This window comes from Brugia malayi, assembly GCF_000002995.4.
Source record: "Brugia malayi strain FR3 genome assembly, contig: Bm_v4_Chr1_scaffold_001, whole genome shotgun sequence".
Lineage (NCBI taxonomy): Eukaryota > Metazoa > Nematoda > Chromadorea > Rhabditida > Onchocercidae > Brugia > Brugia malayi.
In genome coordinates this window covers 2,840,600-2,963,923 of record NW_025062475.1, presented here as the reverse complement: position 1 = coordinate 2,963,923, position 123,324 = coordinate 2,840,600, and the positions used below count along the sequence as shown (strand labels likewise).

Genomic DNA, 123,324 nt, shown 5'->3' with positions numbered 1-123,324 from the left:
TCCCCAATAATTTTATCCTATAAATGTTTCCGTTTAAAATTTTATAAATTTAATGATAATTACTGATTGTGTTATCATTGTTTTGTTTGGTTATTTTCTTTCTTTGCAATCAATAATACAGACCATTTGAAATGATAAATTCATTGATAACACTCACCTGCAGAGCTTTAAGTTATGTTTACTGTTCAGTTTGATAAAATTTTAACGGTTATTTACTGATAACGAAGTATGTTAATGAACGATGGATTATTTGTTTATTTGAATGAATTATTATTACTTATCGATGATTAACTTTTAAATGACTTTACTCTTTGCATTCACTGTCAGCTTGTGACATTTATCTTTTTCCTTGACCTCTGGCTAAATTAATCTTTGACCTTTGGCTAAATTAATGACCTTTCTTGTGGTTAGACTGAAATACTGAAACTCATTTATTTATTACGATGAATTTACTTAGATGTCTGAAATATTAAAATGTTCTATTCAAACTTTTTCTTACAATTCTGTCAAATTAGTAATACTTATTAAAGTGAAGCTATCAATTATCAATTATATTAAAGGGTAAAATTTAATAGTTATGGAATTTGATAAGCTATAAGAGTTTATCAATTTTTTGAGTGAGCTTAAAACATTGATAAATGTTAATGTTATCAATGAAATAATTTATTATTTTATGAATTTCTTCTATGCAAAATTAGTTGGATCAAAAAAAAAAAAAGAAAAAAATAGGTTTTTCTTTTTCATTTTTGGTTAAATAATTATAAAATTCATCGCATGAATCCTCACAAAATAAATTTTCAAATGAAAATTGGCTTTTCAAATCAGTCATATTTGAAGTATTTAAAGGAATTCATTAATTCAAAATTCTTCTATCACATTTCTACATGTCCACTCATTAAGTCCATCTTTGACCATAACTATCTATCATGAAAATATTTATGAATTAATTAGAATGAAATTGCTAAAACCGAAAAGACAATGAAATAATTCTAAGCATCGCGAACTGTAGCCATCAACTGATGATAATTAGCTCATTATCAATTGTTCATAGCACTGATAATGATTTGTCGATTTTATCATAATATATCTGATAACTTTATAAATTTTGCATTGTTCAATTTTCATCTCTATTTACATTAATTTTATTTAAATTTACTTAATAAGCAAATTTGTTCCTCGGTGATGAATGCATATTAATGAATTTGATAAAGTTCTAATTTGCTATCAATTATCAGTTATGTTAAAAGACAAAGAAATTTGAGAGTTTATGAGAAGATTTCTGCTCGTTTTCTTTTCATTTCTTTTCTAGAATATAAAAAATTTTTACAGTGTTATTTATTTGAAATGATAATAGTTTTTTTTTTTTTTTTAACTTTCAAAAGATTTGAAAGTTAAAGTTAAAGTTTCGAAGAAGCTAATTCAACAAAAAATTTGAAATATATGAGAAATCCTAAATAAGCAATGAATTAGCTAAATATATGCGTATAGTGATGAATGGGACAATCCAATTCATCGCATATAAATTTGAAATTGAAATATTAAATTGAAATAATAAATGAATTAATTAAAGGAATGTTTACATAGACCTCTAGATGTGTATGACATACGACATTATTAATTAATATTTCGGACAATTATTAATTTGTTCGGTTTAAATGAAAATGAATTGATAATGTCATCGTGCATTGATAAATTAATTTAATTTAAGGGAATGAAATAAAGCAATGATTATTTATAATCATTAATTTTCTCGCTAAATTCTTGCATCATTGATTGAATGTGATAAGATGATAAGATATAATTGAATTGTTTAAGCGAATTACATGGAATATATTCACTATGCTATTTATATTATTTCATTCAATAAATAACTGATAAAATTTATTTTCATCAGTTTCTAATATTTAATGACATTTATTTATCAAAAATAAAACAAACATTCTATTAAATAGAAGCTTAAATTATTGATTTCAACTATTTTTACACCTTATCTTATCATCATCTTATCACATCATCAACTTTCTTTTTCTTTTCTTTTTTTCTGATGAATAATTCCAAATGATTGGTATTTTGCTAAAATTATTTATTTCAATAAATAAATTACTAATTTTTGCTTAAACCTATAATTTTCTTAAGGATTCAAGGTGTATTTTTAAGTTAAATTTATTTTTCTAATATTTATATTAAGTTAAATTTACTTTCCCAATACTTATATTAAGTTAAATTTACTTTTCCAATACTTATATTAATCTTTCTAATATATTTATAAATTTAATTTTATTTATTAAGCAAATAAGACATTTAATAGGTCTTTACTGGATACATTTAATCTTATTACTTCAGCAAATTTTACTTATATGCTAAGTAATTGTTATCATTTTTTTTTTTGTGATAATTATAATCTTTGCATATGGTACGAAAGATATAAAATTAAAAAAAAAAGAGCAAAAAGAAAAGGAAAAGGAAAACTGAATATTATGCTAATTGTTTTTGGGTAGAAAAGAAAGCAAAATTGCCTTTTGTTCTTCGTTTTCCCATCAACTGATGTGAGAGAGAGAGAAAATACTGAATGAAAGAATTTCCGGAAATGAAAGATTACGGATGAGGCGGTGAACTGGTGAATAAGTATTATCTGAATTAATTGCTTCAACATTTGAACAATAAAAAAATTTCTTGATAAGATTGCTATTTTTCTGTTTACAGAAATATTTACCAGTAGAGAGAGCTTAATTAATGCTTATATCTCTTATCATTTTTTTTTTTTACCTTTATAGCTAATTTAAATTTTCTTATTCTAATCTTATTTTCTTTAAAAAAAAAACAAAACAAAAATATCTTTGCAATGGTATCTGTAAATATGCAAACAAAAATTAGCAAAAAAATAATAATTGCTTAGGTATAATTGTACGATTGTTTGTTTATACTACAAATATACTTATAAATTCATAATAAATCTGATCTAATTTGATTGATAATATTATTCAATCATTTATCACTTATCATTATAGTGGATTGGAGCTAGAAGTAATGGTTTCAACGAGAATGCATTCAAAGTTAACAAAAATTAAATCACTCTCCGATGAGCCATTAATGTCAACCGCATCTGTTACCACTGCTATCGATGATACTACAATCAATTTTCAACGCTTTCCATCATCGATAATTGTGGAAGGTCATTCGGAGATAACCCTGAAAAGTCATCAATATGCAGCACAAACAACAACAACAACAACAACAACATCAACAACATCAACATCAACATCAACAACAACAACAAGGACAATAATAAATCCGGTAGATAAATTGATTTATAAAAATTGATGGAATCATTAATACTCTTAATAATTAATTTTATTTGTTTCATTTCTTTTTCTCAATCCAAATTGTTCATACTTTTCTGGATAATCGCAAAATATAATTTTCTTCCATTTTCATATCATTTAATTCATTGATATCAAATTTTAAAAGTAATTTTTTAGTAAGAAAACTAATAATAATATATCATAATGATTAATTATCATTATTCCTGTTTTTTTTTTTTTTTTTTTAAATATCTATCTAAAAATTTTCATTTTAATTTGACAGTATCATTCTTCATTATCTAATTTGAATTGCTTATCATTCAAATTGAATTTATTTTTACTATTTATGACAATGAAATTAAATGCTACCAAATTTTGAAAGTTTTATAAATTTATTATAGCTAAAGAGTAGTAAATTTATTATTTGTCCTATAACAATAACAATAAGAATAAAATATTGAATAATAGTAATAATTAATAACTAATAATAATACGTATAATAATAAATTGATAATCGAACAAAATAAGTTGTTGATAAGCTCAAATTTATTGATTTACTTTTTATCACATTTACTCTTTCCTCTTCAATCCTACTAATATCAAAAATTATTTTCATTACTATCGAAACTGATTTATAAGTAATATGTAATTAAAATTAAAATTGAAAAGGAAGGGATTATCTTAGATTTTTTTTTGCCCATAATTAGATTAAGCTATGAAATGACTGTGGAATGATAAATTTAATAACTTCATTTAACTTATTACTATTAACTAACATTTAACTTACTGCTATTAACTAACATTTAACTTATTACTATAAATACTTCAATATTAAAATGTTAAATTCAATTACCGATAATAGCGATCCAATATTAAGCAAATGACTATTTCAATCGCTTTTTTTTTTAAAAAATTCCTTTTTATACGTATTCGATGAAATGAAAAAGTTAATTCCAAATTCGAATGATCAACAAAAATTGTTGTTTATTTTTACTTTTCCTCATTTATCGTTTATTCTCTGTAAAATTTATTTGATCGCACACCTGCACAACACATTGCTAATACTTTGAATAGAAACTAGTTTGATGCACTGTCATCCGAATTCAATTAGTAGTTTGTAAATTTATTCGGTATATTTACTGAAATATCGCATGCAGAAATGTTCCCTTTTTTTTCCCTCTCTCTCTCTCTCTCTCTCTCTCTCTCTCTTTATTTCATTACAATTTCGTTGAACTAATTTTTATCCTTTTAAATTTTATTTTTTTTTTCTGCAATCTTAAGAATTAAATTCTGATATGTTAAATAAACGATTTCCATTTGAATTTCAATCAAATCACACACCATCTGTGCAAAATCATTTCAAATAATTTTTCTCATTTTTATTCTAATTTATCAGCTAATATTTGAATATTTGTTTATGCTTTTCCACTATTAGAAACTTTGATAAATTGGCAATTGTTACAAAAATTGTCATCAATTGTCACCAGGAAGTTTCATGGATCATCAATATGATACCGAAATGGAAAAACTGGATTTTTGATTTTTATTTGCTTCTAAAAATTTCAATCAAATTCAATCTATTATAAATTCCAGATTGAGCCACTACGATATGTCCTTTTAAATTTATATAAATTAACGATGTTTGTGCATTGATACAATGAACAATAAAAATTTGATAGGAAATCTTTTTCCTACTTTATTTCCTTATCAATTTGTAAATGATCTTTAATGGGTTTTGCAGTTTCTATTTTTAGCGCAAATATTATACCCTTCACTTTCCACGTCATTCGTGATTGTCATCCCTCATTCTCACTCACTTTCCACGTCATTCGTGATTGTCATCCCTCATTCTCACTCACTTTCCACGTCATTCGTGATTGTCATCCCTCATTCTCACTCACTTTCCACGTCATTCGTGATTGTCATCCCTCATTCTCACTCACTTTCCACGTCATTCGTGATTGTCATCCCTCATTCTCACTCACTTTCCACGTCATTCGTGATTGTCATCCCTCATTCTCACTCACTTTCCACGTCATTCGTGATTGTCATCCCTCATTCTCACTCACTTTCCACGTCATTCGTGATTGTCATCCCTCATTCTCACTCACTTTCCACGTCATTCGTGATTGTCATCCCTCATTCTCACTCACTTTCCACGTCATTCGTGATTGTCATCCCTCATTCTCACTCACTTTCCACGTCATTCGTGATTGTCATCCCTCATTCTCACTCACTTTCCACGTCATTCGTGATTGTCATCCCTCATTCTCACTCACTTTCCACGTCATTCGTGATTGTCATCCCTCATTCTCACTCACTTTTCACGTCATCCGTGATTGTCATCCCTCATTCTCACTCACTTTTCACGTCATCCGTGATTGTCATCCCTCATTCTCACTCACTTTTCACGTCATCCGTGATTTTTATCCAAATTTTACATCCTTTAACTCTTATCTTATCAGTTAGTTCATTTTCAATGATTTTTTTAAATAATTCATCCAATTACTAAAAAATTTCACAAAGTTTTATTGAATTTTTAAATTTGGCAATCAAATGTGATGTTATATTAATGTTGACAAATCTTTATCATCATTGTCAGTTAGCAATTTGATTTGATAATAAATCATTTGGATGTAAACTTGATTTTAATCATCGCAATATTTTTTTTTTTTTTTTTTTTTGAGGAGGGGAGATTTCACGTTTGTATCGATTTCAATAAAAAATTACTATCAAAAAATTAAATTGAATCATAAAAATGTTAGATTAAAATTTCCATGAAGTTGTCACTTTTTTCCTCTATCATAATTTTTTTATCCTTTTGCTTATTTGAATTTCCATAAGTTCAATTGATACTGATTAATTTATTTAATTTTAAATTAAAATTGCTATAAAATAAAATATAGTTCTTTAATTAATACCATTTTTACCATTTTTAATCATTGATATCAGTTTTTTTTTTCTCTTAAATTATCAATTTTTGTAAATTTTGTTTTTTCTTGTAATTAGGATTAAAAAAGAAATTTTCAGTGGTTAAGTGAAAACAATTACCATTTTGGAGATGTTTTTTCAAAAAATAAATTACACCATGAAAATCTTTCAATACATGGAAATGATATGAGGTAATTAATTTGATAACTAATTTATTTTTTTTTTTTTTTTTTTAAGAGAAAAAAAGAAAAAGATTAAACATATAAATTTGTTGTTGAAATAATTGTTTTTTTTTTTTATTTTAATTATTATAACAATAACTTATCATTCCTAATTTTTCCATCATTTTTATTTTTACACTATTTCAATATTTGTTATTTTTTTCCTCTTTCTTTGTTTTTTTCTTCTATATAATTTAAATGAAAAATTAATTTTTAAGAAGAAATTGCTACAATATATTAAAATTTTACTAATCTTTTTTTTAGGCATTCAAAATCAGAAATTTTTGTTCCAAATGAGCACAATGAAATAAAATCTAAAATAATCGTAGCACCAAAAGCGATTATTCATTATGAACATCTGCCTAAACCATTATCACAGACACGGAGTGCATTTCAAATTTCACTACAATCATCTGTGTCACCATCATTATCATCATCAACATCATCAACAACATCATCGATAACAACAACAACAACAACAACAGCAACAGCAACAGCAACATCGTCATCAATATCATCATCAACATTAGCAGTATCATCATTATCATCATCATCATCAGCAGCATCATCACATGAAGAGAATGAAAATCATCAAAAGTCTAAAAAGTTAATTGCAGAAATGTACAGTGCGATAGAAAGACGAATTCCATTAAAAAAAAATATGGTAAGATCGCTGTTGAATGTAACAAAAAAAACGAAATAAATAAATAAATAAATAATAGAATAATGGAAATTATTTAATTCAAATTAATTTTGCATAGTTATATAGCGAACTAATTATGTGTATAAGCAATGATTATTTTAACTCAAAATGGATATAATTTAAAAAAAGTTTTTTTTTTTTTTTTCACACAAATTTCAATGAAATATCATATTGTTTTCATATAACTATTGATAGTAGTACTAGTACTGATAATGGTACTTTTAATACTAATAATACTGATAGTAGTAGTAATGATAATGGTACTTTTAATACTAATAATATTGGTAGTAGTAGTAATGATAATGGTACTTTTAATACTAATAATATTGGTAGTAGTAGTAATGATAATGGTACTTCTAATACTGATAGTAATAATAACAATAATATACTATTATTAATAATAATAATAAATGAAAACTAGGAAATAACAATTAACGGTAAAAACGATAAGCAAATAGTTTGCTTTTACAATATTATTCAAATGCTACTACTACTTCTTCATACTATAAAATAATTTTTTTTTTGAATATTTTAAATATTACCAAATTTATTATAAAAAATTTTACAATTTCATTTTTATGAACAGTGACACATAGTTGACAATTGAAATAATTTCATCTTACATGACAAATTATTATTTTAATCTTTTCTTTTTTGTTTAAGAGGGAGGGGAGAGGAGTAGCAATTTTTTAATAACATTTAAAATATTTCATAGATTGAGATGAAAATTTACAGTTAATAATGACGAATTTAACGAGGGAAAAAGACGCTTCTTTGAAATTCACTTTTTTTTTTTTTTTTTTTTTTTTTTTTTTTGCAAAAACGATGAAAATTTAAAACCAAAATTTCATCTCTGTTGCAAATGATTTATGATTTGATTATTCCTTACCTTTTTTAAGCTCATTTTTCTACTCACAAATTGCTCATAAATTGGAAATAGTTTTTAAATTTTTAAATGGAGCAAATTTTTTTTTTTTTGCCTCAAACTAAGGATGAAAAGGCACTTTGTATAAATTTGATAAATGGAAGAATTTTTTCCAAAACTATTTCTAATACGAAATAAAATAATTAAAAGATAATTCTAAGTATTACTTTGTTAATTATTATTTAAGTTTATTGTAATAGCTTATAGTGAAGAAAAGCATAGAAATATGCTTATTTACTAGAAAAGTAGTGGAAAAAAAAAGAAAAATTAGCTATAATTGAAGATGAATTTCATGGATTTATGAGAAAAATTAATTTAATATTTCAAAATGGAATTTTCATTTTTCTTCAAAAGTTTGAATTAATTTTTTTTAAATTATAATTTTATCAATTTTAGGAAAATATGAGAAATTTTTACGATACCGAGCATAATGTACAATTTAAATATTATCCTGATCAAAGCAAAAATACCAGTAAGCAAAAAAAAAAAATTTTTTTTCTTTTGTTTAGAAAATTTAAAAGAAAAAAATATTTTTACAAATTTAACTGCTATTGTTTCCTTCAAACATAAATAATTCCTGTTCTATTTTTTACCTCCAAACAACTTGATGGATTTTTTTTTTTTTTGTTGATTAAAATTTAAAGATGTTTGATGGATGTTTTTTTTTTTTTTTCCAGATATGATCAATACTTTCTCTTGTCCACAAAAATTTTTTAAACGAAATATCAAACGACAAGCATCATTCTTAGCTGCTGTTTCAGCGAATAATTCTCATCGTTGTAAAGGTATTTGATATCATTTTAAAATTTTATAAATTTTTTCTTTTTAAATTTTTTTTTTTTTTGTAAAAACTTAAATTTTATAAGTCTTTTCTTTATCTCTTATATTCATTTATTTTTTAATTATTATTTATATTAATTATCAATTTGTTAATGTTTAATTGTTAATTATTAAAGATTATGCCTACAAAACCATTTGTTATTTTGTAACAAAAGAAATAATTTATTAAAAACAGAATAAATCAACAATGACTGACTGATAAGCAATAAATTTATTACTTTATTGTTATAGCAATATATAGCTTATTGTTATAGAAATTATTACATTATAGAAATTTAGCTTGAACAATTATATTATTTACATTTATGAATTTTATCACTATTATTCATAATTGAGTAAAAATTCTGATAAGTATTAGTATGTAATTTTTTAAAATTTTCGAAAAAAAACTCTCTTCTCTATGTGAAAAATTTGTGTAAAATTTTTATTACACAATAATTTTTGATGAAAAATTCAAAAAATCAGTCTAACTTATCATATTTTCATACTAACAAATGTCTCTTTTAGAAATACGATCCATTTCCACCTCTGATTTACAATCAGATGTAAACTCTTCAATGGAATCTCTTAAATGGCAGAATGCTGATAATATCACTCATTTAACTCCATATCACACCAGTACAATGATAAGATCAAATGAACCACCTCTAGTACCATCATCCAAACATACTTCTTCATTCAGCAATGAATTCAAAAATTATTCTAATATTTCAAAGCATTCATCATACTATGTAAGTAACTCAATGAGCGATGTGTCACTTTTGAAGTGACAGTTTTTTTTCTTTTTTTTTTTTTTTATTTTTGATTTTATTTTTTGTTTACTGAACAGTTAAATTATGATTTATGTCACTTATTTCTATTTATTTTGTTTAAATGTAAAGTTAAAAAAATTTTTTTCTGTTTTTTTTTAAATTTTAATAAACACTTTTTTTTTTTTTTACAGAATTTAAACATTACTTACCAAGTTATATGTTTATTAAAAAATAAAAATATATTGTTGATTATTTTACAAATTCTTTTCTTTGTTCTTTTCAGTTTTCGCCAGAAAATAATTTCCGGAATGGTATTCGATGTAATAATTCATTGGAACGGAAAGAGCAAAATGTTAAAAAATTATTTTTAAATATTCCAAAAATTTCATCATCTGATACTGCTTCAAATATGCGACGACAATATCAGAGTGATAATGAAAGCAAAAATTCAACTTCAACAAAGCTAACAAATTTAATGAATAAATCAATGATTGATAACATATCAGTGTTAAGCGGCAATTCCTTTAAAATTAATCCTACTGCAAGCGCAACTGATCGCAGTGATGGCGTAAAATGTGCACCAACAAATTTTTCAATCAAAAAACAATTTTCTTCTACTAATCAAAGCTCAACACTTTTGCATGGTTTGTTAAGTTTTAGTTTTTTCTTGTTGTTCAAGAATTTTTCATTTCTTAAAAAATTTACACAAATTTCTTGAAGAGAGGGAGGAAGAGAGAGCAAAAGAAAATTTATGAATGATAAATTAAGATTATTCAAAATGAAATATTTTTTGTAAAATGATATTCTCTTTTATATTGTTAATTATTATTTCTTCTTTTTTCTTTTTTTTTTTTAAAGATCTAATCTTACAACAAAAATTTTTTAATTATTAGAAGATATTATCAGTTTGCAAATTTCTTCTTTTCTCAACTTTGATGATAATAGTACTTTCTGAAAAAGATTAAATATTTCTTGAAAAAATTTTTCATTTCTTCCTAGCAATTTTGAAAAGTTTTCACATTATTAATGTTTAGAAGAAGCTTTCTAAAAAAAAAAAAAAAAAAAAAAAAAAGGTCAGTAGAGAAAGTGGTAAATTAAATTTGTAGCTAGTTGATATTCAGAAAAAATTAAAATTTAAATCATAAAATATTAACAAAAAAAAAAAAATTTCAATTTCATCCTTCAGAAAAGTTTTTCTTCTATTTTTTTTTCCCCTCAATTTTAACTAACTAACATAAAAATTCGCAATAACCAATAACCAAAAAAAGAACGAAGAATTTGGCAGAAGTATGAATCATTGCAATAAATATGCAATTTCAAAAAAAAAAAAAAATCATTTTTAATTCGCTAAAAAAAAAAGAAAGAAAAAAGGCAAAAAAAAAAAAGTGAAAAGGTAATAATAATTTTCAAGGATAACAATTATTTTTCGTTCTGATAGATTAATGGGTTGAAAATTATGCGAAAATGTCCTATCATTTGTTATATACTTTTGCGCACATTTTATTTCGAAGCACAAATTTTTAAGTATACTTAACATGATGATATAATTTCTTTTTATTTTTCTCTTTCATACTACTTCTTTTCTCTCTCTCTCTCTCTCTCTCCTTATCTTTCAAAAATTTAATAATAACAATTTTTTTTTAAAAAAAAAAAGAGATGATAAAAAATTATTGTTATGGAATGACTCATTCCACTATTAGAAATAAAGCGGAGTTGGTCAAACTAATTATGCGCGCTCTCTGTCTTATCATAATTATCAATAATAAAAAGTGAAAAAAAAAAAATATTATATGATTTATTAAAGAATGTTGAAAATTTTCTTTGAAATTAAATTCAAGAAAAAAAAAATTTCTTTTATGGAATTTTTTTTAAAATTTTATCAAACTGGAAAGTAATTTCATTTATGAAATGAAAAGTAATTTGTTTAGTTACATAAAGTTAGCTTAGTTATTAATTACGATTAATTATTTTTTAGACATAATTGTAATCAATTATTTCTTATTAGATTAATTAGATTTGTTTCTTAAACTTTTGTCCAATTAATTATATTGATAACATTAATGTAATTTGCACTGTAAAGTAATGATAAAGAATAAATAGATTGATTAGAATTAATAAACCATTTTATCTAATTATTGAGCGAATTTTTTATTTCTATAATTAATTTGATTAACTGATCGATTGATTGATAATAGTTTTATAAATTAATCCAAAAAAAAAAATTCTGGAAAAATTGATTAGATTAATTAACTGTCATATGCATTCATTCTTGCTATTCTATTAAATGAAAACATAATTTAAATTTTCTAATTTGCCTAATTTTATCAATGAACAAATGACTTAGCTTCAAGCAAAAATTTAAAATCGAAATAATAAACGGAACGAATTAAAATTATCACAGAACAGTATAAATTGTTGAAATGTCATTTTTATATTTTCCTCAATTTTTCTTTAGGTTTTTGCTTATATATTACATTCAATAGCATTTGTTATTCTTTTAGCATTTCTTATTTCAATTTCTTGATTTCAAATTACACTAAGTGATATTTTAATGATAACAGTAATAATTTGTGATTATTATGAACGTTCTTTGCCTAAATTAATTTCCTACTTTCTTAATTTCTTTTTTCTTCTAAATTTTTTTCTCTATTCTATTGAATGCTATTCAGATTTTAATTTTAATTTTAAATAAGCATAAAAAATTGATTCATAGTTTACTTACGAAATATATTTTAGTTTTTATGCCATATTAAATATACTTTATTAACTTACAGTATATTTTTGAGTATTACAGTATAACTTACTTTCACTTTAACACATATTCTTGTACTCATTACTGACATTGTTTTAAAACGTTTCAAATTTTCACCTAAACTTAAATTATGCATATATTAACCTCATAATTTACTAAATTAATTAATTTAATAAATCTATAAACCTTATTAATTTACAGTATGCTTAAGTATTACTGTATAATTTGCAGTACAGGTGCAGATGATACATAAAGTTTATTGAAATTAGAAAATAGATTTGGTAATTTAGATGTTATCAGTTTCTATTACTAAATGTAAACAACTTTTTCGGATTTCTTCTATTTTCAAAATTTCAAATTTTTATTTTATTATTGAATGAATATTAAATTTTAATGAGAAATGGAAGATTTCTTTGTTAATATATCAAATTATTACTCATAAAATTGTGCTTTCACATTAAAATCATTTTAATTTCAATCTTTCTATGATCGATAATTCAAATTTTTTGATCAAAAATTTGATATAGAAATAATTTGCTTTCTTTTTTTCATTTTTTTTTTTTTAATGGTAGATAATTTGATAGTATTAGATAGCGACATTCTGATAACTTTATCTCTTTCATACATATCACTGCATGATACTTATATATATATATGTATATTTGCTTTCATCAAAAAAAAAAAAAGAAAAAAAAAGCGCAAAAATATTTGGCGCAATATATCATTTGAATAAAATACATTTACAAATCACATGCGATTGCTACAAATCTTTCCCAAAAAAAAATCTTATCATATCATTATCATTAAATTATTCCATTCAATTCAACAATTTCTTTTTAGACAAATATTAAAATAATTCATTCATTTATTATCTTTTAAAATTTTTTATCACATTTTAAATTTTAAATCTACCATAATATATCTATAAAAATACTTCCACTTTCGGCACTTACAATTATAAAATGAAATTATGTTATTGATGCATTTATCAAATATTAAAATATAACAAATACTAGATATCATTGTTATCATTATCATTAATTATCATTCCTACAATTGCTATTAGTTTGTTTATTTTAGGTTAATTTAATTTTTCATTATTAATTTTTATACAAAATTTTGTTTTATTTTCAGTGAATGCAAATTTGTTGCCTACGACAAGAACAGAAAATACAGATTATCTTATTAAAAATCATCTTCCGCAATCAAAATCTATGGAAATATTCACAAAATATGGTGAGTATATTTATCAGAGTTATTACTTATTATCATTCTTTTAAAAAGATGTTTATTTCAAATATTTCTTTACTTATCTGTTTACTAATCATTGTCCCTCTGAGAGAGAGAGAGAGAGAGAGAGAGAGAGGGAGATTGTAGCTGATGATCAAAATTTTAGACAATAGGAGAGGATTGTTTCTTGACAAGAAGCATTTATTGTGTTTATTGGTATGAAAGGATAGATTTAAGATAGCTTAAAAGTCTCAGAATTTCCATTCCCAAAAGGAATTTCAAAATTTTCGAACTTTATAATTTATCAAAATAGAAATGTCATTGGCATCGATTTTTGGGCAATTTTAGCTGCCTGAACATTTGTACTACTTTGTGCCATTGAATGCAATCGAGAAAGATTTCTAATCACTGCAATATTACTTTCTCTTTCTCCCTTTCTCTGTCCCTCTCTCTCTCTCTCTCTCTCTCTCCCTCGTTTATTTTTTAATAGCATTTTAATATCTTCTAGTATTTACTATGTTTTACAATTTATAAATTAAATAGACATTAATTAATTAATTAATGCAGAAGGGGAAGCTTATGAGAGAGTAAAGGAACTATTATTGAAAAACTATTAAATTTCCATTCTTCGTATTTAATCTTAGCAGTATTAAATATCATTTTTAAATATTTAATATATTTCAATTTCAATTTCTTTTTTTTTTTTTTTTTTTTTATAAAAAATGCTTTGCTATTTATGCAACTATAATATACCTTAGCAGAAGTATAAATTTGATAAATTAACAAGGTGTGTTATTATCAGTTAAATATTATTTCTTCATCAAATATTCCATTTTTTGCTGTTATCATCAATCATCGATAATACTTTTTATACTCTAAAAAAAGGAAAAAAAAAATTTCACCTAATTTATTCAAAATTTGAAATCTTACTTTCTGGATAGATTCTTCCTTAGATTTCTTTCCTAAATAGAAAAATTTTAATTAATAATAATTAATATCACCACATATCTTATTATAATGATTAGCTAAAGCTGTTTTTTTTTTTTTTTTTTTTTTCTGTCTTTCTTTTTATTTATCAGATTTATTTGTTGTTTAATGATTTAATGACGATGCGATGAGTTTTTCGAGAAATTTTTTGTTGTATTCAAAAAACAATAATCATTTCAAAAAAAAAAAAAAAGAAAATCATTTGAATGATTGTAAAGGTCATTTGAGGTCATTGAAATGAAATACAGAAAGAATGATAAGCATATTTCAAATTTGATAAAAATATGAGATATATATTTGGAAGTGTTTTCAATATAATTAACATTTTGTTTATTAATTCTAATCATAACATAATGTTTTTATAAATCAATTTATGCTTATCAGTAAATAACAGCTGCGCCTATTAGCTAATTGTAAACAATTTTAAAATTATTCTCACTTATGCATGATTAATTTATTGTTTTTTTTTTTTTTTCAATTAACAATGATATTTTCATTTGAGTAAACATAATTATTATTTATGTGAAAATGTGAAACTAATTGAATTGTAAACAATTATAATTATTATTACAAAAAAAAAAAAAAAAAAAAAACAAAAATCTTTTGCATAAATAAGCTTTAACATAGGAAACTTTTTTTTTTTTTTTTTAACTTTTGCCTTTTCATCAAATTCACATTTTTTTTTTTCTTTTTTGGCTTTTGATTGAATAAGAATTTAAGTTTAAACAAAATGACTAATTTAGTTTTCTATCATTTCATTTTGTTAAAAGAAACGTAAAATTATTGCCATTCTTTACGCTTTTTCTTTTTTCCTAAAACAGTGCTTTGATCATTAATTTATTTAATTTTTTTTTTTTTTTTTTTGTTTTCTTTTTTGAAGAGAGATTAGTATCTGTAATTTTTAAAAAAAAAAAATTTTAATTTTCCAATTTTGAATATAACAGAAAAAAATGTTATGAGTATAGGAAAATTAAAAGAAAGAACAAAAGAAAATGTATGCTTATTTCTTCTTTTTTTTTTTTTTTTTTTGCAAATAATTTTAAAATAATTTGTATAGCATTTATTCATTTTATTTTATTCGCTAATATATATGTATTTGTTATCAATTAAAATTTAACAAATTAGTCGTAAAAAAGAAAATTTAACAAAAATAAAAAATTAGTGCAAAATAATTTTAAAAAAAAAAGAAAAGAAAAATGATGTAAAATAAGTTGAAAAATAAAATGAAATGAATCATAAACTATAATCGTTTCGTTATATTTAAGAATTTTCAAATTATTTGAAATATTTTATTGTTCTTTTTTTCTTTTTATATGATTGTTTTTTTTTTTTTTTTTCATTTATATTTTTTATCATATCATTAAAGTTAGTATTTAACATAATAATAATAATAGCAGTTATTTAATTTAATTAGTTATACTAAAATAAAAATAATTGTATTGTGGGAAGAGGGAAGAAATGAATAGATTAGATAAATTTAATTTAATTTAACTTTCAAAAAGTCATACGATTGATTTTTTTTTTCTTTTAAACTAGAAAAGTCAAAGTAAGCAGAGCTATTAAGCTTAAGCGTAACAAATTTAAAGTTTTTTCGAATAGGAAAGCGAAAGAAAAAAAAAAAAAAAAAAACTTTAAGCATTGGTAGAATTGAAAAAGTGCAATCAATTTTGGTGCTATAAATGAAGTTAGTTTAATTTAATTTAACTTACAAATTGAAATTTTAGGATGGAACGAAATGATTTGTTAGCTAAGCTAATTCAGCTAGTCTACATTTTCTCTTTCATTCATTCTTTATGCGTGTAGAAAATTTCACCAAATATACTTACAAAATTATTATAAATTCTTTATTTCTCTCATTCGATTTTTCTTTTCTTCCTTTTTTGATGATATTATTAATTAATTTCAGTTAATTAATTCAAAATTGGAAATTCTTAGTAAAATTATTATTTCTTTGAATTTTTTTCCTTTTACTTTTTTGTCAAAACTCATTTATGTTTGAAATGCAAATTATTAGAATATTTGTGTTTATTTATTTATTTATTTATTTGTTTGTTTTTTGTGTGTGTATGTGTGAAGAATAAACAAAACATAGCATTGCTAAATGAAAATTAAAATACCAAATTTTTGAAGAGAAAAATTTCGGCGAAAGAAAAGGATGAAAGAGATTAGAAGATGTAAATGCCAATTTCTAAATATCATTTATTATATGATTCCTTATCTCTTCTGGATTTATTTAATCTTCATTTGTCTGTCGTCCAGTTTAAACTTTTTTTCAACTGGGTCTTTTTTTTTTTTTTTGAAAATTTTCGCTCTCTAAATATTTCTTATTGTAAATTGATGAAATTTGTTACTTTTATAAATAGTATTTTTTTGAGAGAAAGATGGAGAGTGATAACGAATGATATAAAATGATGATGATAATAATGATAGTAATAACAGTAACAGTAATTAATAATGATAATATAATAGTAATAACAGTGACAGTAATTAATAATGATGATAATAATAGTAATAACAGTAACAGTAATTAGTAATGATAATAATAATAGTAACAGTAATTAATGATGATGATAATAATAGTAATAATAATAATAAATGACAATAACAATGAGTAATCATAAAGCAACAGGTGGTAGTAAATTGAAATGATAATGAGAGAAAGAATTGTGATTGTGATGATAACAAGTGATGAAAGGAAAGCGTTATTTATATACACAGCGCTTCGCTTCTATCTCAATGTTGCGCTTTGTTCTGGATGACCTTTGTTGTTGTGAGGAGAGAAATGATTTGATGACAGGTGAAGTGAAGGTAAAGGGAGCTGCAGGTGGTCATTTCATGTAGTAATAGCATCTAGTCGTTAGATCTTTTTACTTTCATCTTTTAATAAAAGTTTTTTTTTTTTTTTTATTTTATTTACTATCGACAAATTGATAAATATTTTCACTAACAAATATTTATAAATTTCAATTTGTGAATATTTGTTATAATAAATTAATATTTCTATCAAATTAACATAATACTATAAAACTTTTTCATCATTCTAACCAATTCTTTGTTATTTTGAATTCTGATAAATTGAAATTGTATAGTTTATGAGAAAATTGACATTACTATTCGAGATTTTCTAATTAAAATAAAGTTACTAATAATTTATTTGTTATGAAATATTATATGAAAAAAAGAAAAAAAAATTTAACAATAATGTTAGTAATAATAATTTCATTGATAGCAAGAGATGAAAATTGAGTTTGTTTGAAAAATTTTTTGAATTAAATCAGAGGGTTGGAACCTTTTTAGAAGACAAATTTTTAAAATTTTTAAATCAAATCGAGAAATATCTGATGGAAAAGTATAATTAAACGAGATGATAAATAATTATCACTTCAAAGGATTATCAAATTATCATTCCAATCAATTCAAAATGATAATATCTTTCCTTCTTCTAACTATAAATAAATCCTCCTTTGCTAAATATCATTTATTGAATTCTTTACAATTGATGCTTATCTTCATTTCGTATCACTGATACTAAAATATTTTAGAATTTTGGCGGTTGCAAATTATTTAAATATTTTATGCTTTTATAAAGATTTTATTTTACTTTTTTCTTTCTTTAGAATTCAAATTTAAGCTTTTATTAAATTTGTTTTTAAATTTCATCTGATCCTTTTTTTTTTTTTTTGTTGTTGTTATTTCACATAATTACATAATTTTTGATTAATAAAAATAATAAGCATGAGAAAGTTTAACTATTCAATCTTCCATAAATTATGAATTTCATTTTTAACGTTGCTGAAATTTCCACTATTTTAACCCCGTTACTCTTCACAATTAGATATACTCTCGAGCAAATATATTTCATTAAATCTCGACGGTGCTATTTTCTTCTTCTGATCGACCCATTTATCTTATTTAATATAATATGTTCAAATGGATAATCTTTAGGAAATTGCAAATGCTTTCATTCCACCATTTCTTATTCTAAAATTAACATTTACTTTTAATTATTCTCTCTTTTTTTTTAAAATTCATTTTATTTTACTTACCCATGAAATAATACTTACCTAATAAAAATATCTATGAAATGTATAAGTAAGAATTTTTAGTGTTATAGTAATTATGTTAGCATAATGGAATTTGAAAGTCAACAAAGTGAGAAAAAAAAAAAACTTAGAAATAATTAGCTATGATAATTTTCAATATTAATATTTTGATATTTCATTACAATTTTTATTTCAATTGAAACACAGCACAAATTCATTTAATTTATTAATTTTTCCTTACATTTTTAATTTTTCAGTGATATAATCATTTGGTATAACGAATTTAAAATTTTTTAAAAACTGATATGATTTGCTTTTATTAATGAACTTTTCATCAATTTGTCAATTTGTTTTTTCTTTTTTACATTTAATGAAAGTAACATTTGGATTAATTTTCATTTCAAAATAATTATTTCACTTTGATATCTTTGATTAATTGTTTTTAACTTTTTATAATTGCAATTATTATGCCATAAGTGCAAAATATTTATTGAAATTTGAATTGAACTATTAGCAATTATCATTATTCATAAATTAATTCCTTAAATTATCGAATATTTACACTCAGTTTTTGGTCATTTTTAAATTGTATTAATTTTAAATAATACTATTTTAAAAATTGAATGATTTCTTCATCAAATTTCTGTTTAAAATTTGATACAAATTTATTGGAATTTTTTTTTAATTTCTAAAATGATTTATTACATAAACTATTGTCTAATTTATTGCATTTTGTTTTCGATGAAACCTTTGTAAATGTTAAATAATTTTCAATTCTTTGTCCTTTCGGAAAATGAAACGGACTATTTGATTCAAATAATTGATTATCGATGAGACAAGAAAATGAATTAAATGAAAAAAACTCTTTGCAATTCTTTTCTTTTGTAACTTATTTGTCGTTACACTTCAAATCAGGTAAATAAAGAAATGAAATGAAATAAAATGAAATGAAATGAAATGAAATAAAATGAAAATGGATGAAAGGCGCATTTGTCAGTTAATTGATTTAAGGATACATTGCGCCTCTCTTATACATTTTACTCATTCTTCTTTCATTTCGCAGTATTTCTTCTCTTAACTCTTCAATTCTTCACTGTTATCTTGAAATTTTAAACCCTAATATTAAAATTGCTAAAAGCACTCAGTACTGAGCTTCTTTTCTATTTATCATATCAGATATCAATCTTGACATTGATATCATTTTCAAGTAACAAATGGCAATTGTGATAAGTTATAGAATTGCTTAAAAATCTTCTCAAATTTATTATGCAAAACTTTTTTTATTATTTAACTGATATGATAATGATAACTTGTTATCAGTTACTTTTTTAATACAATGAAAATTATTGCAAAAGGAAAGAATGAAATAATTTATTAACTTGTAAATTATGCTTACTTGTCGTTATTTTTAGTTACTGCTCGAAGTGTAAATATTTCAAAATTTCAATTCTTTGACTTTTTTCATTTTCTCATTTATCAATTCTCATCCAATCGATTTCCTTTTTTTTTTTTTATTAGTTAAAGTTTTCTTTTTAGTTTTAGCAATTTTTTTACAGAAATTTGTTAGTGGGAAAGAAAAGAAAAAAAAAATTCAAATTGTTTATAATATTTGAAAAAAATAAAAAAAAATTAAATAATTTTTCTATTTAATGCAAAGTATATCTAATTTTATGATAATTTTTTATACTTATTATAATCTAATTTTTATCTTTTGTAACAGAATTAAAGCATATTTTTGTTTTTTATATTAATAAAATTTTTGAATTATTTTTTTGTGTTTAAATGTTTATTTGTTTATTTTATACGATTTTTATGTTTGTATTTTAAGCTATTTATTTATGTTAGAATCATTTATTCAAAATTATTTATTATATTTATAAAAGTTTTAAAACAATTTATTTGTGATGATTTTCTTTTTTTTTTTGTTACTTATGATAGTTTTTAAAAATTTTGCAGAATTAATCTTCGTATTGTTTACTTATGCATATCTTATCAATTCATTTAATTTTTAAATTATGAATTTGAAATCTTAGTTCTTTTGGAATATTTTTTTTCTCTTTCTGGCAATTACGAAAAAAAAAAAAAAAAAACTTTTAAACATATTATTTTATGCGATCGTAGTATTAATTTTAAACATTGAAATTTGTCCATCTAATTTGATTTATCTAGAATTAAATACAATTATTTGTATTTCGAGAGTTGATCAGAGTGATTATTTTGTTGTAGCAATTTATCAGAAGAGGAAAATAAAAGCAAAAAAAAAAAATTGAATGAATAACAATTTGGGAATGTTTCGATTTTATTTTCATAAAATTGTGAAATGTTTTCAATTTTAATTTCAATAGATCGCTTAATTTCTTTAAGCAAAAATACTTTGAGAGTTAATAATTGAAATATTTGTTTTTGAGTGAAAGCAGCATTATTATTTGTGATTCTATTAGTGATTAAATTCTTCTTTGGCTGATTAAAAATTGACCAAAAAATTTTAACTTTTATTTAGTTGAATTTATTACTTTCAGAAATATTTTTTTGACGTTTTTGTTAGATTTCTTAAGGATTTCGTATTGTTAATGACACTTAATTGCAGGAATTAAAATCTGCTACTAGTCTTCTTTTTTCTTTTTGGCCAAAAGCTTTTAGCTTTTGGCCTCATTTTATATTTTATTTTTTAATTTACTCCAAGAAAAAATGCAAATTAAATATTTTAATTTCAATTTCAATTTGTTATAATTAACATTTATTCCACAAATGCCATGTTATCTGTTATCATTTATCATTGTTTGTTATCACTTCACTACTTTGATAATCATAATCATCGCACTAAATGACTTTGGTCAATAAATCAGTGATTGTGATTGATGTAATAAATTTTGATAACATTTGTAATAAATAAAAAAATAATTAAGCACATTTATATTTTTAACAAAATTGAAAACAAATGAAATGAATGAAAAAAATAAACGATGAAATGGAATTTTTCTTTTTTTCATTAAAATTTAATAATTATTTATTTGGTATATTTTGGATGAAATACTTTTATCAATCATTTTCATATTTCTAGCAACAGCTGCTACATCATTTATAGCACACAATGGGAAAATTTCCAACAAAATTAATCAAAAAAAAAAAGTGCAATTTTCTTTCTTTTTTTTTTTTTCCTTTCCTGAAAATATCAATTTTAATTGGAATATTCTTTTAAAAGAATTATTCCGACTTTTAAAACTATTCGCATTTTTACATTACTAGTAGTATTGTCGATACTACTACTACTGATACTACTGATACTGATAATTTTACTATTACTTTTATTATCATTATTATTATTACTATTACTATAACTACTACTGCTATTATTGCTACTACTACTAGTACTTTGTTGCTACTGCTAATACTGCAAAGTGATGGCTAATTTTTACACTGATTTATGATTGTGAGAATTTCATTTCTCTCTAAATTTTATAAAAAGTTTTGCGGAACAAAGAATCTCTTATGTGCTGCAAAGTGTTGATAGAGTTTGAGGCATTTCAATCTTACTTCTTCCATCGGTTTTGTTGATAATTGTCTAAAAGGCTGACGTATGTATTGCTTTCCTATTTGCTCGAAGATTTTTCCTTCTTCTTCTCCTTCTATCTTTCTTTTTAACAATTTCACTTTTTTTCTTATTTCTTTTTTTAAAAATTAAAATTATGAAAGAAGCAAATCATAAATTCTTTTTTTTGCTTAAAAAAAAAAAAAAAACGAAAAAACAAAAAAAAAAAAGGAAAGAAAAACTTGAGATAATAACAAATTTTGCTAATTAGAAATAAACGAATTTATCAATTCATTTTTCCTTTGACTCTTTGTAGCTTTAACCTTTAACTCTTTGTGTTTGTGATAGTATTGTACATTAAATATTTAATCATAATCTTTGTTAAATTTAAAAAAAAAAATATGATAAGGGCAAATGTGGTATAGCATTAATGATTACATATCAGTATTTATGATTATCAGTGATAGGGTACAGTAGCACATATCAGTATTTATGATTATCAGTGATAGGGTACAGTAGCACATATCAGTATTTATGATTATCAGTGATAGGGTACAGTAGCACATATCAGTATTTATGATTATCAGTGATAGGGTACAGTAGCACATATCAGTATTTATGATTATCAGTGATAGGGTACAGTAGCACATATCAGTATTTATGATTATCAGTGATATAATACAGTAGTATGACTGATAAATGTACATTACTGTATATATAATCATAAAATCATTAAGATACTGAATTATTGGAAAATATTATGAACAATACAATCATAATTCAATCTTTCTTTTCTATAATTGGAAAAGTTTCGCGTAGTTTTTAGTTTTTTTTTTTCGAGTGCTACAAAAAGATGCACAAATTTGTTGGAAGTATTTTTAAATTAAATTTACTTTGGACATCTGCAGCAGTCATTGCATTTATTGTTTTTTTTTTCTGGGTCATAAGAGTTTTTTTTTTCATTTTTTTTCAAATCTAATTCTGGAAAATTTTTATTTTTCATGAAATCTATTGCTGACTCATATATTTTTGATATAGAATAGCTGTAGAATTTTTATGGCGGTATTGTCAAATACTTGCTAGAGGGGCGGTTATTGTCAAATACTTGCTAGAAGGAATATTTGTCTTCATTTTTTGTGCTCAAAATATCTCTTTCAGGGAAGAGAAGAGAGAGCGGATAAATTTCATTGAAAAGTGCATAATTTTTTTTTTTCATCTTTAAAAAAAAAAATGTGTCTGTATATACGGTGATTTTTTTTCAAAAATTTTTTAAAATGTAAAAATTTTCTAAAAATTAAATTTTTTTTTTATGATAATAAAAACTATATATAAAATTGGAATAGGTTAAATGTTAGTTTGAATTTGTTAAAAATTTTAGTTAACAGAAATTGAATAAATTTTCACCTCCATTTTTCATTTTTTGGAATGAATAAATATGTTTGGAGGATTATTTGTTCATTTAAATGAGCAAATGAATAATTTTGTTTTTCATATTTATATTTGGATTTGTTCATTTGTTTTTAAAGTATGTTTTTAAATTGATATAAATGTAAAATGTCCCTTTAAATATTGATCGTTTAAAATAAAATGAGAAACGGAAATTATTTGATGTTGGAAAAAATAGTGACAGAAATTAAAGAATTAAAATTGATTATTATTTGTTCTATTTTGAATCGATTTTTCGAATCAGACTGTATTATTTAATTTTAATTATTTCTTTTTAGGATTGTCACATCTGTTCAACGATACCTGTAATAATTTCAATGAATCTCGATGTCATCGAAATCGACGACGACCCAAATCATACGTAATGGCTACCAGTTCCGGTTCAGCATTATCAGCTAGTGATGATTCAGTTGTAATCCAAAATGCATCATCATCACCTGATATCAAGTAAGTTTCAATTTTTTAAATTTCAATTTAAATTTTGCAATAAAAATGAAATGAAAAGAAAGTAAGGTTTATTTATTTCAACAAACTAACTCCATCTCTCCCAGTTTTCTGTTTTTTTTTCTCCTTTCTTATTTTTTTATTAATCTAAAATTATGATAGAAAAGAATTATTTTTATACAGTGGAAATAATATTTTCATATTTCACAAAAAAAAAAAATTATGAAAGTAATTAGTCAGTATTTAGTTGATTATAATTAATTAATGAATAAATCACTGTGATATTGAAATTTTTTTTTTGAAATAATTTTAACATTTACTTACCTATCTAATCATTTCCTTTTTTTTTTCTTTTTTTTTAAATAATTATTAATCATAAATGGTATTGTTAGAATGAATAAAATGATAAAATGAATTAAGTATCAATTAACATTTCAATGTTATTTTAGTGTATTTTCGATTTCATATTTTCATTTTTTAAAAAAAAAAAAAAATGAATTAGCTTAAAAGTTCAAAATGAATTTTCTCATTTTAATGGATAACAAGTAATCCTTTTAGTTAACTTTAAAATTGTATTAACTAAAATTGCATATAGTCGTAGAGATTATTGCTTCGCTTCTTATTCTAAGGCTATTTTCAAATAAAATTATTGATGAAAAGAATAATAACATCTTTTTGTTGTAAAAATTTGAAAATTTCCTCACAATACTCTTTTTACGTTTCTTTTGTAGTGATTGTATCGATCGTTCACGTGACTCAAGTAATAGGCGCAAATGTGCAATGTTTATATGCGTAAAATGTATGCGTGTATGTATGCATGTATGTATGTTATGTGTGTGTTTACTACTTTTTTATCAATGCCATTTGTGCATATACTTTTTGCTCTTAACTTTAACTTTGAACTTTTACGTTATAACCACAATCAAACGATAAATGTACTAATTTAAATTTAAATAATTATAATTTCTATTGTTAAAATTAAAAGAAATGAAGAAAAGAATCTTTAAAATATATTTGTACAATTATATATACAAAAAATAATAATTTGGTGTTAGTTCTAACACACAAATATAGTTTTCTAATATTTTAATATATTTTTAATAAAAAATAGGAGTATGAAATATTTACGATATATTAGTCACTTTCATCTTCAAAAATTTCCGGAAAAAGAATCGGTTTAGCTTATCGGAAAAAAGCATTATATGATGATGCATCGATTTCATTTAGTTGTTTACTTGTTGACCAAAATCGAATAAATGTGTTTATATTCCCAAATGTCATCATCGTCATCATCATCCATATGATTTGTAAAAATAATGTTTGATGTTAAAAATAATGAACTTCCTTTCCTATACGAAATTTCTCTCTCTCTCTCTCTCTTTCTCTGTCCCTCCGTCTCTCTTTCTCTCTCCCTTTCTGCTTCCTATCTCTGTATTTGATTTAAGAATTAGGCAATTATTTTAGGAAAGAAAATAAATTGAAACATTAAATTTCCAAAGAGATAATTTAGACATTTATTTATGGTTTAGAAAATATTTTTACTTTATCAAAATTGTTTGACTTTTCTTATAATAAATGATAGTATGGTAATAATTATTTGTTTCTTTTTTTTTTTTTTTTTTAAATTATTATACTTTAACAATTTTTTATTTTATTTTTGAATTAAATTTTCTGTTCAAAAAAAAAAAAAAAAAAATTTTTTTTTGTTATTAAAATTGTTTTAAAAGTTTTATTCCTAATAATTGTTTATTTTATAAAAGATATAATTTTAAATTATTCTCATCTATTAGTTGTCATAATTGAATGGTAATTTGTGGTTGTTGTCAACATCGTCTAAAATTTGCTTTTTGTCTTATTATCCATCAATTGAGATTTAATTTCTTACATTTATTGAAGAAAGAGAGAGAGAGAGAGAGAGAGGAGAGAGAGAAGGAGAGAGAGAGTGAAATAATTGGAAGAAGGAAATTTATTATGCTTCTTCTTCCATTTAGCAAATACAACAGAAGGAGGAAGAAAATAATGAAAGCTAAGCATAATTATTCTAAAAGGGATGAATGAATCTCTTCCAATGTAAGCTTACCATCTAATTTTACGCTTCAATTCATTTTTAAATTTTTACTAACTAAAATTTCATTTTGCTTCCTCTTTCGTTCTAATGAATAAATAGCAACGAGGAAGTACGATCATATTTTTATTTCTATTTTCAATTTTTTGAATTTTTCTTATCTCAGTTTATTTCTCTCTTCTTTTCTTTTCTTTTCAAAAATTAAATCTTTTCGTCAAAAAAAAAAAAAAAAAAATATGATAGTCTGTCTGATCAAAGTGTAAAATTTTAAACATTATTAAATGTGAACTCTCTTCCATAATATATCTAAACATATTGAAATATAGAAAAGAAATTTAATCAGAAAAAATGATTTCAATAAATGTGTCATTTTTATCTCACAAGAAAAAAAAGAAATAAATAAATTGAAATTATTGATCGTAAAAATTAAAATACAAATTAAATATTTGATAAATTTATTGGGAGCATTAAAATATTTGTGTTTTCATTGAGTTTTGAAATTGAAAAATGTTAAAAAAAAAAAAAAAGCAAAACAAAACAAAATTCACATTAAATGATAAACAGATTTTCGTGAACCAAAAAAAAATGGAATCAAAAAAAAAGTAAATTTTTTTTTTCTTTTTAAAACAATTTGTTGAAATGTTTCACTTCTTACTGTTTATTTCTCTCTTGATCAGAAAACATCTATTATCACTGATCTTTCTATCTTATCACTACTTGCTACTTTTCCTTTCTTGAAATATAATCTTCAATCAGTGATTATATCCATTATCATTGTCCAAAGCTAAGTTCAGTCAAGTAGAGCAACCAATTTTCATATTTGCATTGATAATAATGCGATAAGTTTTTTTTTTTTTTTTTTTCAACTATTATTAGTATCCCAAAAATAATTAATTTAATATCCAAAATTAATTTAAAATTTAGTTCGAAATTTTTCTACAAAGAATGAGATGAAACATTAGAAATACATTTAATAGAATTAAATTTAGAAATTATAAAAAAATGTAATTGTTGTTTTTGAAAATCTGTCCGAAAATTTTTTTAAATTCATTAATTTTTTTTTTTTAATTTTTTAAATTCATAAATTTAATAAAAAAAAAAAAAAACTGTGGCATCTCATTCAAATTATAGCAGAAAATTTTTGAACTTCTTGCCAATATGATGTAGCGCAACTTTTTTTTTTTTGTTGTTGTTATACGTCATCAGTAAGTCTCTTTATACGTACGTAAAAATGTACGTGAAACTTGCATACATTTGTTTAACATAATTTCTTATTATGATTGTGTAACAGAAATTGATGCATTTTCAAGTATTATCCACAAATAAATATAATCTCTTCAAAACTTGTGGTTAATCACAGAGACATAAAACGTTGATAGGAAAAACTTATCGCAGAAAAGATTGTCGCGAAGAGAATTTGATGTGACATTTTTGGCTAATTGAACAATTTCCATATTTTCTTTTTTTTTTTTTTTTTCTTGATCTAAAGAATAGTTTTTTTCAAATTATGCATTATAATTTGTGCTAAAGAAAAAAAAAAATTTTTTTTTCTTTAAAAGTTTATCGGATGGATTAGGTAATTTTGATGGTAACAATGGGAGAGAATAGGAGAGGAAGTATTTTAGTGGATGTTTAGAGATTATTCGTTCCGTTTAGTTATATTTGTCACAAAATCTAGTTTTGTAGAGTTTCAAGAATTGTCACTAATGATGGTAGCATCAATGGAAGTTGTCATCCGGCTCAGGTAATGCTTTTCAAATTACCTGTTGATGTCACATGTCTCCTCTCATACTCACACACACACACACACATATACGAATAAAATTTGTAGCTTTTTTTAAACTCAAAACTTTGGACTGTTTATGTTTATTTCTATTTACAAATGAATTTGGTAAGAGATGAAAAAAGGTAAATAAACAAGTGAGAATTTATAATCACTGAGATATTTTTGAGAAATTATTTATCGCAATTTTTGTTAAAGATATGAATATATTACAATCTCTTTAGATTTAATTTATCATAAATTGAAAAAATTTGCATATAATTTCTTTTTTTTTTTTTTTAAATGAATTATGATTAACACTAGAAGGAATAATTTTTGTTTGGTAAATTAAAAATTTTAATTTCAAATCGTATGTTTTTATACAAATTTTATTTCAAATCTTTTTGTAATGGCTTAGTAACATAGAAACATTGTTTTTCTTTTCTTTTTTATTTTATTTTGTAAAAAAGAGACATTGTATAATTCATTTCTTCTTTATCATTTTATTTCATTATAATCAATTCATTCTTTTTTCATTTTCATTTTAAACGATTTCAAAAATTTTTCATTAATTTTAATATTTTACAATTCATATAATCATATCTTTGTTAATTGATTTTATGCACAAAAGATTTTCTTCAATTTATTTTGTTTATTTTGTTTAAATTTTTTTTTTTTTAAAAAAGGTGAATTTTTTAAATTTTTCAAGAAAAACAAAAGAAAATACAACACTGAGCTAATAAAAAAAGGAAAAGCAAAAAAAAAAAAAAATGAAAAAAAGATTTTTTGAAATTTAAAAATTAATTACTTTATTAATTACTCATCGTTTCTTTCCTTTTTTTTTTGCGCCATTTCTCTTTTACATTTCAAATCAAAAATTTGTATTTATCTTTCATTAGCAAAAAAAAAAAAAAAAAAATTCTTTTCCTTTGCCCACTTCTTCCATCTCTTCAGAATGTCACCTAATGGTAGAAGCAAGGTCACACTAATGTCAACAATACTATAAATGCTTGCTTATTTGAGAGAAAAAAAAAATGAAACTTTTTTGATAAAATTTAAAATTAAAATTAAATGTTCGAGTATTATTCATTCTTTTAGTATATTTTATTATTTAATTTTTCCGCCATTTATCGATCTATAATTTGCTATGGTTGCAATTCAGATGTTTTATAAAACTAAAAATTTACAACATTAGTGAATAATTTCTTTTTTTCAATTGAAAATTTCATAAACTTTTTTTTTTTTCTTTTGATTCATTTCATCTGGCACTTAGTTATTTGTGTATGGTACCAGATGGGACGACAAATATTTAAGCGTCCTAATAATGGGCAATAGAAAAAAGGGTGGGCTATGACATATGGATAAGGGTAAGGGTAAGGGTAAGGCTATGGGTAAGGTTAAATGAAGAGCTCATTATTCATTCTTCTTACCTGTTTCTTCTCTCTATTTTCCCCTTTACTCTTCTATACCAATTTTACCATTAAAATCTTTTTTTTTTGCGCTGCATAACAATGAATGAATTCTGATTCGATCATTTCATTATAATCAAAAAAGAAAAAAAAAAAAATTGGTAAAAATGCTACGCTACATTTTCATCCTTTTATCCAATTTAAATTTTTTTTACAGTTCATTTCATTTTGCTAATTTTCTTCATTCTTTGAAAATTATTTTTACATTTTTTTTTTTTTTTCGAATCAATCATCAGATATAGTTGAAATGTAGTTGATACAAATACAAATATAGTTGACACTTTTTTTTTTTATTTCAATTTAAATTTGAAAAAAAAAATTTAATAATTATTTCTTTTATTTCTCAGCTAATTTAACTAGTAGTAGTAATAATAGTAATAGTAATAGTAATAGTAATAGTAATAATAATAATAATTAGCGATAATATATTCTTCATAATAAAATTCATTAAAATATTAAAGAAATAAGCATTACTTCATAGAAGTCATAAAAGGTTTTATTAATGAAATGTCAATTAATTTATTTAAATTCAGAAAATCAATACATTTAGCATTTTTCATTCTTTTTCCTTTTTTTTTTTTTATAAAGAAAGATTGCCATTAAAAAAAAAAAAAAAAAAAAAACAAAGAATTCTATTTAGAAATTTTAAATAAAATTATTTCTACAATTGCTAAAATAATATTTGCTCCAAAATATTTTAGTTTTTTCTTTTTTTTTCCTTTCTTTTTTACTTTCATATAAAACATTTTACATAATGAAAGAAATAATTTGAAAAGTGATAACATTCATTTAATTTATTGATATTAAATAACATCGAAAATGTTTCAAAAAGTTTTATTCTTTTTCCTCTGATAACGTTTAAATCAATTAAAATAGCTCAATTTATTGTTATTTCATTGAAATGTTTTTTGTTTTGCTTTTGCTTTTTATTCTTTTCTTTTTCTTTTTTTTTTTCATCTTTTCATTTAATTTTTATTGCTATCATTTTGCTAAGTTTTTTCTTTTTTTTTTTTTGCATTTCTTATTCCAAAAATTGAAAAACCGTTAAAATCATTTCATCAATTCAATTAAAAGCCGGAAAATTTGCCCTTGGATTTAGATGGAATTGTGGATAATTTAAATTCCAAAATTGCTTTTGTATGCTTTTCTTTCTTCTCTTCTTTTTCCTTCTTTTTAATTCACTTTTTTCTTAAGCTTTAAACAAGTTTTCTGGTGTCATCTTATCTCTCTATTATTTGAATAATTATATTTTCCAAAAATTTTACCATAAAATGTTATTTAAAATTTTAAATTATAAACTAAGCTAATTTTTAATTAAAATTTTCAACATTCATTTCATATAATATTTATTCGTAACATAAAATAAAAACATGCATTTTTCCATCAATTTTATTTTACTTAATACAAAAAAAAAAGTACTTTAATTATTTGAAATGTTCACTTCTATAAAATTAAAATATGCTATAGTATTTGTATAAAACTCATAATTCTTTTATTTCATTTTATTTTTTTTTTTTTCATTAATAATAATAATTAATTACTACTACAATATTAATCAATAAATTATGAATTAAACAGAAATAATTTCCTGTCATCAAATAATAATTCTTTTAAAATATTGCAGAAACAAAAAAGCAAAAATTTAAAAAATTTGTCATGTGATAAATTTAATATTTGCGCAAAATTTTGTTAAAAATCTTCTTTTTCATATCATTTTTTATTTTATTAAATAATATTAATTTTATTTTACTTAGAATAAAAATATTGTAAATTATTTTAAAATTTTTGAAAAATTTTTCATAAAAAAAAAAGGCTTTTGCAATTTTAAATTCAATTTTCTTTGTTTTTTTTTTTTTTTTCTTTTTTTCGAATAAAACAAGAAAAATCAGTAAGAAAACTGCAACAGTTGGTTTCCTTTCTTTTTTCTTTTTGTTGATTTTAAAAGAATTTTTGAAAATAGTTTTTTTTTAATAATACTTTTGCAGGCGTGTGTTATCATCAGAGGTATTACATGATAGTAGTTGTGGTGGTGATTGCTTATCATTATCATCACCAGTACTTGCCAAAACAACATCATCAATATTTTATGCTCCAAATCATAGCGCTTCAACAAGCGTTCATATACCAGCAACCACGCATCGCATTCAACGCTTTATCAGTTTTTTTTCTTCCAGTGATACACAGGTTTTAATTAAATTTGAAAATTAAATATATTAAAATTTATTTTTGCACTAATTAAATGATATATTAATTATTAATTATAATGATTAAAATATTATAATTTATTTTTGCACTAATTAATAATATACATATGTAGAAAATAAAAAAAAAAAATAATTTTTTACACCAATATATGATTTATTTATTTATTTTTTCTTTAAAAAAGTTTCTTTTTTATTGGTTAAGAATTAATAATAATTTTAATTTATAATTAATAATTGAATGAATTAGGTTTATAGCATTTTTCTTTTTTCTTTTTTATTTTGCTGTTTATTAATTTTCAATTTTTTCTTTTTCTTTTGTTGTACAGTGTTTAAATTTAATAGTATTTATTTTGCTTTATGCATTATAAATGTATAAATAATTGTGTAAATTATGTAAATTATATATAAATTAGTTAATTATATCAAATTATATATAAATTACCAAATTATATTAAATTGTATATAAATTAGTGAATTATATTAAATTATATATAAATTAGCAATTATGTAAATTCACATCTGTTTTTTTGTTTCTTTTTGCGCTATTACTTAAAATATATTATGGTATATTTGATAAGTATACTTTTAAATATAATAAGTTATACGTGAAATAAAGATATAAATAATTGTTCCCTTAAAATATATATTTTTGTTCCCTTAAAACAAAAAAAAAAAAAAAAAGAGTCTGTTGATTAACTTTTGTGTTTTTTTTTAAAAAAAAAAAAAAAAATTTTAACAGCTGCGAGCACCAACATCAATTTATGATCAGTCATTATTTTTGCTAAGAGTTTGTTTTTTTTTTTTTTTCTTTTTATTTATTTTTCTTTTTATTATTATAAATGATAAAGTAATATGTGAAGAAATCATTCTTCTTATTATTATTATTGTTATTTATTGCTATTATTTTTATTATTATTGAAATTATTATTTTTAATTATTATTATTATTATTAATCAAATAAAAATAAAATAAAAGTAAATAAACTTATGAAGATATTGTATAACGATTACTTTACACATTTCTAATTTAATTTTGAATTGTTTACAAAAAAACAAAAAAAAAAAAAAACAAACAAACAAACGAGAAAACATTTCAAGAGAGTTATTTATTAAAAAAGAAAAAGAAAAAAGTTTTACAGTCGAAACATTGTGAAACGACAATCTCACCTACTACTACTGTACGATTTCCATCACGTCGTCGTCTAAAACGCTCAACGACAGCGACAACAGCGCCGATTAGTACATCCTTATTAGCTACACCGATACGTCTAGGTGATGTTCAAAAACAGGGCCAACTTATGCATCAAGTTAGTAAATAGAATTTTTGAAAAAAAAGAAAAACCTTAACATTTTAAATTTTAATTTTTTATTCGATACTCTTAACATTTCATGAATCTAACTTTATATTTACTATATTAGCTACATCGATACGTCTAGATCACGTAAAAGTTTACATGTTTACATTATGTTGACAAAATCATTGTTATGAATTCACTATGTAATAAATCGATTTTTTTTTTTTATAAAAATGTCTGTTTTTTGAATGATGATTAAAAGAGAAAGAAAAATTAAGAATTTCCAAATATTTTTTTTTTTTTCAAGTCAAAATGATATGTCATTTTATAGGAAGTGGCCATGGGTGAATCACTAAAAAATGACCGACACAAGTGGACAGTGTATTGGGCAGTACTTCATGGTACTAAATTATATCTTTGCTGTCAACTAAGCTCACATATCAATGACGAAACGCATGAAAAAGTTTGATTTTTCTTTTTTCTTTTTTTTTTTTTTTTTTTGGCAAAATGTTTAATTCTTATTTATGCAATTTCTTTCAATTATTCAATTTCATTTCATTTCATTTTTATTATTATTGTTATTTTATCAAAAATTATTGTCAACCATAAATTTGGAATTAATTTTTTATCAAAAAAAAAAAAGAAAAAAAACGCTGTTATTAATATGAATAATTTTATTAATAGTTTAAATTTTAAAAGATTATTGGTAAACTAGAAAAAGTTGAATTTATTTATGATTTAAATGAAAATTTATCATTGTTGCATTTATTTGTATTTTTAATAAAAATTAATTTTTATATTGGATAAAATTTCAACTGCAGCAATCATTTAAATAAATTATCTCAACTTTATAATTTATAATATGCGCAAAATATTGATAAATTGGAAATGATAAGTGAACAATGATAAAAATAATAAATTTTATTTAGTAAACAAAATGGCTTTTATTTAGTAAACAAAATGACATACATGTTTATTTATTAAACAAGGAAATGAATACAAATAGCGCCATTGTACTTTAGCTAAATAGTTGAAAAGAAAAAAAAAATTTTCTTTTTTTTTTTTGTTAAATTCAATTCTATCAGTGTGAAATTGATCTGATTGATTTCTAGCAAATGTTTATTAGCTATGCTTCTTCGATGTATGCTAATAGTAGTGCATTGTGATGATTCTATGATTAGATGCTTATTCTAAATTTCTATTTATTTTCTTTTTTGAATAATTTACTAATTTACTTTCTTCACCATTGAAATAATGGATCAGTCCTTTTGAATTTTATCTTCAAAATTTAAAAATAAAATAATAGTTTTTATTGTTGTACAATAAATTCTTTATAAATGAAGCATTTTATTGAAGTATATCAAAGTTTATTTTAAATAATATATAATTATTCTTTGAAATTATTCTATTGAAAATTTTTGCTAATTTTATATTTTGCATTACTGCAAAATATAATCAAATATCTTTCTTTAAACTTAATAATTAGGTTTTTTTTTTTTCTTTGAAATATATGTACTTATAGTAGTAATACATGCAAAAATATATTTGAATATTCACATAATGCACAAATAATAAAATTAATTCAAATTTATTTCTATTATCTTTTTCTTTCTTAACTTTGAATTAATTTAAATTAAGCTAACTTTAAATTTGGATATTATTTAGCTGCGATAAAAGCTTTCCTTTAGCAAAATAATATAAACTAAAAGTTATTCTTCTATTTGTTGCTATTAATAATACTACGAAATGTTTCACTTTTTAAATTTAATTCATTTCTATCAGTGCAAAAAAGAAAAAAGAGTATTGAACTTAGTAAAATAATAGGAGAAAGTTAGACTTAAATTTAATTTCAATTGAAAAAGATTTCACTCTCAAATCAACTAACTAAATTTTTTAGTAAATCTCAACACATTTTCTTCTTCTTTTATTTCTATGAAATTACTGAAATTTAAAAAATTTACTAAATGTTTTTTTTTTTTTATAATTAGCATAAACTTTTAATTACTGCCAATAATTAGATCTAAGAGATTTAAGAAAAAGATTAATGATAATTGAGATTGTTTGAGAATTAAATAATATTAATTACAGTTATTGAATATTCCATCGGATGCTCGTGAAATTGATCTGAAATCAGCTATCATTGATATAGCATATGAATATTGCCGCCTAAAAGATAACAAAAAAGCGCACATATTTCGTGTGATAACTCAACAACAAACTGAACATCATTTCCAGGCTTATTGGTAAATATTTTTACGAAGACAAAAAGGAAAATTTGATTAATGATAATCAAAAGTGATATCATATCATTTATCAATTATCTATATCTAATGCATAAGATTACAATTGGTTTAATTAAATTGTAATTATAGAAAAATAAATTATATATTTTTATCAACAAAATTATTCCTTAATTTATAATGTGTTTTAAATGTTAGTCCGACTACTTCTAATACTATCATTGTTTACTTATCAAATAACTACTTTATTTATTTATTCATCATCAATAAATCAATAAACAATTAATAATTTTGATATATTTAGCTCTTAAAAAAGCAATTAGTATTTTTTTTTTTAAAAAAAAAGAATTTTTTTCTAATCATATATTTTGATGCCTTTTTTTTTGAAATATATATATCATTTTAAAAAGCATAGATATGAGAAAAATTTAACTCATTTGATAAATTTTATTAACATTTTATTGAAGTGGGAAGAGATATAAAAATTGAAAAAGAAATATTTACATTCAAAGAAATTGCCGAATTTCAAATTCAAAAAAAAAAAAAAAAAAAAAATCCAAAAAGAATTTAGAGGGAAATTTTAGTTATATTTAAAATATTTATTGCAGTGAAGATGATATGTTAAAATGGATTGAAATTATTCGTTTTGCTTCTGCTAATTTAATTAGCTCACAAAGTGACCATGGCACTATTTCTGCGGCTTCTACAAAAGGTATTGCTGAAGAAGTACCATCGAATAATTCCTCAATTGATTCAAAATTAGAATTAAATAATTCGGTTTGTTATTTCTTCTCTTTTCTCATTTAATTTTTTTTTCTTTTTTAATTAACAATTTCAAAAAAAAAAAATGTGAAGAAATTTCTTTATATCTTTTCAGTAAAACTTTTTTCTTTTTTCGAATTCTTTTTTTTTTTTTTTTCAAAGTTTATTTTTGAAATTTTTTAAAAATATTATTTGTTGGTTATTTCGTAAAAAAAAAAAAAAAAAGAAAAAATTCATATTTTATTTTATTAATATCATTTGAATTATTACTTTTTAGAGTATAATTTATACTGTGACATATGATTTGTTTACTTTCTAAAATTTCATCATCATTGTTATTTATAGAAAAATGAAGAAAATAAAGTAATCATTTTTCATACAAATCAATGATTATAATTTTTTTGAAATACTTTTAGAAATATTTTTCCACTTTTTTTTCTGCAATATCTTATTTTTATTTTTTTGCTCTCTCTGTTTTTTTTTTTTTTTTTTTTTCAAATTTTACTTAAATTCTAGTATATTTAACACTAATTAAATTAATAGTAATTAAGTAATTTTAGCAAAAGAAAAAAGATTTGTTTTTGAAAAATTCTGCAAATGAAAAATGATCTATCATTTCACTTAGGTATCAAATTTTCCTTCTCTCTCTTTCCTTTTTTTTTTTTTTTTTTTTAAATTTATGCATTAGACAGTGCCATTAATTCGCTGATTCATTGCGTGGAAAAAAATTTATTTATTCACAAAATCTTACTGTCAACGTCATTGTCATTGAATACGTCAACTCACGTCAAGCATAACTTACTTTCATCTTACTGTCAACGTCATTGTCATTGAATACGTCAACTCACGTCAAGCATAACTTACTTTCATCTTACTGTCAACGTCATTGTCATTGAATACGTCAACTCACGTCAAGCATAACTTACTTTCATCTTACTGTCAACTTCATTGTCATTGAATACGTCAACTCACGTCAAGCATAACTTACTTTCATCTTACTGTCAACTTCATTGTCATTGAATACGTCAACTCACGTCAAGCATAACTTACTTTCATCAACATATTTCAAAATTCTACTAACTACTGTTTTAATATTAAATATGCAAAATTTACCACAAAATTGCACACATTTTTTAAAATACATTTTGCTTATTAATTAATTTAATTTCATAAGCTTATCAATTAATTTAATTTCAACACATTTCAATTATTAAAATGTACATTAAATATCAAAAAAAAAAAAAACAGTTAACATTAATAAATTAAACAACTAAAAATTGATATACATTTATACTAAACAAAAGTTACTAAAACTAAATAATTAGAGTAAAAAAAAAAAGTAAAACTAAATAATTAAAAATTTGTTTGTTCGTTGAAAAAAATTTAACGAATTTAGAAATATTTTTTATATATTTGCTAATAATATTTCATTATTATATATATTTTTTATTATGAAAATGTTTTCTTTAATTAGCTTTTTCATTCATTTTATCAATAATATTACAATTAGCGAAAATTAATTTCTATGATTGAAATGCTCTTTGATAATTGCTAATAATTTACTATAATTAGCTCATTCGATGAGAATACTAAAATTTGATAAATTGAAATTAATTGCTTATTTGATTAGCTGTCAGTTGATTAGCTAATAATAGATAAATCATTATTAAATTTTGTTGACAAAATGTATGACTCATCATCAATTAATTGAAATACTGATTATATTTTGTTGAAATGCTTGAAATTAGCTAAATGATTTTATTTAATTACATTAGCAATCCAAATGTTTAATTAATTAATTAATATTTATTACGTAATACTACGTGTGCAACCACTTTACTATTATTAATCTCAATTGATGATAGTAGGATTTTTTGAAATATTAATTAGCATATCTGAAATTGTTATCTTTTTATAATTAGCATCTTTGATAAATTATTTTGTATTATTCAAAGTTTTTATTTATTTATTTATTTTTTTTTTTTTTAAATCTCATTACTCGGATAGAAATATATAAATATAAAAGTAAGTGTAAGTCACCTTTCTCTGTGGCTAATTGCAATATCACAAAAAATTAATTCCATTCCAATTGTTCTATTTTTTTTTTAATATTTAAATTATTTTTCTTTCAATGCTTAAATTGTCTAATTTTTTAACACCTAAATTGTTCAGTTTTAATACTTAAAAAATTTGAATACTTTACCATTTATTAATTACCTTAATTCCTTCTATGAATTTATTAAATGTATTTCTTTTAATTATAAATGAATTAATTGAAATTTTTCATGATAATTCACTATTAGCAATCATTTTTAATAGAATAATTTTAAATTTAGTTTATTATTTCATTTCAAATGCGACAAATTTTAATTGTCCTTCAATTAATTATTTTCCTCTGTTCAAGGCAACAACAATAATACATATCCGAAATGCTATATTCCGCTTAATTGCTTCTGTTCCTCACATTTTTATCATATGACAAAGAGAGAGAGAGAGAGAGAGAGAGAGAGGGAGGGAGAGGGAGAGAGAGAGAGGGAAGGGTTAGAGTAGATGTTTTGGCAGGTAAGTAAGAGTATAGGCCTGGCCTAATACTCTCAATAAATCTACTTTAAGGCCTAACTTGTCATTGCTCCAATTGCATTATCCTTACCCATTACATTCTAGCAATAGTTTAGTGAGCCTTATGGCATTCGTTTCAGGCCTAGGCTATGAAAATCTATTCAGTCTCATTTCTGTCCTTTTATCCTTCTTTTGCTTCCTTCTATAATACTTTTCTATCCGATTCAATTCAATACTTAGTCAATCGTTTTCTTTTTTTCTTTTTTTTCTGATGAATATTTAGAGAAAATTTTTAAAAAATTTAACAAAAGTTAAATTTGACAATTATTTCAAATTATTGGTGGAATTAATCGAAATTGATTATTTTAATAAGTAATTAGAGCAAATAATGATTATTGCATTTGTTAAATGTACAGTTAAATTTTATTTTTCCATATCAAATACAAAAATTTTTACGAAAATTAAGAGTTAATCATTGAGTAATTTGATAATGATTGATAATTAATGATAATAAGAGAATAATAGTTAGCCAAGTGCTATAAGTATAATTAATTATATTAATGAATGCCATTTTGCTAATATCATTTTTAGCTAAAAATGCTAAATTATCACATTTTATCTTCTTCATCCTCTTTCTTTATCAAATTATTATTATTATTATTATTATTTACTCTTCTTCTGCATTTCATTAAATTTATCATTTCTCTCTATGATTCCAACTAATGAATTGCTTTACTTTATTTTTGTGCTAAATAAAGTAAAAGAAATAGTTGTAAACAACATAAGCATCCAATCACAATTAATTGCTTTAAAAAAAAAATTATTATGATTATTAGAGTTGTGATCATTAATTATTTCTTATTATGTTATTGTTATTCATCTTTAATAATAGATTAACACTGAAAATTTACTTATCACCAAAATTCTTTCATTCAATTTTTATTTTTGTTAATTTCATAAATTAAAACAAATCTAATTGATATATTTTTGATTTCAAAAAAATTTCATATTTATTTGCATTAATTTGTGTTATTTAAATTTTAATCTAATCAAATAAGCATATCTTATCAATTAGCTTTAATTTATCTAATTTTATCACTTATCTATTAATGACAAATTGTCTTTTTTCTCATTTCTAATCAATAATTTTTTTTCAAAATTTTACAATTTTTTTTTCTTCTTTTTTTCTCTTTTTTTTTTTTTGTGGAAAGGAATTTTACAGTTTAACTAACATTGTAATTACCAATGATAAATGTAATATATAAGTGGCGATGAAAATTAGAAATTTTTAGTGAATTTTTTGTTGTTAAATGATGGCTGTTGTTGACGATAATATTGGCGTTTTTTTTTTTCATTTTTAATTAAATTAAAATGAAAATGATTGAGCGTTGATGAATGTATTTCATATTAGCTTTATTTATAGTTTATTCGAATTTCATTTTACTGCTTTTTATTTCCCATTTTTTCTTTTTAAAATTGATGAAATATGAATTTTTCCTTTTTTTCTTTTTTTTTTTTTTTTTTTTAGTTTGAAAGAAATTGATTTTGCATGCCTAGAAAGGGTTTTTATTTTTATTTTTTCAAGAAGAAATGAATTCTTTTAAAGACTTCTGCATTGCTGTATTAAAAAAGACAATTTGTATAGGTTGAAGAGTTACTTACAATAACTTTAAAATGTTAAAGAGTAAATTTCTTCTTTTGGTTACTATAATTTAAATATTTAGAAGGATGTATAATTGACCATAATTAATCAAAATTTCAATGTCATTTAGTATAATATTAACTTAAATTAATCTTTTAAGTCTTATTTGACATTTTGCACTTTTGGCTTTTTTTCATTTGGAAATAAAAATGATCGCAAATTTTTTAATGTTATAAAATAGATCAAATAAAAATTGTTAACAAAGTTTATTCATCAATTTAAATATTAATTAAAATCAATAAAGTACTATTTAAGGTAGTCCTAAATCTTATATTATACTGAGAGAGAGAGAGAGAGGAGAGGGAGAGAGAGAGGGACTCTATCTATTATCATCGTGTAAAAGTCGCAAATTATCTCTGATATTTTTGCATATATCACTGATAATGTCAAATATTCAGTACTTTGAGGTGACACACACACACACACATATATAATATATATGAAAATTCTTTCTTCTGCCTAAAAATTTGTCGTTTTTCTTTTTTCTTTAATCACAATGAATTGCAGGCGAAATTTTCTTGTTTACTTTTTAAAAAAGAGAGAAAGAAAGAAAGAAATTTACAATGCCACATATTTTATATTTATTATTTGCTATTACTGCTTGCCAAAATGAAATTTAAAACCTGAAAAGCATTGCTTCATTTCTAGTTTTGTTTTTTTTTTTTTCCAGTGGTTAAAATATGTGATATTGAAATTGAAAAATATGACAACAATTATATTAAATGAAAATTATTATAAATAATATTTCTTTTCTTTTCTTTTTTTATTTATTTTCTTCATTTTCTCTTAAATTTGAACCTTTTTTTTTTTTGTTCTTGTTGGTTCTTATTATTATCTTTTTATCTATATTTTCACCAAAAATTTCTGTCTAATTTAACAAAAAAGCATTTTCTAGAATATAATAGTAAAAAAATTCTTCATTTATACCTTATAGTTTATACTTATTAATTTTTAGAAATGACAATATTAACTGTTTAAAAGTTCAATATTTGATTATATATCAATTAAATTATCAGATATAATTCAACCATTATCAAAATTTAAAAAAAAAAAAAAAAAAGTTTAATATTTTAAAAATGTTACATTCAAAATTTGTATTTCATATTCACTTTTCCATTTTATTCTATTATTAATCATTATTTTATACCTATTTTATCATAGTTGTATTTTTTTTTTTAATATTTTCAGATTAAATTTTATCTGACATATATTCAATATATAATCATTAATATATTTTATATAATTCTTTTTTTTTTTCCTTTCCATTTCATTTATTTCTTAGTTTTTTTTCCTTCACTCATAAATTATTTCTTTCCAAAATAAAATATATTTTCTGCTTTCTTCATTAGCATATCCGTACGGATAGCATTGGTGTTGTTTATTATGAAAGTGAATATTTGATTGAATGGAAGAATATTGGATGAAAATAGAAATGACAGAACTAACTAACTACTTTACTTCTACTACTACTACTACTGCTACTCACTATTACTTTTCATGAATGAATGGTTGAAAAGAGAAAGAGGAAAAAGATAGCTTTGGCTTTAGCTTCATTAATTTTATTTACTATTTAAATAGCTTCTGTCTGCTTTCTGTTGGTTTCTTCTTACTTTGGTCTGTAATGATTCTTCCATTGCAACTCCAAATAGTTCATTTGCTTAGGTTAAAAAAGCTAAGCTAAGCTAAGCTAAGCTTACTTCATACGTTATCTATAATTGTGACATCCTTTCAATTTCTTATTCAAATGTTATTTTATATTTATTTCTCTTCAATACTATCAATAAGCTTTTGTTTTCAATTAATAAAATTAGTTAAATGAATTTTATACCAATGAAAATATTGTTTATTTTAATTTTATATTTTATCAATTCTTCAACTTTATAAGGATACTATGTGAATTTAAATATATTGTAGTTTGTTTGATTACTGTTAATTTATCAGTTCCTTGTAAGCAGTATTTGATATGAATTCATTCAATTACTGTTAACTTATCAGTCTCTTTTAATCACTGTTAACTTATATGTGTAACTCAAAAATATGAATTATAATTGATTAAAAAGAAAGCGACATGTGAACATATTCCTAAATAGATATGTTTATAATTTGATTTATCCATTAATTCAATCAAATAAACTACAAATACTTTCTCTTCTTTACATACTTTTTATCTAGTCATTTCTTACTAATAATTATATCGATAATAAATAGAAATGATTGTCACCAGATTTGGCGGTAATTGTCATCGGTTGTGGCGGTGATTTTTCTCATTGTGTATGCCGTTGAAATAAATTCTCAACAATTTTTAATTGATCTGATATAATTGAAGTGTAGATGATGATGAGAAAAGGATGAAAAGAATGAATTTTTTTAATCCTAAAAATAATATAAATTTGAAAACTTTACAATTCATGTATGTATGTGTGTGTGTGTGTGTGTGTGTGTGTGTATGTGTATGTGACCAATATAATCCAAGTAAATTAGCTTTAAATATGAAAAGGATAAGAAAGGCCATCCATCCATTTATTCATCTATGATTGCTCTTTAGGTATTCGATGAAATTTTAGTTTGGGGTGGAAATAAATTTGTTCCATGCAATGTGTTTACCTGTGTATGTATGTGTGTATGTGCGTGTATGTGCGTGTATGTGTGTGTATGTTTGTCTACTTTGTATATATTTGAATTGAATGAAATTTGCAGGTGATATTATGATGTTTCGCTTAATGTATCTACCATAAATGATTGGTAGATGACCAATTATGCTACTACTACTACTGCTGAAGTCACTTTAGTATTATTATTAATTATTGATGAGTGAGTGTTGTGTATGTTTGAAGTACTATTGCCATACCTCATCTATCATTTATTCCATTCCTAGCTATAATTACAGGTTAATGAAAGGGACAGGTAGATTATAATAATAGACACACTCATATATTCATCTCTCTCTCTCCCTCTCTCTCTCTCTCTCCCTCTCTCTCTCTCTCATTATTGAAAATGAAGGACATTTTTTAATTGAGAAATATAAAATTATTAATCTGTTGTCTTGTTTCCGTTGACACTTTTCATTTCATATCTTTCATACATTTTCTCTTCATTTATTTCTTTAGGTAATAAATTGAAAAGTTAATTACTGTTTTTTTTTTTTTTGGTAAAAAGAAGAAAACTTGAAATCATTAAAGAATATTGGTAACAATTTTTTTTCTTTTTTTTTTTGAAGAATGAAAATGAAAAAAGAAATAAAGTGAATTGTTCAAATTTTAAATCTAATATCCAATTAAAATGCATAAAATTGTTTGATATATACATAAGTGTCATTTGTAGAGATAAGGTGACACGGTGAAGAATCAATTTGATTGTTATTTTAAGTATAACTGTCACTATTCCTTATTGAATCTATTCAATGAATTTGTTTGCCTCTTTCAATTTCCATCATATTTTATTATCGTTCTCATCAAAATGCACTTCAAAATTACCTACTTGTCATGGGTGGACAATTTATGATCGTCAAAGTTTTGTCGAATTCTACCACAAATACTACGGATGTCATATAACAATTCATACAGAGTATTATTTATTATTATTATTACTAGTATTATTATTAATATTATTATTAAAATATTATTGTTCAGTAATTTAAATAATTCCATTCTTATTTGAAATATGATTTAATTACTGTATTATTAGCAGTATTAATTATAATAATGGTAAGGTCATTTGATAATTTCTATATTTTTGCATCTAAATAATTTAAAAGTTATATTTTTGGAGAAAGGTAAACAATTTTGTGTCACTTTCATCCTTTCATATGAATCTTTTGTTGTCCTTTTCTTTTTTTTTTCTCATCAACTAATGATTGATTACTATTTAAAATGTAATTTTACTACATACTCTTTCAATTATTTCATTATATTCATCTCGTAATATGTTTACATTAAAAGTTTATATTTACTTTTTTCTAAAGTATACGTGTATATACGTACGTAAGTGATATCCGTGAAGAATAGATTGTTATAATTTTTAAAGATTTATTTGATATAAGAGAATTTGAAATGATTTTTTTCACAGAATCTTTTTCTTTTCTTGCTCATTCCTCTTCTTTCTCTATTTCTTTCATTTTTTCTTTTTCTTTTTTTTTTTTTTTTTTTTTTTTGCTAGAAATTTGATTTCAAATTTAATTGAAATTATATTTTTTACAGATAATCAGTTAAAAAGAAAAAAAGCAGGAATTTTTTTCTTTTCCGGAAATGAATAGAATTTACATTGTTAGAGTTTTCCTGAAAATAATTTCATGAACCTGATCCATATATCAGAAAAAAATAAAACTAGCATAGCTAACACATTTGCAAAAGCTCTTAACAATGATCTGTGAATAATTCATTTAGTTTTATTAAATATTTTTAGGATTATAAAATATTTCACAAATATTTAAATTTAACTTTTCTTAAATAATTTAATCTTAAATAATTCTTATTCTTTCGATATCAATGATTGTTTTCATTAATGTTCTTTTCTTTTTTTAATAGTTATATAAAGTTAATTTCAGAAATTTTTAAACAAATTTCAACAAGATCATCATCATCATCATCATCATCATCATCACCATCATCAACAACAACAACAACAACAACAGTCTTTAACTAGTCGTTGTAGTCGATTTCATACAGTTAATGAATATGAATCACAAGGAATAGACGAAGGTCAATCATCACTAATCAATAGTTCACGAAATGATCAAACTCAGTTATCATCCAGATGTATTCCAGTCACGGTGAAATGTTGTGGTACGAATGATTCTAATAATAGCATTTCCGGTGCAAATCAGGTTACCGGTGATGCTACAACTAAATTAATTATGCAAAGGTATGATAGTTTCAATATATCTTTTCAATTTATTAATTTCATTTTTAATCATATCATATCAATTTTTCTCATTCAAAAAAGAATGTTCTTTTTTTTTTTGTTTTCTCTTTTTTAAATTATTTTAAAATTAATTTTTTAATGAATATAAAACGATTTTTTAGGTATAAAATTAAATCATCACATTATCCATCACCAGGTATTAATAAACGATATTGTTCTGCTGCACCATCTATGGATCATAATTTACAACCGGGAACCTCTGTTGATTCAGGATCCGGTTACAGTGAAGGAACTGTAGCAACTAATGGTATGATAAGAAGAGATTAATGATATGAAATGAATTTTCAGCAATTGTTTTAGGAGAGAAAAGTTTTTCGAGGGAGAGAGAGAGAGAAATGAACAAAAAAGAGTAATTGTTATGATAATTTTTTCTTATCATAGTTATTTTCAAAATGATATTATTGGTTAAATGATAATTGTGCATTGTGTTATTAGAAATATATTTATTTCTTCGTATCAAAAATTATAATCAATTTTATACATAAACAAAATTATTGCACTCTTTTTCTTTTTTTTTTTTAAACAAATTTGATAAAAAAAAAAAAAAATTATTTATCAGATTTGTTTAAAATTTTCATTTGATACTATTTTTAGATCTGTTCTTTTTTTCCTATATTTATTTAATTTTTTGTTATTTAAGATGATCAAACGATCAATACATCAACACCAAAAACTATTCGTAAGTGGAAAAAAACAAAAACAATAAAACAACAATGTTCAACTAGTCGATCTGATCAACAACCACCTCAACATTCATCTGCATTAGGTCAAAAAATTGTTGATTATCCTACAAGTGGTAGTGGTGATGTAAGTTTTCTTTTGTTATTGTTATTGTTGTTGTTGTTGTTGTTGTTGTTTGACTAAATAATTTTAGAGAAAATTAGTTGACGTAATGTTAGCAATTTTTTTATAAGCTAACTGAATGTTTCATTTAATTATTTGATTTTAATTATTTAATCTAATTAGATTTGTGATATATATACATGTATAGATTACCTTGGATAACTTGATATGAGTAATTACAGGTAAGAGGAGTACTATTATTAAAAATAGCATTTAAATTAGCTAATTTGCTTTGTTTAATTTTGATTATTTAATTAAATGTATTCTTAATATTATTCTTAACATTAATTATTGTATATAATTATTCTTACCATTATTATATATAACTATTCTAACTTAAAATTATTCTTGACATTTAATAAGTGTTAGGAATAATTTTAAGTTCGTTATTTTGCTAAATAAACTTTTTTCAGTGATTTTTGAAGATAAGATAAGATAAGATTTAAATTGATATTATTTTAAATTTTCATACAATGACATATATTTTGATATGTTCATTTTTAATTTAGCATTTTCTTCTCTTCAACTCATTTTATTTTTTCATTTTTTTTTTTTCTTTCCTTTTGAAAATGTGCTATCTATCAGAATTAAAGTAATCATGGAATCAATATGAAATATCAATAATTTTAATAATTTCCATTATATTATTCATTTGATGAAAATGAAAATTTCTATTTTCAAATTTTTCATTTTCATTTTTTTTTCCTTTCTAAATCTTAATTATATTATAACAAAAATAGAATTTCTTGAATTTTTTTTTTTTTGCAGATGGTACCATTAATTATTAGATTATGTGTAAAAGTAGTAGAAGCAAATGGTATGGATACGGTTGGCATTTATCGAATTCCGGGTAATACGGCTGCTGTGAATGCTTTGAAAGAAACACTTAATAGTGGTTTTGCAAATGTAAATATTTGAAATTTAAATTTAAAAAAAAGATACGAATTCTTAAATTTCTATCTTATATTAACAAAATTTATGAATGAAAAATAAATAAATAGAGATGAAAAGAGTAAAAGAAAGAAACAATCATCAATCTTTCAATGTATAATTCATTTTGAAATATTAAAAAGTTTCACATTTAACATTTTAATAGAATTAATTTTATTTTATAGAATTAATTTTAGAATTAATTTTTTTTTTTTTTTTATTGAAGTAAACATTACTAAATTTTATTCAAGTGCTAATAATTTAAAATATTTTCCAATAAAAGTGTATGTTATAATATGTTGAATAAAAATTAAGCATAATAATTAGCTATTGGAAAAGAAGAAAAATTCAAAATATTAACCATTTGTATAATTTAATTTTATTCATTTACTTCGACTAATATATTAAATTACCAATCAAAAAAAAAAATTCCTTTTCTTTTCTTTTACATTTTTTTCAGATCGATTTTACGGATTCAAGATGGAATGATGTAAATGTTGTAAGTAGCCTATTAAAAATGTTCTTGCGTAAATTACCGGAACCGTTGCTAACAGATAAATTATATCCATTTTTTATTGATGCAAATCGAATTGCTTCACATCCACAACGATTACGCAAACTTCGTTATTTAGTAAATTATTTGTTCTTCCAAAAAAAAAAAAAACTGAAAATTTTTGTTTTCCTTTATGATTTTATATATATTTTTTAAATAAATATGCGAGTTTTTTTTTTTGAAAAATGGAAAATGCTTCTTCTCTTTAATAGAAAAAAGTTTTTTTTTTTTTTTTTTTTTAAAGTTGAAAGTAAATATACTTTGGTAATTAAACTTATATGAAATGATTTATGTTTATTTTATAGACTCGTAAACTTCCTTCTGCTCATTATCAAACATTGAAATATTTAATGGAACATTTAAGAGCGGTAGTTGAACACAGCGATGTTAATAAGGTTAACTTACAATTAAATTATTTGTTTTAATTTTTTTTTTTTTTTTTTTGAAAGAACTTTTATTTAATAATCATTAAAAAAAAAAATTGATAACTAACAAAGAAATTTAGTCGAAAGACTTTTTTAAGAAATTTCTTATTTGCCAATCAAATAAGCATACTGTATACTTTTGCAGATGGAAACGCGTAATTTAGCATTGATGTTTGGTCCATCAATTGTAAGGCCAAGTGATGACAATATGGCTACCATGGTGACACATATGTCTGATCAATGCAAAATTATTGAAACATTCATTACATATGTATGATTCATTTAATTGCTTACTAATTACAAATTAAACTATTACCTATTCAAAATTTAAACTTTTAATTTTAAGACAAATAAGAAAACATGAATGAAAGAAAAACAAATATATTTTAATTTATTATATGATTTTATAAAATTATACAATTGTTTATCATTATTTCTATTTTTCTTTCCTTTTTTTCCTGAATTTTTTAAATTAAAAACTTTTTGATTATAGTGTGATTGGATGTTTGATGATAATATTACGATGGATGATGAAGTACCACCACAAATTTTCACATCAAATGATTCTGCTACTGGTAGTAATGTTGCAACTGGTAATAGTGAAAATGAATGCAGTATTACTACTTCATCATTTAATGATATGCATAATTTAATTAGACGTGTTAATGAGGCTGAAGCTATTGCTTTAATGGATGCACAAAAAAGTGGAAAGGTAGTAATAGCATTTAATTATTGCATATTATTAACAAATATTTAATAATTTAATCTAAAATATAACTAACTATAATTGTTCATAACCATTATCAATTTTAGATAAAACAGATTTTAAATGTGCGACGCAATTCGAAACGTGAAAAACGAAAGAAACTACGTGATCATTCAATTCATGCTCCAAGTATTTCATCCACGCAAAATATAAGTAAAGTTACGAGAGTAATGGATAGTACTGCTAATACATCCGAACATTCAGTTACAGGAGTTTATCAGGTTTATATCAGTTTAGATTATCAGATTATCATTTTTTTACTTGCTGATATCTGAGATAATTTTTTTATCCTAATTTGATATATTTGTGAAAATTGAATTCTGTAAAGATATTTTTATCATTCATTTCCCTAACATCGGAAGTTACATCTTGTAGAATTACAGGAACGTGATATCGACGCTGAAATAGCGTCACGTCAACAGCAAACTCTAGGCAAGTGCACGCAGCAGTACGCTGGTACCAGTTCATCAGCTGATCATTCGCCTTCGCTTGGTTCGTCGCATGATTCGACATGTCATACAGTGACGTCTCCCTTCAATTTATGCGAAATAAAAGATGAAAGTGCGGGAAATGTACTGAATTGTACGGAAGCAGATGAAATGAGACGTCGAAGACAAAAGGTCTTTTTTATACTAATTACATTCTACTTTTAGACTATTTCAATTTTAGTTTTAATTCTAATCGAAATTCGAAATAACTTTGATATATATTAATTTTTTTTATTAAAATTAAATTTTAATAACAATGGGTAGCTAATTTTTGTGGCTTTTTTTGTTGTTGAACAACAAAAGAAATGAGCTAAAACAATTTTATTAAACTTAATGTAAAATTCATTGCTATAGGATAGTAGATAGGTGCTACTACTGCTACTACCATATATAAAAACTATGATATTTTAAAAGTATAACACTAATATTTAAATTTTGAGATTTTTTTTTTTTTTGAAAGTAATAAATCATACTATTTGAATTGCATAGATTTGAATGAATTTCTTTTTTTTTTTTTTTTTTTTTTGTTTGTTTGTTTGTTTATTTTATTTAAATTAAAATTATTTCGTTTGATTTTTAGGAAATTTGTTCTGCACGACGAATTTTTATTGCTGGTACAGATGCTGATCTAGATGATACGGATGCTGATTTGGATGAACTTGTTAATCATTCTCGTCATCTTAATTTAGCATCGTTACCAACGCTTGATGTATTAAGCGCTGAAACACGTGAAAAAATTCGACGTTTACAACAACTTCAAGGATGGGCATCTACTGCACTTGAAAGACGTGAAATTGAAATGGGAATGAAAACGAAGCATTGTCTTCCACAAAAGATTCATGACGAAGTATTACGATTATTATTTTTTGCTATTTGAAAATTAATTTTATTATTTTAATTTAAAAAAAAAAAAAAATTATTTTTTCTAAATTGAGTAAAATGTTAATAATTGATAAAATTTATACTTCAATCTTTTACACTTAACATTTTTTCTTTTTCCAGAAACCACCACCACCACCACCACCACCAGCAGCACCAGCAGCAGTACAACCACAACCGCCATCATCACAATCAGTATCAATGAAGACAACAACAGCAGAAGAATTTTCATCCACAGATGCTTTATCATTAACATCTGATTACAGCACGACATCATCTGCACCTTTAACTATACCTGTGACAATTTCTTGCATTGATCATTTGGCTGCTGCAAGTAGTGATTATGCGTCCAGTGATTTGTCACCATATACACGTAATGCTAGTGCATCACCGAGACATCCTGATTTAGAAGCTGCAGAAGTAAGTCATTTTAGAAATAAAATTTTTAACTTTTATACAAAAAAAAAAGCAGAAAGTATTAATACTACATTTTATCATTTAATAGTAAAGAATTTTTTCCTTTTTTTATCATATCATTTATTTATGATCATAATCTTGAATTGTTATGATTATTTTTTTTTTTTATATTAAAATTAAAAATTTTTTTTTCTTGTTGTTTAGTTTTAATATTCAGGAAAGTATCATTTTCAACATTTGATTTATTTGTTCAGGTAACACAACTTAATTTTTCCTCCGGTATTTCTGATCATTTTAAACGATCTCATCAAGGAATGCAATCATCCACTAGCGAAGATTGCTGTAGTGGTTCCAGGGATCAGGAAGATGTAATGCTTGGAATACCTTTATCATGTCAATATTTGCTTATCACTGAGACGAAACGTTCAGAAAGTCAGCCAAAGGTATTCATTCATTCACTGTTTATTATCATATTAATTAAACACAGTATAAATATTAATATTCATCCTTATTTTCATATTTGAACAAAAGATTTTGATTTATTTAAATTTGAATTTAAGATAGAATTGGAGTAAAATGAATTATAAAGAAACATTTGAAATACGAAGTAATTTTTCAAAATTTGAATCAATTTTAAATGTTTGAATTTAATGCAAAACCTTAAAATAAAGTTACAAAAGCAAACATTTTTAGCTTCATCGATCTCATATGACAGTTTCGGAATCTGAAATGGTAGATGCTATGCCGATTCCGGTAGCTCAGTATTGTGAGAAAGTTCCATCTATTGATGGATCTAAAATGAAAACACATGTTAAAATGAGTGATCGACGAGAGTTATGGAGGAGACATACACTCAGTGATATGGATATCATTCGTAAGGTTACTTTAGTCGAAAGTTTACTTTAAGTTATTTTATATAAAGTAAAGTTAAGATGTTCACTACTCAACGTACCACCATAAATAACCTTTTATTTGAACGGAAATTTATTAAATAAAAAAGGTTTCATTGAAGAGATGAATTCTCATAAAAAAATGATCACTTTTATCACTTATATCATACATTCATAATAAAATAATATTTCAGAGTTTAAAAGAAGAAATGAAACGTAAAAGCAGTGCATCAATAACCTCACAAACCGGAAATACACATTCAAATATTGGTATTAAAGTAAATAAATTTGCTGAATTGATGAAGAATTCCTCAACTGTATTTGTAAATGATGGTACCAATGAAGGTGAAAGAGTTGAAATTAGAAATAATAGTATCACTTGTGGTACCAATAAAAAACCTATAACTAAGATGACATTATCAACAATACCAAAGATTGTTAGATCAACAGATGGTAGTATTTCATCGTCAATTGGATCAAATGGTGACATGACATCACCAAGTGAAGTTTTACCTTCTTCGGGTGATGAACAATTATGAGCTTATTCCTTCATTTATTCTTTCTTTTTTCTTTTTCCTAAGATTTTTTTTTTTTTTTTTTGTAAATTTCAAAATTTATTAATTACAATTAATTGGAATAATTTTATCAATATTTTTCTTTCTTTTTTTTTTAATAATAGTTTTTAATTTTAACATATGAAATCATTGTCATTTCTTTTTTTTTTCCCATTAATATATTTCAATGATTTTTAAATTCTTTAAAAAATTTTTTTTCTGTAATTTCAATGTCTTTCGAAATTTTTTGAAAATTTCTTCTTTTCTTTTCATGCTTTTTTTATCTCTCTCTCTCTCTCTCATCGATTCTTTGTGATGTGAATGTAAATAAGTTGCGATAAATTAATAAATCTATTTGTGCTAATTTTTTCTGCTATATAAATGCTTATGTGATAAGTATACTTGTAATGATTCAATTTATTTTGATTTAAAAAAAAAAAAAAAAAAATTTTGATAATAGTTTTTTGTGATATGCGATAAATATTTAGCTCACTTTATACCAATTTTTTTGTTAATAATGATAATCGAAACGAAGAAATCATTTGCAAAATATGCATATGTATATGATAATGTATTATTATTATTACTTCTCAATTTTCTAATTAATTTAAAATGAAAATTATATGAAATTAATTTAAAATATTACTATCACTTGTCGAAAAGTCGGTGAAATATGTCAAAAGTTAAATTTTAAATTCATTTTTGTTAATTCATTCTTTCTTTCTCTTAAGTTCTTGAAGATACATGTATTTTTTCCCACTTTATTACTAATATTTTTGCATAAAATTTCTTATTCATTTTATTTTATTTATTACTAAATAATATCTTCAATATTATTTCTCATAAATCAATTCATCATATAAAATTGCTTTACATTTTTCATTGTTTTCTTCTTTCTTTTTTTGTTCCATTTTTTTTTTTTTTTTTTGAAAATTTTCATTTGTTTAATTTTCATTTGTTCATTCTAAAATAATTATTGAAATTGTTGTGAGCGATATTCGTGTGTTTATTGTTTCATTTCTGTTATTTTCATCTTTTGCATATTTTCAAACTTTTTTTTAATGCTCTATTTTGCACAGAAACTCTTCCCTTCACCAAAAGTGTGTTAATGTATTATTGTTTTAGGTATTTTTTTTTTTTATTTTAATATTTCTTTTATTAATTGGAATATTTGTTTGTAATATCTTTCACATTTCGCTTGTATAATTTTCTTCATTTTATATAAAACTTTAATTTTTATTTTAATTGTATGCATATTTCTTTACTTTCCTCTTTTATGCTTATTTGGAGATAACATTGATAAAATGAAATGAAGTAAATATGTGATTAAAAAAAACAATTTATAACATTTATTGAAACATACATTCTGGCGCAAAAAGTTTATAATACTTTGAAATTGCCAATATTAACTGTACTGAACTTTGATGAATTCAAGTTAGACCAAAAAAGAAGAAAGAAGAAAAAAAAAAGAATAATCCATTTCCATAGCAGAATTTAAGAATTTACAAAAGTTTGAACTTCCAGGAACATTAAAAAATTATTTTTTCTGATCACTTTTCAAAGGTAAAAACACTTCACATCTTTCAAAAGTGTTCAGAATTTCTTCTTCATGACACAAATGCAATTTTCTTTCTTTTTTTTTTTTTTTTAAACAAATAATTTGAAATTTTGTTTCAAAAAAAAAGGAAAGGAAAAGAATTCATTTCACATCAAAATCAATACTAAATAATATTCTAAAAATTATATTTCGAACATAATTGAGTGAATGATTTATCGTCAATGTCACACAGTTCAAATGACTATTTATAAATAAATGTCCCAAATTTGAGGTATTTTTATTAAAAGTTGAAATGAAATTTGTGTAACAGCTATTCTAAGAGAATAAGGTCAATAGCAATGATTGAAAAAATGAACTAAAAAATACGAAATGAAAGATAAATAACTGAATGAGTTCGTTGTTTGGTTGTTCATTCATGAGAAATGAGGGCGGTACTGATTAATGATTGATTTAGATCAATGAATGAATGATTATTGAACCAGAAGTGATACGATCATATATTATCATACCTGTCTAGGTCAATCACACAACAACATCATGATACAATCAATCTATTTACTACTACTAATACTAATTCATGTATTTGTGATAGTTGGCAATGTAAAATAGCGCATTTGTTTTCTTTTTTAAATTATATTTAACAATTTTTTTTTTTTTTTTTTTTAAATCAAATTTGTTCTAACTCGTTTTTCTTTTTTTTTTCACTAATAAATAAACGCTGAAAGAGTTTTTCAATATTTATGGAAGAAATTTAATTTTAGGTAAAGCGAGAATACAATTTAGATCGAACAATAACAATAATTATTGTGCTATTATAGTTTTTGTGATAATAATAATAATAGTAATATTATTGTTATTATCTTAGCTGTATTTGTTTATATTTCCTTTTTCTTTCTTTTTTTTTTTTTTTTGTTTGTATATGGAAGCAAAAGTAACAATGCTGTATTACTTAATTCTCATTACATTTGTTGTCTTTTTCAATTTGACAACTGCATTCCCGCATGTAAGTTTTTGTATTTAAATATAAATTTTTAATGAAAAAAAAAAAAAAAAATGCTGAAAATGAATTTAAATTAAATTTGAGATTGAATTAGTAACTAATACTATTAATTAGAAAATTTTACAGTAAAAAGTAAGTTTTGATTATAATAAATAATTAATAATTCCAGAAAGATGCACAAAAAGATTCGAAAGAAATGGGGAAAATTATAACAAAAACAAGTGATGAGGTAATAAACAAAAATTTCCCAAAATATTCCTATTTAAGTTTTCAATTTTTTTTTCTTTTTTTTTTAAAAAAAAAAGTCTCTTATAATCTGAAATGATAATTGAAATGATAAAACATTTTGCAGAAGCCATCGGGAAATCTCGGTCTTATCAAAACTGATGAAGAAGCGGTAAATGATCATTCATTTTAGCTATAATATTTTTCTTTAATTCAATTTTTTAAATTAGTTTTAATTAATGTTTCATCGTTGTTTCAATCATTATTTTTATCTTGCATTACATTTCCACCTTAAATCTTTAACAAATTTTATCAAACATTGTGAAAAAGTATTTTAAATTAAGAAATATGATGCGATATTGTTAGTGTTGTAAATAAAATATGCATAAATCAAAATAACAAAATTAAATGTACAGGTAAAAGATAAAGCAAACATTATATCTGGACATTTATTATCATTATTATTATTATTATTATTATTATTATTATTATTATTATTATTATTATTATTATTATTATTATTATTATTATTATTATTATTATTATTATTATTATTATTATTATTATTATTATTATTATTATTATTATTATTATTATTATTATTATTATTATTATTATTATTATTATTATTATTATTATTATTATATTATTATTATTATTATTATTATTATTATTATTATTATTATTATTATTATTATTATTATTATTATTAATATTATTATTGATATCATTAATGTTAGTTATAAAATAGATAAAGCAAATATTACATCTGGATAGTTAATGTTTGTCATTTATTATTACTATTATTATTATTATCATCATTATTATTATTATTATTATTATTATTATTATTATTATTATTATTATTATTTTATTTCTTAGCAATGATATTTTCATTCCATTAATTTTTGATTTGCAACGATTTTAATTACAGTTAATTTCTCTCAATAATATTTGTATTATTTTAGATTTGTGAAGATGAATTATGCAATAATCGAGGCACATGTATTGGCAATAAAGATACAAACTTTTGCATTTGTAGGCTTGGCTATACTGGAATGCATTGTGAAAATTGTTCGTTATTTCTTCTATCATCATTAATTAAATTCTTTGAATCACAATTAATGCAACGAAAAGTTTTCATCTGAATATTTCATTCGATAGTTTTATAATTTACTAATTAGTACTTTTTATTAATTATAATTTGCTAATTAATAGTTTTTTTATTAATTTATTATATAATTTCTTCTATTCTTACATTTTTTTTTTTTTTTTTTCATTTTCAATTGTTGCAAATGCTATTGTTCTGTTCATTAAAAATAAAAATAAAAGAAAAAAAAAATGAACTAAAAAATTAAAATTATAGTGTAAAAAGATTTTTAAAAAAAAAAAAATAAAATGAAAATTAAATCTATTTAAAATCAAAATTAAATCATTATTCATATCTATATTATGAATGCTTATCTATATGATAAATTTAATCAGATTGCAAATTATTATCATAGAAATTTTATTTTATCTTTTAAATTTATCAAAATTATTGCATTTACAGCTCCATGCGATTCAACAAAAGATTGTAACGGTAAAGGATTATGCATTGGTACATCGACAAGTCATACTTGCATGTGTCAATTAGGTTACACTGGTGAAAACTGTGAAAAGAATGTTAGAAAATGATTTATTGAGATGATAATATTAATATATTTATTCTTTGTTCAATTCATTCATCATTTTATTATTTCATATTTTAAACATTTTTTTTTTTTCTTTTTGTTTTCTTGTTTTTTTCTTTTCTTTTATTACATTTATTTATGTTAAAATTGTAAAATAATAGATGGTGTTATCTATTCTATTATTGTAAATGTTTATTTGTTACTATGTTTAATTAATTTAAAAAAAAAAAAGGAAAAAAAAAAGAAACAACTGCAAACATAATTATCACAAAACTATACAATGAGATATTTGAATAATTTAATTTTACAAATCGAATATCAATTGCTTCAAATATTACTACTTATTCATTCATATATTACTATCTATGAAAGTAATTTGTTATTAAGCGGTTTATAATGCAAATAATTGTTTGAAAAATTTTTCTCTTTCAATAAATAATTGACCATAAACAATCTACGAAATATATTTCCTAATAAATTAGTGAATGATGAGTGGATAAGACTGAAAATAGGTTAATGTTACAGGTAAAATTGATATTAATTAAGTTACAGGTAAATCTGAATTGATTAATTTATAAGTTTGCAAATTAATTCCTGAAAGTTTGATTTATATTTAATCTGTTAATGCTTCCCATATCATAAATACCAGTAAACAAACCGCTCTTCCAGCAAATCATCACAAACCAAACAAATTATTTTTTCAGCACGGGCAGAAATACCCGAGGACTTACCCGATGCAACTATTCAGTTTCTTGTTGACTTTTTAACAAACTAGGCTTATTGTTATAGCTATTATTGTGTAAACATTTCTGGCAGAAAGGTTGAAATTTGATCCTTCACAAATTTAAACAAAGAATTGATACTAAGGAACACAATGATAAGTGATAAGACAGAATGATATATTGCAAATGTCGTAGAGTCTTATATTTTATCTTAAAGATGCATATGTTCGCATAAATTATATTAATCATTTCTTTATTAGAATTATTCTGAGCAAAGAATTTTACCATTTGATTAAGATAATATATGAAAATAATTTTTAGAAATGGAATAAAGGCGGTGAATTGCACAAAAATCGAGAAGTTTACTTCGAAATTCGAATTTCAAATAGTAAAGTCTGTGTGATCGAAGAAAACAGCAATTTACAATGCTATTCCATAACGCATAGCAGTGGTTTTCTTGTTTTTCTCGATAGCAATGGAAGTTTTTCGAAAGGTAAGAGTCATTTTATTGATTTCCTGAATTGTTTTATCAGTTAAGCAACATTCTTATCAGTTGCAAAGTTGAAATTTGATATTGTGTTGCTGAGTTATCATTGTATTACAGAAGTAAATCACAAATGATAATCGCATATTTGTGACTTATTCAACAATGGATTTAACAAAAGTATGAAGTTTTCGTAGTAATTTTGATAATTCTTCGAAATTTTCCTAAAATTTAAATTTGAAATGTTCCAATGTGGCAAATTTCTTTTTGTGTTTGAGATCTTCAGCTAGTGAAAAATCTGTTCTGCAAAATTTTATTATGGACGTGCTGCCAATGATCAGTTTTCGAAACATTAAATATTTAAATAAAATTTAGTTTGAATTTTTGGGAGATAAGTTTTCATAATTCCAGAGTTCTTCCTTCGTACTCAAAATTAATTCTTCATTTGTTTAACAAATTTTTATAAGAGAAGATAAAAAATAACCATAATTATCTGTCAAAACATGCCTATAAAATTATGGAGAAATATCCTGTTATGATGTTTACTGTTCCGTTCAATGAAAGAATTACAATTATTTTCATTGGTAATGCTACAGTTTTATTTCGGATACCTGAACGCTGTTTTCTGAGTGATAGTTTTATCTTCTTAAATGGTTGTATGTTATTCATGCACTGATTAAATTTACCAGTATGAGAACCTGTATCTTTGAAGTTTGTTCTAAATTTTTAGAAACATGCTCAATCTGCTTTGATATCGAGTAATCTTTTCTGTTGCTTTATCTTCGTGAAATGCTGTCATAGACTTATGCTGGATTTTATATGGCTTTCGAATTCAAAATTTTTGAATTACAAATGAGTTTCAGTTGGAAGTTCCTTCTCAGAAAGCCGCATCCAATTCACATATCGGTGAAAGTTGTCGTTTAGATAAAAACGATGTTTTATTGCACAGAGCTGTTTCCAAACTATCTTTATGGTATGTTCATTTATAGTAAATATGGTTTATAGTTGATTTATTTTACGATAGTTTATGTTAAACACTTCTAGTAATTTACCTTGATTCACGTTAATGGGATCTCGAAGAAGAGCTATATGAGCTCATCTCATAAAGTGCAAAAATCGAAAGATTGCATTCCATCTTTCATTTCCTTATATTTTAATAAGGTGACATTCCTCATAATTCTTTAATGTGCCATTTGCCACTCCTGTGATCTTAGCTATCGATTGGTGAGCGACTAATTATGATGACAGTTCGTTAATATAAAATTATTTCTAAATATAAAAGTAATTGTTTAAGTTCAGGGAAATAGCAGAATGGTTCATTCTAAAAGACGAAATATTGGATAGAAGCATCTATGGAATAGTGGTAAAACGTTTACTTAAAGCTTCTCACGAATTTGATCTGACTGATCGAGAAAAGAAAGGAATATTGCAGCGATGTATAAAGCAGTGCTTTCATGGTGTATTCATGCAACGATCAGGTGTAGACCTAAAAATTCTCAAAACTGTACTGAAGTTGCAGAGGGAACTTGATGTCACAGCATATCAGGTTTGAATTACATTACTTGCGATATAATATAATTCCTTATAAAATTCTCTGCAATTCACTTTTTCAGAAACTTCTTTTTTTCTTCTATATTTTTAACTCTTTCAATTTTTGTTCTCTATTTTCAAAAGTTTATTTTATTGAAGCAGTTCATGTGGTTGTGCATGTTACCAAATGCTTTAAAAGAGAAATGGGCTCTGCTTGCATCAGTAATACCTGCGCTGAAACTAGATGAGGTATATCTTTTTAATCGTCTTACTTGTTTGTATTGAATTTTAGTAAACGTATAAATACTTTCATTTCTGATTACTTAATAAAAAAGATGAATGAATTTGACAATGTTCATTTGGTAATTTCTTTACAAACTTGAAACAATAATTTTTGATATTATTTCTTATAAATGGTAAAATATCGAAACTTAACTTCTACAAAGTCTGACTGAACTTCTTCAACAAAGTTTAATAATAATTACGATGAGACAATATTAAAATGAGATACGATGAACCTGATGACCGCTGAAAATCAAATCACCGGAAGTTTACGAATGGATTTAATCAAATTTTAATAAAAATAGATCGCCGATATATGATCATATCCAGCACAACCGAATGATTTTTTTTTGTTACAAACATTGAAAATAAAATTTGCAGATATATATTAGTGAAAATATACTGATGTCAGTTCTTTGGAGAGCTCAAGCGCGTCATTCTAGTGGCTCCGTGACATCTGACTGTTTGCTTGCGTGGTTCATTAATGATAGCAATGATTGTCAAAGCTGTGCTCGATTTCTGGCAAATTGCTTAATATCTTCCAATCGGTTAGATTCTGAAAATTTATGTAAATCAGAATACTAACATGTTTTTGTCGATATTGGTTGATCATTTAATCACAGACCACGTTCTTTTTAGAGGATGAAAATTGAAATCCTCAGGAAATTTCGTAACGATTTCCGTAATGATCTCTTTATTGAGTTGTTCTATAATCGGTGCACAAACTTTAGTATTATTTCATCTAACGAGATACTAGTTAATAGTTATTATTTGGTTTTGATTTAGAGCATAATAAGAAATGCTATTGTCACTACCTTATTTTTTTTAACTTGCAGCAAAAGCATTTCATGACAAAACTGACAAATGACAAAAATTAGTTAAAGAAATTACTTGAAAGCGGAGGAAGTATAGCTGTGATTTCAGAATGCGTCGCTTAAATAGCTCACGGTTTTGGCTGGCGAAATTGAACACTAATATCAAGTCTAAATTGATAATGAAAGAAACTGCTGAAATCATCTTGCAAATGATTTCGACAGAAAATCGATCTTTCGAGCAAACTAATGAAGGTTACTGCCTTACTGAAGAGGAAATGTGTGGTTTGTTATACATGGATTATTTCTGCAATCCGGAAAGGGAAGAATTAGTTTGGATGCGCTATGATCGTCTTTTATATGGATGGATTTCCGTTCAAAAATTTTTCATTCGTGCATTAGAGAACAATGAAATTGATTTGATGAGCAGTTGTCTGACTTCATATCACTCATTATTACGTCTTAATGCACTTGAATTATTGAACAGACTGATGAATAAGAAATTGGTGAATTCTTCAAAACTGATTAAATGTGATATTTTAGGTAGTACCAATTATTATTAAACAATATGCAAAGATTAGATATTAATTCATTATCATAAATTAACACATACACAGATTTCGATTGCTTGCTTAGTTTAGTTTGCAATTTGACTAAAAGATTTAAATAGTTGTCTGACTATGGTAATGTGGTATAATGTTGTAGGGATGTTCCATGCCAGTTGATTTATTTGCTGCTGATCTTTTATCATTTTTGTGCACAATTCATTATAGCGAAATATTTCTTCCTTATTCAGTTCGACTGGTCTCGTCAACTAGGAAGTGTCAAATCCTTTGTGCTTCAAAATTTGGATACCGCCGATGCTAATTTTGGCGCTGCACTCATACACTTAGTGCATATTTCGAATGCAAAAACACGTAAGCGTTTGGAAATAGCTTTACTTGAAGAACTTGAAAGGATCTGGAATGATCGGAATCGATCATGTCAAACTATATTTATTTTGGAACTTCTCAAACAGTGCGGTTTTGACAGATGGTTGGCTGATACACAGTTGATGGATTCAATTTTTAGCAGTGATATTACGGAGATAAGGTAAATGGATAATTTGCATTTTTCTACTAATTTTGGCTTTCTGAATTTATTGTGTTAATAAATTGAAAAAGTTAATGTTGCAACATAGTGGATGAAATATCTACAATCTATTCACACTTTTAATAGATGGGACATATGAGGTGACAAAGTTATAGGATTGTAATTTTTTTTTTAAGAATTCTGATTATTAATAAGTATAAAATCTTGCATCTCTCCTTAACATTTTAGAAGTTAGTTCAGATTATGAGTTTAGTTCAGATGCGCTATGCGGACAGTGTTATTCGATTTAATTTTATATGAAAAAGAATTATAAAAAGATTCACCACTGGTAAAATGATGCAGTTCAAATTGTTGTGATAATTATCCTTGGTTTTATGCTATTTTGCTTTTTATTTACTTTATAATGGAGTTATAAAAAGAAGTGAAACGAAATTATTTCAGACTATGTCGATTTAATACATTGTATTTATATATATATCATTAAGTTACAGGACAAAAATACTTATGTGTTTATCTGTTGCGGAGTCTGATTCACAGATTTTTCTTACCGATAAATTTGTGGAAATGCTCAATGGTGATAGCATGGATGGTTTAAGTTGTCTTGTGAAAATAATGTTGCGATTTAAACATCCGAAAGAAATTTTGGATTTAGTGAAGGAATCTAAACACAAAAATTCGAACAGTAAGTTTGATTTTGGGTAATTCGAACAAAGTAAGCCGAATGCATATGTAAAATGACCTTAAAATGTATATTGGAAATAGTAGTTGAGAATAGCAGATGAAAGGTAAGGTTTAATCCTTTGGTAAAATGTTTTGGTTTAAGCCTTTAGCAAAATTGTATCTAATTTTTTTTTTTTCAGTGCTTATTAAGTTTGGTACTATGCAGGATTTTTTTTTAGTCAATACTTTTTCAGATGTGAAAATTGCGCTTGCTTCACTATTAGAGAATTTTACTGATCAGTTCATTTTTGATCCTTGTTTTTGGATGGACGTTTGTATTAAATCCAATGTTGATTTGATTTTATCCAGTGGCAGTGAGCATAGTGGTCAATGCTCATCACTTCCTGAACTATATAGGAGACTGTATCCCTTAACCTCTCCAACATTGATGATAAGTGATAAACAGCGTATGGCAATCGACAAGTATTACCATACCTTAAAGGTTAGTTATTCTTTGTTCTTTTTTTTTTTCTTTCTTTTGGACTTCATTAAAATAATTTCCACGGCTAAATACATATTTCTAGTAATCGAAGTGATAAAATCTAAGTTTTGATTAAGTTTAATTTTCCAGAAATAATTGCTTAATCTGATGGCAATGTAACTCATTCTGCAAACCTTAGTCTGCAATTAATTTTTTATTTATATCCTAGGAAATGGAAGAATTTCGTACATCTTGTCTGATTATGACTTTCTTTCCTAAAAGAATGGTGTAAAAAAAATTAGAGCTAAATTAGTTAGTGCTACTAAATCAGTTGCATTGTATTCCGAAATTTTTACTCAAATTTTCTCTGCGGAATTTCTAGGTAAATTGCGAAATGTTAGCATCTTTATGCGAAACGATAGGAACAAAGAATATTATTACTGGTGCATACGATTCGGTATGGAATGTATTGATGCGAAACCGTCATAAAGGTGTGGTCGACGATTGTGCTGTCTGTTTTAGTAGAATAACAGCTTGTTGTATGACGAATGGTTTACGTGATGTAATATACCAATATCTCGAGAAAGTAAGACTTCCGGTTTTTTTAATGATATTCATTACTTTTAAAAAGATTTGCATTAAGTTACATTTTTGGCAGTGTCGTTAAAAATATCTAACTGAAAATATTGGCTTATTTTTTAGTGTTGATTACTAATTTAGTGATTTTAGTAATGTAGAATGATAATTTGCATTCTTTTGCCAAAATCTGTTTTATTTCTAATGTTGCTTTGGATCTGTTATCATTGTAATAGCATTGGGTTGAGTAATATTGAAGTTTGCGGATAAAAATTTTGTGGATCTCCAAGGAAATTCTATTGGATGGAGAGGAAGAAGAGGAGAGCCATTACTGAACCATTACCTTTATGAACAGATGTACTTAACAAAATAATTTGCTTGTATACTTGATGTCTTAACAACTCAATGTTTAAACTCTTAGCTAAGTTTTTTTAACAAAATTAACGCCTAGTTTTCTTAATGATCAAAGATAGATACATGAATTGATATCAGAACGTTGTAACAGAAAACTGCACATGCCACTTTACTGTATTTCAGACAAAAACGTTGTTCGTGGATCTTGAATGTACGACCCGTAATTTGGCATTTTGCTTAATTTTTAAAATATTTCATGAAGTATTGGGTGCGGATAACAGTGTTATTAACTTTCTGTTTGAAAATGTTCGCTTTGGCTTATGCACACCACTGATAGCTGTACGATTAATGAAAGTACTAAAAACTTTCCTATGTATGACAAATTTTGGTATGTTGAATTTTTCCTAAACTATAACTTATCATTTAGATCTCATTTTAATTGCCAGTTATGCTTCTATTATAGAATAAATGATATACATTAAGTTTAACAACTGAAATTTTACACTAATAAGTATATCAAAAATAGCTTATTTCGTGAAGGTATTTTGAAATAAAATAGTTTTTATAGCAATGTACTCGCTGTTTTTATAATTAAGTAGTTATTCTAAGGAATGTTGTTATATTTAGCTATTCTTATTCTAGGCATAGAGGAAAAGAAGCTGAAATGATAAGATAGAAACAGGAGGAATGTGTTAGAAACAGGAAGGAAAGAAGAAGAGATCATAATCTAATTCTGCACTTAATCTTTTATATAAACTTTTATGATTTCAGATGTGACTTATTGTGCTATAAAAATCTTTAAAGCAGTTTTGGATTTCTATCGAACAGGTAACAGTATGGTACGGAACGCAACATGTCACTGCTATGGTTAAGATTTACCTTGTTTTGTTAAGGATGGAGAGAGAGAGAGACTAAGTTCTTATAAACAGAGAGGCTTTTATTGGTAAAATGCTAATAATTTTAAGAAGTATTAAACTTCAAGGTTTTAGAATTTTTGATGATGAAAATTCATGAGTTTTTTCAGCCGCATTACTTCACAAACTCATAGATGACATAGATTATGGGACTCCTCTCTTCATGTTTGCCTTACAACACGACTTACTATGGAATGAATATTGTCAACAGCTGGAACAGACAACGGTGCATGATCCAGCTTTAATCCTGCTGCTTTCATTGTTGGAGAAATTACGTTTTGTGAGCGCATCATTTTACACCACAGCTCAATTAAAGTAATTTTTTTTTTTTCACTTTAATTTTGAGAGGTTTAAGTAAATTCATTATTTAAAAAATAGGTGATTAAATTCATGAATCTATGTTGTGTTTGGAATTTTGAGGTGAAAATGCCTAGATTAATTAAGATTATGATAGTTGCCACTGATAAATTGTTATTTAAAAGAAGATGGAATAATTTCAGTTGCTAAGTTTTATTTTATGATTAGAGATAGGGAAATTTTTCTTGTTTTCTGCATTTGCAAAACAGATTGGCCAATCTGAAGAAGTGAATCTTATGTATGTCATTTGTTTAATTAACTTAGTCATTAAGTTAATGATTACAACGAGTTTACATTAATTTATCTCAAATATCATATTTACAATGATCAGAATTGAGATAATAAGATGGAATGGAATTTTCGTTGTAGACATCTGCAGTCGTTGGTGAACAAACTTGTTTCTTTGCTCGTGGTGAGTCCTAATATGCGAATCAATCATTTGCTAGTATCTGCTTTGTTGCGTTTGGTATCTTGTAGAAGAAAATTAATGCATCGACTGAAAAGCATCGTGGAACGTAAATTGCCACTGAATATTAAAAATTCTTTGAACTATGCTATCTCAGAATTAGAAGCGTAAGTTGAATTTCTCTCACTTATGATATTAAGTTTTTTCTTGTTTTAACTTATGTTTCATTTTCGTCAAGCATCTGCCATGTAATGTGGTGAAGTTTACTATCTTTAATTTTATGAAATTGATTAGTGATAATGTTGCCGTCATTTTATTATACATTCAATCATTTCAGAATGGAATTCCTGGATTCGCCATTTGATTCATTTCATTCTTTCGGTTCACATTCCATTGCTCTATTACCCAGTTTAATTCAAAAAACTCACAAAGTGCTTAATGATAACCGTTTCGTTTCTTTTGAACATTTTGGAGCTTTACTTACGGAAATTGAGAAGCATGCTTATTCATCGAAAGAATTGTGGAGGTTGCATGCAGCGCACGCTTTAATGATGGTTTCTCGTACTTCATGCACCATGCTTACTCATTCTCCTTGTTATAGATATAGGTTAATTTTTAGTTGGAAATTTTACCAAATAAAGTAAATTATCTTCATAAAGAATTCAGTGAGTTACTAAGAGACTGATGACAGTTATGAAAGATCGAAGCATTCTAATATATATTTCCGGAAGCTTTAGAAAAGAAGTAACGAATGGATATTGGTTGACTAAGAATAGTACTTGTTGTTGAAGCAGTGTCCCAAATATTTAATCTTACATCTTTAGATTTTGTATACATATGTAAATTGGAGTTAGCAATGCTTATAATCAAAAATATTTAAAGCCTAGTTTTTTGCATTTTATGTATTACTTTCAGATTTATATCTTGTTGTCGATCACTTCTATTAGATGAAGTTGATTGTATCAAGCGCATTGCATTTGGCGTGGTTAATGCGTGCAGTGGTGAAACTACGTTATCCTATTCGTGGAATCCACCTATAAAATTGAAAGTGAGAACTTTTTGTATCTGTGTTAATATTATGAAATTCTTTTTCATTGAATTTTTTTTTTTTTTTTTTTGAGAGGGAGAGGGGAGAGGTGAAACGCACTGGAAAATATTGTACTTTGTGATTTACAATCATCAAAAATGTAAAGATTTTTTAAAAGTTTATTGGCAGTAATATATTTAATTACGTCGACATCTGGATTGTGTCATAAATGCAAATTAAGAAATTGAGTTAAGTTTATAAGTTTGATTCTTTTTTTTTTCACAGAGTAGTCAGAATTTTTCTAATATAGTGTATAATGGTGTTCTCTGTTTAATGCTTAGAGTTATAACAAAGAAAATGGAAGTTGTAAGTGTTAAGAAAGTAAATGTTATATATGTTACTGATCGACTGGGAAAGAGACTTGCATGCTGATGTCAAGTAAGGCAAATTAAGAGTAGATTTCAAATGTTTAGCAGTGCCATAAAGCTTACTCTGATACTAAAGTAAAGTTTTGGAATGATATTTGAAGTTATACACTAAAAGTTGTACTTTTAGGACAAAAGAAGTAGAAAAATTGGGAAGACGTATACGACCTTTCAGAAATATACTGAACTGGAAAGACGTATTACCGATGATGATTCTAGCTAATGATGGCAAAATTTTCAGTGCGGTTTCTTTTCTAGATATGCTTTGAGGAGAATCTTCAATGTTATGTGAGTGGTCAAACTGTATTTTACTGCTTTAACTTTTAAAAAAAGAAAAAAAAAATGTGATCTATATTCAAATTGCTTGAGAATAACTACTGCATATAGGGAGAATAGTATTTTTTTTTAAAGCTATTTGGAATTGACTAGTTTGAGAATGCTCTTATGCTGAATTGATCCATTTTTTATCTTACAATGACCAGTTTTTCTGCTGATTTTATGCTTCAAAAGCTGTTAGTATGAAGCGGTAATAACACATAGAGCTGTAACGTTGCTGATTTACGTGAACGGGTGGATTTGAAAGTCATAACTTTAATATATTTTCCTTCTGTTGTTGATTGTAATAAATTGTTATTTACTGTTATATGTCATGAATGCATTTAATTTGTTTTTAATTTAATTTGTTATTAAATCTTTGAAATTGCAAGATGAACTATCATAGTTTTTTTTTGAATAGAAACTAGAAAAAAATACAGCACAGATAACTTTCTGCATCACATAACTGCTCTGGAAGCTTTTCTGAATTAATCATGTGCGTATGTTTGCTCTTGCTTTGTCCATAATTTCACGTTTGATTCGCGGATAATTTGGATAAAGCTCCAGCACACGATGACATATTTCGATACAATCGAAAAGCTTTCGACATTTCAAATAATTATAAGCAAGTTTGTAACCTGTAAACCTTATTTTTGCATTCCTAGTTAGACAAAACTAATAAACAGTTTATAAATTATTATGGATATATCACAACTTATGATATGCCTCCTATTTAAATTATTCATTACTTTAATTTACATTATTCATTACTTATCAAAAAATCCTACCAATAGTTGGATTCCTGCATTTGCTTAAACGCCAAGCCACTTCATAATTTGCAGCAGCTTCATCCCATTTCTGCTCTCTTTCACAAATATAGCCTTTGTATTCAAATGCTTTAATTGAACTCTGAAAACTTCATTACTTTATATTTCTTTTTTTTTTATTTTGGTATTTGGCATTTTCTTTACAAGTGCTAATCGTATCGCATTTAGCAATAATTATCGATGGTAAAAGATTATTTGTGTTTTTTTTTATTATATAGTTAATTTTTCTTATGCATTTCAACAAATTCTTATATTTCAATTTTTGAAAATCAAATCACCGCATTATGCTGTAAAACAGTTCGCAATATATCGGAAGCTTGATCATGTTTGCCTTGATTGATGTAGATATCGACTAATAACAACCAACCTATATGAAATTATTTCAATTTCAAAATGATTCAATGATTGATTAAGAAAGAAAAAAGAAATCAGAGTGTTGCACAGTTTTGTCCTCTTAATTTTACTAGTTAAGTATCAAATTTTTGCATAATTGACAATTCGTTGATTCATGATTTATGTAATTACCAACAATTCCTTGATTTGTCATATTGGAATTTAAAGTTGAATAAATTTGTCAAATGCTTTTCACTAAACGATATAAACTAATCAAGGTTTCATCATCGAATTTCAGTTCAGAGAAAAGTTAATTAAACTGTGATAGAATGCACATTTCTCCAAGTTATCAGCATCCTCTAATGTCCATGTATGGCCAAGTATACGTTTCAACTGAGCTTTTGCTTTTGGTATTTGTTTTAACATTAAATAAGCTCGAGCTGAACCAAGAAGTGCACCAACGCTTATCATTCCCTTAAAAAAAAATGAATGTTTCTGTTAAGTTATGGTGGAGTTCATTTAAGTTTAATCTAAGCAGTACAAAGAAGGACCGAATTTTCAGTTTCCGCCATGCTAAGGAAATTTGTTAGTGACTGTTGCACATTTGCTCGATTACCGCTCATTAACAGGATGAAATTTTCCATTAGCCGATACTTATAGTCCAGTCCAGGCCTGTTTTGTAATTCCTGTAAAATTGTCAGTTTTAAGTCTTATTCATTCTTCAATGTTTAATCTTCGAGGAGAAAATAAGCTTTAACTTTTTTTTTTTTTTATTGTTGTAATATTTTTGATTGAATCGTTTTATTTTGTATTATCAATTAAGGTAAAAGTTTACCAAAGCATGTACAATGATCGGAAGGTTGACACTATGGACAAGTTTTTATTTTAAAGTATGACAGGACATGGTGACACTGACAGGGTGAATGCAGCTTATAGATTTAGTGAAATGATAAAAGATTGATGCATTTTAAAAGTTTTTATTAAATTCCTCGACTGGAAAAATGAAATATTGAATTTTCCTTTAATCATTCAGTGTTTAAAGAGTTAATGCAAGTTATAATGAGCTTTTTTAAAAAAAGTTAAAAATGTAAATTGATAAGTGATACACTAATTTAATAAGAAAAATTTTTTTACTCTTTTTATTGACCTCCGTGCAACTGCTGAGTAATTATTATTTTTTTTTTTCTTTTTTGAATGTTACTTTATATATAAAATTACAATTTGAATTGATATAAACATAAAAATGACTGTTATAAAGAAGTTAAATTTTACCTTCAGAAATCCTTCCGCTGTCTTTGTACCCATTTCTCGATCATTTCCATTGTTTCTAGAAAAAGTTTAGTAGAAAAATTGAGAAAAAAAAAGAATGAAAAATTGTATAATTGTAGCATTTTCTTGAACTGTCTCATTAAGTATAACTTTTTTCTTTTGTTTGGAAAATATTTTAAAAGTCTAAAGATAAATTTAACTTTGTATAAAAAATAATTCCAATAGCAAATCTATTCTAAAAGAAAGAAAAAAGTTTTTTTTTTTTTAAAAAAAAAACAAACGTTTTGCAATCTTGATTATAGTCAATCGTTCTCCTCCTCCTCCTCCAATTATTTCATTATCTGGATTTAAACATATTTCAATCATATTATAAGTAGCTCGTTCACCCCATTCTAGATCACGTCGTGCACGATTGAATGCTTGCAGTGCTGCATTTGGATCACCAGTATACCTCAAAATTTTAGATTAATCAAAATTTAATTTAAATTTGCTTTAGAAAAAAAAAAAAAACAGAATATTTTGATTCTAATATTTTTATGATAAATTCCTAAATGATATATTTTTTCTTTCCTTCACCATTTATATTCTTAAAGAAATTTGAAATTGAATTTTAAAAACTATCATTTAATTTTGTTTTTGAAAAATTTATTTATTTAAAAAAGAGCAAAACAACAACTTCAATTACCATTCATTAAGTCCTTTGCAGTAATTGAAACCAGCGTCAAGTGTAGCACGTGGATTCATATTAAGAGCATTTCTAAGATATTTTTCCGCTTGTTCCACGTTACCTCTCCGCCAACTCAATTCTATACATCTTGCTAGCGCATGATATTGATCTTTAAATTTTATAAATAATTCATTTAAAAAAAAAAAAAAAAAAAAATGAAAAAAAATAAATATATTTTTATTCCATAAATTTTTAGCTCTATTTATTATTTTATTTTAGGAAAATTATTAAATTAATAAGAGCAAAATAATATGAAAATAGAAAAATGTTTTAAAATCAATCATTTATATAACATACTTGGATTTCTATTAAGCAATTGTGTAAAATGAATAGTTGCTTTTCCAGCTTCATTAGATTGATACAATAAATCAGCCATCATCTGTATAGAAAAAAAAAAGAAAGAAATTTCAATAAATTTTTTTAAAAAAATAGAATTTAAAAATATGCATGTATTAATAAAATAAAATTGAACATACCAATGTTGCATCATTGTTATTCCGATCAATGTTCAGAATTAATTGGCATTGTGTATTGCAAGCATCCAATTTGCCAAGTGAAAGATATAAATTTGCAAGTGCTGTCATTATCTAAATTTCAAAATTTTGAATATTGTTTGTAATTTGAATTTAAAAATAAACATATGCTTTATTATACTTTAAAATTAAATCATGGATGAAATTCATTATGAAATAAGATTATATAATTTGCATTTAAAATAAAACACATACCTTTAGCAAAATGATTAAAGAAGGAATAAGTAACTTCAAATAAGACAAAAATTTATTACTACATTACTCATTTTAGGAATATAATTCCATTTCATACTTTTATTTGATGATAATATATCAGCTTACTGTGATTGTATATTTTAGTGTGATAATTTTCAAAATCTTTTATTTTTACAATCTTATCATTTTATTATTTTTTTTTTCTTTTTCACTTTACTTCAATTCAATTCATTTTTCTTTTAACCTGAAATTCTTACCTTAATATCTGTATTATTGAAAAAAATGGCTTCCTGATAAAGTTCAATGGCTTTATTAGCATCTCGTCGATTCCAATGTAATTCTGCTAGCTGACAGCATATCCTAAAAATATTTACATTCTTGAACTTTCGATGACTCCACCTAGTATATAATTTTTTTTTTTTTGATGATCTAAATTCTACCTAATATATAATATAGTGTTTTAATTTTTTTTAAAAATAAATTTAACATTTAAAAGTATTCATACTTCTTTATCAATTTTATATATATTAAAAAAATTAAAAATTTGAAAATGTGAAAAGTTGAAGATTAAGAAGAAAGACATACTTTGCAGCAAGTTTTTTCTCATCAATAAGATTTGCAACTTCACTTGGTGGTTTTGAAATTATAGATAATTGAATTTCACGTGCACGTTCCAGTGTTGTTGTTGCTTCTTTCCAATTACCATTTTCAAAATGTAATTTTGATAGTAAGGACCAGTAGGATACATGATCACTCATTCCGCTTATGTCTAAATGAACACTCCTAGAATTTAATTCTTCAAAAGTGAAATTCAAAAAAAAAAAAAAACACCGTAATGTAACCGTATAATGTATAAATTTTTTTTTGCCATTTTTTTTTTTCAAATTTTAAATTGCTTAATTTTAAAAGTTAATTGGGATAAACTGTTAATTTTAAATTTAATAAATTCATTTATCATTAATAATATAAAAAGTTGAATACATGTTTTAATAAATAAATTTTTCTTTTTAGCTATATTTTTTTAAATTGCTACAAAATAATTTATCAGTTTACCGATAGGATTTTGATCTGAATCAAGTGCTTGACGTAATACTTTTTCACATTTTTCATAGTATTCTAGCTGAAATAACAATTCCGCCAAGCGCATTCTCATCACTGGTTTACGTCCACTTTTCAATGCCGCTTCATAGTAATTAATTGCCTGAACAATTCAAATATTTTTTGAAGTTAAATATATTTACTGAATCATTAAATTTATTAAATTGCAAATAAACTTTTCTTTGTATGCTTTCCATGGGCGTAATTATACTTTTCAAATCTTTAAATTTAAATTTTTATTAGACATCTAATGCCATTTAATGTTATCAAAATATAGCAATGATACAATTATTATCTTCTGTTGATTATTTTTAATTCAATTTTAAAATTTTGTAAATTTTTCTTGCTATTATAAATAAAGATAAAATTAATCAAATTAAAATACCTTTGTATAAAAATGACACTGAACATATGCTTGGCCTATTTTTTCAGCTAAAACATCATCTTTTGGATTCATTTTCAACGCTGTTTCATATACTTCAATTGCTTGTGCTGGCTAAAATAAATTTTTTGAAATTTAAAAAAAATTTTTTTTCCTCTATTTTATTCTTGAAATGAACAAAATTAGTGTATAGAAAATTGCAGAAATTACAAAACCTCTTGTATGCTCATATAAGCATCACCAAGTAATACATATGCCATTGGTGATGGATTATTTTGTGCAATCTCTCTGAAAATGCAATTGAAAGTTGAAAAAAATGAATGTTAAATTAATTTCAGTTATGAATGAAATTTTATACATTGGTCATTCTGATTTCTAATTGTATTTATAACTATATTTACTAATTATTTCATGTTTAAACAGTAATTAGATATAAATATCATATCAAAATTTCAGCATGTATTATTACATTTAGTAGATAAATTAATCCATTACGCATAACAAATTTAATTTTTTTTTTTTTGCAATATAACTCATTAACTAATTAATTTTTAGTATAAGGTATTTCAATGTTTATTGTAAATATTAATTAAAAGCTAAATTAATAAAGCAATCTACATCCGAATTTTTTTAGTCTTATTTAATTATTTAAAAGTGCCATAATTAAAGCCAACATTTTAATTAATATTTGAAAATGTTAAGCAAATAAAAATAATATCACTATCAGTGCAATATTAACATTTTTTTTTTTCCATTTAAACTTTTATTACAATAATTTTTGCTAAAAAAAAAAAAAAAAATCACTGAAAGAGAAGTTATTATAAGAATTACTCCTGAATTTATTTCTTTTTTTTTTTTAATTAATAAAATAAAAATAGCAAATATACTTAAAGCACAGAGCAAATTTCCGTTTATCTTTTTTTTCATTTAAATAAATTTCAGCCATTTTAATTCGAGCAATTTGATAATTAGCATCGGTTGTTGGTATAGTTGTAAGCTTCTCTAATGCGCCATTAATATCTTTGCGTTGTAATTTCAAATTTGCTTCCATTAGCACAAATTGTTGCTGTTCCGTCTTATCAGTCCAACGTTTACGCGCTTCTCTCATCACTTCGTCAACTTCTGCCTTTAAATATAATTTGAATTAATATTTAAAATTTGAAATTTAAAAAAAAAAAAAAAAAAGGAGCATACAAGTTGTCCAAGTTGTTGATAAGAATCCATTAATTCCAAATAAATTGCAATACGATCCGCATCAATAACCTCTAAATTCTCACGTTTTCTCGATTCATCTGAAATTTTATAATTTTAAAATTGTTTTATCAAAATTTTTTATCATAAAAAACTTTTTTTCATTTTTTTTTTCTTTCTTTCTTCTCTCTTATGAATTATATAATTCTATTTTCTTTTCACTTTTTTTTTTCACATCTTGAAGTATTAAATTAATTCTATTTTTGCATTTGAAATTAAATCACAAAAAAGAATTTTATTGAGGTAAAAATTTTGGTGAATGATAAGATTTTAATTATAATAAAGCATAAATAAAGAACATTCAAATTATTCTTAAAATTAAACTAAGCTATTCAACTGATTTGTTGAAAGATCTTTATCTATTATCACACTGATAAAATCTCTTTTTAATTTAAACAATTGAAAGGTGCATAAGTGTTAAAAAGTAATATAATGTAAATTTGCGCCAAAAAAAAATGAAAAAAGCGCACTAGCTTTAAATGAAGGTAATTCGATTGCTTTCTGTAATGTTTGTATCGATGCAGCAATTTGTTTCGAATTCTTTTGTAATTTTGCCCTGATAAGATGATAAAGGGGATGTTCTCGAACTTTGAAATTATTACTTAAACCAATATCCAAGCATTTGCCAGCCTCTTCATAGTTATTTCCGTGAAAATGAATCTAAAATATTTGAAAAAATAAAAGAGAAAATTTAAAAGAATATTAATTACGATTTAATTTCTAAATATTAGCATAATAATAATAATAATACCTGTGCCATAAGTAAATGAGCTTCCGGTGGTGCATCATTTCTATCAATGCAACATTCTAATAATTGTTTTGCTTCAGTAAAATTCATTGAAAGATATTTTGCTTTAGCTAAGAGATATGTAGCAATTAATAATGCTGAAATTATATTTGAAAAATTTTTTAAATTGCAGCAATTTTAAACTGATCAAATTGAATGGACAAAATTAAGTTGCAATATAACTTTTTCATTTGTTAACGATTTGATTAATTTTTTGTAATTACAAATGAACGTTTCCAGTGGTTGACAAAGTTTAATATATCTACATGAAATTTAATTTTATATTTTATGTGTCAAAAAAAAAAGAAAAAAAAAATTAAATCACAAGAAATACATACCTGGACAATAATTTTGAACTAATGTCAAAACTCTATCAATTTCTTTGAGTACAACATTAGTTGAATTTGTTGGCTAAAAATTCATAGTTTCTACTATAAATACTTTAATATTATTTAGCTTAATTTTGATTATTTCTATTTTAATCTAATTTAATAAATTATCATTTAATTAGCTAATTAAAAAAAAAATTTTTTTTTTTTTCATAGCATGTTGAATTAAAAAATAATTTACCGTCAATGGTGCAAATTCATAAAGTTGCAATGCTATATCAATTAATAAGTTTGGATCAAGTAATATCAAATATTCTGGACCAAAAATAACACTCTGAAAAGAATTTTCTTTTATAATTATTTATAAAAAAGTATGATATGTAGTAAATTAGAGTTAAATTAACTTAAGTTAATTTAACTTCGATTATTGTAAACATAAAAAATTGCTTAAATGAGAGCTATTGAAAGCTTTTCAGTTGGAATTTATTGAAGCATTGTAATTGCTAAAATATATTAAGTATAGAAGAGAATTGGATAAGTAAGAATAAGTAAGCTTAATAAGTAAGTTTAATAAGAAAAAAAAAAAAAAAAAAAAAGGAAAGTAAACCTGTAACATTGATAAATGTACATCTATTGCATTTTGTATTTTTTGAAAGAATTGTTCAAATGGTTTATGTTGTTCTTTATCTAATACTGCCATCACATAAATATATAACTGAAATTTTTAAAAAAAAATTTAAAATTTAAAATATAACTGATAATTTATCAAATATATATGAGTAATTATGAATTAATCTTACACTTGTTTGACAGATATTTGGATGTGTTACTTTTACAAATTCCATTTGAGTTATTGCATCATTTATATGACCTTTTGCAAGAAAACATTGTGCTATACCTATAAATTATTTATTAAATAATAAATAATTCAAGAAAAAGAAAGGAAAAAAAAAAAAGCTTCAAGAAAATTTATCATTGATAAAAGATAAGATAGAAAAAAAAAATTATCACCAATTAATATTAATTCATTTGGCGTAGTAAAATCATCTTTTAATGCTTCAAATGTAATTGCTTCAGCTGCTTTAAAATCTCCACCTTGTAACAATAATCTCATCTGTTCATATAAACAGTTCTGATTGTTTGTTATCGAAATTACTCTATCAAGTAGCTTTCTAGAAGTAATTAATTTTTGATTAGTAAATATAATTTAAGGGGAAGACTTTTAAAAATTAAAAAATTTGACTAATTTAACTGATTTATAAATTTAATGAGTTTACTATGATTGCTTATTACTACACATTGTTTTGTTTCATTTTGAATGACAAAAAAAATTACATAATTAAATTAAAACATAACAGCTAGCAATTAGAACAAATAAATTAAAATATAAAGCTAGCAATTAGAACAAATAAATTAAAATATAACAGCTAGCAATTAGATCAAGTAAATTAAAATATAACAGCTAGCAATTAGAACAAAAAGCTTAGTTTACTTGACTGAAAAAAAATTACTAAGAATATCAATACTGAATTATGAAATGAAATAATTAATTTATATTTGATTAAACTTTGCTTATGCTTATTTCCTCTTCTACAACTAATTTTTTTTTTTTGTGAATAAATAATTAGATTTAATGAAAAAGAGAAGAAAACTTGGCAAATTTAGCTGCTGGATGATCAAATGTAGTAGTTCGAATGATAAGCTGTGCAATTTTATAATGCAACTGATAATTCTTTGATTCATTTTTCTCGATTACTTCAGCAAAATTTTGCAAAATATTTTCCATTTCTGTTATACGACCTTTTATAATCAATTCATTTATCATTTCAAACCAAAGAACTTGCAAACAATCATTCTAAAAAAAAAAATTTTTTTTCAATAATAAATTCATTATTTTTAATTTATATTATATTTCTAAATGCTAACAATATTTTTCCTTTTTGTCTAAAATTTCAATAAATGTAAGATTATTTTTGCAAGTAAAATTTTTAAAATATTCTCCAAAAAATATTAAAAATTTGTGAAATCAAAGAAAAAAAAAAATTAAGCTAATTTTTGATAATAATATTAATATTTTATAATTGTAATTAAATACCTGTAAAAGTAACGTTCGTCGTATTTGTTCCATACAATGTTCCCAATCAAAGCACATCAAATATACTTTACAATATTCAATATATCCCGGAAGAAACGTTGGAGCTTTTTTAATTAAAATTTGAAGAATTTGACGTAACTCTGTTAAATTTCGTCGTCTTTCCAATAAACGTATCATTCCAATGTATGCATTAGGATATTCTAATTATTTCTTTTATTTTTAATTTCAATTTCAATTTTTTTATTTTTAAATTATAAAATTTTCATTGGAGTTAAAATTTCATTCAAAAAAAATATACTCAATAATATTTTTAGTGTAATAAATAGAAAAAATTAATTGTTTTAATAATTACAAGTTAGTTTTTTTTTTTTTTGTTATTTACTATGTAACTCTTTAAAGTTTGAAAGCTTTATAACTCTTCAAAATTAGCTTCTATTAATTTTTGATGAAAAATTTAATGATAACAGATAAATTTTAACAAATTTCCCTATATTTTTTAAATATAAAATATGCAAAAAAAAAAAGAAAAAAATTTCTATTTTTAAATTTTGTAGCAAATAAATACTTTGAAGAAAAATGTAAACAAATAAACCTGCTGTAATGCCTTTTTTAAAAAGTTTTTGCGCAATATTTATATCTTTACCACGATTTAGCTCAATCCATGCTTTCAAAACAATACACTGAAAAAAAAAACATTCCATACAATATTAATATAATTTCAATTTAAATTATATTTTGAATTTAAAAAAAAAAAAAATTTTAATTAATATAATAGAATACTTGAATATTGCTAGAATTGATTGTTTTTTCAATTATTGAATAAGCTTTATCATTGTTATCAAGTAACATGCATGCAATTGCTGCATTATATCTTGCATCATCATTTGCATTAATATATGCTTCATTGATAATTTGATCCAATTCCGATATTTCTTCTCGATCTATGATAGTAATTAAATAATTAAAGAATTAAATCATTATTTGTAATTAAATTAAATCTCATAATTAAATTTCTTTATCTAATTTGTAAAAAAAACATAACATTTTTTTGCAAAACTTTTTATTGCAATTAATTTGAAATTAATTATTTTGTTTTAAATCGTAAAAGCTTAATATTTTAGCACAAAAAAAACCTGGATTTTTGAGCAAAGAATGCGCTGTTCGAAGAATTATTGATGCTGCAAAACCAATAATTGCATCATGATGTTGTTGATGAAGTAATCGTACTACTTCAACATATTGACCTTAAATTAATATATTTATTAAAGAATTGACCTTAAACTAATGATGTTGAAGAATTTGTAGAATTAATAGAAAGAAATAAAAGGCATATAAGATTCTTTAAATGTTTAACAATTGAATGACAAAAAAAAGCTAAGTAAAAATAATAAATTCATTTTTTATTTTTAAAAATAATTCAATAAAGAAAGAGAGAGAGAGAGAGAGAGAAAGAAAAAAAAATGATGCAAAATAAAAAATGAAACCATATTTAATCATAGCAATTGATCGAAATAGAATAAGTTGATGTGATTCGTTTGCTTTATGTAATTCCTCATCACAAATTGTCAAAGCTGTCCCATAATAACCTTCTTGAAGATGATAAAGTATATTGCAGTAGAGTGACCAGTCAAGCTCTTTGACCTCTTTGTTTTGAACATTTTTCATTCTATTTCTATAAACAAAAAGGTGTAAATTCATTCATAAAACATACACTTCTTATTTAATTATTACTGATTATAAAAGCAAGAATGAAAATTTTAAAATTATATTTTAAAATTTAGACAGGCAATTTTATTCTAATATTAATTCAAATCGCTCAGTTAATATTAGTTAAAATAGTTAACTTAAATTGATAATTTATGTTGACTTTTTTTCTTTTTTTTTTGACTATAAATTATATTTCTATCAATTAAATATGAGATTTGATGGAAAACGAAAAATAGGAAAAAGGAGAAAAAAAAAGAAAAGAAAGGGGCAAAAAGCAAAAAGTTGTTTTTAAAGATTGAGAAGAGTTTTTTTTCTTTAAATTTTGAAGAAAGTATTACTATTTAAAGATAACTGTTTGATATATGCAATGGTTAAATGTTGATTTAGAAAAGTAAAGAATAAGATTTAATTTTTTGTTATTTTTTTTTTTTTTTCAAATAGTTAATAAATAATTTTTTTAAGAAAACATATGAATGCAATAATTGTAGAGAATATAATGCTTAATTAGTAGATGATTTATAAATGAAAGAAATAGTTGAATGAAATTATGGAATAAATTTGATGTTGGATATACTATAAATCATAAGAAAAATGCAAGTGGTAAATTTAAAAGTAATTAAATTTAAAATTCAATTCAATTTTTTATGTGGAAAAACTCAAAAAAAAGTCAAAAATAGTGTGTAGACGAAAAGTTTTCTTTTTATTTTTTTGTAAATTTTACAATTTTCTTTTTGATTAATAAACAAGAGGGAAAGGAATTGTAGAATATAGCAAAATATTAAAGCTGTTCAGTTGCCTAGCAACAGAATATGAATTTCAAATTATGCCTCACTTAATATTAGTTTTGAAATTAATAAAATGCTTAGTTTAGATTTAATGATAAAATTTAATCCTATTTGAATGAATTAGTTTCATTTGTTTGATTAATTTGAAAAAAGCAAGCAATAGCAAAAAAAAAAAAAAAAAAAAAAATTTTTTTTGAAATTTGCTGAAATTAAAGAATCCATTTATTATTTATTCGTGAAAAAAAAACCACGTTTTCTTTCTCTTTCCCTTTTTCCCTCTCTCTCCCTCTTCTCTCCCTCTCTTTCCCTCTTTTTTTTCTCCATTTCAAATTTTGAGAATAAAAATGTTTTTTGACAAAGGAAAATAATGATAGGATGAATATAGATATAACATTATAATAGATGATTCATGTGAGTATTGTATAGTTATTTTTAATGAAGAAATTATTTATTTAAAAAAATATATGATTGAAAAAGTAATCAAATTTAAAATATGATTAAGGATTGGAAGAATATTGATCTTTCCTGATCACTTTGATCAAATACAATGCAAACCATTTATAATTATTATTTGAGCAAGGAACAATTTTAATATTGTTTTTTATTATTGGAAATCAATAAATCAAAGTTTTTTAGATAAGAAAAGATTCTCATTTCCTTCGCGATTTTTAGTATAGTGTTGAAAATTTTCTCCGATTTTAATGATTTTATTAGATATTCATTTTGACAATGAAAATTTATTGGTTCACACACTACTTATTATAATTATAAAACAAGAAAAATTTTAATTTGAATAAACTTCAGCTTCTTTTTTTTAAAAAAAAAAAAAAAACAATTTTTAAACAAGAAATAGCGTCGAAAAAGATAAAATAAAATTTGTTTAATTGAAATTGAAAGAGTGAAAAGAACAAATGTATCACATATAATTAACCATTATTAAAAATAAAATAAAATAATTATTTGAAATATTTACAGTTCTATGCAAATCAATGCAAATATCTTTATAATACACAGAAATACTATAAACCGTTTGAAATATTATTTTAATGGTTTAATAGTGAATTCCACGTAGAAGTGATACTTTCTTGATTACTGCAAACTTTTTGTTCAAATAAAGTATTCCATGGTGTAGTACCCCATAGCTGATATTGCTTTTGCTCAACTGATCGAGAAACATCTGTGTTAGTATCTGAAACAAAAAATTTGCTAAAAATCTCAAATTCTAATTAAAAAATTCTTAAACTGCTTAATTATACAATTTAATAATTTTTCAGTTAACTGTTTACTTCTTCTAAACTTTAGTTAACATAAGAAAGTGAGAAATCTAGTATTTTCTGAAAAACGAAAATATCAGAATGAGAAATGAAAGCGTACGTTACGTGTTGCTTACCAATTGTAGCAGAGTTACTGGAATACAAACTATTTCTTGCGTTTACGGAAGTTTGTGTCAACAGGGAAGGCATCTGAAGAGTTAGTAAAATATTATTTATTAAAAAAGAAAAAAATATTAAAAAAACATCTAATTAAACTTTATGCATTACTTATTTTTTTCACTGCTTAATTCAACACTGTACAATACTAAAAGTTTAATTTTCAAAAAATGTGCAATGATAACTTATCACTTTTAACTATATCAGTTTTACATTGCAATATAGATATGATTCAAGCAATTACTGTAAAAGATTGTGATAATATTTACAAAATTCAAAATTATTTTCAAAAAAACGGAGTTGATCAAATTAATTCTAATTTGATTTATTTAGCAAATATTGTTTTAATTTTTTTTTTTTTTTTTTGCTTACCAAAGGAAGTGTTGAGCTTGTGGTAGAAGCAAACGATAGTTTTTGCATTTGTTTTTCAGTATACTTTACATCAACAGCAAATATTTGCTCTCGACATGGTGAATTTTTAGTGGAATAAAATGAAGGGATAGTATGCGTATCTTTTTTAGAAGCTGAAAATTAATGAAAGTTATCATTTCAATTGATAAAATTATATACTCTCTGTGAATTTTTTTTTTTTTTTTTTGCTAAAATTATTTTGCATAAATTAAAAATTGATTAAAAAATTAGATTGATTGATTCATCCAAAATTATGTTTACATGATTTGTGCTAAATATAAATGATAAGCATAAATGAAGAAATACTCTTGAAAACTTATTACTTGTTGTTGACAAAGATATGTGACATGACGAATCTGTTTTTATCGATGAAATTGATGAATGTCTTTTGCTGTATTCAAATTCATTTTGAGTTACATTTCTGGATGACAAATATAATTTCCTGTACACAATGTTGAATGATCGCAAAAACTGTAATAAATGGAAGAAATATTTTAATTATTCAGTTTTGAATTTTATTTATTGCTATTAAGCTAAAATCTAATCTTAAAATTTTTCAAATAAAAATAAATCAAGAAAGAAAGAAAAAGGAAGGGAGAATAGAGGGAGAGAGAGAGAGAGAGATAGCTAGAAAAAATAGCAATATAAATCATTTTTCTTTTTTTTTTTGGATTTTTACACTAATTAATTTTATATTCAAAATATTATTGAAAGAAATGAGTGGTTCATTTCTTCATCTATTCATTGTTATACGTAAAGATTTACAATGAAAATTTTAATTAATCATAAAAAATACTTTTTCATTTTCTACATCCTTGACATATTCCTGATGTATTGATTTTTCAAGAAGTTTAAATAAAATAACAAACCTGCTCCACTTCATAGACTTGATAGAAACCAAAACCATACATTTCTGATCTTCCTTGCTTTGAGCTAATAAAATGCACAAATTTTTTTGTCGGTCTCACCAATTGAAGTGTAGATGAAATTACAAATCCTCTTATAATTAGCTGTAATTTTTCAAAAGTTTTGTGAAAATATTCTAAAAATTATATTGTAAACATTTTTTTTTCTAATTCCATTTTATCTTCAATATGATAAGAATTTGATTAATAATTGATACAAACAAATATTATCAAATCTATCTTAATTTTATAGACAAATTTATCTGACTAGTTCAGTGTAATACTTTTAATATAATATCAATAAAATATTATTGAAAAATTTTTTTAAAAAAAAAAAGCATATAAAAATGACATCAATGAAATGTTTTAGAGTAATGTGCTAATTATAAATTTAAAAGAAAAAAAAGTGTTTACTACCTTAATGCCATCAATAGCAATCAATTTTGCTACTTTATCTTCTCTATCATAATACATATGCAAGAGGACAAAATCTTTCGTCAATTCATGCCAGCTATTTCCTTCAAGTTTGTAAATTTGCACTGTGACACAAGTAATATGCTTAAATCTGAAATCATATTTAGAGTATTTAAGTACGAAATGATAATGAAAATTGACTACTAACTAATTCTAATTTACACATATACAATTTTCTCAAAAAGCACTGCAAATTTTGGTGCAGTAGACATTAACCGACCCTGGCAGGGGTCGAACCTGCAATCTTCTGATTAGAAGTCAGACGCCTTATCCATTAGGCCACAGGGTCGACATCATCACCACACAATTTATATTTTATAAATTTAAATTGAAAATTCACCGATTTTTTAATAGCAATGCTGTATTTTTATTCAAACCCAATAGCTCCATACACGCAAACTTCAAATCATAAAAGTGTGAAAAATTTGTGCTCAAAGATGAATCAGACAAAACTTATTCAAACAATTTTTGCTTGCAACACTAGACTGTTTCATTAAAAAATGTCTATCACTGATGAATGCCAACATATTTTGCATATGTAAATGCATTTTGCATAAATTAACATCTCATTATAACATTCAATCGTACTTAATTCTAAGTAATTTAAAAGTAATTGTATTATTGGAAAGAAAAATTCTTACCTAAGTTAATTGTTATGTGTTTTTTTAATTGTTATCATATAATTACTTAATTGTTATCATATAATTACTTAATTGTTATCATATGATTATTTAATTGTTATCATATGATTACTAATTTAACTCTGCCCAATCAATAATTATACCAGTTAACCAATATGAGTAGTATTCCTGTTTTTTCTTATTTTTTTTTTTGATTGTTGTTAATCTTAATTTATTTAATTTAAACAAAGTTAATAAAATTTCTAATTCCAAATTTAAGTAAAATGCACTCATTTGCTAAGATTTAAATATTTATTAAATGAGAAAAAATTCATTTTCTTTTTTCATTTTAAAATCAATACAATAATTGCAGAAGAAATAATTTATTTAAAAGTACAATAAAATGACTAACAAACGTACGTAAAGCATGTGAAGATGAGATTATACGTGAAGAAAAAGTGTTATTTCACGTAAAAAACAACATACGTTAAATATACTTGTAAAGTTTTTTCATTAATATCTTAATCAACTATTACTTTTTTTAATTTAATTTTTTTCGTCTTTTTTTTTTACTTCTCTAAATCTCTTCATTGCGAAAGATCTTGTTGGGTGATATTATTATTTGATTATTAGCACCGAGTGCTTATCACTTATCATTTTTTATCTCTTCCTATTTTCACTTAAAAATCATCAATATATTCTAATTTAAAAGTGGAATATAGGGATAAGATAAAGGGAAAGAAAAGGATAAACTCTAAGATTGAAACCTTTTATCACAGTTACATTATAAATTACTTTAAAATGGATTAATTAATTAGCAAATTAAGAAAAATATGTTGGATAATTTTAGGAGAACGAAATTAAATACAAATTAAATACAATAAAGCAATTTTCTAATAAATTATTTTCTCATTAATATTCACATAATCCGTGCATATTTCTTCTGGAAATTTCTGTATGGCATAAATTTTTAGCATTTTAATTGCTAACACTGAAAAAATTACTGAGTAAATGTGTCAATTTCAAGTGGAAAAAATAAATATATGCAAATTCAGGTGGTTTTGTTTTTTAAAAATTTTAAAACTCTTAAGAAATAAATTTTTTCAAAATTTCAAAAAGTAAGTTTTTTATTTTTTGCTATGAATTACAAAATTAAACATTTTAATTTCTTTACTGATTAATATATAAAAAAAAGTTGCATTAAGCGCAAATGAATGTAAATCAAAAATTGTTCACAAGGAAATTTTTTATAAATTTTATTTAATTTTTTTTTTGCAATGATTGAAAGCAAATGTGTACTATTTTTAGCTTATCATTAAACAAATAAGCAAGCAATTCTATTTATGTTTGTACATGCATCAATCAAATGCTAATATAATCATACAGTAATGACCAATGGCTACTAAACGGACATCACATTGGATTTGAAAAGAAAGAAAAAAAGAGACAAAAGTTGATAAATAACTAAATTTGTTGCATTCTATGATTTAATTACAGTTTACTAATGAGATACAATTCAAATGGTTAAAGTTAAAGTTAGTAATCAATTTGCTTATCCAACTGGTCATTTGCATTTAAATAAATCTGATGGAATATATTCGTTTCTCAAATATTATTATGATATTAAATTTAAATTGTATGGACAATCTATCTCTTTCATATTATACATTCTTAACAAATGGATTGTATTATTGAAAAAGCTTTGAATTTAAATTTAATTTAATGATTATAATATTTATTTATATAAAAATTTTTCAAAATTTTTATACAATATATATATATATATATATATTGTATATAAATGAATTAAATGATTGAAAATTAAAATTAATGCAAAATCAAGATTTACTAAAATTATGATGTAATAATAAATAGTGTTACTTAATTATTTATATCATTTTGAGAAATCTTTGCATTATTTATTTCATTTAAAAATAACCATTTAAATTTAAATCTTTCAAATAATAAATTTTATTAAACATTTTATTCATTTGATTAAATAATCCAAATATTCTTCGCACTTTTTTTTTTTGTTTCCTAACGTAAAATTACTTTTTAGTAGATTAATTAGCACATCAGATCTTTTCTTAATTTATTAGAAAGTTCTAAACGAGATTTTTTCTAATTGTTTGAGCTTCTGTTATTGTAAGAGTAATCAATAAGATTGATAACTTTGATTCGAGTAATAGGAATATACATATTAATTAGTGTTATTTAATCAAAAAAAAAAAAAATCTAACACTTAATTATAATGAAAATAAGGGGAAATCAATAAATGTATATAATAGTATAATTATAATAATATATAATTTAAATAATTTGATCTTGGAAATCAAAAAAATATATAATTTAAATAATTTAACCTTAGAAATGAAAAAAAGTGAAAGGGTTGTTTGTAATGTTTAATAAAATAAATTTCATTTTTATAATCATTACAGAACAGTTTGAAAGATTTTAGATTTAAATGGTTAATTTCAAATGAAATAAATGAAACAAATAATGCAAATTTTTTAAAATTATATTAATAATTAAGTAATACCGTTCTTTATTATATCATAACTTTAGTAAATTTCAATTTTACTTTAACTTTTTGAAGATTCTTGCATCATTTGTTTGCTTGAAATTTTATTATTTTAAATACTATTTGAAAAAAAGTTAAATTATTGTTATATCTGGAAATAAATATAAGTTTTTAGAGAAGGGCAAAAAAAAAACGATAGAAATAGGAGACAATTAATTCAATAAAGTGGAGAGAAAAGAAAATGGAATAAAATTTTATTAAAATTTCATCAATGTTGAAAAAAAAAGGATAATGTTGGAATGATATTTGAATATGAATAAACATTAGAATTTTTCAATTAAATTTAAATTCAAAGCTTTTTCAATAATACAATCCATTTGTTAAGAATGTATAATATGAAAGAGATAGATTGTCCATACAATTTAAATTTAATATCATAATAATATTTGAGAAACGAATATATTCCATCAGATTTATTTAAATGCAAATGACCAGTTGGATAAGCAAATTGATTACTAACTTTAACTTTAACCATTTGAATTGTATCTCATTAGTAAACTGTAATTAAATCATAGAATGCAACAAATTTAGTTCATACAATTAATGCTATCACTTTGAAACAAATTAATTTCAATTTCATATTGTATAGCCATCAAAAAAAAAAAAGATTCACTTTAATCAAAATTAACCGAATATGTACTATGCTTCTTAACCGGACATGTACTGTGCTTCTTAACCGAGCATGTACTGTGCTTCTTAACCGAGCATGTACTGTGCTTCTTAACCGAGCATGTACTGTGCTTCTTAACCGGACATGTACTGTGCATCTTAAGCGGAGTGCTTTTTAACTGGACATGCACCGTGCTTCTTAACCGAGCATGTACTGTGCTTCTTAACCGGACATGTAATGTGCCCTTAACCGGATACGTAACCGTATACTTTACTTGAAACTTCGGAAACATTAAAAAAATAAAATCTCTCTCGTTATGTGCATATACTTTGAAGTATTATTTTATTTATTATTACTACTGCAATAAATTAAATTCCGGATATTCTTGCAGAACTTGTTTAAATGAAAAAATTTCTCCCTCTCTCTCCCTCTCTCTCTCTCTCTCTCTCTCTCTCTCCCTTTGTATGTGTGTGTGTCCTTCAAATAATATTTTCCATTGAAATTAGATATTTTTTTTTTTTTTGCTATCGATTTATTATTCAATATTTAATTCTTTTTTTTTAATTTTTTCAATAATAATAGAATAAATATTTATTAATAACAGAATATGAATTATTATAAAATGAATTTTATGAGAAAAAGAAATTATTTGATGACTTAATGTGACAGTAATTTATCAAAAATGTGCACATTAGCAGCAATCATTTTGCATTGATTGACAATCAAATTGATAATATCAAATATTTTCATATCAAATAGTTTCAAAAAAAAAAAAAAAAAGAGAAAAAACGAACGAAAAATAATTGAATTTTCTCATAAATCATCATTATTTTTTTTTTTAATAAAATAATTTCATTTTAGTTTAATTAATAAATTATCAAAGTTTTTTTTTCTTTTTTCTTCCATTAAAATTATTTCATTTTACCAATATTATTTGCATCTTTTAATGATACTAAATCAATTTTATTTCAATTAAATTTCAACTACTTTTCTCTTTTCTCACTGTCACATTTCTTATTGATTTCTTATATAAGAAATAGTGAAGAAAAAAAAAAAAATTGAGTTGAGCAAATACCGTAAATTGCCATAAATTTTGTCAATAAGAAATGATAGATAAGAGCAAAGGTCAACAAACAGTTGTTTGCTAAAATAGGCGGAAAAAATTAGGCGCAATAGACAGAATTTTTGAATACTATAGCGGCGGTATATTCAAATGAAAGTTACATAATAATGAAGTTATCTATTTTACTAGAAAATTACTCAAATGCTAATACTAATCCTAACTTTTGCTCATTTTAGCATTATAAGAAAGAATTTTTTTTTAGGTTAAGTTTTTTTTTTTGTTTGATTTTGAAGATTTCTGAAAAAAAATGTAAAATTTCAAATGTCACATAAGTACTAATTTAAGTTATTGTTACATATTTTTAATATTTTGATTGAATATTCACCTGGAAAATAGTTATTTTAATGTAATGCTAGTATGAAATTAAGTTAAACAAAAACAAAAAACGAAGAATTATGAGTTATTAAAGTCAGTAATACGTAATACTATATAGTAATATTTTTAAGTAATTTAAATTTTAATATAAACTTTGATATACTTTATTTTAAAGTTTCTATTTTAAAGAATTATATTTTAGTTTGTTAAAACTGAAATTCAAATTAATATACATTTATTTTCATCAAATGTTGCATAATATTAGCTAAAGTTTATGAGATATTTTAAAAATATTTGAGTATAAAGCTTATTGCTAATTCCATTTAAAAAAAAAAAAAAAAAAACTTTGTTTTCATTGGAAAAAGAAAGTTTAATTTCTTCTTTCTAATAAAAATGAAACATTATATGAAATTTATATTTCAGTAAATGAATTAATTAATAGTCAATAATAAACAATACAACATTGTCTATTTTCATTCATTCCTTCATTTAAATTTGCTCAATTCATTTTAATTTTAATTTTTAAATTAACTGACAAAGAAAATCATTAATTAACTTTTTATTGATTAATATTCATTTATGACTCCCATCCATTTCCTTATAGATCAGTTAAAATATATTTTGCAAATGTTAAAATGAAAAATGAATTACTCTTTCAATTCATTCTTTCACATAATATTTTCATATTTTAATTATAAGTAACAAAAAATTTAATTCCATTTAAATGATTATAGTCGCATGGAACTGTTAAATTGTACAGAAGTGCTTCGTTCAGTTGAATTATTAATTTAAGAAAAGGTTTCATAAATGATCTTAATGTATTAATCAAAATTTCCATTTTAAATTTTACTCGAGAAACATATTGTCCTCATTATCTGTCGTCTACCGTTGCCTATATCTCCTTTCCTGATAATATTTCATGTGCCATCTGTTCGGTAAATTTTAATAAGATTTAAATTTCATTTTCATTTAATATTATTTTTGTTCAAAATAATGCAACTAATTTGCTAATTGTTATAATTAATTATTTATATAAAATTTTTATATGAAGCAATTAATTAATTCTATTCATAATTCTAATTAATATTTATAATTCACAATATGTTGCATTACATACAATTGATTATATCGAAAAGATTAAATTATTTTAAATTATAGAATTTTAATTTATTCCTACAATAAATATTGTTTAAAATCCATCATTAATTCTAATAAAATATGCGAAGTTTAAAATAATTTCATATGCTAAATATCATTCATTATAGTTAATATTAGCTAAAATTTAAAATTAATTTACTAATCTAAGTTAATGAAAAATTAATTTTTTTTTTGTCAGATATTGCTAATAATTTTTTTTTTATTTTAGTCAAAATATTTCAAAATTTTTGATTGGGTAGTGATCATTTTTTCTCGTTGAATCATAACTCTGAACATCCGATCATTTCATTCGTTTCTATTCGTTGCACTATCATTCATTTTTTCTAAAAAAAAAAAAATTGAAATTAAAATATAAATTTTTTATCATCACTTTATCTTTTCATTTATATTTTATCAGCAATTTATTTTTTTAATTCAAAAATTCCTTTAATTAAATCAAACTATTTTATATTTCTTCATTTATCTTTCACTTTACTTCTTTTATTTATTTATTGTTTCATAATTGTTTGAAATTTATTTATTTTTCGTTTTAATTAATTAATAGCATCTTTTTCACTCAAAAAATATTAGTAATTAGAAATGCTTAAAGTTAACTTGTAAATTAGAAAGAATATTCAGTTAGTTTAATGAAATCTAATAATACCGATCATTAAAAAGACAATTTCGTTTTTGGATTTTAAAAATTGCAAAGCAATATTCCTAATTTCTTTTTATGAATTTTAAAATTATTTATCCATCAATAAATAAATAAAGGAAGCAAAGAAATAAAAAAAAAAAAAAAAAACAAATTAATGTCTTAAAAATATTAAAGTTAAAAATTTACTGCAAATTTCACACATTTAACGAATGAACTTTATTCAACAAAAAAGAAGAAAGAACTCTTTGATTTTTTAAATAAATCAAATCAATTTTTCACTGATTATAAGTTGTCACGAGTAATGCAAAGGATAGAAAATAAATTGATTATAAACATCGTGACATAAAGTTGAAAGGAAATGGTTTTTCAATAAATTTCAATTGCTTCCTGTATAAAGTACTATTATTATAAATATGAATCATATGGGCAAATTTTTGAAATTAAATTTTTCAAATTGCAACAAAAAAAAAAATTTTTAAATAAATATTAATAAAAAGTATATTGTATTATTATTATTATTATTATTATTAATATTAATATTATTATTAATACTATTACTATTATTAATTATCATTGCTATGAAGATTAAATCAAATGCAAAAATATAAAAATCAGATAGTTTTAAAGTATTAAAAATCACTGTTCTTCAAATATTTCAATGAAATAAAAGCAAATCATTTCAAATTTATTTTAATTTCATATTAGTAAGTTAATATTATTTGTTATAGCAAAATATTATTTTGTAAAAGTTAGCAAAGAGTGTACGCATATTGCATTGATTATGTGTTGAACAGCTGTTCAAGTGCTAAATAATCCAACTCACTCGACCCGACCCGATCCAATCAATCAATCAATTCAATCAATTCATTCTGCTGCACTGATCCTTCCTTCTTCCCTCTGTCATTTTTCTAGCTTAACGATCAGTTAGCTCAACTTAACTGTTAATACTTTTCTATCTCATTGCTAGCTAGCTAGCTCCATCTATACTTTTTCATCTTTCCTTCAAATCTCTAAATACTGTGTAACAAAAGCGCAGCAGTAGCGGCGGCGGTATTTTTGTTGAATTCATTAAACGTTAATAATGTAAAAAGACATTTTACTCTCTCTTTAGAGTAAAATTTTTGGAAGAGTTAAAATTTGTTAATTTTATTGTTACATTCAATAGATCTCTTTCTATTTTCTCTTTTCTATCTGTTTGCTAATCTTTTTTTTTTTTGTTGCTGCTAATCTGTTCCAAAAAGTTTATCATTTTATTTAGAAGGCTTAAGCAGAACTAATCCTTTGCACCATTCATTATTCTATTTTTTTTGCACAATTAGATAGTAAGAAACTAAGAGCGCTAATGTCCGATATATAATGAAAGATTAAATAGGATAAATGATTAGCTTAAACGAGAAAACTAAACATAAACAAATTTTAATTTCATTATTTTATCCTGATTTTATACTTTATTTATCAATTAATTGTTTAATTAATTATCAATTTATTTTGAAAATAGTAGTTTTATTTCAATTTATTCTTTTTCATTTGATTTCGTTTTTTTTTTTTTTTTTTTTTGTTGTGATTTTTAAAATGTGTTTGAAAAGATTTTCATGTTTTTATTTTCTTGGCAGAAAAAAAAAATGAAGAATTGTATTGATTCAAAACTTTAAAATGTCATATGAATCATTTTGAATTCGAGATTTTTGTTGTTAATTTTGAGTGATTCGTTCGCATTTATTTTTTATCACTTTTATTTGTCCATTCGTATTAATTTTTCAATTCAATTCGTTCGTTTCTTTTATTTTCATTAATTAAAATTACTAATTACAGCTTTGTAAAATATTCGCAGAATTTCATTTATTTATAATTATCGATTGAAAAAGAGAAAAAAACTTTTTGTTATTCAATGGTAAAAGTATGTTACATATCGTTAGGCATTTGAGACTCTGAATTATGCAGTTGGCATTGTTGATCATATTTTTTCACTAAATTGGTAAAAAGACAAAGTATAAGTATGTTTAGGAAAGTATAAGTAAGTTAAGTATAAATAAATATAAATAAATCTTAATAAATGAAACATAATGATGGCTTAACTCAATTTATATTTGCGCTAAAAAGAATGAGAAGCCTTGAATTATTTAATAATTTAAAAAGTATAAATGTATATTTTTGGACAATTAAATCAGGAACTTAATGACATTTGAGCACATATCAATTCTATCTCTTATTTTTCTTATATCTTTTAATCAATCCTAAAATTTGCTAAATAAATGAACTTTTAAAAAAACTTTAATAATTAATTTCCAAAATTACTTTAGAATAATTCCAATAATTTCCCTCAAAAAATTGTAGGAAATTTTGAATAAAATTATGAATAAGATTATAATTAATTTACCATGATTATAATTAATTTACCATAATTTAAAATATTAATTAGGAATATCATTTTACTTTTTACATTCATTCAATTATCGATATTGTCATTTCTCATTTCGAAACTATTTAATCAAATCAATTTCTATATTTAAATTCAAATCTCTCACAGATACCTTTTTTTAAAAACAAAAAAAAAAATTGTATTTCTCTCGTTTCCCTCAATAAATGAAGTGAAAAGTGCAAATAGCAGTGTATTTTAGAAAATGGATCGATAGCTTAAGCAAGCGCAGAGGGTTAGTTTAAAGAGTGCTTTTGTCGCACCATACCCGCCCCATACTAACTAACCATTCATATTTCTTTTCTCAAAAATTGCATTTAATGCTTTTTGGAGAAAAAAAAAAAAAGAAAAGAAAAGAAAGATTTATACGGAAATAAAAACCGGAAAGGATGGATGAAAGAATCAAATATATACCGGAAAGGATGGATGAAAGAACCGACATTAAACATTTTTTTTAATATCCTTTCCATTATGGTTAGCTATATGAGTCATTTCTTGCATCATTATTCCTCTTTTCTTTTTCTGTCTTATTATTAATATCAGTCAAATTTCCGTATTTCATTTTTTCGTTAAACTTGGAATTTTTATTATTCTAATATTTTTTTTTGATCATTTTTTTAGTTAGAATTAATTTTTAAAAAGGAATTATCATTCTTTTGATTGATTTGTAAATTGGGATAATTTATTGCAACCTGATAGTTCAATTAAGTACGGAGATAATTTTAATTAATATTGAATTATTTATTATCAACTGAATGAATCACTTAGAATTGATAATATTTTTTAAGATATTATTTTCTTCGTATTTTATTTGGTGAATTATAAATTATAATCAAATATTTAGTGATATTTCATTTCTTTTTCCTCCAATATTTTATTATTCTTTAGATTATTTTACCATAAATAGGAAGGAAAAGATCTCATTTCATAATGAATTTATTAAATGAATAAATTGGAAATTGAATACACATAAATGTTAATGTGATATTCTACAAACAATGCTATCCAATTTTATCTTTCCATTTTTACTATTCAAAAATTTCCCCATAAAATATAAATTTTCAAAATGCCATAAAATGCAAATTTAAAAATAAAATCTACTGGAATTGTTTATCGTGTAATAAAAAAATGAAATAAATAAAAAGTAACTTTCATCTGATACATCGTAATATGATGAAAAGAATAATTCATCTCAAAAGTATTTCAAAAAAAAAAAAAAATGAAAAGCAAAATAACAAGCAAACAAGTTTAAATTTTTTTTTGTTTTTTAAATTCATTAAAGCTTCACTTTGATGCTTTATTGCTATATATTTAAGTAAGAACATTTCATTAAAAATATTTTACAAATTTTCATTTCATTAAGAGAATTAAAAAATAAAATTAGAAATAAATAATTTTTTTCATTTTTTGAAATAAACTTTCAACGAATTTCGCAATTGTTAAATATTGATTTGCGGTAATGAAGTTGAAATATCAGTGTGTCATTCATAAACAAATTTCAAACATCATTACGAATCATATTCTCTCTCTCTCCCTCTCTCTCCCTCTCCCTCTCTCTCTCTCTTTGAAATAATATTGCAACTGATTGATAATAGAATTGTTGCAGATGTGGTAACCGGAAGAATTGAAATATATTTCTAAGAGATTTTAGGGTGTGAAATTTGATGGCAAATTTCTTTTTTCTCATTTGCAAATGATTCATCCTTATATGCTAATGATAGCTAACATTTGCAAGCTAACATTTATTATAAGCTAAAATTGATCATTGAAATTTTAGAGATTTCTATAAGAAATTCAGCATTGATTTAAAAATTTTCATCATTTCACATTCTAATTTTTTTTTTTTTTTTTTATTTTCTACTAAAAGAAAAGAAAGAGAAATAAAAGAAGAAAAAAGACTAAAATTAATTAATTTCAGGTAAAAAGCCATCAAAAAAAAAAAAAAAATGTTCGATTTTAAATTTCAACAACAATCTTTTGGTTACCTTTCTAATTTAATTTATTTGCTAAATTTAACAACACTGATTGTTTCATTTAACATTGATGTTAGACATCCAGTAATTCATCGAAGCAGTGCTAATTCTATGTTTGGTTATTCCATTGATTTTTATCAGCATGAAGGAATGACACTGTAAGTATTACTCTTTTTTTTTTTTTTATCATTAATTATCATATATTAATTTACATTTCATTGTAAATTACATTAATTTCAATTTAAATATAATTTTAAATAAATAAACCTTAAAAATAGATTAGGTTAATTTAAATTTTGTTGTGTACATTTTGATGTTCGAAAATTCACCAAAACTTTTCTTCAATTTTAACACACTAAATTTAGAATTTTAAAATTATAAGTTAAGAAGTGATGATAAAGTAAAAGAAAAAAAAAATTTTAGTAGAAGTAAATTAAGGTCATTATATGATTCATATTAAAGAAAAAAAAAAAGATTTAATTAATATGTTTTTAGGCAAAAGAAAGAAGAAAGAAAAACAATTTAATTAATTTGATAGTTCAAATTCATTAATCTAATTAATTTATGATCAAATTTGCGCCATTTTTTACTTTTGCAAAGGAAAAATTGCTCTTCAACTAATTGTGTCATTTTGAATTTTGATTGAAATGTTTGATAATAAAAAGACTTTCAAAATTAAAATTTAACAAAAGGACATGTCACATTATTGGTTATTTGTAAAAATTCTCGTGGCACTTTCTCAATGATTTACTATTTATCTCTAAGTAAAAGTAAGTATTTGCAAAAAAAAAAAGTAGCATTTAAAAATATTTAAAAAAAAATTTGGACATTTCTTCAAAAATCAATCGATTAGTTTGTTTATTCGTCATTTATATTCCGGTTTTTTCGTTTTGTTTTACTATAAATTTCATTTTTTTGAAATATTTTTCTTGAAGTAAAAATTTCAAATTTCCTAAAGTTTTTTTAAAAAAAAGTATGATTAATCTATCTCAAACTTAACAATTAGATAGAATCGTTGATTGATGAATCTAAGATAAAAATATCTTAGGTTCCGTTTTTTTTTTTTTTTTTTTTTTTTTTTTGCAGTACAGACCGGAAAACAGGCAAAAATAATATATGAAATGAATGAGGATAAAAACCGGAAAGAAGCATTTTTAATATTCCATACCTTTTCTACTTTTTTTTTTTTTTTTTTTAGAAAATAGATAATCTCATTAATTATATCAAACGATTTAATTAAATTAGGTGACAATGAAAAGAATATCATTGTCAACCGATTTACGATCTTTGCTTAATATCCGATTTTATTAGCAATAAAATAAGTTAAAAACAAAATGTATTTGGTGAATAATTTTTCGAAATTTTTAGCAATTTAAACTTTAAATTGTTGCTAAAAGTACATTTAAAATTTTGATGACCAATCGTAGACTAATTTAAAATTTAGTTTTAAATCATTTCAATCATAAAATTTAAATTACATAACATAACAGTAACACATTTATGAAATGAAGCTATGAATGTTTTTACTTTCCGTTAAAAAAAAAAAAAAACTTCGTCATTTTTTGCTGTCAAAATTTAAACTGACAAAAAAAAAAAATATTATTGGATTTTAGTTCTAAATGATTTTAGGATTAAAATTTCAATTACTGATTTGCAGTTTACTTGTTGGTTCACCAAAAGCAAACAGTGGTGCCAAACAACCAGGTGTCAAAAATGGCGGTGCTGTATTTCGATGTTCTGTGGAAAAACCACTGTGCTCTGAAATTTTTCTCGATCGAAAAGGTAACATTTTTTCTTTTTTTTTTTAAATAAAAAAAAAATTCAAATTTTAATTTAAACTTTTTAATGAAAAATGAAATTTTAACAGTAGCAATATAATACGTTTGGTTGCTATAAGCAAAATAATTTTGCATACAAAATTTATTCTTCAAAAGGTTCATTTAATAATAATTAAAGTTGAGAAATCTTTTTCTTTTTTTTTTTTTTTTTTTTCTATTAAAATTACGCCAACTAAAAAAATTTTCTCATATTTCTCCTGCCCTTTAAAATATGCAAAAATTGTAATTAAAATTTACAAAAAATTCGAATATATGAAATTAGGAAACAGAAATTCAAAGAAAGTAGTCAGTAATACTTGCAAAATGATATAAATCTTTTTTTTTTTTTTTAAAATTTAACCAAATATTATGAATTCTTACCTTTCCATTTACTCAAGATTTATTTATCAATCACTCAAAATTATTCAAAATTTATTTATTAATTACTCAAAATTACTCAAAATTTATTTATTAATTACTCAAAATTATTCAAAATTTATTTATTAATTACTCAGAATTTATTTATTAATTACTCAAAATTTATTTATTAATTACTCAAAATTATTCAAAATTTATTTATTAATTACTCAAAATTTATTTATTAATTACTCAAAATTATTCAAAATTTATTTATTAATTACTCAAAATTTATTTATTAATTACTCAAAATTATTCAAAATTTATTTATTAATTACTTAAAATTACTCAAAATTCTAAGCTTACTTATGTCTTACTTTTATTAAATATAACTTAGCTATCTATCATTTCCTTCCGTTTTTTTTTTTTTTGGCTTTTGCCTTTGTTTTTGCTTTTTTCTCATTTCCGTGAGAAATTTTTATTCTCATCTTTCTCGAATACTTTACTCTCATTCAATTCTCTCATAAAATTAATTGCAGAAATTCCCGCACATTTATCATTGTTCAATTTTCTTCATTTATAAATTAGCTTTAAGCAGTTGTTTGCGGCAATAATTTTTGCATTAACAAATAAATTTATCAATTAGTCATTTATTCATAGTATGTATGTTCTGTTTTTTTTTTTTTCCGTTTCTGTTTAATATTTTTTTTACGGAATTAAAATATTACAATTGAGACGCACGTGTTCCGTGAAAAACTAAAAGATGCATGAAAATATAAATAAAAGGAATACTTTCCTGTTTTTTACTTTGTACATATTCCGTAAAGGACTAAACATACTAAATGCATATTTTGGCTCTTTTAAATTTCTTTCTTTAAACTAATTTATTACCATCAGATTATTAGCATATTTAGCTTAAGGACAATGCACAGAAGGTAACTTGGGCCAAAATATCTAAAGAAAACTGAGCCATAAGATTTGAGTCAGATCATAAGCCTATAAGATTATATGTCAAAAGCGCTAATAATTTCAAATAAAATATTTACACAATGACATTAATTTATCATCTAATTGATGAATTTATTATAAAATGAATTCCATTTAGGAATATACTTCGATTAAAATTCTCGGATGGATTTGTAAACTTTGCTTAAGTTTTTAATATTTTAAATTTAATACTCTCAATTTTTTTTTCTTTGTTCAAAATGATGATATCAATGATTTATTACTTGATCGGATAGCATTTACAGTTTCTTTATTTGATAATTTCTTGCAGATTTTTTCTAAAAAGTTAAATATAATAATATTTTACTTTTTAAAAAAAAAACTCAAATAAGCTAACTTGAAAAAAATTTTAATCTATCCATTTTTTTTTTCTTTTGCTACTACTTACATACGGCAAATTTAGAAAATTTTATTATAAAGTTATCTGGCATTGCTGTCTGATACTGCTTCTATCATATCAGTAATCATTTCAAAAAATAGTTACTGATATGATGGAATAGAAAATGATAAGATAAGAGTAGTTAGGTTATGTTGAGAATTTTAGATATAACGGAATTCCGGAAAACATAAAAATGAACGGTTTAGTCGTTACGAAAATTTTTGAATTTACTATTAAATGAAATTATTCTCTTTGAAAACTGAAAATTCGTAGAATGTAGCTACTGGTTATGTTAGTATCTATCTAATGTCAATTAATGAATGTTAAAATGAAACATAAAGGTCACTGTTAATGGGACACACTTATCAGATGCCGCAAATGTGATTAATGCGCAGGACATTTTGTCTTTTCAATTGAAATTTGTTTAATTGATTAAGTGTGTCCGATCAATAGATTATCGATATGATATGAATAGTTTGATCTAAACTATCAATATGATATGAATAATTTGATCTAAACTATCAATATGATATGAATTTGATCTAAACTATCAATATGATATGAATAATTTGATCTAAACTATCAATATGATATGAATAATTTGATCTAAACTATCAATATGATATGAATAATTTGATCTAAACTATCAATATGATATGAATAGTTTGATCTAAACTATCAATATGATATGAATAGTTTGATCTAAACTATCAATATGATATGAATAATTTGATCTAAACTATCAATATGATATGAATAGTTTGATCTAAACTATCAATATGATATGAATAATTTGATCTAAACTATCAATATGATATGAATAGTTTGATCTAAACTATCAATATGATATGAATAATTTGATCTAAACTATCAATATGATATGAATAGTTTGATCTAAACTATCAATATGATATGAATAATTTGATCTAAACTATCAATATGATATGAATAGTTTGATCTAAACTATCAATATGATATGAATAGTTTGATCTAAACTATCAATATGATATGAATAATTTGATCTAAACAATCAATATGATATGAATAATTTGACCTAAACTATCGATATGATATGAATAATTTGACCTAAACTATCAATATGATATGAATAATTTGATCTAAACTATCAATATGATATGAATAATTTGACCTAAACTATCGATATGATATGAATAATTTGATCTAAAATATCGATTATTTGAACTTTCATAATAAACTTATAACATTTTCTTCGCCATTACTTGAAGCATATCTTATCATATCACAAATAAATTTAATCGTCATATCATATCACAATCAATTAAATTTAAATTAAAAACAAATTTTTTAAAAAAAAACGAAAAAAAAAGTTTCAAGAGACGATTAAATTTAAAATTTCTAACATTTAAAATGATAAACACTAAAAATTCTTAAAATTTTTAACAAAGAATAAAATGCAGTAAAAATGTTTAGCAAAAATTAATTGATAAATAGAATCACAGGTGGTCAATATTTAGTGAAAAAAAAAAATAAACCAATGGATTTCGTATCAAAAACAATAAATTTAATAAATTGATGAATTTAAATTTAAAAAAAAAAAAAATCTACAATCGCAAGGAATGTTTTCTTTTCTTTTTTTTTTTTTTTCAAAAAAGAAAAAAACGAATTCTTCGTGAAATCTTTAAAATTTGAAAGAAAAAAAAAGTTAAATCGTTTCTAATTATAATGCACAAAAGTATGCTCAAATGCGCTTACCAATGAATTTATAGCTTTAGTCAATTAATAAATTATAGCAAATTTCGGTCATTTTGAAATTTTGTCCCTTAGTTAGTTAATTAATGACTTATAAATTTAATTAATTGATAAGGTAATTAATTAATAAATTCCTCTTCGATCAGTTTGCAAAATGGTAACCATAGCTAAATTAATATACTATGAATCTTCCTACTAGACGTAATCTTAGTCAACTAATTAATTAATTAATTTAATTAATTAAAACTTTTTTTGGTTGAATATTTTCGATTAAAATTTATATAAATTATTGCAGGTAACGAGAAACGACTTAATGGATCTCATTTGTTACAAATTGAAGAGAAATCAGGTCAAATGCTTGGTGCTACTGTTAGAGTATCCAAGAAAGGCAATTCTGTCGTGGTTAATTTTAAATTTAAATTTTATCATTATCTTATTTTTATAACTTATTAAATTAATAATAATAATTCATCTTCTTTCTCAAAAAAAAAAAAATTATCAATTCATAACAAATTATCATATTTATTTTACAGGTTTGTGCACCTCATTACAAATATTTCTTTTCAAAATTTGAAGTTATTGAACCTGTTGGAACATGTTTTTATGCAACAAATGGTTTTGAAACTATTGAAGAATTTGCTTCATGTCGTCAAGAACGTACGATTTTATAAATTTTCATATTTTCATTAATTTAAAAATTTTTAAAATCATAATTTATATTTTCAATCAATTTCTAAATTAATTTAAAATTTTTAGCTGCTCGTCATGGCCATCATCGTTTTGGATATGGAATGTGCGGTTTTAGTGCAACAATCCCAGATGATGGTAATGAAAGGTTGTATATTGGTGCACCTGGTGCATATTATTGGCAAGGTACAATTTTTGCTCAAAATATTCGCAATCAATTAGATCGACCAAATACACATGATGGTCCAGCACATCATGATAATTATAATCTTGGTAAGTTAAACAAACAAAAAATAATCTATAAATTAAACTTTTCTAATTTTTTTTTTTTTTTTTTTTATCTCTAACTAACTAATTAACTAATCATTTTGCTATATTTCATTTATAATTTTAATTGTAATCATTATTTTTTACCAAATTTTGTTATGTAAATTTAGAATTTTGTCAAATTTTTTTTGATATAAATTTAAATCAATTTTATTTTCAAAGCTAAATTTAATGAAAAATTGAGGAATAAATTAATTCATTAAATGCTTACTAATTTACGCATATGATAAATTCTAAATTCTAGGCTATTCATTAGCAGCAGGTGATTTTGATGGTGATGGTTTAGAAGATGCGGTTGCTGGTGTACCACGTGGTAATGAACTTGTTGGTGCTGTAAGTTATCATATTTTATAAGTGATACTTTTAAACCTTTTTCTTTTATCTTTTTTTTTTTTTTAAAAAAAAAAATTCATTTGCTGAAATAATAACTATTTATAAATACCAGTTGAAATTTTAAAAAAGCATAAAAGGATGCTTTGTTTTTTTTTTTTTTTTTTTTCGGTTTTATATTCAATTTAAAAAAATTTTTCAGTTGAATTTTTCTCGTGTTTTTGCAATTTTTCTTTCTTACATTTTCTTTTTTAATTTATTTAAATTTCGGAATTAATTTTTTCAGGTTTATATTTTCAATCATAAATTAATATCATTGAAAAATTTAACTGATAAAAACGGTCAAAAAGGTCAATTCTTTGGTGCTGCTGTAGCAGTTACCGATTTAAATAATGATGGGTTAGTAAATATTATCATTAATTTTGTTTTTTTTTTTTTTTTTAAAGCCAAAGTTAATATAAGAAATTATTTAAGAGGAATTGAATTATTAATTATTGATTGATTGATTTATTTAATTAATTAAAAATAAATGAAGAAAATAAAAAAATAAAATTTATGTTTTTTTCTTCAGCTACGACGATATTATCGTTGGTTCACCATTTTATACTGATTACAAAACAGTAATGGATGTAAAAACTCAAGAACATAAGCCTCGTTACGATATTGGCAAAGTTATGGTTTTCTTTCAAGGAGCAGATGTAAGCCTTATTTTCAAATTTTCTTTTTTTTAAAATTAAATTTTGAATTTTTGAAATTTATAAGTTGAATTCATATGGAAATGTTTAATTATACATTTAAAAATTTCATATTTTTGATGAAAAAATTTTTTTTATCAAAAATATTAATTTTTTGTTCAATAAATTTTTATATGAATGTTTACTTCAAGAATTTGTTATTTCATTTAATGTATGCTATTGTTGGAATAAAAATTATCAAAAAAAGATATTTGCTCAAATACTTTTCCAATATTTGATTCATTTTTCATTTTTAAATTAATTGAAATTAATTATTTGCAGCATGATTTTCCAAAATGGGAATCATTACTGGGACATACCGAATGGTCACGATTTGGTTATTCGATTGCAGCAGCTGGTGATTTAAATCAGGATGGTTACAATGGTAATTTTAAAATTTAAATTTAATATAATTAAAGGAAAGATTAAATTTGAATGAAATGTTTTAGTTAAAAGAATGAATTATTGTCTAATTTTAAGCTCATTTTTTCTTCTTTTGAATATTTAAGGATTTTTATTTTTTATTTCTTTTCTATTGTTCTGCTTTATTTATTTACTTATTTTTTTGTTTTTGTTTATTCGTAAATATTGTTTATTTCTATCAAACTTTTTTATAACATTACTGCTCGTTCCTTCAATGCACATTATTTTTAAGTTAATAACATTTTGTTTTCACACAGATTTTATCGTTGGTGCGCCATATGATGGTGATGATCGTCGAGGTGCCGTGTACGTGTATCATGGAGCTAAAAATGGCGTACGTAAAGAACCAACGCAAAAAATTGAAGCACGAAAAATAAACGCTGATTTAAAAGCATTTGGATTTTCGCTTGCTGGTGGTAAAGATATCGATAAAAATCAATATCCAGGTTAGAAAATATTCAATTATTTATTCAATTAAATAATGCTAATTGTTGTTTGAATGGAACTTAGGTAACAGTTACTTAATTAATTAATTATTTAATTAATTAATTAATTGATATAAATTTCGTTTAGATATTGCGGTTGGTGCTTATCAAAGTGCTCATGCAGTGGTTTTTAAAACGAAACCAGTGGTAACAGTAACAGGTTCATTAACTACAGCTAAGAATTCAATTAATCTCGAAGATAAAACTTGCTCAACTGAATTTGGAATGATGGCATGGTGCATACTATTTGATATATTAAAATATTTAATTACTATATTAAATTTTATTTTTTATTTTTATAATTAACTAAAACTTTCAAGAATTTCTTTCTTTCTTTCTCCTTTTTCTTTTCTTTTTTCTTCTTTTTTTTTTTGATTTTTAGACAAAAATTTTGGAAATTATTTATTATATTTTAATGTTTACTTTTTTTAATATGCAAATTTTGATGTTGTTTTAAATTTTAAATTAATCTTTCTAAAATACAGGACATTATTATTCAATGTTTACTTACATTCCATTATTGACATAATTTCAGTGAGCATATGAAACTTTGTATGCGATACGAGGGTAAAGGTCAATCACCACCAGATATTGATCTGAAACTTCTGTTTCAGCTTGATTCTAAGAAAACGATTACACCACGAGCATTTTTCAGACGAAGAGATTTGGTAAGTTTTATTAATGATAAGTAAACAATTGCCAGAGGTAAACAATTTTGTTATTTGTTAATAGAAATTGGACAGTGACCATTAGATGACCAAATAAGATTCTAAACAATGTAGTAAAAGACAAAAAAAAGAGTAATAACAAAAATATAAAATGTTAAAAAATAAAAAAAATTTTCCGATTTTTTAAGAAAATATCATCATAAATTGAGATTTCAATTATTTTAATTGTAAAAATGCAACAGGAAGAAATATTTTTTGTGTTTATTATCAAATTAAAATTGTAAAAAAAAATTTAATTGGTTTTATATCAAACATTACTTTTATTTTTGTTTATTATTATTTTTTTTTTTTCATTATCGTCAATTTTCACATTTATTATATTAGATTTTTAGGAATTACTCAAACTAAAGTTAAATTAACAAAGTTATCAAATTTATTGATTTTTTTTCTGGAAAATATCATTTTTTTTCGAAAAAAAATTTTTTTTAACCATATTTTTCTTTCAAATTTTGAAAATTTGAACAACATTTTGACGATATTAAATATCGTTAATGCTATTCTGAATTCAGAATAATAAACGGAATACAAAAGTTCACAAGAAAGCAGCATCACGTGATCAACCGGATATAATCGAACAAATAATGCATTTACGGAAAGGACATGAATACTGTGAAACATATGATATTTATGTTTCTGTAAGTTTATTTTTTAAATTTAAAAATTCTTTATAAAATTTATAATTTTAAACTTAAATACATTTCAATTGATAGATTCCATTCCGAAATAGAAATGTTAGTGAAAAAAAAAAAAAAGTGGAAAAAAGTCAAATTTATTATTCGTTTTTTTTTTTTTTTAAAATGTTCCATTACAGGATACAATACGTGATAAATTAAATCCGATACATATCATGGCAAATTACAGTTATGAGGAGCGTACATCCGGTCTGTCAACATCAGGTCATCTTGAACCGGCACTAGATACCACCGTACCATTGTCGTTTGAAGTTGAGGTCAAATATCAAGTTAAAAAATAATTATAATGAAGCTTACATGTTTCTTTCTTTTTTTTTTATTGAAATTAAATAAAACGCTCAAACTTTCAATGTGATCATTTTTAGCTTCCGATAGATAAAAATTGTGGTCCAGATGAGAAATGCATTCCGGATTTACAAGTACATGCTACTTCGTAAGTTATCTTTGTAGTATATTTCAGTAAAAACATTTCGCTTATAATTCATTTTTCTTTTTTTCTTTTTTTTTGTTGTTGCTAATGACTTTAATTGCTAGAATATATTTTATTGATTTAAAAAATTTTCTCCTTCTCATACTTTTTTTTTTTGATCACTGATAGAGCATTTATCAAAGTGATAATCAATAGAAATGTAATGATTGATAAGCAATCAATATTTGACTTTACACTATAACTCTCTGTTTAATGAATTTAAAAAATTTGCAATTAATTTGAAATTTCTAAAATTTTGCAGCTAATATATGCTTTATCAATTTGTTGATTAATTGTTAATAAATTAAGAAGCAAGAAGAAATTCACTATTGGTGCAGCTGATCAATCGCTAATTGTTAATGTAACGGTCGCAAATCATGGCGAGGATTCGCATGAATCGCAATTTTTTATCACAATACCACCGGGCTTCGAATACGGTGGTGTTGAGAATTATGCCACACAGGTATTTGATAAGTGATTATTTGATCGAGATTTGATAAAGATGGTCGGATGGATGAAAAGATTTTAAATATCAATTATTACTACCAAAAAGATTAGTGAATAATGCTAAAGATCACTATGAGATAGAGCTAAAAATCCAATTCATATAGATCAAATTGTATAATCGTCCGACATCATTTGAATAATTAATTATTAAAAAATTTTAAAAAAATATCCAAATCTTATAAATCAGACAATATTATAAAATTTGATGAAATTATATTACAATTCTTAAATTAAAAAAATTTCATATAGCTAATTCTAATTTAATTTTAATTTTTAGCGACCAATTAGTTGCTCACCGCAATCTAAAACTGGAAAAGATGAGGAATACATATTTGTATGTGATATTGGTAATCCATTAGCCGGTAATAGTGAAGCAAAATTCGGATTCCGTTTAACCGGTACTAAAGTGGATGCAACAGATGAAGCAATCGAAATTAGAATGTCTGTTAATAGGTAATGAAATTAAATTTCTTTGTTCATTCATTGTATTGTATTTGATGATATAACATTAATAAAAATTTAAAACTGAATGTAAATTTTAAACGATCAATTTAATGAACAATGAAAATATTTGGAATTTATTTGGAAAGAAATTTTTTATGAAATTATTTGGAATATTTGGAAAAAAAATTACGACAAGTGTTACATTCTAAATTAAATGAAATATTGATGATAACAAATTAAGCAGCAATGCAATGATTCTAATATGATATTCTCTGACAATATAATTTCAAATTATTGAGTAATAATTATTAAATTATTTGTGAAAGCTTTGATTAATCGATCATAAAGGATCATCGATCACTTTTTTTTTTCTTTTTTGTTAATTAAGACTATAGCAATTAGCTAAGATTGTTTTTTTTTTCTTTGTTAGTGAAGATTATTAGCTAATTATGTGATTAATTTTAGTAGCAGTGAAGAAGCTTACGGTCGTGATCATGATAATGAATTAACTGTACGAGTTCCAGTTGAAATTAAAGCTCAACTTTCATTGGTTGGCCGATCAACACCAGAACAACTGGATTACTCAATACGGAATCGAACTCCAAGTGATCCAATTTTTGATTCCGAAATTGGTCCTGTTGTCAGTCACTTATATCAGGTAGATAGTAAACTTAAAATTTGCTTACATTTTTGCTTTCAAAATAAATTAGCAAATATAATTTATTCAAAATATCTATGAAGATTTTGTTTTTGTTTTTGTTTTTTTTTTTTTTTTCATTATCAAAAATTTATGCAATTTTTAGGATTTTTTGAAAATTTAGGTTATAAATCGCGGTCCAAGTGCGATTAGTGGTGCTTCATTAGATATTATTTGGCCAAGTTTTGCTGAAAATGGAAAACATTTATTGTATTTGATTGATGAGCCACAAGTGAATGATGCTGACAAAGTAAAATGTCGCGTGAAACAAGCGCAAAATATCAATCCGGATAGTTTAACGGTGATAATTTTTTCAGTTTTTCAAAATATTTAAAGCCTTTAGAAGAATAGACTTCAAAATTTTGTTTTTTTTTGTTTTGTTTTTCTTAATTAAACGAATTCTTAATCATTCCAGTTTGCTATCAAAAGTGCTAAATAATTTTGATTCAGGGAAAACTTTTCATAAAATTCACTTACGTGTAACATCACGTAAGAAATTTAGGCCGTCACAGAGGAATTTAGTTGTCTTGTTTTTTGTATAAAATTAGATGAATGAATGTTTTTTAGATCTCAAATGAACACATTCCGACACCATCAGCAATCATTTATGATGATCAAATACCTATGCAGCATTATGAACGTGAGGAACACGTACGAGAAATGTATGATGATTATAAGTTGAGACGACGTCGAATGCAAATTCGATCCGAACATATGACTCGTAGACGTAAGATCAAACGATCGCATCAACAAATGCTAACTGATCAACGTAGAATTCGAGTTGTTCAAGCTAAAGATAATATGAAACAAGCAGTTAAAATGGCTAAAGCAGCTGGAAAAGCTGTCGAATATAGAGGACCTCTCAATCGAGCTAACATTTTAAGTTCTTTTTTTTTTGATATGAATGAATTTTTTGATTTTTAATATAAATTTTAAGTTAGATAATAATTAAATAATAATTCACAGTAACTATCAGTTAGATCAATAGAAAAAAAAAATGAACAAATTTGAAAAAATGAATGAATTAATCATTGTAGTAAGGATTAAAAAGTTATCTTTTTCATACTTTTAAAATTGATTTTTTATTAATTTATAAATTTTGCTTAAAAAAAACTTATATATTCTAGTTTTCAAATTAAAATTAACTCAATTCATATTTTCATATTAAAAATAATATATTTATTTTTTTTTAGGGTTGTAATATGGATAATTGCACACATATTGAATGTGATATTCGTCGACTTAATGAGGATGAATTTGTCCTGGTGGAAATTTATGCTCGTTTAGCTGTAAATACTTTAATTGATAATAATATTTATGAAGCAGATATCTCATCAATTGGTATAGCTAAAATATCAGCATTACCAAGTGCGCCACGTTATAATCCACCAGCGCAACTTGTTGCGGTATATTTTTCTTTTGTATTTTCTAAAAATAAATGGATTTTTTTCTTTTTTCTTTTTTCTTTTTTTTTTTTTTTTTTTATAAAGTTATTATATTTTATGGATAAAAAAGTATGCTTGAAATAAATTTCAAAAAAATGGAAAAAAGAGGAAAATTATATTACTAATTAATATTAAACATATAATTATTATATATTTGTAAAAAGAGAATTGAAATGACTTTTAAATGATTTTTAAAAAAAAAAAAAATTATTTTTCAGGTAACAACAGATGTAAATCCAACAGATCCAGAACAAGCGAAACGTGGTGTACCATGGTGGTTATATTTAATTGCAATTCTTATTGGATTAGTCATTTTGGCGCTTCTTATCCTATGTCTTTGGAGGGTAATTTTTTTAATAGTAAAATTTTAAAATAAAAAAAAAAAAAAAAATGAAAAAAATTTAAAAAAGACTAAATTATACGTAATAAATTCATTTATTTATTATATATTCATTTATTTCAAAAAAAGAATTTTAAAATTAAAAGTTTTGAATAGATTTATCACATGTTAAAAAAGTATTACTAATTATTCATTACTAATTTCACATTCTAACAAATTCTTTAATTCTATAAAGCTTTTTTTTTTTTTTAACAATTTGATATATTTTGTAAATATTTTATCATTCAACTAAAATTAATGTTTCAATATCGAAATGCTTTAGAATGAATAAGTATAAATTAATATTTTATCATTATATTATTAAAATAAAAAATTTAATCAATAAGTTAAAAAAAATAATAATTTTTAAAATAACAAGAAATTTAATTCATCTTTTATTCAAGTTCAAACAAAATTTAAAATTCAATTAAAATTTTATTTTAGTGTGGCTTCTTTAAACGTCATAGACCACCAACTGAACAAGCTACTTACAATACAAATGCCAAAAATATGGATATGTATGCAGATAGTCAAGTACGATTTGCTCATCCTCATATGTACTCAGAGGAGCGACACGGTATTCGAGTATAAGTAAGTAAGTAAGCGAGTAAGTAAGTAAGTAAGTATAACTTCTTTGCAATAATTGTGCAGTGTCTTTTTTTTTTTATTGCTCAATTGACGAATTCTTGCCACAATCTGTTATGGAAATTTCAGAAAAAAAAAAAAAAGAAAAAATTAATAAATTAAAAATTTTTGCTTGTCGAAATAAAAAGTTTTAAAAATATTAATGAAATTAATCACTGTTTAATTTTAATATTACTGAAAAAAAAATTAAAAAAATTTTTCATTCTTTTTTTGTATTCTTAAAAATTATTTCCAAAAAAGATTAAAGCGATATTAATTCATTTGATTGTATATTTATGTGCCTTAATTAATAAATATGCAATATTTTCATATTTTACTGCCATTTCTCTAATTATTAAGCAAATGTCTTTTTGCAGTAAAAAAAAAAGTTTTTTTTTTTTTTTTTTTTTCAAATATTATTCAGATTATTTAAGTGATAGCAAAATTGTAATCGAAGGAAAAAAAAAATGTTTCAATCCAATTTAAATTTAAATCAAATTCATGAGCTATTCTTTTAAATTTACTTTCTGCATAGAAAAAAAGTTTCATACCTTATAAAATTAACATTTTATCATTTCATTCTTGAATTATATTTTAATCATTTAAGTATTTAATACTACCAAAGAACAATTATTATTATTAAATAGGAATTACTTTTTCTTCTTCTTTATCTCTCATTTTTTTTTCTCCTATTAATTTCGGTAGAGAAATTTAAAAAAAAAAAAAAAAATATGTGGAAAATGCTTTTTTTGTGCATCAATGAAAAAAAAAAAAAAAGATTGTTAATCTGAAATAATTTCTTTTAATAGTAAAAAATGAAAATTTTCAAAAATTAAATTTCCCAATTCATTTGAATTAAAAAAATTTAAATTTTTTTCTGAAAGTAGCATAACAATTAAAATGTTATAATTTATGAAATTATATGCAATTCTGAAATTGTATTTGGTACTTTTTATACAATTTAATATGATTCAATTTGATTGATATAATTCAATTTGTATTATTTATTGAAATAATATTTCTCTATTATCATTATCATCATTTTCAACATTAATTCAATTTGTATTATTTATTGAAATAATATTTCTCTATTATCATTATCATCATTTTCAACATTAATTCAATTTGTATTATTTATTGAAATAATATTTCTCTATTATCATTATCATCATTTTCAACATTAATTCAATTTGTATTATTTATTGAAATAATATTTCTCTATTATCATTATCATCATTTTCAACATTAATTCAATTTGTATTATTTATTGAAATAATATTTCTCTATTATCATTATCATCATTTTCAACATTAATTCAATTTGTATTATTTATTGAAATAATATTTCTCTATTATCATTATCATCATTTTCAACATTAATTCAATTTGTATTATTTATTGAAATAATATTTCTCTATTATCATTATCATCATTTTCAACATTAATTCAATTTGTATTATTTATTGAAATAATATTTCTCTATTATCATTATCATCATTTTCAACATTAATTCAATTTGTATTATTTATTGAAATAATATTTCTCTATTATCATTATCATCATTTTTTTCTATACCTTAAAAATTTGTGTGAAATTAGCTAAATTGATCTATGTAATTCAGACTAGTCTTTTTTTTTTCTCTTTTATCATTGCTTTTTGTTCAATTCTTTTTATATTAAATACATTTAAAAAAAAAAACAAAAACAAAAACAAAGTAACGATAAAATTGTGTTGACATAAATATGATGTGACAGAAGTTATTTCAAATGATATTATTTAGGGCTATTTAATTCATTTGCTTTCAAATTTTTTTGAAACTTAACAATTTTTTTTTTTCAACCGATTTTGCATTTTTCTCATTAACTACAAATGTATCCAAATGCATTTCGCTACAATAAAAAATGACAATTAACATTTTAAATTTTATTATGGTTTTAATCAACAAATCCATGCGGTTGTGTGAACTCAATTTACACAATTCCAATCTTATTTTAGACGATATTAAGCAAAAGTTACGAGAAGTGAAACAGGAAAAGTTGACATTACCAGAAAGCGAATATAAAGAATTTAAAGCTGATATGGTAAATTAGTCAGTCAATTTTATATCCCTCAAAAATTCAATTAGCATTAAGCATGAAAATGGCCACTTTAAGCTTTTATTACTTTAACAGTATAGTTTTTTTGTTTTTTGTTATTTGATCATTTCAAACTTTTGTTTAAGCTATTGAAAGATTAATCGAGAGAGTTAGAATATCTTTTCTAAACATTGAGAAATTTCAAAATTTGAAAAGATTTAAAATAATGAACAACATTGTTATTTTCATCATAATCAAATTTTCACATTTTATAGTTTGATGATCTAAAGCTACCATTTACGATAAATTTGCTTATCAACGATCAAAATGAAACTGTTTCCGTTTCCAGCAAGTTTGCTTTTTTAATATTGAAAATATTTGTAAGTATTTAACTTTCACAAATATAAAAATATGATCCGTTTTAGTATAGACACGGCCAAGGGAACGACGCCAGTTAACCAATAATTAAAGAGATCAAAGAATCAATCAATGTTTGAAAGAAAAAACTTGATAAAAAATTTAACCTTCTGAATTTTATTTATATTTTTAATTCATATTAATTGATCGGACTAAAATAAATTTCATAACCCTATTAATATAATTTTCGTATAATTTCGTAAATTTTATTTGTCCCAACTTATTTAGTGAAAGTAATAAATTATGTAACAAATACTTCATTAAAGGATAATTTAATTAATTTACAGAATAATAGCATAGGAGAAAAATGAAACAGTGAAAAACCATTGAAATATATAGTTAGCCATCGTAGAAAGTGAAAAATGGGAATTTTACCTTAAAACATTATTTTCATGATATGAAAGATATTTAAAGAAATATTACAAGCGAAACTTTGAAACATTTCTGGAAGCCCACAATCTTACAATTTACAATTAGATTTTTCTAATGTAAATTTAAAATTGTTCTTATAGAAAAACAAATATTATAGAATTAAAAAAAAGAAAAAAAGTTTATTAAAGATAGATGTAATTCAATTACAATATTTTAAATAAATTTCATTATGTTTCTAAAATAACACAACTATCTTTCTTCTTAACAAGTAAAGTACAGATAATACTGATTATATCTACTATAGCTCCGCTTGACATATCCTGTACTCGGTTGACAGACATACGACTGACATATTAAAATAATTCATTTGTGATGCTAAATGAAGAGTGAATGAAATAAATATGATCTCTAAGTTACAATTTTGAAAACACATACTCTACATTAACAAGAAAGAGCAATCATCGCTTATCATTGTATAAATATGTCCATATACTACTTCCTGCAATTATTAAAACGTATAAATGTAAACTTAAATTTGAAGTGCATAATTCTATTTAAAAATTCGGAATAATTATAGAATAAAAAATAATAGAACTACAAGATTCAAAATTATTGAGAATAAAATTATGGAAAAATCCAAAACAATGAGAAGCATAATTATTGTCTTCACATTTATTTCCTTACTTTCTTGCATTTAACGACTGATTTAATAAAAACAAATAATTGAAACTTTTGTTTGAACAAAATTCTGAGAGGGAAAATGATATTTGGAACCATATTGCTATGGTTAATTCTGTATTTTTATGATTAACTATAAGCTAAAACTAAAGAATACCACAGCAATTCGAAAAATCTACTTCTTATTTTTGTGATGTGATTTCCTTTGTCGAACCATTTCCGACAAATATTTGAATCGTTCGATACACTGCTGCTTAGTTTTACTCGATACACAATTAGCAATTTTGTCCCATCTAAAAACAGTCACCAAAAAATCCACTTCAAGTTGATTATCAATTAATAATTGACAGATAAAAAAGACAAGAGAAGACAGAACAAAACAAGAGAATTTACTTGCAGAAAGCAAATAAAGCAATACATTTGAAATCATGTAAAAAGAATAACAGAACCATCGCAGTATGACTAGCATCAGTTCAAAATGAATGGATTTAAAAAATTCCTCAGGAGACTTACGCACTTAGATGTTCATGTTACTAGTACGATAAGCACTGCAATAAAATTAATCTGCAATCTGATAATTCTGATAAAATGATGATGGTAATGTCAGAGAGATCAAATATTTATAACAGAACTAAAATTGGATGTATACTAACAAAAGTGTTTCTTTAATTTTTTTCTCTATCTATAATTATCTATAAATACCTATAATATAAATACTATGAATACAAATAAATACTTAATTATCTGTAAATATTGTTAATTATTAATAAGTGTGCCAAACCAAAAAAAAGAAAATCTTACCGACCAACAGTGCCTTTTGGAAATTCCTGAAGTGCTGTTTCAAACAACCTCTGATCATAATCTGACCATGAGATATTCTCTTCTTCACTGTCGCTATTTTCGCTTGAAGTATCCCAATTATTTGATGTCTCCTCAAAAACTTGGTTTGCTTGATTCTGCGACGTTATTTCTGTAACATTCTGCACGGTAGCACTTGACTGCGAATTACGTAATAAATCCGCATACTCGTCCTGTAAAAAAGTAACATTACAACTAGTATAAGAGAACAAAATAAATACAAATGATTGAAGTGAAAGACTGATGAAAAAACTAGAGCAAGAATTTTACAAACAAATAGTTGAGGTGTTTGAACAGCTTCTGAACTAACTTTTTGGTACCAAAATCTATTCCTATCGCAAAAAAAAAAAAAACAAAAGGACATTAAAAATAATTACAAAAATTTCAGACTTCGAAATATTTAAACATTAAATCTGGTGACGAACCCTCTTCATCTGCTTTAATTTACCAACCATAAAAGTTATACTTTGCGGTGATCGATCCAGTGCTTTTGCCAATAATTCCCATCTGAAAAAACAGTTCAGCATAAATATCAAAAGACTGTACATCTTAATTTCATTGAATCAATCAAGAGTAAATCTACCATAACCTGTTAGGTGTGCCAGCAGGATATTTCTCGGTGCTCAATCTAACAAGCAGTGCCAATTCTTTACTAGACCATGAACTACTGTGAAAAACATCTGAAAATCAATGTGCGCAACAAAATTTTTATCAATAAAAATGGCTTCAATTCATATATTAGCTTTTAGTTATATATTGGTTTTTAAGACGTAGCATAGCAACTACTTTGTGTGTATAAAAAGATTTTTTAATGTCTTAATATATATTACCAAGCCAGTATTGAAATGATTAACTAGCTATAAATGTGTTAAAATATTTAATAGGAATTTGAAAATAAAAAGATGATTTCTATGTTATATCAATAATCTTCATTAGAGAATTTTAAAGCACATAAGCTAAAATCAATTCAAAAATTACCATTATTTTGCGAATCAGATTCCCTGGCAGAATCTTCACTAAAAACACAGGAAAGGACTGGTTTTATGTCTGAAGCTACAGCATATTCATAAACAGGTTGTCGTTTTGCAACATAACGACGTGAAGAGACCTCGTCACCCTTATTCTTTTTGTCAGTCTAAAAAAGCTAATATAGTTAATCGAATTCAAAATTACTGGACAGGAAAATCAATTTTCCCTAATGTTGACTACCTGTTAGTTGATAATGATAAATTTTTTTTTAAAGCTTTTGCTCCAAAGAAGACGCTTAAGTTACAGTGAGAATTAAACCAGGAAAAAAGAAATGTGGCTTATCTCAGATTTTTCAACTTCAGATTGACGCACTGTGATGTGAGTACGAACAAAATCTGGTAGTGAAACAGCAACATTATAAAGAAATGATACGATTAATGCAGGTAAAGAATTTCGCCAGGATGGACAAACATCAGACAACATTTCAGCTATTTCTGCTTCATATAAAGTCTCAGCATCACTTCCAATTTTTTTCAGTTGTCGAATTTCCTTTTTACGTAATTTGCTACGAGTTGAAGACTGCAAAATAGCATATCAGTGATTAATAAAGCATATTAATTCACTATATCTTTAGAGACAAATATATGATTACATAGCAAATAATGATTAGTTCTAATTGAAAAAATGTCAAAAACTTCTCGCTAAAAATTTCTCTATGAAAAATTGGATTTGCCGAATCATTGTGCAACAAAGCATTGAACAAGAAATGATTGATTCACTACTTCTGTTAACTTTTTTTTTTCACATCCACAGGATAATCTATATTAGGATTCTCAGTAGTGTTTAACAATTTGAATGTAAAATAAAAAATTATCCATTTAAAAAGTTGATATTTGAATTTCAAATTGGAATTTAGAACGAACCAATGTCAAATACTTATCTATATAAGCACCCCACAGCATAAAATAATGACCAATCGAAGAAATTATTACAAGTATGACCACTCCTTCAAACCAGGATAATTTTCGTGCACGCCTAAAAAAACCAGAAGTATTACCCAATTGAATGATTAGTGACCATTTCAATATTACCACAATTCTTGGAACTTGACTAAGGAAAGTTCCAAAAAATTGAGGCTAAAAAAACAACCCTTCGGGAAAAGTTATAGAAAAAAAAGATGCACTACTCTTTTACATTAATTCAAAATTAAATTCACCATCACACTGCGTCTTTAAAATAGCTTTTTGGCAGATATAGAAAAAAAAATCTGACAATGTAAAAAAACCAACCGATAGTAAAAGACAGGTTGTCTCCAATCTGGAAGACCATTTTCTAAAATACGGTCGTATTCTTCTCTTAAATCATGCGATTTTAAAACTTCATAAATGGCAGCGATCTGCAAGGAAAGCATTTGCCATCCATACAGAATATAATATTTTCAGTTCTATAAGTGAAAAAATGAATGAATGAAGAATGAGATAAGATAAAATAAAAAATGAAAAGTAAGATAAAAATGAAACCTTTCTGAATTGCTCTTCTGCTTTTGCATCTGAATTACGATCCGGATGCCACTCCATGCTCAATCGACGATATGCTTTTTTGATACTCGAAATTTCGGCATCCTAAAAAATTATCATCTAAAAGAGGATGCAACAAAGAACATAAAATAAGCAAATACTTCAACAGCTTAACAGGGGGTTATTAAAGATAAAACTGAATGTTAAAATTATCAATTCTATCAGTTATGTAGTTATGTTTGATTCTCCATAAATGAAGATAAAAATGTATCAGCTAATAATATATTGAATTAACCGCTATAATATTCCAGCTCCACTCATCTTCATCATCCGTTTACTGATCACAAGTTCCACTTCTAATTAAATTTTAATTTTATTAGCTGACTCGCCACTAGTAAGATAAAAATAAGTTTTTCACTATTCCATCATTATATGTTATACATCAAATTATTTAAAAATCTCAAAGTTTTAAATCTTAAAATTCCTAAAAGTAAATTTTCAAGTGATTTTTAAGCAAAAAAAAAAAAAAAAAAATCAGTTTTTAAGTAATTTTTTTTTTAAGATAAAAAATTACGAGATAAAAATGATGAGTTAAATATAATAGCTGCACTAAAAAAGATTAAAAAAAAAATTTTACCTTTGGAATTCCATAAAGATCGTAAAAATTTTCGCCCACTTCTTCTACCAGATCGTAGATGAAAAGTTCTTCTGTTGTCCATGTGAATACAGCGGTGAATTTCAGTATGAGTAGTAGTAGTGGTGATAGTATAAGCCACATAATATACTTTTAATAAAGTTAAATTAATAAATATCGCTAAATGATTTCTAATGAATAACTGATAGATACAAATGATAAATGATAATCAAATAATACTGAAATAATCCATTTCTATTGCAAACTATTCGCTCAGGAATATTATCAATTGTTAAAATATTTGTGCCACATTTATTTATTGTATAACATATTGCTGTGATAAATGATGAAAAGAGATTTAAGAGAGAGAGAGGGAGGGAGAGGGAGAGAGAGAGAGAAAAGAAGGGAAAGAGATGAAAATGAATGATATACACGAGATAGGAAGAAAGAGCAATAGAGATAGAAAAGGAGAGAACAAAAGAGCAAGAAGAGAGAGAGAAGTAAAAAATAAAATTATCATAAAATTAAAGAGTAAATTCAACTTACCGATTTCAATTTTAAACTTTTTCACTAATAATTATCATAATTTGATCACTGTTCATTATTCAGTCATGTTGCAGATGAGAAATAGTAGAGATTGGGAAGAGTAGAATAGTTAAAACAGGTGAAAGTAGCATAGTTGTTTGAGAGAGAGTACCACTTGATGAGACTGATAGAGGGCATGATATTTGAAGTGATAAATGAAATTTTATCAAATAACACGAGATGAGATTATTTGATGAAAAGTAAAAAAAGAAAAATAATTTGTTAAAGGAGAAGAGAGAGACTGATAAGAGTTTACGATATAATATATAAAGAGGAGAGGGAAGAGGACAGTTAGATAAGATAGTGAATATGAGTAAAGAAGAGGAGTGTTAGATAAGAGACATTGGGAAACAGTTAGAGAGGACAGTGAACAAGAGTAGCTTAGCATTGTTTTCAATGCGAGACTCTGTTGTAAGCGTGATTATGACGTGGAATCACGTGAGACACGTCGGGGACCAATGTTATTCGCTGCTATATGTAATATCATTTTATTTTACCATCAGTATGATCGATCATTGTAATATCGCTGATAATATTCATAGAAAGTGTCAGAAATGTTGTTTATACTTGTAGTGATAACATATCTAATCAGTTTATTGGCTATCAATAATTTATAATCTTACAATTTGAAAAAGAAACTGTGAAAAAAAATCAAACTATGAATAAATCTAATCGAATTTTTTTTCTGAATCATTGATGATAATGGTGATATGAAGGTGAAATAATAAGTAATAATTACAATTACTTAATTCTTATGATTTAATAATTCAACAAACATTAAAGTTAGTAGTAAATAAATTATCGGTATTGTTCCGAATTATTGGTAATATTCCATTTTCTTTTATTTAATGAAATACGAAAATTGATAAAACGGATGTATCAGATCATTAAAATATTCTAATTTCTATTTTCTATTCATTTTGAGATTAAATATTATGAGATAATGAATGCATTGATGAGATTAATTCTTTTCGGATACATGAGAATAACCGGAATTTATGTATGTGTGTGATCAAATTCTTGAAAGTATTAAATGATGATTTTGACAATTAATGTTTTAAAAATTTTGTAAATCGAACAATGAATTTATCCTTAAATTTATTATTTTTGAAAAAAAAAAAAAAAGCTGTGTTTTTATTGAGTAATAAGTGATATAATAGTACAATTAATTATTCACACTTTTCAAAATTTATTCAAATTATAAAATTACATTCTAAGATTTCATTGCATTATTTTCTATTTAATCTATTGTTTAAAATAAGCAATGAATGCTAAATGATTGAGTAAATTTTAAATTAGATAGTAAATGATAATTGTGATCAATCAACATTCATTATGAAAAAGAAGAAAAGAAAAATGGGAAATTTTATATATTTAATTAAATTTACCATAAATAAATTATAATTTTTCACTGGTATTATTCATAATAATTAATATTAATAATATAATTCATATTCAATTAATATCCATTTATTATAACAATCAATATTTGATATTATTTGTTTGCATTGAATAGTTCAACTCAACTTGATAACCTATTTGAATTATACAAAAAGGATTTAATTTAAAATCATTTTTGAAATTTTTCACATTCCTAGGATTTCATTTGTTGACATCAAACACCAATCACAGTGGAAGGAAACCATCTGACTCAAAATCAGAGAAGAAATTGTAAATTTAAATTTTCCAGAAATCAAATCAATCATTATTTAAGCTTTCAGTGATAATCAGATTACTATTAGTAAATATAATTTAATATCAATACATAAAGTAAGCTTAAAATATGCTAATTAGCATCCCATAATTAATAGTCCTATAATTATAATTAAATTTGTAACTATTATTTTAGTAAATTAACAAAATTAATTTTGAAATGCCTGGTATAACATGAATACATTGTATATTTTGCAACAATATTAGATGAAGAACGATGTATACTTCATAAATAATTTTTTTTTCTATTTTCTACCATCACTAATTAATTTTAAATTTTGAAAAGTAATTTTGAATTGATCAATTAGGAAGTGATTCAATCACGGAAGAAGTATATTTTGATAGGAATCAAATCAATTTAGCAATTATTCATTATCAATAAGTCATTTCAAGTATTATATTCAGATTCTGAATCATATTTTAATTCACATAAATATATGGTAAGACTAGAATAACAAATTATATTTATTAAATGGTACTCATTAGTTTCCTATAATTGCTTAATTCTAAATAAGTGTTATCAAAATTAGAACAAGAAATAAACTTTTATTTATCAAATATTATTTATTTGATTAAGTACAATCTTTATTAATTGTATGTATAAATTTTACATTTCACATAATTTGTAAAAGGATTTAGTCGGGAAATTTTGAAAAATTTCATTTTATTTTTTTTTTTTTGCTATTGAATTATTTTTCATCATTTCTAACAAATAACTTATGAGATCATCTCAATAATTAATCAATAATCATACTTCAATGATTAAAACTTTATTGAAAAATTGATACCATTTAAAGAAATATTTTGAAATGTTCAAAAATTTTCGAATGACATTTTAAATGTTTGAAATATTCAATTAATCGTTAAATGTAAAATCATTTGTTACAAAATGATGGAAGTAACTGTGCGGGCGCAATCATTACAAAAACAAATAAAGTATAAAATAATTTTAATTTTTTAAAAACTAATTTTTTTTTTTTTTAATATCTGAATTTAATTTAAATACTGATTAATAATAAAAACAAAATGTAAATATTTTCATTTCTAATTATTAACAACTGGCGGTGGCTCCTGAAAATGTACTAATGCGACAATTTTTTCCGTCTGAGCTATTATTTCATTAATTGTTAAAAAGCCATCGTAATTAGAATCCAAATGACCAAATGCTTCAATTATTTCAGTTTTATTCTTCTGAAAAAAATTTTTCAATTATCAGTAATAATTGCAAAAAATAAAAAAAAAAAAAAAAAAGAAAAAAGAACTAAAAATATTTAACAGTTATCATAAATAGATAATTGAATGCTTTAAATTCACTTTTTGAAAGAAATTTTTTTCCTAAATTTTAATTTTGAAATGATTTACAATGAGAAATATAATATATATATATTTGCTCAGTTCTAAAATTATTTATTAAATGTAACATTAAATAAATATATAAAACTAAAAAGTGTAATATTCATTTCTATTCTTATATTATTATGAAATTAAATAAATTAATTATTTAAATTATATCATTGTTCTATGAATTTTAATTAATGATAACTTTTAAAGTATTAATTAGTGTTATTGTTAATTGAAAGAGATCAAATAATTCATTCCATTGCTTACTTTGGTATTTGCTCGAGCAAAATTAAACACTTCTTGAACTGATAATTTATGATCTAAATTTTGATCAATAAGTGTTATCAATTGGTAGGCTAAATTCTGATTTTTTCCTGCCTGAAATATTCAAATTAAATGATAACTTCAAAAAATGATCTTTAGAGTGTAAACTTAATGTTGACAATAATAGTAATAGTAATAATAATAATAATAATTAAATAACAAAATAATAACATAGCAATAAAATAAAACAATAACAAAAATAATAACACTATTAAATAAATAATAAGTAATATTATTCACTTATATGTTGTCATAAATTAATTTTTTTTTTTTAGAATATTATCAGCCATGCATGTAAAGTTACGTTTAAATTATCATTTCATGAAATTGAACAAATTAAATTTACACAGCAAATAATATGCAAATTCAAATTGGATTAATTAAAAACCACTTGAATTAAAGAAAAATGAAACGAGAATTTATACTTTTATTTTAATATTTATTTACCTGCTTATTAGGATATTGCTGATCATTTAAATTGCCATTCATAGCAGATGTAAATTCATCGATGGTAATTTTACTATCACCGTTAAAATCAACTAACTAAAATAAAAATAGTAAAAAAAAAAAGAATGAAATTGTTTACATTTATGTTTTATTTTTTACCAATAATAATTAATCGAAATTGTTAAATTGTTAATTAATTGAAATTGATAATTTTTACTACTAAATTATTTAATTTTAGAATTCTAAAATTATTTAAGCTAAACATACCTGAAAGACTTCATGTATAATTTTTTCATTAATTCCATTATCTTTTGATTGCATAGCTTCAGCTGGTGTTATCACTCCATCACCATTTTTATCAATACGCTATGATAAAAACAAAATTTGTTAATTTAATTAAATTATTTAAAAAAGAGACTATTCAAATAAGTCAGTTAAAAATTTTGTAAATAAATCAATTAAAAAACAATAATAAAATTTGTTAAGTAAACAAAAAAAGAAAAGAAAAAAGATTAAAAAACTTTTAGACAAAAAATAAAAGATAAACTTTTGAAAACTCATTTAATAACTTACTCGTTGACAAAAGTAAATCATTCATATGTTTTTTTTTTTTTAGATTTCAATTTAAATAATTTTGTTTTTACCTTAAAAATTTGTTCATTGTAATTGATCGATTTCCGAGTTAATAACAATGTTACAAATTCTGCTATATTTAACATTCCATCATTATTTCGATCTTTTGATTGAATCATTTCTTTTAATTCCTTATCACTTTTAATTATATGATTCATTTTATGCCAACTTTTCATTTCATTCAATGTTATACGCTTATCATTGTCCTTATCAATTTCATCAAAACGTACAACTGAAAATCAATGAATGATATTTACAATGATAAAATTTAAAATTAAAAAAATTTTTTTTTCAAATAAGTTAATTTTAAATGTTGTATTATTTGATTTTTGATTAATTAATTCTCAAATAATTCATCTTATTTTAATTAGTTCATTAATAATTCAGATTGGTACATTAAATAAAGTTGAAAATTTTGTATGATTTAAAAAGAAAGACTAAAAAAAAAAAGTTATATTTAATATTGATTGTGTTGTATTAACAAAATAATCATTCTGATAAAATCAGATAGTATTATATTATGATAAATTTGTATGGTATATCATTCTGATCAAAAAATTCTTTATTTTCATATTTCTGTTTCTAATTATTAATTTTTTTTTTTGATTTATTTGGACTTGAAAAGGAAAGAAAAATACTTACCAGTGTTTACATTTTGCGCCACAATATTTTGTAAAATATAAAATATGATAAAACAGAAAAACATTTAGAAAGTCGAACAATCTGAAATGTTACTAAAATTTTTGTAATTAAATATATATTCAAAAAAAAAAAAAAAATTCATTAAAAGATGGAAAACAAAAAGCATTGAAATTATTATCATTTACAATTCAATGATTATTATTTTAAATTAAAAAAATTTCAAATTAAATTTTGTTTGAAATTTTACTCTTAGTATTATTTACATTATTCATTGTTTTTTGCTATTGATATAATGCAAAAAAAAAAAAAATTTTTTTTAAAAATTTATTAAAATTTTTTTTCCTAAAATATGACAATTAGATGAAACCCTAATATTAGACTTTAAGATTATCCATCCTATTCTTATATTAATGCAAAATTTAAATTTCATTAATTTTTTTGAACGCATAATATCTCAATAATTTCATTCAAATCTACCAATTGCACAAATTGCTATAAATTAAAATTTTAAAAAAATCCTTATTTTATTAAAATTCAGAAATATAAATTTTCAGAGAAAAAATTTATTTCGATTGTATGACGAATAAATAATTTTGTAAAATATTATCAATGCGTAAAATGAATGAAAAAAATTCTTTTTTCATTCATTTTAATCTATTGAAGCAATTAAAAAGATTGCGCTCCGCCAATTGCGCCAACGGCAAAATAAGCAAACAAAAAAAAAATGCGAAAAAATGAAATTACAAAGGTTTTTTCTTTCTGACATTCTTTTTCTTTTTATAATACAAGGAAAATTTTAAATTATTTCCAACTATAGAAAACTTGATTTTTTTCTTTTTTAGAAAAAAAAACCCCAAGCAATTATTTTATTTTATGTCTTTTATTTATTTATTTATTTACGTTTTTCATTTTGTAAAGAATGAAAAAATAAGAGATAGAAGTAAAAAGGGAGAGAGGAAGAGAAATAAATTTAATTTGGCAATTCTTTCCTTTTTTTTTTCGTCGATAAATTAAAAATAGCAATTATGCATAAAATCATAAATTAAAACTAATATCAGAGAAATGATGAATAAAAGGAATAATTAACTAATTGATTAATTAACTCATTAATTCATAATTAATCAGCTTTTTGTTTTAATTAAAAATTATTTCTAGAAATCACATTGCTTAATTAATTATATTGCAACAACTATTGTTATCATCAAAATATCATTGTTTCGTAATTAATTGGATAATTGAACAGGTTTAATTAATAATAATAATTAAATAATGTCGCATAATCTGTGATAGTAATTTTAAAATTAAAATTTCAGTTTATTTTTAAATTTTTTATGCAATTTTCAATTAAGAAAAAAAATTAAGTAAATTTTATAAATATTAACAATGGAAAAATTGCATCAGTTATATTAATAATATTAACGATTTTATCAGTTATTCTTTATCAATTATTAGTTAAAGTTATAATTAATTATGCAATGTTATTAGTAAATGAAAAAAAAAAAAAAAATTAACTTTTCCATTTGTTTGAATAAAGGAAACTGTTTGAAAAAATGTAATTTAATTTAAGTTATTTATGCAAAAATCCTTTTTACAAATATGTTAAATTAATCAAATTTTGATGCTTTTATCAAAATTTATTTAATCAATTAGTCAGATCAGTTAATCAGTTTATCAGTTTATCAGTTAATCAGATCCATTTTTTCTTTAAGACTAAATGTGATAAATATTTCTAATCATTCATTTATTTCTCATTCCTTTTCATCCTCATTTAAGACGTCAAGGTCACTGAGGTCATTACTTTTCTTTCCTTCTTCTTTTTTTTTTTTTTTTTCTTGGTTAATTTACCCGAAGGACGATGGAATGCATTCAGTTATGGAATATTAAACTTTACAATTTTTGGATAATTTTCCCAGCTGAAATATTTTTACTAAGAAAAAAACCGATGTAAATTTCTCATCAAATGTCCTTGTAATTTGTTTAAAATAAATTTTATTTTAAATTTTCCATCTATGTGAATTTTATGTTTTCTATGATTAAAATTTATACCGAAAAAAAAAAGAAAAAAAAACGAAGAATAGGTAGTGCAATTATTTTTAAGAAATTCTTTTCTAGCAATTCTTTCTTTTCAATTTTCTTTTTTAGGTATTAATCTTAATCCTTAATTATTAC

The 123,324-nt window shown here is 23.5% G+C and overlaps 11 protein-coding genes and 1 non-coding gene across 18 annotated transcripts; 6 read left to right on the top strand and 6 right to left on the bottom strand.

Annotated features, from left to right (window-relative positions):
* Positions 1 to 3,027: 3,027 nt before the first annotated feature.
* On the top strand, positions 3,028 to 51,812 carry Bma-pac-1 (the record flags this gene model as incomplete). 5 transcript variants are annotated; one of them, XM_043076363.1, is made up of 29 exons in its annotated part: positions 3,028 to 3,294; positions 6,333 to 6,424; positions 6,719 to 7,118; positions 8,479 to 8,554; positions 8,760 to 8,867; positions 9,430 to 9,653; positions 9,958 to 10,318; positions 13,561 to 13,662; positions 23,940 to 24,108; positions 31,387 to 31,585; positions 32,744 to 32,911; positions 33,231 to 33,362; positions 34,988 to 35,142; positions 35,748 to 35,916; positions 44,706 to 45,022; positions 45,184 to 45,329; positions 45,723 to 45,889; positions 46,694 to 46,831; positions 47,316 to 47,486; positions 47,714 to 47,803; positions 47,979 to 48,104; positions 48,327 to 48,545; positions 48,647 to 48,820; positions 48,983 to 49,219; positions 49,668 to 49,934; positions 50,090 to 50,386; positions 50,638 to 50,826; positions 51,077 to 51,262; positions 51,468 to 51,812. In XM_043076363.1, the coding sequence occupies 29 exons, from the start codon at positions 3,028 to 3,030 to the stop codon at positions 51,810 to 51,812; spliced, it is 5,691 nt and encodes a 1,896-aa protein (XP_042932297.1). The 5 variants fall into 5 exon arrangements, with proteins under 5 accessions (XP_042932297.1, XP_042932299.1, XP_042932298.1 ...); XM_043076365.1 differs by having other exon boundaries at positions 51,077 to 51,257; positions 51,468 to 51,493; XM_043076364.1 differs by lacking the exon at positions 3,028 to 3,294 and having other exon boundaries at positions 6,420 to 6,424.
* Positions 51,813 to 54,304: 2,492 nt separating this feature from the next.
* Positions 54,305 to 56,287, top strand: Bm6416 (EGF-like domain containing protein; the record flags this gene model as incomplete). Its single annotated transcript, XM_001896092.2, has 5 exons — positions 54,305 to 54,388; positions 54,555 to 54,614; positions 54,738 to 54,782; positions 55,579 to 55,684; positions 56,163 to 56,287. 5 exons carry the CDS (start codon positions 54,305 to 54,307, stop codon positions 56,285 to 56,287), a joined length of 420 nt encoding a protein of 139 aa, XP_001896127.2.
* A 1,193-nt stretch (positions 56,288 to 57,480) lies between these two features.
* Positions 57,481 to 66,628, top strand: Bm8503 (Uncharacterized protein; the record flags this gene model as incomplete). The annotated part of the gene is made up of 17 exons (XM_043076362.1): positions 57,481 to 57,498; positions 58,353 to 58,462; positions 58,789 to 59,035; positions 59,179 to 59,268; positions 59,683 to 59,849; positions 60,226 to 60,619; positions 60,910 to 61,205; positions 61,697 to 61,887; positions 62,120 to 62,367; positions 62,729 to 62,932; positions 63,460 to 63,664; positions 64,048 to 64,143; positions 64,301 to 64,505; positions 64,917 to 65,120; positions 65,291 to 65,560; positions 65,869 to 66,001; positions 66,536 to 66,628. 17 exons carry the CDS (start codon positions 57,481 to 57,483, stop codon positions 66,626 to 66,628), a joined length of 3,171 nt encoding a protein of 1,056 aa, XP_042932296.1.
* Positions 66,629 to 67,212: 584 nt separating this feature from the next.
* Bma-ift-139 (TPR Domain containing protein) lies at positions 67,213 to 78,211 on the bottom strand (the record flags this gene model as incomplete). The annotated part of the gene is made up of 30 exons (XM_043076361.1): positions 67,213 to 67,358; positions 67,509 to 67,629; positions 67,826 to 67,914; positions 68,216 to 68,354; positions 68,432 to 68,566; positions 69,153 to 69,207; positions 69,427 to 69,600; positions 69,835 to 69,985; positions 70,174 to 70,255; positions 70,353 to 70,463; positions 70,862 to 70,964; positions 71,190 to 71,373; positions 71,658 to 71,805; positions 72,088 to 72,198; positions 72,300 to 72,372; positions 72,972 to 73,210; positions 73,279 to 73,376; positions 73,806 to 73,995; positions 74,087 to 74,220; positions 74,461 to 74,533; positions 74,693 to 74,785; positions 75,059 to 75,166; positions 75,252 to 75,349; positions 75,463 to 75,623; positions 76,104 to 76,306; positions 76,547 to 76,746; positions 77,139 to 77,226; positions 77,327 to 77,487; positions 77,680 to 77,790; positions 78,031 to 78,211. 30 exons carry the CDS (start codon positions 78,209 to 78,211, stop codon positions 67,213 to 67,215), a joined length of 3,960 nt encoding a protein of 1,319 aa, XP_042932295.1.
* Positions 78,212 to 80,081: 1,870 nt separating this feature from the next.
* Positions 80,082 to 82,648, bottom strand: Bm1160 (Uncharacterized protein; the record flags this gene model as incomplete). Of its 2 annotated transcripts, XM_043076359.1 has the most annotated exons (7): positions 80,082 to 80,227; positions 80,429 to 80,501; positions 80,841 to 80,992; positions 81,203 to 81,350; positions 81,749 to 81,889; positions 82,202 to 82,349; positions 82,599 to 82,648. In XM_043076359.1, 7 exons carry the CDS (start codon positions 82,646 to 82,648, stop codon positions 80,082 to 80,084), a joined length of 858 nt encoding a protein of 285 aa, XP_042932293.1. The 2 variants fall into 2 exon arrangements, with proteins under 2 accessions (XP_042932293.1, XP_042932294.1); XM_043076360.1 differs by lacking the exon at positions 82,599 to 82,648 and having other exon boundaries at positions 82,202 to 82,258.
* Positions 82,475 to 82,547, bottom strand: Bm14544. Its single transcript has one exon. It is a non-coding gene; the product is annotated as a tRNA-Arg (tRNA).
* An 11,154-nt stretch (positions 82,649 to 93,802) lies between the features above and the next one.
* Positions 93,803 to 106,427, top strand: Bma-pat-2.1 (Integrin alpha pat-2 precursor, putative; the record flags this gene model as incomplete). Its single annotated transcript, XM_043076357.1, has 20 exons — positions 93,803 to 93,849; positions 95,349 to 95,473; positions 99,276 to 99,382; positions 99,514 to 99,637; positions 99,737 to 99,940; positions 100,239 to 100,327; positions 100,611 to 100,723; positions 100,896 to 101,022; positions 101,341 to 101,443; positions 101,739 to 101,927; positions 102,055 to 102,202; positions 102,502 to 102,634; positions 103,204 to 103,329; positions 103,506 to 103,643; positions 103,752 to 103,819; positions 104,165 to 104,318; positions 104,640 to 104,815; positions 105,272 to 105,464; positions 105,628 to 105,804; positions 106,071 to 106,427. The coding sequence occupies 20 exons, from the start codon at positions 93,803 to 93,805 to the stop codon at positions 106,425 to 106,427; spliced, it is 2,898 nt and encodes a 965-aa protein (XP_042932291.1).
* On the bottom strand, positions 95,331 to 95,480 carry Bm1103 (Uncharacterized protein; the record flags this gene model as incomplete). Its single annotated transcript, XM_043076358.1, has 1 exon — positions 95,331 to 95,480. One exon carries the CDS (start codon positions 95,478 to 95,480, stop codon positions 95,331 to 95,333), a length of 150 nt encoding a protein of 49 aa, XP_042932292.1.
* A 278-nt stretch (positions 106,428 to 106,705) lies between the features above and the next one.
* Bma-pat-2.2 (Uncharacterized protein) lies at positions 106,706 to 107,918 on the top strand (the record flags this gene model as incomplete). Its single annotated transcript, XM_043076356.1, has 3 exons — positions 106,706 to 106,909; positions 107,167 to 107,292; positions 107,772 to 107,918. The coding sequence occupies 3 exons, from the start codon at positions 106,706 to 106,708 to the stop codon at positions 107,916 to 107,918; spliced, it is 477 nt and encodes a 158-aa protein (XP_042932290.1).
* A 1,960-nt stretch (positions 107,919 to 109,878) lies between these two features.
* Bm836 (Uncharacterized protein) lies at positions 109,879 to 110,490 on the top strand (the record flags this gene model as incomplete). 2 transcript variants are annotated; one of them, XM_043076354.1, is made up of 3 exons in its annotated part: positions 109,879 to 110,031; positions 110,301 to 110,377; positions 110,451 to 110,490. In XM_043076354.1, the coding sequence occupies 3 exons, from the start codon at positions 109,879 to 109,881 to the stop codon at positions 110,488 to 110,490; spliced, it is 270 nt and encodes an 89-aa protein (XP_042932288.1). The 2 variants fall into 2 exon arrangements, with proteins under 2 accessions (XP_042932288.1, XP_042932289.1); XM_043076355.1 differs by having other exon boundaries at positions 110,029 to 110,031.
* Positions 110,491 to 111,306: 816 nt separating this feature from the next.
* Positions 111,307 to 115,614, bottom strand: Bm4382 (Myb-like DNA-binding domain containing protein; the record flags this gene model as incomplete). The annotated part of the gene is made up of 11 exons (XM_043076353.1): positions 111,307 to 111,313; positions 111,672 to 111,785; positions 112,294 to 112,523; positions 112,776 to 112,857; positions 112,940 to 113,030; positions 113,329 to 113,485; positions 113,692 to 113,898; positions 114,243 to 114,354; positions 114,609 to 114,715; positions 114,840 to 114,941; positions 115,474 to 115,614. The coding sequence occupies 11 exons, from the start codon at positions 115,612 to 115,614 to the stop codon at positions 111,307 to 111,309; spliced, it is 1,350 nt and encodes a 449-aa protein (XP_042932287.1).
* A 3,198-nt stretch (positions 115,615 to 118,812) lies between these two features.
* Positions 118,813 to 121,219, bottom strand: Bm17348 (Uncharacterized protein; the record flags this gene model as incomplete). The annotated part of the gene is made up of 6 exons (XM_043076352.1): positions 118,813 to 118,959; positions 119,377 to 119,487; positions 119,881 to 119,976; positions 120,148 to 120,246; positions 120,525 to 120,745; positions 121,156 to 121,219. 6 exons carry the CDS (start codon positions 121,217 to 121,219, stop codon positions 118,813 to 118,815), a joined length of 738 nt encoding a protein of 245 aa, XP_042932286.1.
* Between the last annotated feature and the right edge of the window lie 2,105 nt (positions 121,220 to 123,324).